A 144179-nucleotide genomic window follows, 5' to 3' on the forward strand; every position below is an offset into this window, starting at 1 on the left:
ACATTTTTGTATATTCAAATTTTTAAAAATTTTAAAAATTTAAACTTTTTTTATATTTAAATTTTTGTATATTTACCACAGAATTAGTACAATCAAAAGGCCTTTTTTTTGTATTATGTCTACCCACAACAAGGGGCTTGAACTCATGACCCCAAGATCAAGAGTCACATGCTCTACCAACTGAGCCAGCCAGATACCCCAACAATGGGAAAGCATTTAATCAGCTGAAACACTTACCCAGGCTGAACCATAGGGACTTTTCAGGACAGGCCATAGATGTACAGCTAGGAGCTAAGGTACAGAGACTGGCTTCTTTTGGTAGTGATCCCTGATATTTGGGGAACTGGATACATGGTTCCTTCTCACCACCTCTCTCCATCTGTGGGCCCTTAGTGGTCACTCAGGTGCCCAGGCAGTTAATGCCACGTCGGTAGTCCTGCTGTGCTCTCCTCACTCTTTCAGCAAAACAGTAATTACACTGACACTCACACTGAGTGCTTTTTACAGAGAAACTCAGTGCTCTTGTTAACCCTAAGTGGTAAGCCATTTATTCACACCATTTTACAGTCAAGGAAACTAAAGCTGAGGTGTGTTAAATAACTTGTCCAAGATCATATAGCTAGTTGCAGAGTGTAAAGGAATTGGTCTATCCCCAGGCAGTGGCAGATAGGTGAAGACAGACTGTTTCTGGTGAGCTGAGTGTTCAGGAGGGAAGGAAATACCTGGCCACGTCTGTAACCACATTCCCAGGCCCTTCAACCTTGGGAACACTGGGCTCAAATGCTCCTGCTCCTCAATTAATCCCAGGCTGAAGTTCGTATTGGCCAAACAGGGACATTACACTTCCTGAGTTGTAGAATTGCTTGGATTCCAAGGGTGGGCAGTCACTTTGGGGGGGAAGTCACGGGGAGGGCAGTGGCAACTATGTGGCATTCTCAAGGCTCGCTGGGTAATACAATTACTGGTGGGTCAAGTTTTCATTGTAACCCTCTGTTCTTCCTTCCGTTCAGGGTTAGTTAGCCATTGCCAGAACTGCTTGCTGAATAACTATCACTTTTACCATTTTCACATACCTCAACCTGGTTTGCAACTAGTCACTAAGAAGCCACTGTGGGTTAAACAACAGTCTGCTTTGGATATAGACAGGAATCCAACCCTTTCACACAAAACGCTAGAAAAGCTTGTGATTTTGCTAACTAAAAACATACCAGGGGCACTGGGTGGTTCATTGGGTTAAGCGTCTGACTCTTGGTTTCAGCTCAGGTCATGATCTCATAGTTCGTGGGTTCAAGCCCCATGTAGGGCTCTGTGTTGACAGCGAGCATCCTGCTTGGAATTCTCTCTCTCTCTCTCTCTCTCTCTGCCCCTCCTACTCTCTCTGTCTCTTTCTCTCTCTCTCTCTCTCTCTCAAAATAAATAAACTTAAAATAAAAAACCAACATATCAGTGCCTCCTTTCTATTCTCCATTTCTGTGATTTTCACATGCCTGCACACTGGCTAAGGGTGTTGTCAAAAATGATGCAAAACAGCATCACCATTGCTGACTTTTTCTTCTTTGGTGGTTTCACCACGGACTTGCTTGTCTTTCTTTAGTTTCTTTTGTTTTAGAATAAGTAAGAGGCAGCAAGGAAACAAAATAGCAGGTCCCAAAGCAACTCTTATTTTGAAGACACAATGATCAGATTTGGACTACTTGGGTGGCAAATTTAAAAATATCTTTTTTGGAATCGAAAACAAATGTTCAAACAAAACTTGTACATGAATGTCCGTAGCAGCACCATTCATGGTAGCCAAAAGGTGGAAACAGCCCAAATGTCCATCAAGAGATGGATGGATAAACACAGCATGGTAGATACATACAATGGAATATTATTCAGGAATAAACAGAAATGAAGTGCTGATACTTGTTACAAAATGGGTGAACCTTGAAACCACTATGCTAAGGAAAAAAAAAAAAAAAAGGCCAGACACAAAAAGCCACATGCTGTGTGATTTTATGAAATATCCAGAATAAGTAAATCTATAGGGACAGAAAGCAGATTACTGGTTGCTAGGGGCTGGGGGTGCAGGGTGGGTGGAGAATAGGAAGTGACTACTTAATGGGTACAGAGTTTCCATTTGAGAAACTGTTGAAAAGTTTGATGAAAATGTTTTATTTCTAGGTAGCAGTGATGGTTGCACAACACTGTGAATGGACTAAATGTCACTAATAGTAAATTTTATGTTGCATGTATTCTACCACAATTAAAAAAAGCTTTCTTAGAAAGGAAAAAACAAAAAAATATTTTTCAGATATCTTTGGGCATTATCTCAAGTAAATATGTACCCTAAATTCCTCAAAGAGAAAGTTAACCAATGAAGATGCTGGTTACATGGGTGTATGCATTTGTCAAAACTCCTTGAATTGTTTTTAACATCTGTAAATTTTACCCTAATAAAAATTAGCCAAGCAAGAGTAACAGAAAATACAACTACACTACATACAAAAATAATCTATGGAAACGTGATATTGTACTACCTATAGGATAGGTTGAATTACAAAACTCCTGGGAATTCTTACAGTCATCTATACTGCTGTGTAGAGCTCTAGGAAGCATAGCATAAAGTTACTTGAATTACCACTGAGGTCTTAGAAGGGATTCATGTGTGGAATTGCAATCAGGGCAGGTGTTCAGCAGCCTGAAGGTCACAGCATGTTGCTGTTACAGATGTTCGCAACAGTGGGGAACTTGCTTCTTGGTCATGGGAAGTCTGAATATAATTTCACATTAAAGTTAGTTGGCTGTAGAGCAGTCAATAATGACAAATATCCATTGCAGGTAAAAATGTTTAGAATTATTACATGATTGGCTAATCTATCACTATATCTTTACATCACCATTGCCTGGCATATAAAATTATATATTATCATGTGTATCTGACAAACACATCAATGAAATATTTTTCTCCTATTTAAATTAAAAGCATCCAATAAGACTATTCTTTTTTTAAAAAAAAAACTTTATTTAAAAAAAATTTTTTTTCAATTCTTATCCATTTTTGAGACAGAGAGAGACAGAGCATGAACGAGGGATGGTCAGAGAGAGAGGGAGACACAGAATCTGTAGCAGGCTCCAGGCTCTGAGCTATCAGCACAGAGCCCGACATGGGGCTAGAACCCATGGACCGTGACATCATGACCTGAGCCAAAGTTGGATGCCCAACCGACTGAGCCACCCAGGCACCCCCAATAAGACTATTCTTAAACAGGTGCAGGTATTTAACAACATTCACCAAATATTTATTGAACATAAGATACATAGGATTGAAATATTGGCACTTAATTCTGCATTCCCAACTTTACATTAATTAGATTCCTCAGTTTTTTAAAAATCAGGTTTTTAAAGTCAGATTTTTAAAAATTACCTCTTTAGAAAGGTGATTGTGAAAGTTTCTGGTTCACAAGGAACTTGGTCAGGCTTAGTACTTATCTCTTCCTTGTTCATTCTTTCATACCAGATAGAAATGGGATTATATGAACAACTCTTTAAAATGATCTAAGTTAAATAGTGCGAGGGCAAAAAATGAAATTACAAATTCCAGGAAAAATAAAAAGCTGATAAAGAAAAAAGTAATTAAAAGATGTTTCTTGGCTCTGCAGTAAACATTTTTGTGGTCAAAATATAAATCCTGTTTATTAAATTCCAAATTTTAAAATGTATAGTTAGACAATATACAGATATAACTTTGATTATGTGACAGAAAATAAATGCTATTAACTTTGTCAATGTAAACATTCAAATTATAGAAGTTGAAAGGTAGAAGGGAGAAAAAGAATTCAAAGTGAGGGGACTAATTTCATCTCATAAAGGGAAAGCCAAAAAGTACTGAACAATTAATGGAATTAGAAGTAAAAGTATCAGTGTATGGCAGTTACTGGGACAGACATACTTCCTAACTGATATCCACTATGCTGTATGTCCTAGTGACAGAACCCCAGTTGTGTTCAAGGTATCAATGTGTCTAACCACAAGCAATGGATCATTCATTAAACCAGTGCTTCTCAACACTGGTTGCACATTGGAAATACCTGGTGAAGATTATGATTTAATTGGTCTAGGGCATAGTTTCTGTCTTGACACTATTCTTTTGGACTGGATAAGTCTTTGTTGTGGGGGGCTGTCCTGTGCATTGTAGGATGTTTGGCAGTTTCCCAGCCTGTACCCAGTGGATGCCAGGAACATCCCACCACATTCACTATAAATAATGTCTCCAGATATTATCAAATGTCCCATGGGGGAACAGAACTACCCCTGGTTGAGAACCACTAAATTAGGGTAAGACCATGTACACATCAGTACGTTTTAATATCTCCAGAAGATTCTAACATGTACCCAAGGATGAGAACCACCAGTCTAAACCAATGATGTCAATCCTATTCTTGTAGGTTTCTCCAGCTCCCTGGTAGTTAGGAGTGGCCATGTGACTTAGTTCTGGCCAATGAGATTTAAGTAGAAGTTTGTTGGTAGAAGTTTAAGAAAGCTATGCTTTTTTTTTTTTTTTTGATGAAAGACAACCAACATAGTTCCAGTTTCTTGCCATTACAACATGGATGCACCTTAAAAACACTTTGCTAAGAGAAAAAAGCCAGATAACAAAAGGTCGCATATTGTGTGTGATTCCATTTATATGAAATGTCCAGAATGGACAAATCCACAGAAACATAAAGTAGATTAGTTGCCAAGAGTCAGGGAGAGGAGCAATGGAGAATAATGGCTATTGACTATGGGGTTTCCTTTTGGGGTGATGGCAATATTCTTGAAGTGGATAGTGGTGATGGTCACACAACTTTATGAATATACAAAAAACCACTGAGTTGCACTTTAAAAGGATGAATTTTGTTCCATTGAATTATACCTCAATAAAAAGCAAAACAACAACAGAAAACAGCTATGTATCCAGAGTATTAGAGATATAGAAGGATCCACCAAAGGGCAGAGTTGAAAGTGATTCCTTCTTAGGAGCAGCAGTAAGAAAAAGAAATAATTGCTTTTCATTATTAGTCCTTCTGTATCCCTTGATTTTCTTAACATATTTGTATTACTTACAATGGTGAATTTTTAAAGAAAACTTAAAGTGGAAAAAAAAAGTGACATAAGAGTATTTCTTTCTTTGTGGCTTTGGCTAAGCTAGCAGCTCTAGTAAGGAAGAACTTATTCTCTCTCATTTCCAGGCAGGTTGCCAATTTAAATCCCCTTCCTTTCCTGCTGGCCTCTGCCAATGTGGTGTCAGACACTGAGAACTGGCTTCTAAGTAAGAAAGACTCTAAGAAAAATAAAAAAGCACATTCTTAACTAAAATCACACATTTATAATTATTTGGGCCCATGACTAGCACAATGTTTTTCATGAGAGAGAAAAAATGAGGAGTATCCTAAGTCAAAATAAACCCCCAGTACCTTTAAAAGCTTTTTTTTTCTTTTTCTTTCTCTTTCTTTCTTTCTTTCCTTTTTTTTTTTTTTTTTTTTTTTTTTTTTTAGTTTATTTATTTTAAGAGAGAGAGCAGAAGGGGCATAGTGAGACAGAACCCCAAGCAGACTCTTCACTGTCAGCACCGAGCCCGATGTGGAGCTGGAACTCATGAACTGTGAGATCATGACCTGAGCCAAAACCAAGAGTTGGACGCTTAACTAACTGAAACACCCAGGTGCCCCAAGAGCTTTTCAACAAGAATGTGAAAGGAGCATGTTCAATAGCAATAACCTGTCACATCAATCTAGATCTCAGTTCCAAGCTAGTGGGACCCATGTAGTGGTCATTACAGACAGAACTCTGCACATATCAAAGCAGAAGTTTATGGCCCCAGGTAGGCAATCTTTTTCTGGGAAAGGCACTTCCCCCTGCAAAAGACTATAAAAAGACTGTAATTCCAGACTTAACCAACAGATCTTTAATGGACATACAACTCCAACTTCTTATAAGATGGAAGTCTTTCTTGGAAGACCCGTTTTCATTAGTCGCCCTATGATTTCAGCACCTGGTTGAATGTCTGATGGCTGAGGGTGAATATGGAGGTGGGTGGGAACCTGTTTCTCTCAAAGCCTGCACTTGCCTTCAATCCCCCTGTGATTGCCACCAGATTCATTAGCAGAATTTAAAACAAATGGAATAAGAAGTGCAGTTAACTTCTCCTGGCTACTTTTGGGAGTTGACCAACCCCCCAAAATGTTCTTTTTGATGTCCTGTTATATTGCACAAAGACTCCTTTGAATCAATTAGTGCATTTTTCAGTCTTCAGATCTTCTCTCATTCAACCTGCCTTTTATAGACCACCAACTCACATTTTCTGTCTACTTTTTTAAGTGTCCTGATCCATAGGTACCTTAAACCACCCCACCCACCCACCCACGTAAAATTTGCATATGCTCAAGGAGTTACTGGGATGGACAGAAGCACTTGGATGCTGTCCATTGGTGCCTGATCTTGCCAACCTCACTGGATTTTTAACTCCTACCTCAATGTTATTTTCATCAAGCCCCACAGTAAGTGGGCCCAAATGGGAGGATTGGAATTGATTTTAACCATTAACTCATACAATGCATCCCAAAGGGCATTGCCATGTCGAGTGTGGAAGGCCTACATGGGCCAAAGGAACAATCATTGTGGAATTTCAGATGCCGTGGTTGAGGGGCAGGGGGACTTCAGCTCCCACCTCACACAGCATCCCCCATAATGAGGAAGGGTGCACCCCATCCCACCCCCGAGTTGAGGGGCAGGATGGCTGCCAATAAGCTCACCTCCTGGTAGCTTCACAACATCCCCGGAAGAGAGTTCTCAATAGTTCCAATAAAAGTCTTAGAACTGAATCCCATTGGCCTGGTTCGATTCATATGCTCATCCCCAGAACCAATCACTGTGGCTGGGTAGGAGGATTCTGATTGGCCAGGTCTCTGTCACATGTTCACTCTGCCTGGAATAGGTGGATTGATTGTTGGGGAGGAGTACTGGTGTTGTAGTTATCAAAAGGAAGGAAATGAATATCATAGAGACATGCTCGAGGGCTTAGCACAGACGTTTGTACAGTAAGAGTAGGTCAAAAATGTAAACACATTTGAAAAACTCTTAATATAAATGACCAAGCCATCCCCAGGAGGATTTCATCTATGTGCCCCACGCACGGTGCTGTGAGCCCTGCTTCCCTATGCCCTACCCAGAAAACTGTCCTCCCACACAAAAGGGGTCTCTTCCCAGGAGGGCATTTTCAGGGGGCTTCAACCTCCAACTCTGGCTTGGAGGCTGACAATTTGGAAAGGCTGGAAAATGTTTCCCTCGTACCCTTTCATCTCCTTGTGGGAGACCCCACACCTCCTTCTGGTGTCTTTCCCTCTTGCTTCCCTCAGTTGTTGGTTGGGGAAGGTTTAAGGCAAGACCTTACCAAAGCCATCTACATTTTTAATGACCGGGCCTGGGATGGCTGAGCCCACCTGCAGTGGATGAAATCCTATCGTTTGATACCAGGCCAACCTGAGTATGATTCCCAGCTTTGCTGCATGTTGAGTATGTGGCTTTGGGCAAAATACTTCACCTTGCCAAGCCTCCACTTATATTGACCACTAATTTCAAGGAACAACTGTATATCAAATACCCATTAGAAGAATCTGGTTTAAATTAGGCACCAGTAGACATGATATTGCTACTATTATCATTAATAAGGTTTATTTGTTTGCAGTGAAATGCACTGGGATCAGAAACTTGCTTTGCTGGCTGACCTCTTTGCCAAGTCCCTGCCCCTCTGGACAAGGAGGGTTGGATTCGATATTCTACTTGCTCTAAGAGCCTGTGATTTCCAAGCAGAAGGCATGATGGAAGTCTGATGCCAGAGAGTGGCATGGTGTGTGGGCACACACCTGTGTGTGTGTGTGTGTGTGTGTGTGTGTGTGTGTGTTTGGGGGGCGGGGAGCCTGAATATGTATACACGTGTCCCTTTGCATTAAATGAAATGGAAATGTTACCCCAGAACCCAAATATCCCTGCTGGCAGAGAGGCTTCAGCCTCCTGCCACCAGGCCCCTGTGGCAATCACTTAATGTTTGGGAGAACCTGAGAGGCAGGCAAAGAGACCAGTCTGCAAGGAACAAAGGTTGGGTTGCCGATGAGTGCTGGTCACTTCCTCTCTCTCCCCAGCTGCTCAGAAGGCACTAGGGGGCTCAAAGAGCCCAGGGAGTCCTTAGCAACTCTATCTCCGTGGAAAAGGGAATGGCAGGCTCAGAGCCTCCTGAGGGGTGCTGGCTGGTGGCCAGAGCTTGCTGTCAATGCTCCACAGCTAAATTGGATCCAGCTGTTGCTGTGGAATCTGATATTAACAAATGTGTTCCTGGGGCAGCCGGTCCTTCCTACTGCGGGAAGCCTCAGACCCCCATCGCTGCCCAGTCGGAGGTTTTGGAGGGGTCCTAGGCTGATGGGATCCCCAATCGTTTCTTCTGTTGGGGGATAAGGGATGTTCCCTAATAAGGCTAAATTATGGCCAGGCTATCCTATTCATGAAGTGTCTGGTCAAGAGGATGGGCTGGATCTCTTACCAAGGTGCTTGAATCTCGCCTCTCCATCTTGGGAGCCAGCTACATGAATGTTCATGTATTAAATGTGCTTTCATCTGCACGAGGTTCTCTTTTCACCAAGCTTGGGAGGATGAGACTGCTTAGAGCCAGGGAGCCAGGAGAGTCTAGGAACTCAGGGACGGTGCTCCGTTGCCCTCCTCCCTTTTGAGCTCTGCTGGACATCACAATTCTTCCTCTCCCCTGCTCCCTTCCTCCTTCCAGGCATACTGTGTGCCAGGCATTCAAAAACAGTACCTAAGCAGATTCTTATGGTAGTCCTGTAAGGTAGGTTGTATTATCTGCGCAGAGCAACAGTGAAATAAGCTGAGGAAGTCCCAACAGCAGAGGCTAGTGGAGCCACAAGTTGAATCCAGGTCTAGCTGACTCTGGCTGAGTGTCTTCTCCACATGGTGGACTCACCATGCCCTGGGCCAGGCACAGAGGGTAAAGAGATGGACCAGAGTCTCTGCTGCAGAGGAGCTGGCAGTTCAGGGAAGAGGAAATAACCACAAGAAGGGGACAAATCAGGGCCGGAAATGGTGGTGCAGCCGCAAATGCCCTAGCCATCCACAGAGAGGTGATGGCCTGAGGTCAGGGGCCCTTGGAAAAGATACCTCCCTGAAGGAGGGGATAATGGCAAGTAAATGCAGTGTGAGATCCCAGGTTGGCTCTTGGATCAGGAAAAAAAAAAAACAAAAAAACAAAAAACAATGTTTCAAAGGACATTAACTAGGGCAATTGATGAAATTTGAATATGGACTGTATTTTACATAATAGTAGTAGTAGTGTATCAGTGTAAAATTTCCTGAATATTTAAACTAGTCATGTAAGAGAATGTTCTGCTCTTGGGAGATACAGCTGAAATATTTCAGGGCGATGGATCATGATGGCTCCAGCTTCCTATCTGATGGGTCAGCAACTAATAATAGTCAGTATATACACACGGAGAAAGCAACATGGCAAAATGTTAACAATTGGTGAATTTAGATGAAAGATATGAGAATGTTCATTGCACTGTTCTTGCATTTGTTCTGTAGGCTTGAAATTCTTTCCAGTGAAAGGTTGAAGAAAATACGTGGGAGCAAGGGGAGGAGGCAGCAAAGGAGAAGAGGAGGGGAGAGGGCAGGGTCCTGCCAGCCGAGAGGGGACATGAGTCCAGGAAGAAAGCAGAGACTGCAGGAAGGTGAGGGTTGGCAAGGAAATAGGGGTGGCTGAAGAGCAGTTTAGGGGGCGCTGGGGAGGACACTGCTAGTCTCTGAGGTTAGGGGGTACAGGAGAGCTGAGGAAGGGAAGGGTGGTGGGAAGTCTTTCAAAGGTTTCTCAGGTGATAAAATGGAGGACAGGTGGACAGATAGGGAGAGCACAGCAGGGCTGGACAAAGACCTTTTTAGGACAGCGGCCTCAGCCCTTTGTCTAGGAAGATGGGGGAGGGCTGATGGGGACAGAGAATTGTGGAAGAGTCAAAGGAATCCATGTCTGTTTTCTTCTGAGCTCTTACAACAGTGTGGAGTTCTCTTACCATCAGGTGTTCATTATTTGCCTTTCTCCCCACAAGTATAAGCCCCAGGAAGGTTCAGTATTTTTGAATGAATGGATGAAGGAGGATGTATTCATTTGCTAGGGTTGCAAGCAAGAGACTGGGTGGCTTACACGACAGAAATGTTTTGTCTCACGGTTCTGGAAGCTGAAAGTCCAAGGTCATGCTGTCAGCAGGACTGGTCCCTTCTAAAGTCTGGGAGAAAGGATCAAGCCTCTCTCCTTGGTTTCCAGATGGCCATGTTCTCCCTCTGTCTTTATACTGTCTTCCGTCTGTGCGCGTCTACTTCTGTGTCCAAATTTCCCCTTTTTGATAAGGACACCAGCCATACTCCAGTATACTCCTAATCCATTAGGACCCACCCTACTGACCTCTCCTTAACTCATTAAATCTGTGATCACCCTATTTCCAAACAAGGTCGCATTCTGAGGTAGGGGGGTTAGGACTTCTACATAAGAACCTGGGGATGGGACATAATTCAACCCATCACAGGGGGAACAGGAGGGGAAAGAGGGAGGTTGGGAGGGCAGCTGGGATGAGACGGTAGGGCAAGGGCAGGGCCTGGGGGAAGGGGCTGCAGATGTAGCTGCGGTTGTTTGGGGTGTGGTGGGGCACCCAGTTGAACATCAGAAGAAGTGAAGAAAGTCCTTCTGTTCTGCGTGTCCCAGAAAGTTGAACTAGAGCCAAAGGGAGGAGGTTAGGGTTCAGTTGAAGGGAAACTTGAATGTTAAGAGATAGGACCATCCAAAAGCAGAAGTGAGGTGCTCCCGGAGTGGGAAGTGAGTGTCCCAGCTCTGGGAGAAAGGCTAGCACATGTCAGACGGCCACACTGGTAGCCCCCCAGGGCCAGTGCAGATGGCATTTCAGCCCCAGGGATGGGGGCGTTGCTCTGGACTAACTTCTTCATTCCTTCACTATCATGTGAGCAACTGCCTTAGGCCAGGCTCAGAGATACACTGAGGGACGGCTGTGGCCTGAAGCCCTCAGGCTGTCCAGTGTCTGGTAAGTGGCCACCCTGGAAGTCCCTTCTGGTGCCTGTCCTCCTGCTAAGGTCTGGGGGTGGGGAGTTGAGGCACTGGATGCCAACCCAGCAGGGCCCCTTCCCTCTGAAATGCCACCTGGCTGGGCTGCTTGCAAAGTGCTCCTCAGGCTGCACCCCAGGGCCCCAACACCAGCCCTGTCCCCAGGCTGGCCCTGGGCAGGTAAGGACACGTGGGTCTATCAGCAACAATGGGCTGGGCCTCTGAGCACAGAGACACTGCTCCTCTATGACCCTCAGTTTCTTCACCTGTGTAAGGAAGAGCAGGGCCATGCATCAATGCAAGTGGACTGCGGGGTAATAGAGGAACACTAGAACTGAGTCAGGACAGATCGGGGTTACATCTCTATTTTCTCACTTCTCAACCTTTCGATGGGGCCAGTCACTTAACCTCAGTGAACCTGTTTCCCATCTGTGAAATGGGCACGATATCTCCCCCTCCGCAGACTACTAACAATAACTTGGCACTGGGGCAGCTATTCTAGTGATTCATTTTGTTTTTAATAATAGTCTTTTGTAAACTCTGAAGGGCTGCAGACATGCAAGTCATAGTTTGTTAATAATCAACTTCAGGCTCTTAGCTGGAGTCTTTAGGAAGGAAGTCTGGGGGTGGACATTACCTCGGGGGACTCCCAGTCTGGCTGCATCCTCTTTCTTCATCTTTGCCGGCCTGGGAATCAGTCGCAGGCCAGGGGGGCCCGTAAGGATCAGACCAGCCCCTCCTAGATGCCACCTCTTCCAGAGGGGACCAATCCTACCTCATAACCTCAGTCTAATCATGAGGAAAGCATCAGACAAATCCCAATTGAGGGACATTGTATAAAATATATAACCAGTTTTCAAACCTTTCAAGGTCGTCAAAAACAGGGGAACTGATATAGCCAAGAGGAGCCTAAGTAGACATGACAACCAAATGTAAAGCGATATCCTGGGTGGGGTCCTGGAACAGGAACAGGACATTAGGTAAAACTAAGGAAATCTGAGTGGATATAGGCTGCAGCTAACAATAATGTTTCAGTATTGGTTCATTAGCAGTAACGAATGTATCCTACATACCTAAGATGTTAATAACAGGAGAAATTGCTTGTGGGGGTGTTAGAAACTGAATGTTTGTGTCCCATTCCCAAATTCCTATGTTGAAATGCTAACCCCCCTTGTGAGGCATTAAGAGGTGGGGCCTTTGGGGGGCAAGCAGGTCATGAAGGGAGGGCCCTCCCAAATGGGGTTAGTGCCCTTACAAGAGGAGACAAAGCTCTTACATGCTGCCTTACATCTCTGCCTTCTTACATGTGAGGCTACACGGAGAAGGTGGCCATTTGCAAACCAGGAAGCAGATTGTCAGTGGTCATTGGATCTTCTGACCCCTTGATCTGAGACTTCCTAGCCCCCTACACTGTCAGAAGTAAAAGTCTGTTGTTTATGCCCCCAAGGCTGTGGTATTTTTGTTTATAGCAATCCAAACTGACTAAGACAGGGGAGTATATGGGGACTCTCTGTACTTCCTTTGTACATATTGTGCAAATGCAAATCTATTCTAAAATAAAGAGTTTGCTTTAAAAAATGCCTGTTTCAAAAGAAGAAAATTGTCACTAAAACAGTATCTCAGGGAGTGTGGGAGTTTAGATGTTTTTATTTTCTTCCTTATTCTTTTGGGTAGTTTTTGTATTTATTATGATAAAACTTTAAAATATTTTTAAGTTTATTTATTTATTTTGAGAAAGACAGAGACAGCACAAGTGAGGGAGGGGCATAGAGAGAAGGAGAGAGAGAGAGAATCCCAAGCAGGCTCCACACTGTCAACGCAGAGCCTAACATGGGGCTTGAACCCACGAAACCATGAGATCATGACCAGAGCTGAAACCAAGAGTCAGACGCTTAACTGACTAAGCCACCCAGCTGCCCTATGATAAAACTTCTAAATTGAAAGAGAAAAAGAGGGAGAGAGAGAGAAAGAGTGGGAGGGAACAAAGGAAGCAGAATAAGGAGAGAGAGACAGAGAGGAAGAACAGAAGAAAGGAAGGAAATGAAAAAAGACAAAGAAGAAAAGGTGAAGAGAAAAGACGGAAGGAAAAAAGTCTAACACACATTGGACAAACAAACACCCAGCAGGGCCGCCATCGGTTGGTTAAGGGTGGGATGCAGGAAGGCCTGCGGCCCTTCTTGCTAAATGAGTCTTCCGGAGGTCAGGGGTGCGTCAGCCTTCCCCCTGTTGCCTGGGTTCTTCTCAGACCCAGTGCAGGTTTGCCCAAGGGCATGATGAGGGGCCTGAACTCCCATTTGCGGTACCATCCTGGACCTCTATGTCACCTGGGAATGCTACAGCCCCGATAGCCAGAGGGGGTGGTCTGGCTAGTGGCAGGTGGATGACAGAGGCACTGAAAGGGCCAAACACATCCCATTGCCTTGGCCTGGGACTTTTCAAGTTTCTCCTGAGCCCTCTCCCAACCAGTGACTCACCTCTAATCTCTCAAAGCTATGTCACCTACTGTGGGGATGGGGCATCTGGTCTCTGAAGTCCAGACAAGGACAAGTTCTTCCCAAGGTTTGGGCCGATTCCCAGAGACCTCACTTTCTCATGGTTGGTCTTGGCCTTGACTCTTTCTTCCTTGTCTGCTGTTTATTCTGTATTTTGGGGATCCCTGGAGAAGCTCAGCACCTTGGTCAGTTTCTTTCTTTCTTTCTTTTTTGTTTTTAAGATTTTATTTTTTTAAGTAATCTTTGCACCTAATGTGGGCTTGAACTCACAACCCTGAGGTCAAGAGTCATATGCTTTACCAGCTGAGACTGCCAGGCTCCCTGGGTTTCTTTTTTTAAGCCATTCTCAGGTTCACAAGTGAGGGCTCATCTGCATCATGAAAAAAGGTCACACTGTGGACTGCACACCAGATTTTTCACCAAGCCTGTAAAATAACCAATGGCCTTCCCAGGTCTCCCAGGCCTCCTTGCTCCTCCCCTGCGCTGCCTCCACATCCCTCCTTTCCTTGCCCTGAAACCTGCCATTTCAGAGCTCCCCACCTGCTCCCTTACTCCGCTGGCCAGAGGGCTCTCCTATTTGCCATCTAAACCTCTTGAAATGCTTCACAGCAAACAGCCCAGCTGCTGGTTCAACCAGAGCCACTTTCTGATGGAGGCACCTGCATTTTATTTAACCATTTGTATTGAATGTGACATACAGAGTGAACAAGGCACATGTCATATGTGTATACTTTGATGAATTTATAATTTATAATGAATGTATAATATGATGAATTTATGTTACTAGCACACTGACCAAAACAATAGAGGTCAGCCAGTACCCAGAAACCCTGCTCCTGACTTCAATCCCCAAGGATAGTCACCATCCCGACCTCTCACGGCATAGATTGAATTTGCCTGGTTCTGTCTTCCCATCAGCGGGCTCACAGCAAATGTGCTCCTTTGTGTCTGGCCTCTTCACCTCACTGTGTTGTGCAGCTCATCGTGTTGTGTGCAGCTGCATATCTTTGTTCTTGTTGCTCTGTGGCATTCCATTATATGCCTCTATCCTAGTTTATCCATTCTACTCCTAATGGGCATTGGGGTTGTTCCCAGTTTAGGGCTGTTATTTACATATCGTGCATATGTCTTTTGGTCTTTTGGTGGCCACATGCATGGATTTCTACTGGGAGTGGAGGAGCCGGGTCAGGGGATCTGGAATAGAGAACTTCTTTCCAGTCTTCTCAAGTGGTTGCAACCATCTATACTCCTGCCATCAGTTTACAGTGGAGAGTTCCAGTTGCTCCACATCCTCACCAACACTTGGTATTTTCTTTTTCATTTTAGCCCCTCTGTTAGATATAGCTGTGGTGTGTTTGGAAAAAATGTTTTCCTTTTAACACCTTTTCACCTTCACTCATGTCACCCACCACCCCCTGCCTTTGGCAACCAATAATCTGTTTTCTGTGCCTATGAGTTTGGTTTTTCTTTTTTTAGATTCCATATATAAGTGATATCATGCAATATTTCTCCTTCCCTGACTTATTTCACTTAGCATAATGTCCTCAACATCCATCCATGTTGTCATATATATGAGCCACATTTTCTTTATCCATCCATCCAAAAGTGGGCACTTAGGTTGTTTCCATGTTTTGGCTTTTATGGAAATGCTGATATCTGGGGCTTTAAGCAGCAAATACAATTTTTGGTTTTAAACAACACAATGACAAGAACCTCAGAGTGAGCACTAATCATGAGCAGGCACTGTGCTTGGCACTTTCCATGCATTAGTGTCTCTATATGGACAAGAAGAGCAAGACTGAACTCACCGTAGCCCACATGCTTTGGCCCTGTCTCACCTCCCTGTCCCATGCTGTCCCAGCTCATCCTTCCTGCTTCTCTTCTACTATTCCTTTCTGCCACCATCCCTCCTGTCACAGGCTCTTTCCTTATCCTGGAACAGGCTTCACTTGTCCACATTCTTGAAAATCTGCTCATCCTTCAGACTGATGCTCACACATGGCTTCCTTGGGACTCTTCCATGCCCTGAAGAGATCAAGTCCCTGTATTGTCTACCTTCCTGGCATATTTGTAACTTTTCAATCCTGCACATGCTTTTCTAATTGTCTCTTGTCTCCACCAGACCAGAAGCTTTAGGAGGGCAGAGGCTGCCTCTGGTTTTGCTATTTTATCTAGTCTAGAGCCTGGCACAGAAACAGTTCTTGTATCAACTAGGATTTGGTATAGCGGTGAGTGACACAAAATAACAATGACTAATCAGCCCTCAACAAGTACAAAAAGATTGAGATCATACCTTGCATATTTTCATACCACAACACTATGAAATTCTAAATCAACCACAAGAAAAAATTTGGAAAGGCCATGAATACTTGGAGGTTAAAGAACACCCTACTAAAGAATGAATGGGTTAACCAAGAAATTAAAGAGGAAGTTAAAAAGTACATGGAAGCCAATAAAAGTGAAAACATGACAGCCCAAAACCTCTGGGATGCAGCAAAGGTGGTCATAAGAGGGAAGTATATAGCAATCCAGGTGTTCCTAAAGAGGGAAGAAAGGTCTCACATACACAACTTAACCTTACACCTAAAAGAGCTGGAAAAAGAATAGCAACTAGACTCCAAACCAGTAGAAGAAGAAAATACTAAATATTAGAGCAGAAATCAATGATATCTAAATAAAAAAAAAAATAGTAAAACACACCAATGAAACCATAAGCTGGTTCTTTGAAGGAATTAACAAAATTGATAAACCACTAGCTATATTGATCAAAAATAAAAAGGAAAGGACCCAAATAAATAAAATCATGAATGAAAGAGGAGAGATCACAACCAATACCACAGAAATAAACAATAATAAGAGAATATTATAAGCAATTATATGCCAACAAATTGGGCAATCTGGAATAAATGGACAAATTCCTAGAAACATATAAACTACCAACACTGAAACAGGAAAAAATAGAAAATATAAACAGACCCATAACCAGTAAAGAAATTAAATCAGTAATCAAAAACTTCCCAACAAACTAGAGTCCAGGGCTGGATGGCTTTCCAGAGGAATTCTACCAAACATGTAAAGAAAAGTTAACACGTATTATTTTAAACCTGTTCCCAAAAATTCAAATGGAAGGAAAACTTCCAAACTCATTCTACCAGGCCAGCATTACCTTGATTCCAAACCAGACAAAGAACCCACTGAAAAGGAGAACTACAGACCAGTTTTCCTAATGAACATGGATGCAAAAATTTTCAACAAGATACTAGCAAACTGGATCCAACAATACATTAAAAGAATTATTCATCACCGTCAAGTGGGATTTTTTCCTGGGATGCAGGGCTCATTCAATATCTACAAATCAATCAATGTAATACATCATATTAATAAAAGAAAGGAGAAGAACCACATGATACTTTCAATAGATGCAGAGAAAGCATTTGACAAAACACTGTCTCCTTTCTTGTTAAAAACCCTGAAGAAAGAGATAGAAAGATCATACCTCAAAATCATAAAGGTCATATATAAAAGACCCACTGCTAATATCATCCTCAATGGAGAAAAACTGAGAGCTTTCCAACTAAGGTCAGGAACGGGACAAAGACATCCATTCTCAGCACTGTTATTCAACATGGTGTTGGAAGTCTTACCTCAGCAATCAGACAAGACAGAGAAATAAAAGGTATCCAAATCAAGGAGAAAGTCAAACTTTCACTCTTCACAGAGTACATGAAACTCTATGTGGAAAACCCAAAAGACTCCACCAAAAAACTGCTAGAACTGACAGGATACAAAATCATTGTAAAGAAATCTCTTGCATTTCTATACACCAAAAATGAAGCAGAAGAAAGAGAAATCAAGGGATTGATCCATTTACAATTGCACCAAAACCCATAAAATACCTAGGAATAAACCTAACCAAAGAGGTTTCAGTTTCTATACACTGAAAACTATAGAAAGCTTATGAAATAAAATGAAGAAGATACAAAAAATGGAAAAACATTCCCTGCTCATGGATTGAAAGAACAAATATTGTTAACATGTCAATACTACCCAAAGCAATCTACATATTCAATGCAATCCGTATCAAAATAACACCAGCATTCTTCACAGAGCTAGAACATACAATTCTAAAGTTTGTATGGAAACATAAAAGACCCTGAATAGCCAAAGCAATCCTGAAAAAGAAAACCAAAGCAGGAGGCATCACAATTCCAGGCTTTAAGCTGTATTACAAAGCTGTAATCATCAAGACAATACGATACTGGCACAAAAACAGACACATAGATCAATGGAACAGAATAGAGGACCCAGAATTGGACCCGCAAATGTATGGGCAACTAATCTTTGACAAAGCAGGAAAGAATATTCAATGGAAAAAAGACACTCTCTTCAGCAAATGCTGTTGGGAAAACTGACCGCAACATGTAGAAGAATGAACCTGGACCACTTTCTTAAACTATACATAAATATAAACTCAAAATGGATGAAAGACCTAAATGTAAGACAGAAAGCCATCAAAATCCTGGAGGAGAAAACAGGCAACAACCTCTTTGACCTTGCTCCCAGCAACTTCTTACTTGACATGTCTCCAGAGGCAAGGGAAACAAAAGCAAAAATGAACTATTGGGACATCAATATAAAAAGCTTCTGCATAGTGAAGGAAACAATCAACACAACTAAAAAGCAACCGACAGAATGGGAGAACATATTTGCAAATGACATATCAGATAAGGGTTAGTATCTAAAATCTATAAAAAACTTAGCAAACTCAACACCCAGAAAACAAATAATCCAGTGAAGAAATGGGAAAAAGACACAAATAGACAATTTTCCAAAGAAGACATCCAGATGGCTAGCAGACATATGAAAAAATGCTCCACATCACTCATCATCAGGGAAATACAAATCAAAACCACAAAGAGATACCACCTCACACCTGTCAGAATGGCTAACATTAACAACTTAGGTAACAACAGATGTTGGCGAGGATGCAGAGAAAGAGGAACTCTTGCACTGCTGGTGGGAATGCAAACTGGTGCAGCCACTCTGGAAAACAGTATGGAGGTTCCTTGAAAAATTAAAAATAGAACTACCCTATGACCCAGCAATTACACTACTAGGTATTTATCCAAAGGATACAGGAATGCTGATTCAAAGCGGCACATACACCCTAACATTTATAGCAGCATTATTGACAATAATCAAAGTATGAAAAGAGCCCAAATCTCCATCGACTGATGAATGAATAAAGAGGATGTGGTATATATGGAATATTACTTGGCAATCAAAAAGAATGAAATTTTGCCATTTGTAACAACGTGGATGGAACGAGAGTGTATTTTGCTAAGTGAAGTCAGTCAGAGAAAGACAAATATCATATGATTTCACTTATATGTGGAAATTAAGATACAAAAAGATGAACATAGGGAATGGAAGCAAAGATAATATAAAAACAGAGAGGGAGGCAACCCATAAGAAGCTCTTAAGTACAGAGAACAAACTGAGGGTTGCTGGTGGGGTGTTGGGTCAGGGGATGGGCTAAATGGGCAAAGGGCATTCATCCCAACACTTGTTGGGATGAGCAATGGGTGATACGTGTGAGTGATGAATCACTAAATTCTATTCCTGAAATTATTATTACACTATATGTGAACTAACTTGGATTTAAATTAAAATAAATAAAATAATAATAAAATAAAATAAAATAAAATAAAATAAAATAACAATGACTTACAGAGGTACACATTTATGTTTGTCTCATATAAACAAGGTTCAGAGGTAAGGAAAACAATTGGTTACCCCATGATTATGGAATGGGGGCCCCATAATGATCAAGATCCCAGGTGTCTTTTACTTTGTTGCTCTGTATGGTCTAGCTTTGGTTTCAATGTCATGGTCCATGATGAGTATTCTAGCCATCACTGCCAAATTCCACAGAACAAGAGGGAGGGAATGCCCACCCTGCTTCCTCATTGTAAGGATGCTTCCCAGGAGATGCATATACCAGTTTACCTTATATTCCCAAGTCCCATCATCACGTATGTAAAGGAAATGGGGGAAATGTACTCTATTCTAGGAGTACTCTATTCTGGGTATTCCTAGAATAAAAATTGGGGTTCTGTTTCCAGAAAAGAGAGAATGACTAGCAGTATCTGCCATAACCCTCAATAAATATTTATTGAATAGAGGAAAGGTCCTATTTAATCCTCATGACACCACTCTGAGGTAGGTGTTATTATCCCCATTTTATAGATGGGGCTCAGAGGTGAAAGCCACCTATTAAAGATAGTAAATGAGTGGCCCTGGAGCCCTGGGACATCTGGCCCCAGGTTTAGATTACCTATTGGCCTCCTATGGCACCTGGACATTGTCTCACCCACTCTGGGCCCTTTTTCCCATCTGTACAGTAAGCCTGTAGGTCCTTTCAGCTCTGACCTTCTGGCTTCCCATGGCAAATCTGAGGTCCCATGACTGGGAAGAGCCAGAGCCTTCCAGTTGCCAGCATGGGGCTCCATCCAGGGAATAGTGGAAGTCTAAGGTTAGCTCTGTAAGGGCCTGTCCTCCATCCCTCCTACTGAGGGCTCTGACCACCCAGGGAGGACCTGCTCCTGACATCCCCTGCGAGGATCCCATCCTCACCTCACTTAGAGCCCCAGGAGCTTCCATCATCCTGCTTAGCTTCCTATAGGCTGCTCTCTAGGATTCTGCCCTGCCCCATACTCTGGGTTAGAGGGGCTGTTTCTGCCCCCTGCCCAGAGGCTGTTGCATGAGTCAGGAGCTACCAGAAATGCTGACTGGTTTCTGGGTGTCTGGTCCCAACAAGCTGGTCAGGACAAGCTGGGCGTCTGGTCCTCCCACTGGGCCTGCCCACTGTCTTCTTGCTTACTTTTGACATGAGCTGCAGACTGCAGCAAAAGCCTCCTTTCCCTGCCACCCTAGTGCACCCACCAAAAAACATGCCTTTGCATAATCCACAAGGAATTTGGCCTCCAGGTGCAAGATTTTTTGCTGACAGTCTCCCTGGAAGCCCAGTGAGTTCATCCTTCTCGGTCAGTTTTTTCCCACCACGACTGCCACATATGTGACGTGGCTTCCTGCACACATCTAAATCCTCTGCTGGCTGAGAGCCCACTCACCCCTCATCATTCTTTCAGTCATCCACTAAACATTTATTGTGCTCCTACTGTATGCCACATTGTGCTAAATGTAGGGGATAGTTATGAAAATACAGGTTCTTGTGACTTAGAAGGTGGGCGAGGAGATGGACATTATATACAGCATCCCAGTGAATATTGGATTACAGCAGGAACTACACACTAAAGGAAGAAGACATGGTTCCATGCACTCATTTCTGCCATGAACATTTATTGAAGACTTTCTATGTGCCAGGCTCTGTTCCATGACAGTGTTTCAGAAAATCCCAAACTAGATTGGGGGTCAGGTTGCTGGAGGCATTCTGGAGAATGGGTCAGAATTAACCAGGAAAGTTAGGAGGGAGCCCGGGAGAGGTGGTGGGGCAGGAGAGTGCTTTAGACTGAGCATGTACACATCCTGGAACCTCTAAGTGGTGCCTCTAACAAGAAGGCAGTAGAGCCAAAGGCCAGGGAGTAGAGAGAAGTGGGGGTAGCCGTGGCTCCCTATGCCACCTGCTAGTCCATTTCCCCAGTCAAATGTAACCTCCCAGTGGATACGCCTCACTTCCTGCCTTTGGGGCTCCAGACTGTCACGTGCGTGGACCTGTCTGTGAGTGGGGAGAAATTGCTGGTTAGTGGGCATTGGAAGGCAGGGGAAGGGGCTTCTTGTCTTGGGTCCAGCATGTAAGGAGCTTATAAGTCACCACTCCATCAACAACAAACAAACCGTTGAACAAACTAAAAATCAACTCTTCTTACATCTGTCAGAGAGGTAAGGTCACAAAGCAAATTGCTGCCCCCAAACTGGGGAGACAGGTGGGCTGGATACAGGGGAGAGTGAACTGGAGCAGAAACCCAGAGCAGGAGCCAGTGCCAGGGCACTTGAGGAACCACTGGAGGCCTCATGAGCACAAGTCTGGGAATTAAAAACTCAAGGGGGGCATCACTATGGGGGTTCCCAATGTTTTTCTGAGTCTTACTTCCAGAAGCTCTACCAGGTTCTCACAGTGACTATCAGGGAAAAAAATCCCCTCATGCTCCCGGCAGATGAATGGGAAAAGGAACCATTTTGAAATCTGCCAGAACACTGTGTTCTCAAAAGGCCAGCAGAAACTCTTACCAGAGCCTAAACGATTGGGATTTTATCAGAGCCTAACCAACCCGGGGGAAGAGACAAACTCCAATGCCTCCCACCCATCCTGTCCTACCTAGGAGGGGACAAATGAGAAGCCCTGAGGAAGTTCACAATTCAGTGGTGGAGATGGACGTTAGGGGTGTGGTAGAGAGAGTGTGTAGGCTTTGGGTTCAGACAGGCTTGAGTTGAATCCTGACTGTGTATCCTTGGGTAAAATGCTCCACACCCTGAGCCTGGGTTTTGGCCTTGGTAAAATGGGAAATCTGTGAGACATATGTGGCCATTATCTTATTGATCATCAGACACATGTAGGAGCTTGATAAGTGGGGAGCTGTTATTTGGTTCCAAGACAGAGTCTGAGCCTGCAGGCTCCGGAAAGGCCTCAGAGCCCCACAACCTCACAGCCCAGTCCCAGCCACAGACAACCATGCTAAGGGGAGTGTGTGACCTTTGTGTGAAGGATGGAGTAGGAGCACATATAGGAGAAAGCGGTTGACTAGAAGGGGCTACAGTGATGGATGGGAGGTCAGGAGGAGAGAGACGCCTCAGGCTCTAAAGGTAGAGGCCACTCAGAACCTCAGAGCAGGCTCAGGGCCCCATGAATCAGTCCCAGCAACAAGGCTTGGCTGGAAGTCAGGAGCAGAATTCTAACTGGGAAGCCCCTACTCCTGCCACCAAAATTCACCCAGCTTTGGTGAAGTCATATGCTGTCCTGGCTCCCACCATGTCAGAGCCAGGTGACATAGAGCACCTAGGGTGTTAAACCCACCCCCTGCACATTCCAGAGCCAAGCAGACCTAAGGTCTGGGATCCTTAAGGTTTCCAGGGAAGACACCCTCATCTGGTGTCTATCAGGTGATTTGCAGCAGTGACCAGGTAACTGTGAAGAGCATGTTGGGTTTTATTTTAGAGGCACATGTGGGGAGGCAAGAAAAGGTGGACTCTGTGGTCTCCCTGGGCCATGGCTGTCTGCTGTTTTGGGAGTAGCTGGTGGGGCTGTCTGTCAGGCCCTGCCAGGCAGGCCTGGGGAAGAGGGGCTCCCTTGATGCTGATGTGATTGCTGCTGAATTTGGCTTTGTTCACCTGGAATCTTGGAGTAGTGGGGCTGCAGGGGCCCTCAGAGGCAAGTTGGGCTGACCCTTCCCTCCACTGGTGGGGAAACCAGGCCTTGATGCACTATTACCTGAGGACAGCACAGCAGACTTGCTTAAACACGTACCTGGGGTCTGCTTTGCATGGCTGTCAACACCGCAGAATGTCCCAACATGCCCCAGAATGTGCAAGTCAGACTTACACCCAGGAGATCTCCTAGCGGCTTTACTTATGAAGACAGGGGCCCGTGGGCAGGACTTCACTTGATAGCTCAGACGGGCAGAGGATGGGCTATGGGCCTTGAGGAAGAGGGAGTGGCCCAACACAAGAAGCTGGGCTCTGGGAAAATAGCAGTTTTGCACATGGTGGGGACTGAGTGCCAAGAAGTGACTGGTCTTTGAGTACCAGGCGTGTTGGGATGTCCTGGTTTTGGCAACACCAACCACACTCCTGTGGCGGCTCTGGGCCTAGAGATATCTGTCTTCAAATGGGCCTCTCCATTGTGAACCAGGATCCCCAGCATAGGACACCCCACCTGAAAAGTGGGCCTTGCCTGCTAGATCCTGGGTAGCTGAGTCCTAGAGTCCTCGGGTGACCCCAGGCAGGGGAAGAAGCCATGAAACACAGCTGGTTTTGGATCTTTGCAATCTTGGCAAACAGGGTTTCCAAATGGATTGCATTTTATTTAGAAGGATTGAGACATGCCATTTAGAAGTACCAAGAAACATGACATTTACCTTGAGGGCTTCAGGAGGATTGGTACCTGTTAGAGACAATTTATAAGGTTCCAGCAGCAGGTCAAAAGACTTCTCAAGGCCAGCTTTTTGCTCACTTTGGCTTGCGTCCCCCTCTGGGACACCTCTCTCTCTTTGCCAGTTCACTCTGCCTTCTCCCACCTTGCCTTTTTCATGCCCCCAGAGGCGATCATCCTCTCTTCTTTGTTCCCAGGCACTTGGCTTCTCAGACCCATCTCTCTTCATTCATCCACTCTTACTCCTTCCAACCCATTCTCCACATGGCAGCACATTAAGTGTTTTAGAATATCCACTTGATCAAGTCACTTTGCCGTTTCACAAAGGCTCAAAACTTAAACTCACTCATGGCCCTGGGCCTGCCTACCTTTCCAACCTCACTTTCTAGTCCTGGGAACCCTCATTCTAGGAGCACAGGTTTTCTCTCTGGTGCTCAAATATGCACTTCCTTCCCACCTCAGAGAGCTGACTCCTGTGCTCTTCTCTTTGCCTGGAATGCTCCTTCCCATAACCTGGCTAAGTCCAGTTCATCCTTCAAGACTTAAATAAATTTTGCTTGCTTCTGGGAGGTAGTCGCTATTTTCCAAAGATGGTTGCACCGATATCTATATTCCATCTCCTATGCTTTCGCAAGATGGCATCAATGTTCCTCTTCTGAGAGGTAGAGGCTTATGTTTCCTATATGTGGACCTGCTCAATCTTTATAACTGCCTCGACCAACAGACAATGGCTGAAGTGACTCTGTGATGTCTGAAGCCTAAAGAAAGCAATATGGTTTCCTCCTTGCTCTTTCCTTCTTGGGTTGATTGTCATTAGAACTCAGCTACCAAGTTGTGAAGAAGCCCAGGCCACACAGAGAGGCCACGTGAGACTGTCCTGGAGGACCGTCCCAGCTAGATCCCATGGGAGTCAGTGAGCTTCCAGTTGGTTCCAGCATCCAGCCTTCCAGTTTCCCAGCTGAGTTCCCATACATCATGGAACAGAGATCGGTCATCCCCGATGGGTCCTTTCTAAATTTGTGACCCTAAGAAACAGAAAGATGGTAAAATATTATTGTTGCTTATGCCACTATTTTGGGGAGTAATTGGTTATTTTACAATAGATGCCCTGACCAACACCCCCACTCTTGCCTTCCCCTGTTATGTTCACAACACCCTATACATTTCTTCTTTGCATTTATTGCCATCACCATTACGTCTGTCTGTATGTTTATTTGAGTAATGTCTTATTCACTACTGGTAAGAAAGCTCCATGAGGGCCGGGACCCTGTCTGTTGTGTCCACTGTTTTGTCCCTAGTAGTGACTAGAGTACCTGGCTCTGTGTTCAAAACACAAGCCGTGAATGAACCCAATGAGTGGCAGGCGCCTGCCCCAGCAATTTCAAGGCAGAATTCTGACTCTTGCAGGAATATCTCATTTGCTCCTGCTGGGGCAAGTCCTCCTGCCAGGTGTGCAGCTGGGCACTGGCAGGTGACATGGAGGGAGGTGGTGCACTGGGATGGCAGGGGGCAGGGTGGGTGGCAGCTGAGAGCAGATACCGATGGTCACTGGAGCAGGATGAACTTCAGACTCTGGTTCTCTGCCTGACTCTGGGCCACTCAGCAACTCTCTCAGCTAGCTGGAGGATCCTTCAGTTTCTTCCCCTTCCATTGGACACGGCCTGCTAATTGCTGCAGGGGCCTTGGTCCCACCACATCAGGAGTGCTCAGTCCTGCCTCACACCCCATGATCTATGGTCGCTGCATCCTTTCAGACCCCTTCCCATATGTTTCTCCCCTAGGGAGCCTCCCAGGATGAAGCCCCCTCTATCTTGGGTCACCTTTGTCACCTGTCGCACTAGGACTCAGCCATCTGGTGGCCCCTGGTCAGCACTAGGGTGAGGCAGCATAACATCCTCAAACCACCTCAAATGAATATACATTGACAAAAGCTTGTGGGGTGCACAACAGAACAAGGAAATAGCCCCTCGCAACTTTTTCCTCTCCAAGACATTTTCATGGTCTGCTCAGCTGGATCTTCCCTCCCCATGGTGGCAGCACCTACTTCTGGTGACAAGCAACAGAGGCGCCACAGAGGCACAGGACCTCCTTCTGTCCTGGGAGGTTTTCACCCTGTCCCTTGCCGCTGTGATCTGCTCCACTTGTGGGCACAAACTGGTCAGCTGCCTGGCACAGCCCTCCTTCTCTTCACAGACCCAGTTTCCTTTACTTTACTTTTCTAGCTTGCTGAAGACCTTGGCATGTTTATAGGATGCAGGACAAAAAGGAACTGAGATTTACATTTCGCAATTCTTGAAACAGCTTTGATGTCCTTTGGACATTCCACAGTCACAGTCCCCACCCTGCCCTGCCCCCACCCACAGTCCCTGGTGGCTCTGTGCACAGATGAAAGAACGCAGGAGGGGGTGCTGGGGGCTGTGCCAAGGACTGATCTGGGGGTCAGCCAAGGCAGCGTAAAACTCAGCTGTCCTTTAATTTGGGGGCCCAACACACTCCATTGAGCTCCGGTTTCGAAGGACCCCTTTGCACCTTCCCCCACAGAGGCTGCTAGTGAGCCCTGCTGACACGTGCTTGGATCACGAGCCATCCTGTTTGTTTACTTGAAAGTCTTCCTGTCTCCTGGTCCCTGCGTTGCTCTGGCATACATAAGTGCCTGTGAATTTCCGCCACCCAGAGGCCCCTTGGCGCCAGTTGTCAGTGGTGACTAAGAGCTGCCTATTTCCCTGGAGGCCCTTCTTAAAAAGGGTCGGGCCCTGCACTTCCCAGGTAGCTTTCTGCACCCACCCCACACCTGTCTTTGCAGGGCTGCTTTCCGGCCTCCCCAGCTGGGGCTTCAGGGCATCTGCAGCTGGCTTGGGCTTGTGGCCCCAGCAGTCCGGCAGGAGCTGGTGGAGGCAGTGAAAGCATGGGAGACATCAGGGGGCCACAGGGAACCGTGCAGTGTGGGCATGGAAGCGGCTGGGCCCTTGCGGGCAGTATAGGACATGGAGGCCCAGAGAGACCAACTTTCAGATGTGTCCATCACTGCACCTATATGGTGTCCCTCCCATAGCCCCTCCAGGAGGTGGTGACAGCTGACCATGCACAGGAGTCGGAACTAATGAGACTTGGGGTGGGTACTAACCCAGGACTGGGCACCCATAAGCTGTTCAGCCGCCTACAAAAGGGCTTGGGGCAAAGGACTCTAATCCATGGGGGTGGCATTAGCTAAACAAGTCAGGTTTGGACCAGACTAGAGAAAACAGAGTGACTGGGCTATCAGGAACAAGAGACCAGAGGGGACAGAGAGGCCACCAGAGATCCTGGAGCTGAGGCTGTCCCCCTGCTACTTTAGGCTGCTCTGACCTCAGGTCATAGTGGACCTCAACTGTTCTCTCTCTCTATCACTGTTCCCACCTACCCCATGGCTCCCATCTTGGTCACTCCCTGTCCAAATAGACCCATACTGAGTGGTGTTTTTTTCTTTATAAGTTTTATGGTTTTACATTTAGACCTATGACAATTTTTTATTAAATTTTTAAGTGTTTATTTGTTTTTGAGAGAGAGAGAGAGACAGAGACAGAGTGTGAGCAGGGGAGGGGCAGAGAGAAAGGGAGACACAGAATCCCAAGCAGGTTCTAGGCTTTAAGCAGTCAGTGCAGAGCTCAACACGGGGCTCGGACTCATGAACCGTGAGATCATGACCTGAGCTGAAGCCATATGCTTAGACTGAGCCACCAAGGCACCCCAAGGCCTATGATCATTTTGAGTTAAATGTTGTGTATGGTGTGTGAGGTATAGGTGGCAGCTCATTTTTGGTTTATGGATTTTATTACTTTTCAATGTTGCATCATAAATTGCCCCAAACATAGTGGCTTAAAACAACACACATTTTATTATCTTATAGTTTCTGTCAGGAGTCTGGGCACAGCTAAGCTGGGCTATCTTTTTAGGGTCTTCCTGGTCTGCAATCTGGGTGTTGGTTGGGCTGTGTTTTCATCTGAAGGCTCGACCAGAAAGAATCTGCTTCCAAGTTCATTCAAGTTGTTGGTAGGATTCAATTCCTTGCAGCTGGAGTACTGAGGGACCTGGCTTTTTGCTGACCACCTTCAGCAAATAGAGGCCACCCACAGATCCTTGTCACATGGATTTTCCAAATACAACTGCTTATTCCATCAAGTCAGCAGGGAGAGTCTCTGGAGCAGGTGGCTAGCAGTGCGGAGTCTTACACAACCTAACAGTCACAGGAGAAACATCCCATCACTTTGCCATATTCTGTTGGTTAGAAGCAGGTCATGTGTCCCACCCACACTCAGGGAGAGAGAGTTATGTGACCAGGAGGTGAAGGTCGTAGGGGCCTATCACACAGACATAACATTTCTGAAAAGAATATCCTTTCTTCATTGAATTGTCTTTGCACTTTTGCAAAAAGTCAATGGATTATACATATGTGAAGCCTATTGCTGCACACTCTCTTCTATTGCATTGATCTGTATTCTGTCCTTTTCCCAGTACTGTAATGTCCTAATTCTGTATTTTTTATACTAAATCTGGAAATCAGGTAGTGTGAGTCCTTTTTTTTTTTTTAAGTTTATTTATTTTGAGAGAGACAGACAGAGACACAGAGATGTGCACATGCACAGGGTACAGGCAGAAGAGAGAGAGGGAGGGAGAGAATCCCAAGCGGGCTCCACAATGTCAGCACAGAGCCCAATGTGGGGGTTGAACTCACAAACTGTGAGATCATAACCTGAGCTGAAATCAAGAGTCAGATGTCAGGAGCGCTTGGGTGGCTTAGTTGGTTAAGTGTCTGATTTCAGCTCAGGTCATGATCTCATGGTCCGTGGATTTGAGCCCCATGGGTTTGAGCCCTATGTCAGCCTCTGTGCTGACAGCTCAGAGCCTGGAGCCTGCTTCAGATTCTGTGTCTCCCTCTCTTTCTGACCTACCCCCACTCAAGCTCTGTCTCTATCTCAAAAATAAATAAATATTAAAAAAAAAAGAGTCAGATACCTAACTAACTGAGCCATCCAGGCACCCTGGTACTGTGAGTCTTCTAACTTTATTGTTCTTTTTCAAAATTGCTTTTGGATATTCTAGGTCCTTTGCTTTTCTGTATGAATATTATAACCAGGTTGCAAAATTTAAAGCTCCTTCTGGGATTTTGAATTTAAATTGCTTTGAATCTATAGAAGTGATAAAAAAAAAATTGAATCAGGATTTAAAAACTGATTTGAGTTTGTATTTTAAAAACTCCAGATTTCTAGGTTTTCTTGAAAAGCAAAACGACAGGGCAACACTAGGCCGACAGTCATGCAGGGAGCAATCACCTCCCCTCCCTACACACGGGCCCTGTGTGCTCAGTGTACCTGAGGTCCCCACCCCCACCATGACTTGGGTGCCCAATGTTGTTCTTTTCCACCATTGCTGTTGCTCACCTGGCTTTTCCTAGACACTTGATTTTGTGATTCCTGTGTCAACTTCTCTCTGCTCTGGCTTTTGGGGCAGGAGGTTCCCATTTCTACCCTTCACCTGGTTAATATCTTCTGATCATTCAGAGCTCAGTTCTGTACTCAGGCCTTCCTGGACCCAAGTGAAGGAGAACATCAGGCGTATGATCTTGACACTCCCTGTGCTTCTCCTTCTCAGACCTCAGCCCAGGAGTGAGGTGCCTGTTGGTGTGATTAATTGTTCAATGTCTGCCAGAGAGCTCCATGAGTGCAGGGACCACATCTCTTGGTCATTGCTGTAACTCCAGTGTCTACCACAGTATCAGGGACATAGTAGACGCTCAGTGAATGCTCAAAGAATAAATGAGCCCTTCTCCCAGTCTGTAGCTGATGAACCTGTAACCTGCTTCTCATGTCCTCCCTCCCACCTCTTCTCGACCCCACGATCTCCTCCTTTGATGACAGGCTTGTGCAAGTGGCCAAGTAGAACACTAACAAGACAACGGCCTTGGTGGGAAACCCAGGACCAGCTTCCCCGTATGGCCCTTGGGGCTTTGGCTATTTTTTGTTTTCTTTTTTAGTTTAAATTAACTTTTTAAAATTAAGGTATTATTTACATGCATTAAAAAGATCAGATGCTAATTGTTCAGTCAGTGTTTTGACAACTGTATACCCCTATATAACCAGCACTCAAATAAGATGTAGGACATTTTCATCAACCCAGAAAGTTCCCACAAGCCTCTCCCCTTACCCACTGCTTTCTGATTGCTATTCCCATAGAGCAGTTTTGCCTGTTCTAGACCTTCATAGAAATGGAATCATACAGTGTGTCTGGCTCTTTTCACTCATCTGTCTGTGCTGTTGTGTCTGTCTGCACAGTTGGAATAGTGTGGTTTGAGTATCTGCTGAGTAATCCCATTGTGTGAACGCTCCACATTAGTGTATCCATTCACTCTTGGGCACTTGGGTTCGTTCCAGTTTGCTGTTAGGAATAAAGCTGCTGTAAACATTCTTCTACAAGCCTTTTTGTGGGCATATGTGTTCATCTTCTTTGGTAATTACCTAGGAGTGGAATTGCTGGATCATAGAGTAGATATGTGTCTCACTTTGTAAGAAACTTCTGCTTTGTTTTCTAAGGAAGACTCAGCTTGTTCTCTCTGCTCTTGGCCTCCTCTGCTCTTCATGAGAAAAAGAGGTTCCAGGAATCAGGAGAGGTTGGAGCCAGAAGAGTTTTCAGAGGTCAGCTCTCCACCCCTCATCCTGATATGAGGCTCCAGCCCGGGCCCAGGGAGGGTGGGGTTCGATGCAAGGAAACTCTATGGGACCTGAAAGAGCCAGAACTGGGCCTGGTGTCTAGACTCTGGCCTAGTGCTTGGAAGGCAGAGGCACCGTGTTTTCCCAAGAGGAAAAAGTTGCCGCATTTACTTGGGATACAACCTGGTCCTGGCCCCGTTGGTTTGAACTGTATTCCCAAATATGTGTAGCAGAATACCTTATCAGAGGCTAAACCTGGCTTTATTCTTCCTTTCCCCCATTTAAGACATCAAAAAGACTCTCTTCAGGTGGTGTGAGGGGGATCAGACACGGAGAGATTGATGGTCTCAGGTGTCCGCTCCCACGCAGACTGTGCTATGGGAGGTGAGGGTCTGCCTTCCTGCCCACAGGGCCTCAGCTAGCACCACCATCCCAGGGTCAGAGATCTCTCAATAAAGACTTCCTACAGACCAAGGGACTCACTCGGCAGCAAAGAAGGAGCAGCAGTGGGCACGTGACCATGGCTGCCACTGTCCTGCCGCTTCTGCTTGACCAGAAGCTCCATCGACTCGTAAAAGCACAGGTCAGGTGCCAGCTTGACAATGTCACCCTGTCAGGACGGGGAGCTGTCCTGTAGGATGCAGTATGCTTCTTAAACCAACAGCTGCTCCACAGGTGGAGGAGACGGGTCTGGGAGCCAAGGGATGGAGGTAGTTACATCCCCGTTTCTTCCAATGAGCCACCTGAGGACTTGGTGCTTCCTGTCCCCACAACTTTCTACTCTTGTACCTGGAGATACTGGCTCCCATGGGAGTGGTGCTGCCATCAGGGACGCAGTAAGAGTGCCACCAACTTCAAGCTAGGGCCTCCATCTTGTCACTTTGGGCTGGGTTACCCCAGCAGATGAGCCATCTAGGCCAGCAGAGGGATGAGATAGTCGGCATGGGTCATGCAAGAGTGAGGTGATGAGAACCAGTTATGGCCTCTGGAGGAACTGCAGCAGTTTGTCCCACCGACCTCCCTTGTAACACCCACCTCCCCCACTCCGACATCAGGACCGCAGGGTTCTGGAGGTGTTGCGCCCACTGGAGTGAACTCAATGCCAGAAGCAGTGGGTGCTGAGAGCCGCTGGAGCTACATTCAAGGGGATGTGGTGGTGCCACAGCCTCGTTCCTGGGCTGGAGTGTCCACCCGTTGATGCAAGTGCTGGCTGATGACCACAGGGGGGATGCCTGTGTGGATGGCTACACTCCATGACTGACTCTTCATGGTGCATGGCTGTCCTCCTATCTCAAGGTGGGACTAACTACTGCATCTCATGCCCCACGGCTTCCTGTGGAGTCAGGTGAAGCCACCTCTGCTGAAACCGTGTCCTTGCTGAGCTTTGTCCCCTGGCCTATCCCACCTCCCTCCCTCTCCTCCTTCTGAGAACCTCCTTCAATAAACCACTGTCCCAAATATCCTTGTGAAGCTTGCTATTAGGAACCTCCTTGGGTTGTCTTGGCCTCACCTGACTCTTGCTCTGGGAGCACTTAGCTGTCACCCCTTGTCATCTCAGTGTCTCACCTCCCTGGGGCCTTGTCATTGCTTGTGGTGCATCCATCGTGCTCAGAGCAGGGACAGCTCCAGTCTCGTGTGGCCCCAGCCAGGTGTGGGACTTGGTTCTGGACTCGGAGCTGGGGTAACCTTTGTAACATAGGAGCGTAGTTACTTTGGTTCAGAGAGTCCACTGGTGCGTACTGGGTTTCCCACAGTGCTGGGCACATAGCAGGAGCTCAAGGAAGGTGAGTTGTGATTGTTATAATTCTGTGGTTGCCCCACAGGGCAATGGACTGCTTGATGCAAGCTGGCTCCTCAGGTTCTACCTCCTGTAGGGAGGAAGTGGTGATTTTACTTAGTCCTGGTGCAGAGTTTGGAAGTGTGAGTGAGGCCTGAGTGGTTTGGCACAGACATTTTTGCTGCAAGCACAGAGAAGCAGGGAAGCTGGGTCTGCTGTGGAAAGAGGCAAATAAGCAAACCCACTGGGGGAAGGAGACAGGAGAGAGGGAGGGGGGCTTGTGGTCCACAGTGACAAAATCCACCTCCTGGTTCCAGACCCCACTCCTGAGAAATCTGCTTCTGTTTCAGCAGGTTGAGAGGGCGTCTGTTCTTGCAACCAAGTTTCTGGATAGAAACATATAGGAGAAGTGCAACATTTGGCCCTGCTTACTACCCACGCCCCTCGCCCCCAAGGGAGTAATGGGAGATGCTGGCCAGGAAGGGACCCAGGCTGCCCAGGTGACCAGGGCCACAAGCTCTATGAGGATGGAGACCGTGCTGCCTTGTTCACACTGTGCTCCCTGTGCCCGCCCGTGCAAGCCATCCAGGGCTGTTGAGCTGGGGGCAGGGGCTCTCCGGGAGGCTTCCTGGAGGAGTGGGCTGGGAGCTGATGCCTGGACAACCATATCTCCCAAATCTCAGTATTCATACTTCCATGGGTCTCACGGCCGACCAGTCATCACCAGTGCAATCACTGACCTTGGTGACCTTGCTGCGGCCACAGCAGAGCTGGGACCAAAACAGGGGTGCCTTTGACTTGAGATGAGTTGGGCTTGGGGTGGCAAGGGCGAGGACTTCCACCTTCGTCCCCAATAACAGGCATCCAGAGAGCAGCTGCACGAATCTGGAAGTCAGTTTCTGCTCAGACAGTTGGATGCAATAACTGGGAGAGCACAGGACAGGAGTGCCCCCCCTGCACAGAGGGGGCGAGGGAAGGCAGGCACCGAGAAAGACCCCGGAGCCCAGGCCAGCTGGACGTCTAGTCTCACGTGTTCCAACTTTAAAAATATGAAACAGCCTTCCTTTTGCTACCTTTCTCTGGCCCACCAAATGGGCATGTTATCCTGAAAACTGCACACAATTTTTAAAGAAAAGAAAAAAAATTTTCTTGAAAAGCCATGCACAAGTGGTTTTTGTAGATTTGCTTTCCAGGGGTCCCACCTGGGTCCCCTTGGCAGGGGCCAGCTGGTGAAGCCCTGGGGGGACATTCTGGAAACGCCAATGGCCATGGGCTCCCTAAATCAGGTATCACCCACAGGGGGCCTGCAACCTGGCCTCTCTGCTCTTTCTCTTTTTATGTCCTGGTCTGCCCCGCACAGGAGGAAGAAGGTGAGTGGAACCTTCCTACAGCCTGTTCAAAGTCAAGGCTGTGGTTACCTTGGTGGTGGTGGGGAGGTCTCTGGAGGGCTGAAAAGTTCTGTTTCTCCAGGTAGGTACTGGTGATGTGGTGCACTCGGTTCAGTGAGCTGCCTATTTATGATTTGCATATTGTTCTGTACGTCAGCTAGCCCACACTAAATAATACAGGCCTTACCAGATGGAAGCTGATGACAGGTATTGTCTTACAAAATCCAGTTACGATAGGGGAAACTGAGGCTCAGAAGAGTTAAGGAACTCTCTTGAGCGGAGGTAATACATTAAGTCATGATTATGGATAAATCTTTGCTTCCCCAAACCCAACCTGACTTTTCCCCAAAGAGGAACAAATGTGTTTTCCTGATACTGGGGAAGTGCATGGAATTCTGGTCCCAGGTGATAGGGCTGACTGGTCCCTTGGGTCCTGGCTCAAGTCCAGACCACCACGTCTACAGGGGCCATCTCTGTGGTGGAGGAGAACCTCTTCCTACCAGCTATCCCCAGTGCCTTCTCAGGGCCAGGAATCTGGGATCAAGGAACCACGTGACTCCAGCAGTCACTCTCCACCATCCCTGCCTCAATGGAACGTTCCTGGGTACATGGTGCTCAGGCCGGTCCTCCATGCCAACGCTCCTGGTCTGGGGCTGCACCTGCACATGTCAGACAACTAGAAAGCACTCTTCCCGGGAGGCAGTAGAGAGAACCAGCGCTGGAATAAGATCTAATACTATCTTGCCTCACCTAATGGCTGATGTTTGTGGGAACCCAGGCCAGCGGCCTCTGTACACACTGTGAATAGTTCTCCCGCGGTGGACAAGTCCTGTCCTTGACAGTGTGTGCTGACCCCTCTGGACTGCCAGGCCCTGTCTGGGCTGTGTTGGACAGTGACTGGGGTATTTGGGGGTATGTGTGATGGGCATCGTGAAGGCACTGTTTGGTGGAAAGAAACCCACGCTCAATGGGTGCCAGGTGCACCCCTCCCTTCGTTCTCCTTCAAAACTGTCCTGGGATGTAATCAGAGCCAACTTCTGCCAGCAAGTGGACATACAGCTGGGCTGAGGGTGGGGGAAAATCAAGGTCAGACCCAGAAACAGGAGGGTACTGCCTTTGTGGTGTCTTGGGTTTGAAAAACACCAAAGGTAAGATGAGGCCTTGAGGAGGAAGAATTACGGGACCTGTGTACAGTGTAAGGGGCACTGACAGGCCTTCAGCACACGTTCATAACATTGGAGGGGGTGGTGTCAGGAAAGGGAAGAACTCTCCCAGGGGTCAGGCTGTTACTTAGGATTTCATCCTGGTTGCAACAACTCTCTGGTGAGGTGTTGGTTCGCAACGAGGGCACACGGGGGCACTTGGGGAATTATGGAACTTCTTATCTCGGTAGTCTGGGGTGTGGCCTGGGCACAAGACTTTTAGAAGCTCTCCCTACAGGTGATTCGAATGTGCAGCCAGGGCTGCAAACCACCGGCTCCAGGCATCATCACTTCTATTCAGGTGGAGTAGCCTTGAGGTTGAGTAGCCCTGTCAAGGTCACACAGTAGGAAGTTCCAGAGCAGGCCCCTCACCCTCAAGGCCAGGGCTGGATTAGAAAGGGGGCCATCTGGGGGTGCGTGGGTGACTCAGTTGGTTAAGCATCTGACTTTGGCTCAGGTCAGTGAGTTTGAGCCCTGAGTCGGGGTCTGTGCTGACAGCTCAGAGCCTGGAGCCTGCTTTGGATTCTGTGCCTCTCTCTCTGCTCCTCCCTCATTCGTGCTCTCTCTCAAAAATAGACATTAAAAAACAAATAAACAAAAAAACAAAAGAAAAGGGGCCATCTGGCCGTTCCCTTCCCCCCAGCACTGTGCCCTGCACACAGCAGCCACTCAAGGACTGCTGGTGAACAGGGCAGATGGAGGAATCACACAGGGGTGGGAAGCAGAAGCAGGCAGAGAAGGATGTGGGTGTCAGGGGCTCCTGCTCCACCCCCACCCCTTACTGGCTGGGCGGCAGGTCCCTTAGCCCTAGGGGACCTGCGGGGAGGAAGCATGGCTCCCCGCCCATCCTGGAGAGACAGTGGCATGTGCAGGGTTGGCAAGGGGAGGGGCTGGCTAGTGTGGAGAGACTCTGGTCTGGGGAAGGCATGGGAGCCCAGCAGCATCCACAGCTCCTTGCTGGTGACTGAGGGAGGGCCTCTCCTTCCTGCGGCCTGTTTTGGTGGATGAAACCCTAGAAGGACACCACAGCCAGACAGGCCGGCAGACAAACGCATTCTCTTCAGGGCGGCCTCCTCTCTGGGAAGGGACTGGGAAGGGCAGGGCCTGCTCAGGCTGACCCCAGACTGGGTTTCAAGCTGAGGCCCAGCAGGGCTCTCTGGGGCCCTGGTGGGGATGAGAAGGAAAGCCCAGTGGGAGGGGACAGAATCCAGTGGGAGGGGCCAATTCAAGATCTCCCGAGGCCCCTGGGCCAGCACTGGCTGTGGGCACCTTTGCCCTGATCCTGGAAAACCCAGCTTGCCGATGACCATCACCCATCTGGAGCCACAGACGTCAGAGGACAGGAACTGGAGCTGTGAAAAATGCTGCTGCTTTCAAAAACTATCACAGGTCCTTTTACTGACCTGCATCCCCTAAATGAAATGGAAGGTGGGTAGGACGCACACATGAGCTCACTCTGGACAGTGCTGGTCAGCTTTTCCTTTTTAAAACTCTACTCTCGGCACCCTCCCTCAGGACCAGCGCTGGACATGGGCCCACCGTGCAGGAAAGTGGGAGGCAGAAGCTTCCTTCCACAGCCTCTCTGCTCGGCAGACGGACAACCTTGGCCCAGGTCACAGCCTGATTCTATTCACTGGGTGGGGGCAGGGGGTCCATCTCAAGAGCCATTCTGGCTGCCACATCACCTCTGGGGAAGGTGCAATGGCCTGTTGTTCAAATCCTGAATCCCGGACACGCTGACCTGGAGAACTGTGAAATCTCTTGTTAGCCCTGTGCTCCAGCTGCCCCCCTCCCCCAGAGGCCCCAGAGGGTCGTGAGGGCCACAAGACAGAACGAGGCATGGTGAGCGCAGGGTCTGCCTTCTCATGCACTCTGTGGCCAGACACAGTTCTGCCCACTTCCCTCTCTTCCCTACTCGTGGGGACAGTGGAAGGGTCCTTCCTCCTGGGTGCCTTTTAGCAGCAGTGCCCTCTCTAGGTCACAGCTGGGTGTCCATGGCCCTGTGGAGGCTCCAAGGAAGTCCGGTCCACACTCCTAGTGAGTCCACACTCCTAATGAGTTGGCAGGGACAGGAGAGCATTCAGAATCTGGAAGATGGGCTCTCTGAGCAACTGGAGACAAGCTCTTGGACCTCTGGTTAGGAGATGTGGGACAAACTGTAAGGGTGTGAACACTATGGGTGCCCTAGAGGGGTTGCTGCCCATCAGAGCCACAGTCTTAGCAGTCACTGAATGGGGCCACGTCAGGCACTATCCTGGACGCTTCCCGGGTCTGAATACACCTATTCTGCACAATGCCCCTGGAGTAGGAAGCATGATTCCATCACGCCTGTTTTACCCAGGGGACATGGAAGGGTACAGGAGGGCCTAACTCTGGACATGCCTGGTCTCTGCCCAGCTGGGGAACTGAGCAAAGAAATTCACGTCAGGGAATTTTTCAGACAGCCTCAAGAGGAAGTGGGGATGCTGAAGAGGAAAAGCAGCAGCAGGAAACAGTCTGCTTGAAGGTGGGGGTGGAGCTCTCCTCAAGGTTGAAGGAAGGGAAAGTTTCAAGTAAGTCAGGACCTGTCAGTCTCTTACCATTTTCTGATGGGGGTGAACACTCCCAAAGTTCACTTTGCACCAGTCTTCGGGATCTTTCTAAAGGTATGAGAAGCCTCTCCCATTTAATCTGCTGAGTGTAGGGGCAGTGGTAACTATTTTACTCAAGACTCTGGACTTCAAGGGCCATAAATCCAACTTGAATTAGCTTAAGCAAAGGGAGGTGCGTTAGAATAATGGGGCATCTCGACATCTGAGGAAGGGCAGGGGTGCCACCAGGCTCCTATGACAACAGGAACCTGGCACTCCCGCCCCAGGAATCTTGGGTCTACGAGAGACAGATTCCCCCACGGCAGGAAATGGCCTCTAACAGATCTGGGCGTGAAATTCCTTGGTTCCACCAGCAGAGGGGAGAAGACCAAGGAGTGGCTTTGACTGGACTCGCTTGGGCCAGGTGTCTGCCCCTGGCCAGGCTGCGGGCAGGAAGTCAGAGCACACTGCTTGGCTTGGCTTGTCCACAGCTCAGCCCTGGACTGCATGGTGTGTTGGGGCCTTGAAGAGAAGGGGAAAGCCAGGCAGACACCCCATCTGCAGTAGACCGCAGCATAGTGGTGGGTTCCCAGGTGCAAACGTGGACAATGTGACTTCTTAAGGTTTTATTGGCTGCCAGACACCACAGTCAAGAAGGCAATGTCGTCCAGTTCAGTTGAGCAGACGTTTATTGAGCACCTATTAAGTGCAAGGCACTGTGCTAGGTGCCATGGGAAATACAAAGAGTGAACATAGACGGTCCCTGCCCGCGAGGAGCTCACAGTCTAGAAAGGGAGGTGAGACACAGTACACAATCAGCTGCAATGATACCGGCCAGTGCGGCAGGTGCCAAAAGCGAGACACAAGCGCTGTGGGTCACAGAGTGCCACAGGGTTGTTTCTGGCCAGAAGCACAGGCAAGGGCACAAAGAGAAGGCAGGAGACTGGGTCATTGAGGGGGAAGCCATTTGGGAGAAAGGGCATCTCTAGCAGAGAAAAAGAGGTGCACACAGAGGCAGGAGCCCACAGGAAACTGAGGAAACGTGTGTGGGCTGCAGTGAGCATCTGGGGAAGGGCTATTCAAAGTGGGCAGTCACACGTGGCCACGAGGACAGCACGGATACTATGCTCAGGGAGGGCTGAGCTCGGTGCTCTGGCCAAGAGGCACTGAAGATCACTGAATAGGATGGTTTGTGACCAGCAATGCATTCCTGGAAGATAAATCTGGGAGCACGCTGGGGTCTGGGAGGGTGGGGTGGGCTGACTGATCAGGGGCTGCCTGAGAGCATGAGAGAATGACTAGTGGGCACTGGCAGGACAAGGACAAGGTGGATGAGGGAACGCTGTGGCAGGGTGGGGTGGGAAAGGACAGCAAGGAACGGAAGCAGGCTGAGGGTCTGGGGAGTGAGTCTGAGGATGTCACAGGGTTTCCAGTCATGCTAGAAACGCATTTCTGAATGGCAGGCCTAGAGGTGGGACTGGAAGTCACTGCCCAGAGGGGACATGTGGAAGCAGGGAAGTTAGGGAGGGAGGAAGGAAGCTGGAGTTAATGACCATTAAGGGTGAGTAGTTTCTCACAACGTGGTCCCTGGACAGCCTGTGTGGGAAACACCCAAGGAGCTTGCTGATGTCTCCAATTTCTGGGCTTTACTCCAGGGCCACTGAATAAAGAGCCCTGGGGGTTGTGCTTAGTAATCCGCATTTTTAGCAAGAACCACCCTCCCCATCACAAGTCCATGGCTGGTCTGAAGTTTGACCACCTGTCAAGAAAGAAAAGGGTCTCAAGGACTGGCCTTTAGGTAAAAGAATAGAAAAGAATGAGGAACATTTGGGAGGGAAATCTCAGAAAAGGAGGAAAGTAAGAGCCACAATGTCAAGTATTCTGGTCACTGAGGGTGGACACGAAGATTAAGTATTGAGAAAAGGCCTCTGATTTGGCAATTACTGGTCCCTGATGACTTCTCCTAGACTATTTCAGGCAGTGGGTGGGATGAAGGTCAAGTTTGCAAATAAGGAAGTGAAGAGTGGGAAGGTGAGGGAGAGCAGCAATGCATGGAGAGGATTCTTAGGGGAAATCGGGTGATTTTACTACAGGAGCCAAGCTGTAATAATGGAGAATGATGGGGAGGTAGGTAATGAAGTAACAAATGGCAGGAGTCAGTGACTGACCAAACAGACCACAGTGAGGAGAGGAGAGGGACATGGGAAGGAAGGACAGGGGAGGACCTGGGAGTGCTGGTGGACAGCTGGAAGCTGAGGGAGAATGGTGCCAAGGCCCAAATTCAAGGGGCCCTGTGCCTGGGGCATCTCCTGTGGTGGGGGAGGGTGCTAGGAGCAATCACAGAGAGCACAGCTTTCTCTGTGACTCATACTCCACATGTGCCACGACAAACCTAAGCAAGACCCCATCCCTCCTCTCAGAGACCAAAAGCTGCAACAGGCCTGAGTCCCCAGCAACACCTCCACACCATAGCTGAGTCTGCCAGACAAAGCTGACCTGTCATCCGGGATGGCTGAGACGCCTTCCCACTGTTTTCTAGCCAGCAGCCTACTGGGTCTCAAACACAGGGTACTTGACAGAAAGGTCAAACAAGGCTTTCTTCTCCCAGAGCGGGGAGTCGGGGCCTGGGAAGAATGCAGGCCTGGGAATCATCCCGCATCACCATCTACTTATTCTCTGACCCCGGACAACCTCTCTGAGCACCAGATGCCAGTGTACCAAATAAGGTGCATCCTTGCCAGGCCACCTCCTTCACGGGAATGCCGGGAAATACAGGACGCAGAGGCACCATACTCTGTAACCCGCTGAGGAGTTACAAAATGATGATGCATTGCTGACACTGCCAAGGTGGCTCAAAAATCCACTGCTGGGGGCAGACCATCAAGAAACATTTCAGTAGCATCAACACTGAGCTTAATAGTAAGAGAAGGCTGAAGGACTTTTTTTAATGGTCTGAAAATTGAGTTTTTAAATACTAAGTTTAACTAAAGCTGATGATTTTCAGAAAGAACTGTGACTTATGTTTGATGTTGTAATTTATCAAAGGAAGTAATTAACCCACTTAGTCTCCTGCATCCTTCCTTCCCACGCCCAGAAAGAGGAAAGGGGCAGGTAGACCCCTCAGAAACAATACTAAGAATACAGAGGCTTACATGATACAAAGCTCAAAGGTCAAGTCACGTCTAGAGCCTAGGAAACTCTGGAACCCCAGGCCTAGCCAGCCCCACCCGGCATCAGTGGAGGCTTAGTCCCCTTTCAGGAAGACCTGTGTGGCTAAGCCTCAGCCATCAAGACTTACCCCCGGGTCCTTTTCTGAACATTAGAGAAATACTGGATTGGCAACACTGTCAGACCAAACCTCAACCCAGAAGGTCAGAGTAACTACAAGACAGCCCTAGCCCTCACACGTCTGCCACACTTTTACAAACCACCAGTTCTGAAGATGAGGCACAAGGGCTGTGACTGAGTCACTTCCTGGCCACCTCAAGTCTCCATCCACAACTGGGTGGGTGACTCTGGCAACCTGCCCCCAAAAGGCAGTGGACAACCAGTTCCTTGTCAGGAAGCATCTTAAAGGCATCAGGGAGAAAACATGATTGAAGTGTAAGTCCAGCCACCTGGAGGACCCTGGATTCATCCCTGGAGGGGTACAGAGGTCAAACACACCTGCAGGGAGCCTCCTGGGGAGTCACCAGCTCTGCTCATGGCCAAAAAAGTCCCTTCACTATGAAAAACAAACCAGCACTGAGTCCTCAGCAGCTGTTTCTGGGGGCTGGGAGAGATGTGACCCACAGGGCAGATAAAAAACTGACCGTGAGCAGCCTGGGAAGGGAACAGGTATAAAATACAAAGCCCTTTGAAAGTCCAGAGAACAGTAAAGATGTTAAGAATAATTATCCAGGAAAAGAACTTCACTGACACAGAATTTGAACAACACTGAAAACACAATACTAAGATACCAATTCTGAGATAGACTCACTCACAGGAAGGGCAGCTTAGGAGAACACTAAAAAGACAAACACAGGAAAAATAAATAAGGGGCTCTGAGCCCTCATGGCAGCTACTAATGCTATTTATTGGCTTAGGGTCATTCTTGAGAATAGAAAACCACTTTTGGCAAAGCTGTATAAACTTCACATGGGTTGTACCTCCCATGATATGGACACAAAATTACTGTAACGATGGGGCTCTTTGTTAAATTTCTTCACATCCCACTATTATTTTCAGAGGCTAAGACATGACTTCTAGAGTCAGGTCAGGTATAGCGAGGCCTCAGCCTGGTGAGCATGTCAGAGCACTGGACAAGGAGTCTGGTCCCTGCCCAGCTGCTCTACGGCTGTGGACCTGGGCATGTGCAGACATGAGCACACTGAGCCTCAGTTCCCTCTTCTTCAGGGTGGGAGGGGAAGTAGGGTGGGACTACATGAGTTCTGAAGTTTCTTCTTGCCCTGACATTCTGGGAGTCTAACTGTGCCCTGGTCATTAACAATGGCTAGGCACAGGTGCCATCTAGTGGCACCACCTGCCCACTCTCACAAATGGCTCCAACAAAAGACCCACAGGAGCAAACCCAACTCCTACGACTCTAATTCCAGGGGTGAGGGCAGAGGAGACCGGGAGGGATGAGCACACTTCATGTTAGTGGACGTTACATAGTCATCTCAAGAAAATATACTTTAAGAGGTCTTGCTTTCCCTAAGAAAGCAACTCTTTTTTTTTTATTTTATTTAGAAAGGCTACTCATATCCATTTGTCAATATTTTCAGCTTTAAGGAAAATAGTTTAAAAAACATAAAAATGTAAATACACTCAAGAGTAACTGCTATTAAACAGTTCTGAACAGGCAGAAAATGTACTTTCCTTTTACAGAAAATGTTAAATCTGTAATAGCAGCATAATTTATATATAGAAAAAGCTGGTTTTGAAAACCCAGATTTTTTTATACACAAAACATCTGTTTTCTTTTCTATATACTACAATAGCATTTCCACTGGGAAATCGGTCTCTTCACATTATGTCACTTCCTGCTGCCACGTGCAGACACTAGCTCGAGTGTGGCCTTCAGTCCAACACCATGGCAGACAGTGCGTTCAGGTCTTTCATGTATGGGTGGGCCACCAATATCTGGTCGATTTTCAGTCTCTGCTCGGAGTCAGGGAAGATCTTCAGAAGGGCTTCCCTCAGCTCGCTGGTTTCTGCAGGAGACCTCTGTGCTGGCATGGGCACGTTCTGCTGCATACTGGGAAGGTTCGACAGAACTGGGAAGCGGGGCTGCTGAGGGAGCCAGTGGCTAGGTGGGGCACCCTGAATCCGGGCTGGAGGCTGGTGGCTGGTGCTGGCTGCCTGGGCCCCAGGGACTCTGAAGCTGGCGTCAAATATGCCCACATTTGGCAAGGCATTGAGCAGGGGCTGCATATCTCTGTGAATGGAATGAGTCTGGTGAGTCAGGCTGTAAGATAAATGAGAAACCTGCTTCTGACCTTGAGGCCGTGCTGCTCCATGACTTCTGAAGGCAAGCTGCCTACAGAGGGGTCCACAGGGATGACAACTACACCATCTCCAGACCAGTCATGATGGGAAATGACAGCTCATCATGAGCTACACCACCCTCCTAGGTTTGCAGCTGCAAGAATGGACCCCAGCCAACTGTTGGCTCTAAGCCAGGATGTGCCAGAATCACCTGAGAGCTTTCAAAAGACACAGACAACAGGGTCTTACTCTTCTGGAGACTAATTCTGTGTGGGGCCCTGGTTGATAGGGATTAGAAAAAGGGACTCCTTTGGGCAGAGGCAGCCACTACGGATACCTGTTGCCCCCCCTCTCCACCCTCACCAGTCTGGGCGAGGTGTTGGTGCCCACAACCTATACACTCATGGGTAGGTGTGAGTGTGTGTAAAGGGCATCTGTCTTTTTTAAAGAAGTTTCCCAGGTGACTTGGGCTTGCAGCTGAGAAATGGGGCTGGCCGAACACTTTTTCCAATTTCAAAAGCTCAACTAACTTCAAAAGTTAGTTCCTTGGTGAGTGGAGTTATTATTAACTTCTCACTCAATTTGTTAACACATTGTAAAGAGTGATTAAGTGCATGGGCAGGGCAGACCCTGCTGCCAGGCTGCTGAGGTGAAGAAGGAGCCAGAGAACTCTCTTTCCCATTAAGCCTGACCCGCAGGCCTTGATGCTTGCACACAGGCGCCAGATCTTAAATGCCCAGTGGAGATGCACTGACACCCAGCAGATGTTAAAATGGCTGCCATTCTCTGAGCGTAGGCAGAGAAGCAGAACCTTTGGGAACTAAGCCCTCATTCTATGTAATAAAACCCAAAGGCTCAGAAGAGAAATGATTCCTAAGACCCAGGGAGCCGAAACTGCACTTGTCTCCTCTGTGGAAGATACCTCTGTGTGAACTACCCCAAATCCAAATCTAGAATCCCCAAGGGATCTGGTTATAAATAAAGATCAGCTGTCTGTCACCAGGTTATACTATCTGTCAGTTAGGCACATACGATACTTTAGTTAACAGTGTCCATTACCCAAGAATTCTGAAAACGGATATAACCACCAGCAACTTATCTTTAAAAACCCAACTAAAACAAAGAAAATGTCAACTATCAAATCAATTTCAGATCAATATGAAATACTGGCTTCTCCATTTAGTGGAGACAGAAAGTTCCCCGGGTAGTGATTCCTGAATAGTAAATAAATTAACAGGAACATCACAAATTTAAAGCAAATAACCTTGGAAAGTGAATGTAAGAGGATATTCACGTATACATAATGAACCTAAGTGGCGTTTGCTCATAAGTGGCAGTCAGCAAAACCTGCTTTGTCTTTTTAGACCTATACAAAGCTTGGCTCCCCACCCTCTCCTAGGATTAAAACCAAAGGACCATAAATGAAGACATGGTCTTTGGGGTGTGTGCTTGATTACCTTTCAAATATATTATACCAGCAATAAATCTAAGGCTAATACAAAATTTAAAAGTGTTGTCTTTAGTTATTCAGAGACATCACTTACACAAAAGCACAAAGAACTGAAACAAGTTTGTAAACAGAAAACAATGTGAAAAAGCAAATACCTAAGGAAGACTTCTTTCCTAAGAAAGTCTTCTAATCGAGGTCCGCTTCTTCCCAGAGGGTCATCAGGAACCATAAATATATCCCCGACGAAGGTATACTGAAGCAATCTATAACACAGAGAACGATTACAATGCTGGAGAAAACGTGAAGCTTTTATTGTTGCAGGAGCTGAGAAGAAAGTAGAAGTGTCCACCTAATTCCAAAGCAAGAGTCACCTATAAAATTGTAAGGCTGCTTACATGCCTAATGGAAAAAACAAACACATCCAAGTTAAGCCATCTGAATTTCTCTTTTGGATACAAATACAGTAAAGTAATAAACTTTTATCATTGGCCCTCACAATTCTTATCGAGACTTTCAGATTTTTATCTGGGCTTTGGAGGCAGCTTCTTCTCCTAACTTTGAAAACAAGATTTAAGACTGACTGCTTAGGACACACTGCTTAGGTGCTCAAAAAAGGTTTTACTTTTGAATAGTTGTATCTATAGGCAAACCACTGAAGATAACCTCTTAAAAAAACAAAACAGTACAGGGCGCCTGGGTGGCTCAGTTGGATAAAGCATCTGACTCTTGATTTCGGCTCAGGTCACGATCTCACAGTTCGTGGGATTGAGGCCTGCATTGGGCTCTGCACTGACAGCTCAGGGCCTGCTTGGGATTCTCTCTCTCCCTCTTTTTCTGCCCCTCCCCCCACTCACTCACTTTCTCTTAAAATAAATAAACTAAAAAAAAAAAAAAAAAAAAAGAGAGAGAAAAGAAAAAAAACCCAAAACAATAGGATATCTGAACAAAGAAAATCTGAGATCTCATCATGATTTATCAAGTCTGGGGAAGATGTGATAAAGAAAAAAGGCCAAGTGCTTGTGTTTGCTGTCCAGACCTCGGTTTCTGCCTTGTTTTGTGAGTTTTGAAAGCAATGGGCTGGTTTCAAACATTGAGTCCTGACTGCATTTAGACCTTCTACACACAGAGGAGTGTCCAATAAATACTGACAATGAGTCTAGGGCAAAGGTCCAACAGAAACATGTCCTAGAAGATTAATAGCTTGTTAACTGTGCCTAGAAGGTCAAAGACCAATTCTCAGTTCAGCTCTCAACAACAGCTTTCCAACACCATGTGGGTCAAAATACATACAGTAATTAACTCACACCTGGGTATTTATAGCAAAGGATTATTTTCTAAAATCCTCTAACGAGTTAGCAAAATAATAAATATCAGACAAGGGGCAACTATGAAACCCCAACAGAAATAAATATCTAATTGTACCTGTTATGTACTAGTTATAACACAGCCTGAGGTATGTTGATTTATGCTTTTAGATTTGTGGCATATAGGACTCATCCCTGGCACCATCACAAACTACTGCCTTTTACAGAACTCAGTCAGATGATGCTTGTTAACAAGAAGTCCTGGAAGCCAGTGTTCACTGATCTTAAGGCAGGTGGACACATTCAGAACATCATCACAACTAAAAAACTTGTATCAGTGAATGCTCAACTCTTGACTTTGTTATTTTGGATGATATTCACACATGTTTTCAATATAGATGATTAAACTATGATGGTAAATGCTCAAGGAAAGCATCAGATATTGAAAAGCAGAAATACTCTTCCCACTCCTAAGAAGTGAAAACTCATCAGTATGTGGATTTTGGTCTCATCCTCTTACTTGAATCATAGCTGTCATTAAATCCAACCTTTGTATTTCATGGTTGAATCAAGTAGGGACACCCACTGAATTGCCAAAGTCTCCCTTGGCATCAGGGCAAGGCCAAGTTAGGAGGCCATTTCTGCTCGATTACACTGTTAACAAGAGTTAACTGTGCCATAATCATGTGCCTCTTGCCTTCTGCCAGGGAACACCGATCTTTCAAAGACACTCTGCAGCCACCACAGCATGCCCATTATGTCACCCACTGGTTTTGCTGCTTTGTACTGGGAGCCCCACTTACCTAGAGGGGCCAGCCATGGTCTTGGACAGGGAGCACAGTCTTATGATACTTTGGTTTCCTGTACTGCCTTCTGCAGGGCCAAGGTGTACACAAAACCAAAGCAAACAATAAACAACAAAAAACACTTAACCAAAGACAAAGAAAATATTATTACCTTTTTGTAATAATTTCTCTCCAAGAGACTGACTCAGTCACAAATTCTCTGAAGTTATCATTTGTTACAATTATGCCACCAGTTTTGTCCGCTAAGTGTAGTAGAAACCTATAGTAATATAAGAGGTTAAAATGGGCAAGCAGGCATTCCTGGCTTATAGAAGCTACGCTATAAGAAAACAAAAGGATTTCCTCTTCATATGAAAATCACCAAAGAATTTAACTACGGCTAGGAAGTAGAAAAGTTAAGCCCTTGTCAGCTGAAGATCAGTCTGAAATATCAAATACCTCTGAAATTATTAGTGTGATTATAAATGAAGGTTTGATTTTCATACATTAGTATCTCTTTTTAAAAATGTTCTCAACCAGGGATGCCTGGCTGGCTCAGTCAGAAGAGCATGCAACTCTTTTTTGTTTTGTTTTTTTTAAGTTTATTTATTTTGAGAGAGAGTGAGTACAAGCGGGGAAGGAGGGAGGGAGGGAGGGGGAGAGAGAGAAAGAGAGAGAGAGAAAGAGAGAGAGAGAGAGAAAGAGAGAGAGAGAGAGAGAGAGAGAGAGAGAGAGAATCCCAAGCAGGCTCTGTGCTATCTGCACAGAGACTGATGTGGGGCTCGATCCCATGAACTGTGAGATCATGACCTGCGGCAAAATCAAGAGTTGGACACTTAACCAACTGAGCCATCCAGGTGCCCCAAGGCATGCAACTCTTGATCTCGGTGTGTGGAGATTACTTAAAATCTTAAAAAAAAAAAAAAAAAAGATCAACCACAATTTACACATTTTTCTGGAAAAGTTGTATTATCAGAAGACAGTGGTTATCAGATGATGCACGAGGACTAGAGTCGAGAATGAATTTGAGTTGACAAGCCTGTGAAATCACTAAATCACAATTTAAGTTTTAGTTGCTAGGCTAGAGTGCTCTGGTTCTAAGATTAGCTGCTTGGTACAGTCAGCCTTGCATTTTTAAAAAATAAATCCATAGGTTCACACTTGCTGCTTGGACTTTAGATGTCTAGAAGCACCATTCTGTTTAGTTCAAGTTATAGATTCACTCAGATGCCATTTATAAGTTGAAATTGTGATAACAAAGGGTAAGAAATCAGTATTGAGAATTCTATTTCACTGCTGGAGATTATTCGTGGTCAAATCTCTTAATGAGAGATTTGTGAGGACACTAATGATGAGTTTTATTCCTTAGTCAGGGTGATCACATTTGTTTAAGGCAATGCAGACAAAGACAATGCAACAATAAATTAAGAGAATCACTAGAATTGAAGGTGCAAACAAATGCTTTTATTAGTGATAGTGAATACTTAAAAGGAATGAAAAAACAAGTCTTGTTAGTTTCAGAGGCTTAGGACATCTTGGAAAGTAGGACTTAAAATCTTGAATTTATTAATGAATATCTTATCAATTATTCCTAGTGGGCATGAATGGTAAATGGTGACGTTTGCCCAGAGATATTAATATCAAGAGTAAGGCTTCGGAGGGCATGTACTAAATATATGCTATATATAGACTCATGTCCACTAAAAACCCAGAATCATACAAATTAAGCAAAGGCTTATCGAGTCTGCATACTTGCATATGCCTTCAAATTCTGCAAGCGTGCAGCTGCAGAGTGTGAGAGAGGTGAAGGTTCTTCAGAAGCCCAGCAGCCTACGTGCCCCTCCACCCGAGCACTACAGGGTCTGAGCCCAGTATAACGGAGCCGGAGCAGAACATGGTCTCCCAGCACTTCCTCACCCCTACCCTGCCTCAATATGCTATTCTCCTTTCGCTTCCTCTCACGCTGTTCCTTCACATCACCTCTGATTCTCCCCATCTGATCTGGTCTCTCATCCCAGCTTGGAGAAGGGCAAGGGGCTGTCAATGAGAAGGTCCTCTAGACCTTTTCCTGAATGAACATGTGCTGTCTTCTCAAGTCCCCTTCCCCCCTGCCGAGCCCCTCTTTTCATCTCTCACCCACCTGACTGTCATTCACTAGTTGGCATTACAAGCCAAACACTGTCTTCAATGTGAGGAGCTATTCTGGTAGAATTCTGAGGCAAAACCACCAGGGCATTCTAAGTGCTTCAGGCCAGAAGAAAATAAAGGGGTTGTATGCAGGTGAGGAAAGAACAAGCGGCCACTACTTAGGTTTCCAGATACTGGTACGGTTAATAGTACTGACTTCACTCCATAAGAGGACAGTTTGAAAAACTGTTTTTAATGCCACTGGTCATATTTAGGACCTTCTCTTATTCAACCACAACAAAACTCCCCTCTATTACTTATTTGTGTGCCTTCTCTTTAGATCACAAACTCCTTACAGCAGGAAATGTGTCTGAATCACGTGTGTTCCCAAAGCCCCGCTCTGTGCATTGCACTTGGTTGGTGCTCAGTAAGGCTTTTAGAAAAAAATATAAAAGGTGCAGATTAAAGCCTGTTGTCTCCAATGCATTAACACCTGCTTTCTGAGTGATACGCCAACCGAAGAAATGCAACATACTCCTGTCACACTTAGGGTCAGCTGAGACCATCTTTCTTTATGTGGAAGAAATGCTGAGGGCTCAGGCATAATGACAAAGTAAGTCACTGGCCAAAATTAACCAGGAGGAGATGGATAATGTTTGAAAAGCATCCTTGGGGGGCGCCTGGGTGGCGCAGTCGGTTAAGCGTCCGACTTCAGCCAGGTCACGATCTCGCGGTCCGTGAGTTCGAGCCCCGCATCAGGCTCTGGGCTGATGGCTCAGAGCCTGGAGCCTGTTTCCGATTCTGTGTCTCCCTCTCTCTCTGCCCCTCCCCCGTTCATGCTCTGTCTCTCTCTGTCCCAAAAATAATAAAAAAAAAAAAAAAAAAAAAAAACGTTGAAAAAAAAAAAAAAAAAAAAAAAACGTTGAAAAAAAAAAAAAAAAAAAAAAAGAAAAGCATCCTTGGGGTCACCACATAAGACAAGACAAACATTACTTTCAGTATGCACCAAAAAAGAGAACTCAATGTCTGCTCGCTCTTATGATTCTCGGTCGTGTTTTATTTAAGAAACATACAAACAAAAAACATTCTAACCTAACAGATTTTATGTAATGCTCTTAAACCCGTATAGCAGAAAAAACAAACAAAAAAAACAAAACCAAAAAAACCCCACTGAGTATATAACCTTAATGACCATAAATACTAAAATCCTCAAACCCCTTAATCTAGTGAGTCCTCTATGCATGTGGATCCAGGGGCACCATGAATGGTTGGTTCAGTGGAGCAGGTGGTGGGCTCCTCGCCATCCCACACCCACCTCAGTAAGGAAAACAGCCTTTCGTACCTGTCATCATGAGAAGCAATTCTTTCTCCAAAGACCATCCGGGCAGGAGTTAAAGATAATATTCCAAGCTCCTGGAGCTGGGTTAAGAAGTGCTGTTCTGTTCATGGAATAAGTTGAATACACATTCAGAAAAAGGCTATCTTCCCATATGTTTAAATAAATGAAAGCACCCTCAAATGTTTCACTTGGAGAATTATGGAAAACCTTTTTTCTGCTGACTCAACAAGACTCAATTATACTAACTCATTGGGAAAAAAAAAAATTAAGCAACACACATACTAAGGCAAATACAACATAAAAACTGACCTTAGCTATTTTTTAAATATAAAAAAGTTCAACTCATTTGCTCCTAGAATTGAGTAAATCATAATCCTACCATCAAGAACTTTTTCACAGCCATATCACAAGCAGTAGGACAGGGACTGATGACATAAGTCCCAGAGAGAGGGTGGGGTAGAGCAGGGAACATTGCTGGAAGCAGAGGCAGGGACACATGGCTCTGCCCTATCCCAAGGTAGGCCTATGTGGTCCCCCTTCCAAGAGGCTGTCAAAATATCTTTCTAGCTGGCATCTTACCCAACCTCTCTCAGTTATCTGCACATTTACTGATATTTCATGGGAGTGGGTCGCGACACAGAAGAAAAGAGGGTCAAAGCCAAATTACAGAAAATCAGTCAATGGGCAAAGAGCAGCTAAAAGCTCAGGGTCTAAGATTCCCACACCCGCATCCCCTACGATGATTACTCACCACTGGCTTAAACTGCAACATGCACACACCGTGTTTTATTGTCCTAGAAATGCACAGCACAGGAAGGCTTGCAAGACCCTTTCAAGGATCCTATTGCAAAAATTAGTGGCTCTGCCTCATTCCTCAAGCACTCTCTGTTAAGACAAATACGCTCTCCAAATGAGGGAAGTTGGGATACTTGAGAAATGTGTGGTCTTACCATTTCCATCTCAACAGTGACTAAGTTTCACTTCCTGTTTAAATGCTGGGTGAGCTCTGTTCCCCCTCCCTTCTCCCATCCACCTCTTGTGTCTAGGCACACCAGTGGGCTAAGCTGCCTGACACCGTGCCACCACTCCCCTATCATGAACTATAAGAATAGGTTTCTCTAGAATACTGCATGATTCACGGTAAGTTTAAACATCCCGTGTGTGGCCTGCAGTCAGCCATGCAGTATCACACAATTAACAGACATAATTTATATTAAACTATTAAAAACAGACTGTTCAGAAAACATTGTCTTTGAGGGTTTCCAAATTTATCAAGTGACCATTTTAGAAAAGACTATTTAATGAGGCAAAAGTCCAGACTAATGGAAAGACATATTTAAACTACTCTTTAGAAAGTCAGGAAAATTTTTGTGATGTATAAGGAACTCTAATATAACTTTCCACATAAACAACTATGTTAAAACTTTCCATCCTTCCCCTAAGCACTTCTTATGCTGTAACACTCTCTTCAACTGATATTTCACAGGGTCCAAAAGATTTACAATTTTGTTTTTCAAGCTGCTGCCACTGCAGCATGTGGCTCTGCTCTAAGGAGTATGAGTTGCCATTGTAAGCAAACTCATTAAACATCTAGAAAAGGAGAAATCTGGAAGAATCAGTTTGCCTCACCTGTGACATTAGGATCACGTCTTGTTCTCCACTGTGGGACAAATACAGTGATGTTTCTGTTGCCAAGCTTCCAAAAATATTCAACCGCAATTGCAATTCCACGACAAGAAAAGAACTTTTTCAGACCGTGGCTATAAGAAAACAAAATTTATTTCAGCTTAACGTATGAGAAATTTCACCATGAAAATGTGAAAAGGTAAACTCTATACATAACGAAAACAATGGCAATGAAATTCCCTTTACATTTTACATTCCCTTTTACATTTTTTGGCATTAAGTTCCATAGTCTGTGACCTTGCAAAGCCAAGAAAGAACCTATTGCATGAAATGTGATTCTTAATAGCTTTATGATTTTTCTTGTATTTTGTTTGGTTCATTTAATTGAATGTGCTATTGAGATAGAAGGCAGCTTGAGTTTCATGGTAATACTTGTTTATTGCACTTTCTATTTTTTACTTTATTATTATTTTTAGATAAAGAGCCCATTCTAGAGAGCCCTGCCTGGTCAATGGCCTCTAAGAATATTCTACGAATTTTATTAAGAAATTTGTTGCTAAAGCAGAAGTAGACATGATGACTCTTCCAGGACATGGTCCTTACAACTTCCAAAGGCTGTGGGGTAACCCTGGCTCTGGGGCTCCATACCCTTTCTAGGGAACCGTGGAACCTACTCAGTTTGCAGCTTCTAGGAAATAAGATGAGGGCAGGATTCCAGTGAAACTAACTAGGGGCCACGGCAGATGATTTTGCTGAAGGAAGCAGAAAGTGCCGGGAGTAGATGCAAACGAACAAGGAACTGTACAGAATATGAGTCAGTATACAATTTTCTGTAAAGGGCCAGATAAGCTTTGTAGGCCATATGGTCTCTGCTGAACTACTCAACTCTGCCAACTGCAAATGAATGAGGGTGGCTGTGTTCCCTATTTGCAAAAAACAGGTGGTGGCCAGATTTGGCCCACAGGGCACAACCCCACATTATAGTGGATTAAAAAGTGACCCCACCCAAAAATGTGGTAACAAATTTCAAAAGAAACCAGAAAAAATATTTAGTTGTGACCTGCAGTACCTAAGTAAAAGTGGACATTTTTTTAAAAGTGTATTTTAAAGTCTGAAATTTTGTAGGCGGTAATCCATTTGTCTAGCCATGAATATTAGAAAAAAAATCAAAACCCCTGTGAAGCTGCAGTTTATGAAATGAGCATAACCTATGTTCACTAATCTTAACGGACACTTATATTCCAGTGACAGGAAATCCAGCATCTTCAGTCCTGGCTTCTCTTCATGTCAAGTGTTTCCACGTCAAAACCACTTGGTGGATTAATTCCTTCATTTAGAAGTCCTGCTACCTCAGGTACAATGTGTTCCAAGTCAACTCCAGACTCCTAATTCCAATCCCTCCTCAAACTCCATTTAGACCCTGAAATGCAGCCACGAGGTCTTTGATCCTGCTCAGGGTTTTCAATGGCACTATCCCTCCAGAAAAACCCAGAGCATGGCTTCAAGATCCCCTCTATACCTGATCAGTCGGAAGGGATCTAGAAACCATCATGCATCACCACACTCGTTTCTGGCTGGGTAGGCTTGCTATCTCCCTCTTCCTGGGCAGTGAGGTTTTTTTTTGTTTGTTTGTTTGTTTGCTGCTTTCTTGGTAGACCAACTCTTAGACCTTTGCCCATTCCTTTCCTCCAATGCCCTTGGGACTCCATTCCAGACCCTCTTCTAGGAGGCCATCTCTAGAGATAGGTCCTCAATCATCCCTCTTCTTTCCTGTCTTGCTTTCCTGTACTGTGCACTGGAATGACAGAATTAGGAGATACAACAGAGTTAGATTCCTGTTAGAAAAAAGAATGAAACCCCTGAAAGACAGAGCAACTTCCCCAGGCTGCACTGCCCTGTGGTAATTGTGCTGGGACTACTCAGGCTTCCTTACTCCTGGGCCAGTGCCTTCCTACCACCCCACAGTGGTACTGTCTCCAACTAAATCTGTATTCTCACAAAAGCAGGAATAGGCTAGACACACAATAAACTTCTAACACCCAGAAGAGCAGCTCAGAAACTCCTTTTAGAGGCTAACACCCACTCTCTTCTCAGTGAACCATAAATAAGAGACTACAATGACATCAGCTTTACCCAAGAAAACATAAGCAAGTAAACAAACCCATTCTTGATGAAATAATTCAGTATAGTTTATCTAAAAGCATTCAAAATATGGCAAGAATGTAGCAACAGGACATCTGTTACTGGAGAAAGGCTGGAGGCAATTTTTATAGATGTGATCTTTTAAAAAAATCTTTAAAAATCACTTGAGGGGGACAAAACATAAGAGACTCTTAAATACAGAGAACAAACTGAAGGTTGCTGGAGAGATTTGGGGTAGGGGGATGGGCTAAATGGGCAAGAGGCATTGTTGAGATGAGCACTGGGTATTATATGTAGGGGATAAATCACTGGATTCCACTCCTGAAATCATTATTGCACTATATGCTAACTAACTTGGATGTAAATTAAAGGTTTTTTTTTAAATATTAAAAAAATTCAAAGCCCAAAAATAATTATGCATGACAAAAAAAAGAAAAGAAAAAAATCATTCTAATTGCTTAACAGTAAGAACAGATATAGAGTTCATGTCAACCACAGCCTGACTATGAAAATCCAAAATACAACACAGCCTACTGGTTCTTAGAAAAACCAAGGGATATGTACGTTAAGTCTTGAAAAAAACAATCCTCGAGAGAAATGCATTAAAAAAGCTTGTAAAGTTTGGCTTATTCATCAGATACAAACATGTACTAATTTTTTCTCTTCCTGAAAAGCTTTTTAAAATTTTTTTTAATGTTTATTCATTTTTGAGACAAAGCCTGGGGGGAGGGGAGGGGCACAGAGAGAGGGAAACCCAGAATCCAAAGCAGGCTCCAGGCTCTGAGCTGTCAGCACAGAGCCCGATGCAGGGCTCAAACTCACAGAATATGAGATCATGACCTGAGCTGAAGTTGGATGCTTAACTGAGCCATCCAGGCACCCCAAAAGCTTCTTTAGATGGCAATAGTAGAAAGCAGGTGGACCCCAGTTCTGTTCCACTGTGTCACTGAGGAAATGAATGAAGGGATATGCAAGTAGATGTAATGTTGTGGCCCTGTAGTGGGCCCAAGCTTAGAGAAGAAGAAATGGAATTTCCAGAAACATGAGCTCTATAGTAATTCCCAAAGTGTTATCCTCAGTGATAAGATCAAATCACTTTGGATACCCTGAAAAATCTCCGGAGTAGTTTTAGGAATAAAAACAGCAGTTCGAAATTCTGGTGGAAACAGATAGATTCAGCCAGAAACAGAACTACAGAAGAAAATTAAGTGGAGTCAAATTAGTGTCTTCAAAATAATATGGAAGATCCCTACCACTTCCCACTTCAAATCCTACAGCCCTAGGCAGAAACCACGGAGTCTCCTCACATCCCTGCGGTCAAGCCACAGGTGCTTGCTGACATGTAGACCCAGATCAACTGTCTGTTTTGACTCAAAGGGTTTATATACCATTAACTCCTCCTTTACTTCTGAAAAGGTCAAGCTCTGGGGCTCCCAGCTCCAAATGCAGAATGAGCAGATATTAGGGCCAAGAGGCCAGGGTGTGCAAGGGGGATGTAAACTCCTGTTCCTTGTAATTGGAAACAAGTCACATCATCCGGTTGTTTTCCCTGTTATAGGAGGCAGTAAACTGGAAGGAAGAGTGTCTCAAGAAGAGAGGAGATGGGTGACAGACACCTGGTAAAAACTCATGGCAGTGATGGAACCAGACCCAGCAGTGTGGGGGAAATAGTAAAAAAACAAAAAACAAAACAAAACAAAAAATCAAAAAAATCCCAAAACACCCTTTTGGAGTTACCCAGGGAAGAATAATTTCCTTCTACAGTTTCCACTTAATAAAAATAGCCATGAGACCCGGATATAGAAGACTACCACATGAAAAAATGGTTAAAATATATAGCTCTGGCAAGTGAAGGGGCAAACCTCACCTACATGGAAAATTAGCTGCCAAGTTAAGTCAGGTGTCCTAATGCCGAAGTTTCAGACTGACCAAGCCCGAGTGTTATCTAGCCACCACTGTGATGTCTAGCTGTGCACCGCAAACAATTTCCATTTACTCATCACATTTGACTCATTGTGACAAAGGGGAAAAACCAAGTAGAGATACGCATAATTAGCAGCATGAAGTCGGTATTTTGGAATTTCTCACAGAGTGTATGAACTGCAGACAGCACGCTGGATAAACTAATAAACAAAGGCTTTGCAGAAACCCAGGGACAGCTAGGCCTGAGCTGCCTCAGAGTGGGGATCACACCAACAAATGCTATTAAGGGCTCAAATTTCTTTTTTAACTACTTCCCCAACTAGGTGGGTCAAATAAGTAAGGTTTAGTCAGCACTGCTTAAAGCAACTCAAGACTTAAGTATCCTATGTTGCCAAGGCCTGAAAATTCCAACCTCACTCTCTATGGGAGAAGACAAGGTACACAATGGCTCTGGGAGCCTATGGGCTCACATCTCCAGTATAATCTTGGACAAAATTTTTAAGCCATTTCATGTTATATAAAGAATAGATCATTTTTACCTCACAAAATTGGTGTGAATATTATGTTTTAAAAGATATAGTACCTGACACATAACAGGTGTTTCAGCCTGAAGATTCCAAATATTTGTTGAAAAATGTCTCAGTTAAAATTTAATCTAAACTGATCACTATAATAACAATCGAATAACAAGTTATAAAAGGATGGTGAAAAATCATTTAAAAAATTCTAATCTTTCCTAAGTCATTAATTCTTTCATTCAACAAAACATTACTGAGTGCTTACCATGTACTAGCACCATGGACCTGGGAGTATTTTAGTGAACAGGACATACAAATCACTTCCTTCATGGAATGTACAATCTATAATTCACATTTAATACTGAAGCGACTGATTATAAACAAGGGTTTTTTCCCAACTTTTAGAAAAACCTGAGTTGAATTTCACATAACATTTAAAATAATCATTTTAAAGTGAACAATTCAGTGGCATTTAGTACATTCACAATGTTGCACAATTACCACTTATACTTTGCTCTAAAACATTTCTGTGATTCCAAAATAAAATCCTGTGCGCAGTAAGCAATCTACCCCCAGAATAAGAGTTAATTTTAGTTACTGATATTTTCAGATCAATCTTTATCAAATTAAGTCTGACTTTTTAAGATAATACATCCTTACAAAAATGTTGCTTTTAAACTGAGACATCTGTGAATTCAAAGAAAACTGGAATCCTCCCCAAATAATCAGCTTTCAAAAGAAAAATTAATGAAAGTCTACTCATGGTTTCCCTTAGTGCACTAATTCAGTGGTTTTCAAAAGAGATGGCACTGTACCCAAGGGTGTTAGGAAATATGTGGGAGTGTTTTGGGGTGTCACAATGACGGCGGGGGTGGGGGAGCAGTACTATGGGCAAAGTAGGAGGGACTAGATATGCAAAACATCCTATCATGGATGGACTATACACAACTCCAATAGTGACCCCTCTGAGAAATACACTGGTTACTACTCCAAAAAGGTTTTAAAATAATGTCATTATCACTGCTCATTCTACATTAATTTGCATTTCTTAAGTCTCTGAACACCTATTTGGGAAATCTTTCCACTCATAAAAAGTGAAAAAGGATTAATATTAATTCACAATCATGACCTAAATTTCATATCATAATTTGGCTCAAGAAATCATCACAATGAGGAACTGGTACTGGGCTTGGACTGTGGGTGACTGAAATTGCACTTTACAATTTTACTTAGATAATGCTATGCAGCTGTGGGCCATTTGCTGGGTTTCCCCCAAAAGAACTGGCAAAAGCAAAGTGAAATAACAACAAACAGCATTATTTAGAAATGAAGACAAGTATATTACGTATTTTTCCAGCCCACCTTCAAACTTTAACATGTGAAATTCTGGGATTTTTTTTTTTTTTCTTTTGACAGCAAAATACATCAACAATTCATTCAAAAAATAAAAAGAATCCTTATTTTAAAAAGATATTAAAGTACTTATAGATAAAATAACATATCTGACATTTACTTCAAAATTACACGGGTGAAAGGTAGTAGGTGGGGGTACAGATGAAGGGAGCCTGGCCAAGAGCTGAGAACTACCGAAGGTGGGGGAAGGACACATGGGAATCCCAAACATATCCAAAAAGGGAATCATTCTATTACCTTTTTATGTATTTGTTTGAAAATTCTAATAAAAAATTAACAAAACAAAAAATAAATACATAACAAACATAGAACTCCTAGGAAAGAGGCCACACACACATTCGCTAAAATTCAGTATTTCAACATCTTCATTCCAGTCCAGGTGCCCCTTTTCGTGAATGATAGCTACTTAAAGTGCCAAACCTTTGCAGACTTCTTCAAAATCAATGGAGTGACTGACTTTGAAAACTGGAGAGTCTTTACCTAGCAGTTGTTGAAATGGCATGATAAAGATGACCTCAGGACAGGGCAAAAGGCAATAGATTGCAGCAAGTGAAACTCAGCAGGCAGAAACCTGCACAAGGTCAAGCAGCAGATCCACAGTGGGGCAGAGACTCTTACTCGACCTCCCTCCTCTTCTTAGTCACTGTATCAAACTGCCTCTTAGAGAAGAAGCCCAATCCTGTACCGGACATACATATAAAATCAGACTCTTCAAAGCGTTCCAAGACAGGTGAGATAGAAATGATCATTTAACTCTTTTTACTAAAAACAAATACACAAGCTTTTAGTAAGAACAGAAGACCAAAATGAAGCTCAAACTGATGAACTTCCTTAGAAAGGAAGTTGCCATCACTCTATCAACAAATTATAACAGAAGTACATTGCATCCATTATCACTGCATCTTGGCTAGAGCCCTAGCATACTGTAGTACATAAAGTCAGAAAAATCTTTTTGGATTTAAGCTTCATCCTTGTACTCAAAAACTAATGATATTCATGGTGTTAAGAACCTAATGATTAAAAGAGAGAAAAAAAGACACCTAATGATTTAAAAGTCACTATGTTGTTTATCACTGACTAGGCAATGCAAAGTGAAAAGACAAATTTTCTATCTCCTGTCCTCAGAAATACAGGTTCAGCAGGGTGAAGCAAAGTTTACAACTCTAGAAGATGGAATAACCCAGCCTTCCAAACAGCTGTTTCGTGGTTTTTGTTTTTTTCCAGTAAGACTATAGATCAACTAGAAAGATGCACAGGGTAGTGCCTGTAACTGCATGTAATTGTGAGACACTGCATAGGGCCCTATTTACAACTATAACAGGACTTGCAGAGAGTGGACTTACGTAATTGCGACATTGCTCCCATCTATAACAATGTGCTTCAAATCCGTTCTCCCTGGCTCATTTTTTAATTCGAGCTTGTAGGGTATTTTCAGAGTATCTCGAAACCTTTGAACGCCCGTAACTGAGGAATCAATATGATCAGACGGTCCCGCCAACCTTGCGTCAGTAACTGAAGGTAGGAGCTGGGGCAGTGGCATTGGTGGAGAAAGGGGTGGACAATTTGACTTAGACTGTGGAGAGCTACAACACCCGGAACGGTTTTCACAGGCAGACTTCACATTACTTGGAAGCAAGGGCTCTGCTTGCTGCTGCAAACCATTTTCAGGAAAAACTGGAATTCTGGGCTGGTGACTTGAAGCGCCTCTGGAAACAAAACTGACAACTTCTTTGGGACTTGAAGGGACCACAGAGGGTGAAAGGCCATCAGTTTCAAGGTCCATGTTACACATATAATTCTGGTTTGAACTCCAGATTTCTTGTTTCTGTTCTATCGGCACTGTTTTGAAAGTGTTAATTTTGCAATTTGAGGTACATGGTTTTGATTCTTTGAATGGCAACTGAGAAAATTTTTCTACCATATTTTGCTGTGTGTGAGTTTGTATTTTCTTTGGAGTAGAATCTGTTGTAAGCTCATTTATGCTGCTACAAACACCTTTATTTTTGGTTCTGTTGGTCTCCGGACACATAGTACCAGGTGAAGATTCTCTGTCTTCTTGGAATCTCTTATTTTCTTTTTCAATTTCTTCTAAGAGCAATAATGGTTCAGTAGATGGCCCATACTCCCTAATGACCTTTTCAACAATTTCTTGGGAATAGCCCATGGTTTTAAAAAAGTTCACAAGGATATTGTATTCCATTTCCTCAGTGGTGTCCTTTACATCTGGACTTAAATTTTCAGGATCAGCCGAAGAATCAGATAGGTCAATGATTACATTTCCAGCTAACGTCTTACCATCATGTAAAAGCTCCCCCTCTTGAACATTTTCCAAAGAAAACTGTTTCTTCGTATGCCTTTCTTCAGAATCAGAAAATCTCCTTTTATGACAAATTCTGTCTTTGGAAAGTGCCTCTTCATCTGGGGTTAGACCATTTATTGGAACAAAAAGTACATCTTGTGAACTAGAAAAGATTGTGTCCATTTGTTTTGTAAGCTCAGAAACAGGAGTGCCAGCTTTATTTCTTGCATCTTCCTGCAAAACAATTTCATCTCTGGAAAAATTCAGCCCTGTGGCAGCATTCTGTGTAAACTCTGTTCGTTTAGAATCTCCAATTTCAATAACATCATCATTTCCTGTTTCAAATAAATTCTCCTCACCTTGTGTAAGTGTCAAAAGCTCTTTTTTCAAGGAAGTGGGCAAAATTAACAAGTCCATTGTATAATTGTCTGCACGAGCTTCAACAAATTGTTTAAATTCCCTTTTTACCTCGGATTCTTTCTGACTGTTGGGTAGGTTCTCATTATTCTCAAAGAGCTTTACGAACTGCTGAATGTGACTCCTAGCCATGACCACAGCTTCAGCACTTCCTCTGATGCCAAGAAGACCAATGTCCAGAATGCAGAGATCAGCACATGTGTCCTGAATCAAGCTCTTCAGAAACAGGCTCTGTGCCCCAACAAAAATACAGTGCATGGCCTTGGGATAACATTCTCTTTCTTCTAGTTCAGGTTCACAGATTCCTTTAATATATTCCTGTAAACAGAAGATGAGATCAATTTACAAAAGCTCTTTATAGCACATATCATGTTACACAGGTAATTACAAATGTCAAGCTGTACAAAAATCAAAAGCATGGTAATAATGTGGGGAAAATGCCATGTTCTAAAAAAAGATTTAAGATAACAGATATAAGTTGCTTACTCGTTTTCATTGGACTTGAAAACTTTGCTACTCTAAAAGGCAGGTATCTGTAACATTTTCAATAATGTATCTTGCAATAGGATCTTTGGGGTCTGCCCAGCTGCACAGTGGACAAGACTGGACTTATTTACATCTGTAAGTAACAAACATTTTTGCTTGCTACTAGGCATTTATTGGTACTATGACCTAATTAAGAGATAAGAAAATAAAGTCAAACAATTTACTCTAGAACAAACTTTCACTTTTGCTTTGCTACTACTGCCCCTTAGTTTCCAGATAAATTGATTTTTTTGAAGGCATCAAAAAAAAAAAAACCAAAACAAACAAAAAAAACCAACATGTTCCAGCCAGCTGGAACAATGCATACCCTACATAATTTTATGCCCACCCCCTTTTTTTTTTAAATAGAAAAGCCAAACTGTTTAGTTTTTCAAAAATAAAGAACCAGGGGCACCTGGGTGGCTCAGTCGGTTAAGTGTCTGATTTCGACTCAGGTCACGATCTTGCGGTTTGTGAGTTTGAGCCCTGCGTTAGGCTCAGAACCTGGAGCCTGCTTCGGATTCTGTGTCTCCCTCTCTCTGTGTCCCTCCCCTGCTTGCACTCTCTCTCTCTCAAAAATAAAAACGTTAAAAAAATTAAAAATAAATAAAAATAAATACATAAATAAAAATAAAGAACCAGAGAATGTTGGACAGTATTGCCACTCTCAGAAAACTGAGTTTTTCTAGAGTTTCTAGTAAAGTTGCTATTAAACAAGGCCTCAGTAAAGTAAGAAAGGGACTGGGTTCTCTAGCAATTAGGTTGCTACTGGAGGCCTTAAGAACGAAGCAAACTCGCATGCGCATGCACAGGAATGGTGGATACACTTGTTAAGAATGTGGGCACTGGAGCCTGTTTCTGGGCTCAAATCCCAGCCATGAGACTGGGGGTCTTCTCTAGTTACACAGCCCCTCTACCTCATGTCCTCAACTGTCAGAGAGGATAGTGCAATCCCAGGTGTTTTCAGGAAATCTGATTCGATAATAAAGCTCCAACAACACTGTCTTGCATCTAGTTAGTGCTTACTAAACAGTAACAACACTTTAATTATCAGTGAAAATTTTCTGGAAAGACATTTGTAAGAAATGAGCCTGGCAATACCTGACCCGTACTTTATACTAAAATTACAGCAGTGTTATTGAAATGGTGCTATTGAAAAGCTCAGCCTGCGCCACACTGGGGACAATGAGGCTTTGCAAACATGTACCTACTACATACATGTTTTTCTAGTGACCACGGGGCTTCGGTTAAAATTTATATACCAATGGACACACATTCCTTGTTTACATATTTAGAACTACAACATCCCAGAGGCACCTGGGTGACTCAGTCAGTTAAGTGTCCAACTTTGGCTCAGGTCATGATCTCATGGTTCATGAGTTCAAGCCCCATGTTGGGCTCTGTGCTGACAGCTCAGAGCCTGGAGCCTGCTTAGGATTCTGCGTCTCCCTCTCTCTCTGCCCCTCCCCTGCTTGTGCTGTCTCTCTCTCAAAAATAAGTAAACATTAAAAAAAAAGAACTATGACATCCATGTGAATAGATGAAGCTCCAGAAATATGAGGAGAATGTCACAGGAAAAATCTGACCGAAGCAGTATAATGTTCAATCATGAGACCTATGTCCTCTGTACAAACCTGGACTGTCTGTGGACTTAGTGGTAAAGATTAGAGGTAACTGGTGCTGGATAGAGGAGCGCTGTTTATTAGAGCAGTTTGCTAATTTTGTAACACTGTAATTGCGTTAAAACACAAAGCACAGCAACTGAACATCCTTTCTTCCTAGATATGCAAGCAGAGTGCTAAATATTGAAGTCCGCATCCCTGAACCCCTCCAAATGGACATTTTGCTACCACTTGTTTGAACTTATGCTGCATTTAGGTTGTGGCTCAAGGTTGTGTTTTTTAGTATTTTAATTTGAAATAATTATAGGTTTCCAGGAAGCTGCAAAGATAGGACAGAGTTCTGTGTGCTCTCCCAGTTCTCTCCAATCACTTATACTTTACCTAATTACAGCACAGTATAAAAACCAGGGCACTCACACTGATACAGTGTGTATATAGTTCTATGCCATTTTATCACATGTATAGACTCAAGAAAATACCACTTCAATCAAGATACAGAATTATTCCATCACCACAAAGATTACCTTCATGCTACCCTTTCGTCATATTTACCCCTACTTCCACCCACACCATCCCTAAGCTGCTGACAACTGCTGTTTTTGTCTCTCACAATGTTGTAACTTCAAGAATGTTCTATAAATAGGATTAGACAGTTTGTGCCTCTTGAGATTGACCTTTTTCACTCAACAAGATGCTCTTGAAACCCATCCAAGGTGTGAGTGTATCAATAGTTCATTCCTTTTTATTGCTGAGTACTATTCCATGATATGGACAAACTACACATTTTTAATCACCTATCTACTGAATGACATTTTGGTTGTTCCTATTTGGAGCTATTACAAATGAAGCTATGGACAATTACGTACAGGTTTTCATGTGAACTTGTCATTTCTCTGGGATAAATGCCCAGCAGTGTGCAATGTGGGCCATATGGTAAGTGAACGTTTAGATTTCAAGGAACAGCCCAACTGTGTTCCAGAATAGCTGTACCACTTTACATTCCCACCTGCAACACATGAGATCCAGAAGATCCAGTTTCTCCTCATCCTTGTCAGCACTTGACACTGCTACTATTTTTTATTGGAGCTGTTATATTAAGAGTAGAGTGTGGGGCTCCTGGGTGGCTTAGTCGGTTAAGCTTCCGACTCTTGATTTCGGCTCAGGTCATGATCTTGTGGTTCATGAGATTGAGCCCCACATTGGGCTCCACACTGACAGCTCAGAGCCTGCTTGGGATTTCTCTCTGCCCACCCCCCTTAGAAAAAAAAAGAAAAAAAATAAGAACGTAGTGTATCTCCTCATGGTCTTAGTTTACATTTCCCTAATGGCAAGTGATGTTGAACATCTTTTGCATGTGCTGCTTGCCATCTACACTCCCTCTTGGATGAACTGTTCAATTTTTTGGTCCGTTTTCTAACTGGATTGTTTGAGTTTTACTGTTGAGTTTTGGGAGCTCTTGACACATTCTAGATAGAAGTCCATTCTCAGATATGTGGCTTACAAGTATTTTTTCCTATAGTTTTTTTCATTCTTGTCTTTTGTGACAGAAGTTTGTAATTTTAAGGTTTATTGGCTTTTTTCTTCATCAAGCCACAGGAACCAGAGACTTCTCCTATGTTATCTTCCAAAAGTTTTATGTCTAAATCTACAACCTATTGTGAGTTGGTTTTTATATAAGATGTGAGGTTCAGGTTGAGGTTCATGTTTTTGCTTATGGATATCTAATTGCTCTAACACTGCTTCTTGAAAAGACTGTCTTTTCTCTATTTAATTCCTTTTGCAGATGTCAAAAATCAGTTGGCCATACTTATGTGGGGCTATATTTATGAATTCCCTATTTTGTTGCATTGATTTAGGTATCCAGCCCTTCACCAATGCCACACAGCCTTAACTACATAATGTCTTATAGTAATTGCTCCTATTAAAAATTGCTCTTAGCCATTCTAGTTCCTTTGCCTTTCCATATAAATTTTAGAATAATTTTGTTTAGCAATCTTGTTGAACTTGCACACTGACTTGACGCGAACAGACATCTGCTGAGTCTCCTGCAAGAACAAATTCTGTTTGTCTAGATCTTTGCTTTTTTTCATGAGTGTTTTACAGTTTTCAGCATACAAATCCTGTACACCCAAATATTCTATTTTTTGAGTGACTGAACGGGGCACTCTATTTAAAATTTTACTTCTGTGTGTTCACTGCTAAATAAACAGAAATAAATTGATTTTGATCATGTGTCCTGAAACCCTGCTGAGCCTATTTTCAGTTCCAGGATTTTTTTCTCATAGACTCTTTCAGATTTTCTATGCAGACAAGTATGTCATCTACAAACACCTTTTATGCCTTCTATTTTCTTGCTGTATTGAACTAGCTATAACTCCCAGCACTGTGATGAGCAGTGGTGACAGCTGACACTCTTGCCTTGTTCACAATCACAGGCAGAAAACAGTCTTACCTTTGAATATGATGTTAGATTTTTTAATATACTTTTTTTTTTTATCACATTGAGGAAGTTATCCTGCATTCCATTCATCTAGGAACATGAACAGGTATTAAAACTTGTGAAATGCTGGGGCGCCTGGGTGGCTCAGTCGGTTGGGCTTCCGACTTCGGCTCAGGTCACGATCTCACCGTCCGTGAGGTCGAGCCCCGCGTCGGGCTCTGGGCTGATGGCTCAGAGCCTGGAGCCTGCTTCCGATTCTGTGTCTCCCTCTCTCTCTGCTCCTCCCCCGTTCATGCTGTGTCTCTCTCTGTCTCAAAAATAAATAAAACGTTAAAAAAAAAAAAAAAATTTAAAAAAACTTGTGAAATGCTTTACTGTATCAACTACTTCTTCAGCCTGTTAATATGGTAGGTTGCACTGACTGATTTTTGAATACTGAACAAGCCTTGTATCCCTGGAATAATTGCCTCTTGCTCGTGATGTATACATCTTTTATAATTGATTAATTCTACTTGCTAATGTTTTATTAACATTTTTTGCATCTTTTGTAACCATATTCATGAGAGACTTCAGTCTGTAGTTTTCCATTTTTGTACTACCTTTGCCTGGTTTTAGCAAGATAGTAATGAATGAGTGAACAAAGTGTTCTCTTGCATTTCCCTTCAAGAGACATATTGAACTGTTTTTTTTTTTTTTTTTATTAGAGCACGTGCGCGCACACGTGCGCACACATATGGCAGGGAGCCAGAGGGAGAGAATTTTAAGCAGGCTCCAAGCTCAATGCAGAGTCCAGTGTGGGGCTCCAAATCCACAACCCTGGGATCATGACCTGAACCAAAATCAAGAGTCGGGCACTCAACCAACTGATCTACCTAGGGGCCCCAGATGTTCTTTCCCTTTTTTTATTTTTTTAAATGTTTTATTTTTGGGGGAGGGGGAGGGGGAGAGAGAGAGAGAAAGAGAAAGAGAAAGAGAAAGAGAAAGAGAAAGGGAAAGGGAAAGGGAAAGAGAAAAGAGGGGGAAGGGCAGAAAGAAAGGGAGACACAAAATCTGAAGCAGGCTCCAGGCTCTGAGTTCAGTCAGCACAGTGCCCAATGTGGGACTGGAACTCATGAACGGTGAGATCATGACCTGCGCTAAAGTCAGATGCTTAGCCGACTGAACCACCTAGGTGCCTCAATTCTTTTTAAAACATTTTGTAGACCTTCCCAGTTAAGCAGTCTGGGCCTGGAGAGTTCTTCTACAAGAATTTTCAAGTCATTAATTTAATTTCCTTAAGAGCTGTTAGGTCCATACAAATTATCTATTTCATGTTGGGTACATTAGGGTAGTTTGTACTTTTTGAGGAATTGACCAATTTCATCTAAGTTGTCAAGTTTATATGTGTAAAGCTGTTGGTTTTCCCTATCTTTTTGATGTCTGCAGGGTCTACAGTTGATACCCTGTTTCATTCCTGATATTAGTAATTTATATCTTCTCTCTTCAGGGTTGATAAGAGGGTAATTTTATTGATTTTTTTCAAAGAACAAGCTTGTTATTTCCTTGATTTTTCTCTATCGTTCTGTGTTTTCAAATTTGTGGACTTCTATGCCTCCTGTTGTTTTGCACTTATTTTGCTCTTCTCTGTCGAGTTCCAAGAGGTGGAAGCCTACTGATTAAGACTTTATTCTTTTCTAAAATAACATGTTATAAATTTCTCTTTCAGGGGGTGCCTGGGTGGCTAGGTTGGTTAAGTGTCCAACATGGGCTCAGCTCATGATCTCATAGTTTATGGGTTCAAGCCCCACGTCCGGCTCTGCACTCACACTGTGGAGCCTGCTTGGGATTCTCTCTGCCACTCCCCTGTTTGCGCTTTCTAATAAACATACTTTAAGAAAAAAAAGTTCTCTTTCAGCTCTACATTAAGCTACATCCCACAAATGCTGATGTGTTGTATATTCACTTTTATTTTCATTTTATTATTTTTTTTAATGTTTATTTTTGAGAGAGAGAGAGAGAGTGAGACAGAGCAGGAGCAGGGGAGAAGCAGAGAGAGAGGGAGACACAGAATTGGAAGCAGGCTCTAGGCTGAGCTGTCAGCACAGAGCCCAATGTGGGGCTCGAACTCACGAACCGCAATATCATGACTTGAGCTGAAGTCAGACACTTAACCAACAGCCACCCAGGCGCCCCAAGTTATTTTATTTTTGAAATTTCTCTTGAAATTATTCAATATCCAAGAGTGTTGTTTACTTTTCAAATATGTGAAGACTTTCTGGTTATCTTTGTTACTGATTTCTATCTAGTTTGATTCCTTTGTAATCAGAGAACACACTTCAAGTTTTTAAAAAATGTTTATTTTTGAGAGCGAGTGAGCGAGCGCATGTGCGTGCGAGAGTGGGGTAGGGGCAGAGTGAGAGGGGGACAGAGGATCCAAACCGAACTCTGTGCTGACAGCAGGGAGCCCGACGCAGGGCTTGAACCCATGAATTGTAAGATCATACTCTGAGCAGAGTTGGACACTTAACCGACTGTGCAACCCAGGTGCCCCTGACTTCAATTCTTTTAAATTTGTTGAGATTTGTTTTATCGCCTGGGATATGGTCTATCTTGATAGATGTTCTGTGGACACTTGAACATGTATTCTGCTGCTGCTGGGCAGAGTGTTAAAAAAAACATCTATTTGAGCCCAGTTGATGATGCCGTTGAGTTTTTCTATATTCTTGATGGTTCTATCAATTGTTGAGAGAGAATGCTGAAGTTTCCAATTATAACTGTGTCCATTTCTTCTGTCAGTTCTCCCAGGTTTTGCTTCACATATATTGCAGCTCCACTGTTAGGAATATACACAGTTAAGCACTCTTATGTCTTCTTGGTGAATGGATCCTCTTATCATTATGTACATATTCCTCTCTGCTCTGAAGGTTTTGTCTGACAGTAATATTACCACTCCAGCTTTGTTCTGATTAGTAACTGCACAGTATGTTTTACCCTCCTTTTTACTTACCTGTATCATTATATATAAAATAACTTTCATGAAGATATCATATAGTTTGGTTATATATTTTTTAAATCCATTCTGACAATCTGACTTTTAATTGGTGTGTTTACACTATTCACATTTCTGTTGTTGTTGTTAAACGTTTGGGACTTTACCTTTTTTAAGTTTATTTATTTTGAGAGAGAGACAGAGACACAAAGAGAATCCTGAACAGGCTCTACACTGTCAGCACAAAGCCTTATGTAGGACTTGATCCCATAAACAGTGATATCATAACTTGAGCCAAAAACCAAGAGTCAGATGCTCAACCGCTACCCAGGGGCCCTGCACAATTCACTTTTAATGAAATTATTGTTGCTTGGATTTAAGTCCACCATTTACTTGTTTTCTGTTTGTTCCCTATTTTTAATTCCTTTTCCCCCAATCTGGCCTTCTTTTGCATTATACAAACATTTTTTAGTATTACAATTTATTGATTGAACATTTTTAATGTTTATCTATTTTGAGAGCAAGCACATGTGAATGGGGGAGGGCCAGAGAGGGAGGGAGAGAAAGAATCCCAACCAGGTTCCTTGCTGTCAGCACAGAGCCTGATGTGGGCCTCGATCTAACAAACTGTAAGATCATGACCTGAGCCAAAATTAAGAGTCAGATGCTTAATGACTGAGCCACCCAGGCACCCCTATTTATTGAAATTTTTTTACTGTATCTCTTTATATAGTTTTTAAAGTAGTTATGCTATCAATTATAACATAACTGATCCACTTCAAAGTCAAAAAATATTTTGAGAATGTATAAACCTTACCATCTGCACTATTCATGTTTTTTATTTTTTTATATCTTATAATGTTTTGACATCGTAGGAGGACTTTCAGACCTGAATAGAGACTTCATCTCCCGGCGTTCTGTGTTTTCAGTGTTCTGTGTTTTCTAGCAGTGGTGGACCACTTGCTTGGAGCATGCCTTTCCTTTGCAGACTGTCTGATCCAGTGTTGTGCCCCCATGCCCATCTCCTTATCTAACTCACATACTAAGCCAATTTTTCCTCTACCTTGTATCAAGCCTGGGCCAGGAACCAGACAACTAAGAGCAGACCCTATGTCTGAAAGCCCACTGAAATTATCCAAACAAGCCAATCTTAAACTGTTTATCCTGTCCCGCCTTGCCTTTCTTTCCCCCTTGCTCCTGTTTCTGTCTCCTGACCAAACTCTGATGCTTTACCTGTAGCCCAGTGTGGTGATGTATGCCCCCTTCTCTTGGGAAATGTAAATCATCAAAATCTTCTTTCAGTTGCATTGACTTCTCTGGGCCATCAGTCACTTCCCTAACTTAAAATCCTGCGGGTACAAATTTTAGAATACCACCATCATCCTTTACCCTTGGTCTCTAGTCTCTCTGCCTTCCCTTGTATGTTATAGCTATCTCACAAATTATATGAATATACGTTTGAAATCCCATCAGACAATACTATAAATTGTTTTCAGCCCTATAAATTGTTTTCAATACTATAAACTGTTTTTAACTCATTTTAAAGAACTCAAGAGGAGAAAGTAATCTATTATATTTACCCAGATAGTTATCATTTCTGTCTGAAGAACTTCCTTTACCAATTCTTTTGGTGAAGGCTACTGGCAATGATTTCACAACTTTAGTTTTTCTTCAACCAAGAATTTTTATTATGTTTTATTTCACTTTCATTCTCGAAGGATAACTTCACTGGATAGGGAATTTTTGGTTCTTTTTTTCACCACTTGAAAAATAAGGTGCCACTTTTCTGGCCTCTATCGTTTTTTATGAGAAACCTATACTCATTCTAATTGCTGCTACCCTACATGTGTTTTTCTCTAGATGCTTTCATAGTTTTTGTCTTCAGTTTCAGCACTGTGGTTATCATGTCTAGGTGTGAAATTCTTTGAGCTTATTCTGTTTGTGTTCACTGAGCTTCTTAAGTTTTATGTTTAAAATAAAATTTTGGAAGTCTTCGGCCATTGTTTCTCCAAATTTTTTTTTAGTGCCACACTCTTTTGTCTCCTCTCATTCAAATTAGATAACTTCTGTCTTCTATCTTCAAGTTCACTGACTCTTCTGTCACCTCCATTTTAAAATCAAGCCTATCCAGTGAAATTTTATTTAGGTTATTGTATTTTTCAGCGCTAACCTTTCCAATTTGGTTCTTCTATTTGTATCTTCTATTTCTCTGCTGAATCTATTTTTTAATTAGTTTTAAAAGTATTTGTGATTGTTGGAGCATTTTTATAATAGATGTTTTAAAGTGTTTGTTAGATAATTCTAACATCTTTGCTATCTTGGCATTGGTGTCTGTGGTCTTTTCTCATGCGAGCTGATATTTTCCTTTCTCATGACAGTTGATATTTTCCTTGTTCTTCACATGCCAAGTAATTTTGTGCTGTATCCATTTTGAATATTATGAGATTCTGAGTCTTATTTAAATCCTATGATGAGTGTTGATACTTCTGTTCTAGCAGGTAACTGATCTAGTTAGATTTAGGCTGCAAGCTGTAACCAGTGCTCAGTAAGTTATGATTGTAGCATCAATTCAGTTTGTAAAGTCTTTGCAGTGTTACCTGTATCAGCCTACTTGAGTGCTACCAGAGGCCAGTCAGGGGCCTAGAAGGTGGTTTTTCTGTTAGTTCAGTTATCAAAAGTCTTTGTTATGCTGATAAAAAGTAGATCCACATGCGCTGTTTAGGGATTAAACCCAGGAGGTCATCAACAAGTTTTATGGAGTCACTTATCTGAGCTCCTCCCTCTCTGCTCCCTCTTCCCTCTTTCTAGTGCTTTCTGGTTCCCTGAGGTTCTTTTTTCAATCCTCCAGTTAGAAAGCTGGGACTTTGATTACCCCCCTTTGCCCTGTAGTTTTGCAGCTGTGCCTGGGTCATCTGAAGGACACAGAAAGTAAAAGTATTAAGGCTGGCTCCATCCTCTTAGGACCACAACACCACCAATTGAAGAGGAAAGTTCTCCCTTAGAACTTTGGTTCCTACCAGCTCCCACTGCCACCATCACTGGATTGTTTGGAAGCTGGTGTGCCTTAGAATGAAAAAAATGGCCTTTGCTTTCTATTAGGCGCTCCCTCTTTTGCCCCTGGAGTCCAAGCTAGCCAGCTTCTCCTACTGCTCTCTCTAGGCCCTGGTGCTTATTTCCATTTGCAGACTGAGCTGCACTGAATTCAGGCTGGGGGACAAAAGACAGGAAAAAATGGCAACCTCACCACCGATTTTGTGGTGCTCCGAGTTATGGTTTTCTTCCTTAGTCTATTTTTTACTTTTCAGCGTCCTCATATAGCTACTCCATGCATTCTGTCCAGGTTTTATAACTAATTTAGTAGGAGTGACAGGGTAGAGTACACTTGCTCTATCTTACTCAGAATCAGAACCTCCTTGTTGTCTGTTAATATTTAAGTAATGCTGCTTGTTTAGCATAAGTGAGCACATGGCTAAATTCACAAGTCAAATACCGTTTAGACTTCTGCGCAGCCACTGGTTGAGAAAATGTTGATCATACCCACTCAGTGGAATGCCAGCAACTATTAGCCAACCTGGAAAGAAGAGGTTTCTCCAGGCTTCTAGAACAAATATCCTCTCAAACAAGGGCTAACTCCTGAATTGATCCAAGGTAAAGCCCACCTATCAACAACAAATCCTGCCCACACATAAGGCCTCCAACTGGTTTTTCAGATTCCATATGAAACAAAAAAACACCCACATCAGGATAAAATCTCAAATATGAAAGAAACCAATAAAGTAGAACATAAAATAGAGGAAAACTGGAGGAAACTAGATAACGCAGGGTAGGAAAGAAAACTTCAACAAAATTTTAATTAGTGGTTTCAAAAAGATATGAGATGATAATGAATTCATGTAACAGGAATCAAGATGCTAAAAAAGGAGACAAATAATCAAAATAAGGGTACTAGTAAATTAAGGATATCATGACCAAATTAAAAGTCAACAGAAGAAGTGAAAGACAAAGTGGAAGAAATCTCTTCAAAAGTACCACAAATCAAGGAAGTGAAAACTGTGAGGGAAAAGAAACTTTAAGGGTCCATCCAGGATATCAGAAATCCAAATAAATGACATTCCAAAAAAATCAGAATGGCATTTAATAAAGAAACAACAAAAAATAACTTCTTGGAGCTAAAATACACAAGACCTTATGTATAATTAGTGAAAAGATTACATCAAATCTTGTTTGGGAACTAAAGCACACAGATCCCACCTTGAAGGGTCCACAGAATATCCAAGCATGATTACTTTTTCTGAACAGTTTATTTATCTATTTAGAGAGATTGGGGGGCGGGGAGACAGTGGGAGAGGGAGAGAGAGAATCCCAAGCAGGTTCCATGTGGTCAGCACAGAGCCCAACACAGGGCTTGACTTCATGAACTGTGAGATCATAACCTGAACCAAAATTGAGAGTCGGATGCTCAACCAACTAAGCCACCAAGGCTCCTCAAGCATGATTACTTTTTAAAGGCCCATAAGAAAAAAATCCTGGGGGCAGGATGAGAACAGGGCATGTATAAAAGAATGACAATCAAAATGTGAGAAATTCTCAACAGGAAATCTGGATGACTGGGGGGAAAAGGATAGCAGTGCATTCAAATTATAAGGGAAAATGATTTTCAATCTATAATTCTGTACCATCCACATTAAAGACATTTCTAGACATGATAAAAGCTGAGAAAATTAGTCCCATGCATTGCTTTCTTAAAAAATATTTGAAGATGAAGGCCACCAGAAATAAGGGAGATGAAGTAATTAGTAAATTCAATCCAAGACTGGCAAATAGAAGTCCAAAGACTATAGTTGTGCAGCAAACAAACTGAGAAACTAGCTGAGTGGAGGAAGAAAAGTGGCTCAAGTGGCGGTCTCCCAGAAAAGGAGGTTCAATGAATAGCAGATATAAAGGAGTATTTGTATAATATTAGGGATGTATTTATTTCACAAGTAGATGAAAAACAGGGCAGATAAATTACAGGAAAAATTATAAGCTGTATCAGAAGGAAAACATAATGTAATACAGTACTGGGCTTTGCAGTAATATTTACATAAGTCATAATTATATGAACGCCATTTCTTGGTTTAGCTAAAAACAAGATGATTATATTGGTGTCTTAGTCCATTCAGGCTGCTATAACAAAATACCAGACTGGGTGGCTTAGAAACAATAGAAATTTATTTCTCACAGTTCTGGAGGCTAGGAGTCTAAGATCAGAGTGCCAGTGTGGTCCCGTGAGGGCTCTCTTCTAGGGTGCAGACTCCTTGTATTTTCACATGGTGTAAGAAGCAAAGGAGTTCTCTTGGGCCTCTTTTACAAGGGCATTAATGTCATCATGAGGGCTCTGCCTTCACGACCTAATCATCTCCCAAAGGCCCCACCTCCTAATACCATTATATTGGGCACCGGGATTTCACTACCCAAATTTTGATAGAACACAAATATTCAGACCATAGCAAATGGGAAAATGGGGGTAGTTTCAGCTCATCTATCTTAAAGAAAGTGAATAGTGTCTAAAATAAGAAATAGCCGTATTTTATAATTATTTACATAACCATCAAAACAAACAGCTAAAACAGTAAAAAGTAATTGCTTTTAGGAAGTTGGGAAGGGACAGAAGCAAGGGACTGCTATTCTTTCTTATAAAAACCCTCAGTACTTCTTGATTTTTTGTTTTAATCATGTGCATGTATTATTTTGGTATACTCCTTACTTCCTAATTTTAATAAAAAATTTTAAAGTAGATGCATACCATCCCGTGATGCCATTAGTGAGAGCTTTGGTCCTAATTTTTATTTTTTAAATGTTTATGTATTTTTGAGAAAGAGAGAGGGTGTGCACAAGCCACAGAAGGGCAGATAGAGAGGGGGACAGAAGATCCAAAGTGGGCTCTGTGCTGACAGCAGAGAACCTGACGCGGGGCTGGAACTCATGAAATGCAAGATCCTGCATGTCCTGAAGCCAAAGTCTGACGCTTAACAGACTGAGCCCCCCAGGTGCCCTGGCCCTAATTTGTAGCTTGATTCTTTTCTGACATATAAGAATGTTAGCAGTTATGAAATATTATGAGTGATTTATCTTTGAAACAAACATTTTCCATTATTTCTGTTACTTTTCTGGAGTGGTATAATCTGCAAGAAGAGCTATAACTAATTAACTGTATGATATAGGATGTTCTCAAACCTATGCAACTAAAAAATTTAAATTAAACTGGATGCTGAGACAGACAGGTAGCTGCAAGACTAGTGATAATCCTGATTTCAATTTTTTATTTTTTTTATGAAATTTATTGTCAAATTGGTTTCCATACAACACTCAGTGCTCATCCCAAAAAATGCCCTCCCACTCCCCACTGATTTCAATTTTTTAAAACAGACTTTATTTTTTCAAGCAGTTATAGGTTCACAGCAAAATTGAGACGGTAGATTTCCAATATGTAATTTGTTTAATGATAATCATAAAAGCCCATGTTATTATAAATTTAATTTTATACATTTGAACCTACACAAAATAAAATTGTGAACCTGATGTGTTATTTACAAACAAATCAATATACTTTTTCATTGCTTACACAATCGTTTCACAGCAAGCGATATACTCAGGGATACACCCAGATATTATTTGGATTACTATTTTTCAGAGAAAAAAAAATCAAGTAAAAATTGGATCTTCTGAGATCATAGAGGGCCTCAGGAGCGTTCCTGTGGCTTTCAGTTTGTAAGCACCAGGAAGACTGGCAGAGAAATGCCCAATACAAGCAGAGCTGACATTATCCCCCAAGTAACTAAAACTACTATTGCAAGACTAACTGCACTGTTTTGGGGGAGAATTGTACTAACAGGCACAAAACTTCACAAGCACAAAACTTTGTGCATGTGTGTACTCCCAAAAGAAATGAATAATTATCCCGAGATCCAGACTCATTTTTTTCATTAATAATTTACTCTTGTGAATTACTAAGTAGCAACAATTGATTTTTATTTTCAAGTTCAGAAGTGAACAATGAAGTATACAAGTGTACAGTATTACTACATTCTAGATGTCTGGCCATCAGTTGCACTGATAAGCATCTGTGGACCCAAATACCCATCCTTTGCATTTGGCTGTATTCGGTATTGGAACATTTAAATGTTAATCAAAAACTGTCTCTCCTATCCTGCAATGTTCATATTCTGTTTTACTTTATTCAGGCTTTTCAGGGAAAAAAAGGGTGGGGGAAGCATATAATACATACAATAATAACTTCCCTTTCATATAGCAAAATGCTTTCTATTATTCTACCTTCTACAAACTCAGCTCTTCTCAACTCTACTGTAATGTTTCAAGAATCCACACAGAAGCTCCTGGCAACCTGTGCCATTGAGAACGTAGATTAAAAAACAAACAAAAAAAAACACAAAAAAGATCAAAGTAGCTATTCAAGAGTCCGCAGGTTTGGGGAAAGGTTTCTCGACACCACAGTTCACCACCTACTATCTCTTATTACAGGCACACATGTAAGGGGCTTTGTCAGCTTGTCTCCTGGTCACATATGGTTTGAAGCAGCTGATTCAAAGTGTAGAAGGAATAACATACCTGTAGAGCACGTAACAGCAAATGACAACTGACAGCACAGGTGCAAAAACAAATTTAAGGAAGACATAATGGCTAAAAGCCATAGCAACTCAAGATCAGCTAGGATGAGCATGGCTCTAACACATTCTGGCAGCTGCCAGGAGCATAACTGCACCCTGGCACAACATAACAGAAGATACTCAAGTGGACCACAAATCATGGAAGAAAAAGAAACCATACAGGCAAGGAAGCTCTTGATACATTATAGAGAGAGTTCCAAAACGGTTCAGACTAGTAGTTCTCATCTCTAGTTGCATACTTCTGGATTCTAAAGATTTCTTATATTTAGGAGACTCTTGAATAAATGGTGCTGTATATCATCTCTAAGAGAAAAGAAAGTAGGAGTAATATGATTTTTAGACAATGATACTTGAGTCCTACAGACTATGTATAAGTTAGAAACACCTTACAAGCCTTAGAAAAAACAAGCTTTCTTTTTAAAGCATTTTAAATATTTATTTATTTTTGAGAGAGAGAGAGAGAGAGAGAGAGAGAGAGAGAGAGAGAGAGAGAATCTGAAACAGGCTCCAAGCTGTCAGCAGAGCCTGACACGGGGCCCAAACCCACAGACCATGAGATCATGACCTGAGCCAAAGTTGGACACTTAACCGACTGAGCCACCCAGGCACCCCGAAAAAACAAGCGTTTTTAATATCATTAATCTACAAATCTGTAACAAGTCCATTTAGGTCTCTATCTGGCTATCTATATTAACAATATTGCTATAAAATTATTAATAACCATATTAACCATTTTCCCAATGCACTTCTAACATCTGCTTTTTGTTCCATCTTTCTCTTCAATCTCATTTCTAAAATGTCTACCAAGTTCTTTCCCAGGAGGGGTGCCCTAACAACCCCGAAGGGAAGGACTTCCTGCACACTCACTCTGAGTATACTTCTGGAAACAGGACCAGAGGCCACACTCAGTCTCTACCCTAGACTTCATCCCCATTACACCTGTAAATCTCTGAAATTCTACAGCTTCCAAACTTTCAGCATTCCTGATGAATTTATTCTTCATTCTTACCCAAATAATGTCTTCAGGTCCCAAAACTTCATTTCTGTCACTCTTTTCACTCTCAGTAAAAGAAATTATTTCATCAGAGCTCAAAGGCCAACATTTGTGAAGCCCTTCAACTGCTTCTCCTTTTTCATCTAAAAAATTCTACCTTTCATGAATTCATTCTCCTTCCTTCTGTTTCAAAGCTATGCCCCTTTCCTAGGTCTTCATTCATCACTCCCTTTTTACTCATCCCTGCCCACCTACAAACCTGTGTTGGTTTCCCTGACCCCACAGAACACTTCCTGTAGCCCCACTGCCTATGCTTGGGACTGCTTCATCTCTGTCTTCATCTTCACACTTTTTTGAAAAAAGTAGCTTAAACTCCATTTCACTGCCAACCCCTTGAAATCTGGATTCTGCTCCCATTCAAACTGAAATCATTTTCTCAAATGCCAACAATAACAATTAATGTCAAATGCAAAGGGCCCTTCTCTGCAATCTCCTACTAGGAATCTCTGTAGCACCATATCATTGACCAGCTTCTCCTTGACAAGTTATTTCCTCTCCAAGCTTTGAAGATACCACTAGCTGTCTACTTCTTATCTTTCACTACTTCCCTAAATCCTTTGCTATCTCCTACTGCACCTTAAATGTATGCCTTCCCCAAGGTTCCATCCTGGTACACCCCCCTCAATTATACTCACACACTCTTTAGGTTCCAACCGTAACTTTTACATCTATGGTGATAATTCCAAATTTCCATCTCTAGCCCTTAATACTGGAAAGGCTGCAGACAATCCATCCCCTCCTGGGCACTTCTACTGGACTATCCCACAAGTGTCTCAAACTTAATTATATGAATCAGAGCCCACTTGTCTTTGGTCCCTTGAAATTGAAACACAGTTGCCTAGATTCAAAACGTTCTTTTCTTCTCATCACATGCAATTTTTGACAAATCTTGTCTCATATGAATATTACTGCAACCAACTCTAAACCCTTCTTTCTGTTGCCAGTCTTACTTATCACACTACACTCCTTAGGACACCCTCTATCACATAACACCCCAGTGACGTGTGAAAGCACACCAGTTTCACTTCCTTACTCAAAAACTTTCTAAAGGTCCTCACTGAATACAACTAATCATTCACGATCCTCATAACCATATCCAAAGTCCTCTGTAGCTTGGATTTTGGTACATTTTCTAATTTTTGCAGCTTAATTTAACATTTCCTTCCCTACACTCATCCAAAAATCACATTCCAAAAATGGGGTGGGGGAGATGTTAGTGTTTCCTACACACAACAGTTATCTCATTATTTGAACTACATCATTTATCACAATTCTACTAGATGGTGCGGGGACTGGCCTTGGTTATTTAACATAGCAGTTCTCAACCAGGGATGATTTTGCTCTTCCTGGGGGCACTGGCAATGTCAGGAGACATTCTGGTTTTTAGAACTGATGGGGTGCTCCTGGCATCTTGGGGGCAGAGGTCAGGGATGCTGCTAAACATCCTACAATGCAGAGTACAACCCCCCACAACAAAATATTCTCTGCCCAAAATACCAATAGTGCCACTGTTGAGAAACCCAGAACTAATCAATAAATGTCAAAACAAATACACGTTCAAACAAATTACGAAGTTTGAGAACACAGGTTGACATCCAGCCTAGTATCAACGATGTGGGTAACACTGTAAGAGAAAAGTGGCCAAAATGACCAAAAGCGGGGGTAAGGTTCCATTTTAATAGTCTGCATAATGTTAAGAAAAGTTTTAAATACTTAAAAAAAAAATGCTTATTTACTTATTTTGAGAGAGAGAGAGCACGCACGCCAGCCAGCATGGAAGAGGCAGAGAGAAAATCCCAAGCAGGCTCTGAGCCATCAGTGCAGAGCCTGACGTGGGACTCGCAGAAATCAAGAGTCAGATGCTGAACTGATTGAGCCACCAAGCACCCAGTTTAAATACTTCAAATTAAGGCAAAAAGGATGGCCTTTTAATCATAATGGAGCACTCTCTTTGGCCCTCCCAAAGAGTATTTAATCTTCTGGGAAATTCACCTTTGTCTGGCACATTATTCATTATTCATTAAGGCCCAAACCAGGATGTTACATGTTAAAATGTAGATTTTTGTGGTCTACCAAAGATGTCAATTACCTTCATTTGGTAGAAAAAATGTGATTATACTATTCTGAAACATACAAGCCAATTTGTATCTAATCAAACAATTTTACTCCACTATTCTGTTTTTAATGTAGATAAATACTCAGATCTTCAAATGCTCTCTGAACCAGTTTTACATTCCTGCTGGTTCCTTCATTTCATGAGTTACCTGTCTGAAAGTCACATTTATAGTTGTTTTTTTTGTTTGTTTGTTTTGTTAATTTACACTTTGCCAGCTTATAGGACCCATGGAGATATCCAAGTGGACTCACCTGCTTGGAGCCGTGAGTGGCTCAAAAAGAGGACCACATAAGTTGTGTAAAACCAACCATGTCTCATTTTGGGTTCCAGCATGAATCCCAAGCAGGAAGAGAATTTTACCAGTGGTATTTCTTTGTTCTTTAGTCTTCTGATTTTGTTTTTGCTTTACAGTTCTTGGCCACATGTCCCTTTTTACACCTGCACCGGTGGGTACACACTACCAGGTCAGTTTCAACTATACCCTTAGTATATATGTACCTAGACTACAGGAATCTGATTTTACACTGTGACCATGTGGTGATCTGTCAGTAGATAATAGATCTATTTTCTGTTGGATGAGGCTAGAAAAAAATCTGGTTTTAGTCTTCTGTTTTTCTGTTTGTGTCAGTACACGTCTCTGCACCACTGAAAGAACAGCCTTTTTGAAATCTGGACCAGTTCTGTGTTTTTGGATTACTTTTGACCTGTAGCTAAGATTACGGAACATAAATGAAAGCTCTCTGAATGTTTGTATCTAGAAAATGAAAAAAGCCTTTATTTCTCATGGTGTGAGTGTGAAATATATTCCTACCTCCAGGGGTAGATAATTAGATTTTAAAATTTCTTTTTTTAGTTTATTTATTTTGAGAGAGAGAAAGAGTGCATGTGTGCAAGGGGAGGGGCAGAGAGAGGGGAAGAGAATCCCAAGCAGGCTCTGTGCTGTCAGGGCAGAGCCCTATGCAGAGCTCGAACTCATGAATCATGAGATCATGACTTGAGCCCAGATCAAGCAAGAGTCGGGAATTTAACCAACCCACCTAGGCACCCCTAGATGAAAAAGTTTCTTAAAGAACCTCTGTTCTAATTATAGAGAATTATAATTATAGAGAATAACAAACTTTTACATAAATCTGTATTCCTAGAATTCCAAGAATGTAATAAAAATAATCCTTAGGTCAGTTTGATTTGATAATTTTAATGCTAACTTAAAAACAAGTGTCCCTTTCCTATTTCATCAGTGTAGTGTACAATGCATGCATATGTTTTTTAAAAATAAGATTTTTTTTCTATGAAGAGACACATCTGAACTTGCTAAACTTTGCTGGTCAGATAAGGTAATATTACTAATGATTAGTCATATTTATGATTATGAAAAATACAAGCTTACATATTCAACTTGTAATATCAGAAGTTATATGCTGTTCAGCTGTCAGATTAAGCATAATTTCCAATAGCCTTAGTTAACTTTAAGACCTTGATTGAACTAATAGTAAATGGTTAACTAAGGGATACTCCTTAGATACATCATTAATTTCCAAATGAGTCAGACACCAAGTGCAGTTTAAACACATACACATATAGGCTTTCTAATATAACCAAGATGTCATTATGGCACCCAACAAAATGAACAGAAATTCCTTAGTATCACTAATTCTCAATCTATGTTTAATGTCCCCTTCCAGTTGTTCTGTTCTAATTATCCTGATTTTTTACCATAATTATAAAAATGTTTTACCTTGTCTAGTATTTCACTTGTATAGAATCATACAATATATATACTCTTATGGAAGTCTTCTTTCAGCATATCTTTGAGATTCATCCATGGTAGTACATGTATCAATTATGTGTTCTTTTCTATTGCTGTGCAGTACACCACTCTGAAAGCATTTTACCCATAAACTATCACTGGGGTTTCCCGAAGATCCCTGGGCAATCAGTCACAAAGATTTGTCTTTTATCTTCTAACAAGAAGGATGCTAAAATTAGCTCACTTCTTTGGGGGTACTGTATATCTTAAGTAGTTTAACACCATTAAGTTGTGTCAAATCATGATCTCAAGGTTTGTGAGATCCAGCCCTGCATCAGGCTCTGTGCTGACAAGACAATGCAGAGCCTGCTTGGGACTCTCTCTCCCCCTCTCTGCCCCCTCCCCACTTGTGCTTTCTCTCATCTCTCACAATAAATAAACTTAAAAATAAAAAAGTAAACCTTGGAAATTATTTAAGATTACAAAGGACACAACAAAAATTATAGAAACTGAGGAAATAAGGTAAAAGAATGGCTGCATATTTTTTCATTGTCATACCAGAGAATTGTTTAGGAGACCCAATCAAGGATTATTTCACATCTAGGGCAGTGATGTCCAATATAACTTTTAGACAAAATGAAGAAATGTTCTGTAACTGCACTGTCCATGCTGGCAGACACTAGATATATGTGGCCAACAAGTACCTGAAATGCAACTGAGGAAGTGAATATTTAATTTCATTGAACTTTGACTAATCTAAACAGCCACATGTGGTAGTGGCTACATTCTGGACAATGTAAACCCGGCTTCCAAACTATTTTTGTACAGCCTGTAGGGTGAGAATTGTTTTCATCTTCAAAAAGGTTGTAAAAAAGGCAAAAAAAAAAAAGTATAAGACAGATTCCCTGTATAGTCCACAAGGTCTAAAATATTTACTATGTATCTCCTTATTCATCAACTAAAGCAAATTACTAATTCTCTCAGCACTAAGACTGAACAAAACACCTTCTCTAAGTTGAACCTCTTAAAATAACAAATACAAATAATTCAGTTTCTTTAAACAAAGAAGTTTCCTTCGTTGTTTCCAAATAACATAACTTATTTTTTAAAAAACAGTTCTTTAATCAATTACTGTAAGGATTCCCCTCCCCCATAATTTTGTTTTTCAAATGCAAGCCTGCATACTTTATGCAATTATACATTAATTTAGTAAAAAGCCAACACAGAACATGATGTTGTCCTTGATTTAATTAAAACCCTACAATACTACTGGTAGAGAGGGAAGAGGAAACTACGGTCATAAGCAGTCACTTTGACCCCAGTATAACCAGTGTGAGTATCCCTTATTTCGACATTCTGGTATAACCCCAAAATATTAACCATAAAAAGAAACTGAACAAACCACCGTTTCTTAAGATGATTTTCACAACCATAGTGAAAAACACCATTAAAAAAAAATCATTCTAGGAAATGCAAAGAGGCCACCAACCTCTCCTTTCTGGTAAAATCAAAACAAAAACTCCAAGTCACTACCCAGTATTATTACATCTACAAATTATTTCCTCCATGAACAAATCAACTGTTCAAGAATTCATTCATGAAACCAGGTACCAATCTCTCTTAACAGAAAAGGAAATGAAACCATACAGTGTCCATTTTAACCCTATGAGTCAATGTAGGAAGTAATAGGCCACTTCTACTGGATTTCCATTTTCTTTACCCTTTCTCCTCTCTTATGCTACAAATACATTAAGTTAAAACTCAAAGTTGGATAAAGGATAATCACCAACTTTTCATATGACACTCTTACCCCTTCTTTTTCTCTCCCTCACAAATTAAAATGGGTCAGATGTTAGTCTACCTTAGCATAGTTTCTTGGGTGTACTGTAATTTCAATGTATAAGATTTATCAGTCCTCCAAATTATTCTTCTTAGAAGTCCATCAGATTGGTGTTCTGGCAACGGCTTGTGGTGGCCACTAACTGCTATGAGGTAATGCCTGAAATACCACCAACTGATGGGCAGTTGTGGTTAGCAAATTTGCCACCCTAAATGTTCATGGAGAAACTGTATAAGTAGCCATGCCATTGTCTGCATTACTCTTCTTTTGTTTATTAACCTCCAGGACAGGCTCCTGAATCAACCAACTAACTTTAGCACTCAAATCCCTGCTATGGACCTTGCTGACCGCATCAATGTATTATCTCCCGATGCTTCACACTTCCATCCCCTTTATCTTCTCACTTTTCCAAGCTGAAGGGAATACTTCTACTTCATACACAGACCACTGAGGCACTTCTTGGTTTCTCGGAATTCCTCCGTATCCAAGATTCTGATCTCTGCAATTCCTCCCTAATGACAACTTTTAAAATTTTCCAATACTCCCTGAACTTGCCCTATTTACATGATTCCATGAGTCTAGGAGAGGACAGGGCCTAAGGTCTTATTCCTTACACTGTTTACACAGTTCATTACGCCCCTTCTACCTTCACCTGCCAGAACCTCTCTGGCTGGCAGTTCACTAAAAGTAGAAGGTAAGTCTTGTATTATGTCTGGATTGTCGTAGCTAATGCTGACCATTCAGAAACATTTCGGGGGTCCTATCCTGCCTTGTTCAATTACACCTTAGATTACTTTAGTGCTTGGTGTGTTGGCTTCACCAACACCCAGAGTGGGGAAATCATCACCTGCTGGAGAATTCCTGGACCAAGTGATACTATAAATTCAGGCCATCTAACTTTCCCTGACTCTTACTTCAGTTCCAATCCTTTTTTGTTCTTTTCCAATGCACTTCCGAAAATTCTGCTGCGTCCACCCTAACATACACCACTGTCTTCAAGCTCTCACCCTCCCTCTCGAGGCAGGAATTGGTATTCTACTTTACTGAGACAATTATTAAAGGCCATTAAGGTGTTCAACTACCCTCTTCCCCAAATTGGGGGGGGGGGGGGGGGGGGAGTGGACAAAGCGTATCTTCACTCATCCCGTCTCTTGTATCTAAACAAGAGGTCCTAAAAAACTGAATTTGGTCCACTGACATGTTTTGTTTAGCACACATGGTTGCCTTTTAGAATATATACTTTTCAAAGAATATATTAATGCAAGATTTTTATTAAGATATAATTCACAGCATGCATGGTTTTTAAAACATAAATTAGTTGCCTCATAAAAAACCAAAACAGATTTCACATTACAAAACCCAGACCCCTGGCTTTTCTTGGATAATGAGCTCAGACATCATTGGGCCCATACTATGTAAGTGGCTAATACTAAGCACTGGCAGTTACCCTCTCCCACAGGGTACAAGCACCTTATTCACCAGTTCCTCCCTACCAACCAGCCACTTCCATGTACAGTCTCCCTGCCTGGACTCAGGGAGCATGGAATTTGTAGCTCCTAGAGCTAAAGGAATGTTCTAATTTCTCACTTTCTGGGCTGAGATCTCTTCGGCCTCCATTGCCTGACTCCAAGGATCTCACCAGGCATTGCATCCTTGATCTGTGAATGAGGCAGCATCTAGTCAGTACTTCCACTATCTCTCTGAAATTCAGTCCTCAGCCTTCTTTGATTCTGTAACTCCTGCCACCACTTACCTCAATCCCGTCCTGTTGGGCCCCTGTGTACAATGACCTCTACTGGTTTTTGTCTCTTTCAGACAATCTGGCCCTACTGGTAATATCACATTGCTACAAAAGTTGCTAACCACCCCCAATCTATCCTTGTATCATCACAAACCAGCAATGGACCACACTGAGGAGAACAAACCTGGGGGTATAAACACTCTCAGTGAAGACATTTCTTAGAAATGTAAATCTGATGGCATCACTCATGTTCTCACAACCCTTCCAGGAGTCTCTACTACCCGCCTGCTTGGTAAAATTCATGTTCTTCAACAGTTCCCCAAGTGCCTTGTGACTTGGCCCCTTTCCACCTCTGCCCATCTCCCTCCAATTGCCTCCTACACTTGGGAAATCAGTGATAAACTGGCACTATTTCATATCCCTGTGATTTTATACATGCTCTTCCCTCTGGAAAACTCTTGTTCATCCTTTACACACAATTTAGCAGAGCAACCCTTTCTCTCCTGTATTACTGTTAACACCTGGCACATACTTCAATAGTTAACATGTATCATACTATACTATTTGTTTCCATGTTTGTGTCCCCTACTAGGCTGTGAATTACTTGAGGTCTAGAGGCAACTGTTACTGTACTTCTTGGCACATAAGTTTTCTTCAAATGTTGGCTACCTGGCCTCACCAACAGGTCAAACTTTATCCACCATCCTTCCTAACATCAAGGCTTAAAACCTCTCTCTTAATCCCTACATACACTCAGTTGCCAAATCCCAGGGAAAACTTTTGTCACCCATCCATGTCCAGCTTGAAACAAAGTCTCTTCCACAAGTGGGTCTTCCTGCCTCCAAGTAGAGTTTCAGACAAGTCCTTCTCTCAAAAATCCTCACTGACTCTAAGGCCCAATGCCTTAACCTGGCATTTGGGTCCCTTGAGGCTCTGACACTTCCTACCAAGACACTCCACATGTTTTGGGGCTTCTAGCCTTTGCTCACAATTACCTCCATCTGGGAATCTTGATGACGCTTCAAAGCCCAGCTCAGGTGCTGCTTCTGCCAACAAATTTCTCCTCTCACAAAAGTGGCCACTTTTACAGAGGATGTGCCTTTTTTTTTTTTTAACCTCCCAGGATGTTGTCAGTTTCTACCTGTAGCCCCTTTCTCTCTAGCCAATAGACCCCTAACTAAACCTCATTTTCTCCCCTACTCTCACATGAGCTAAATGTAGTGATTTAACATTTTAAAATATTTATTTTTGAGAGAGAGAGTGCACATGCAGGAAGAGGCAGAGAGAAGGGGGGAGAGAGAATCCCAAACAGGCTCCAGGCCCAGCATGGAACCCAATGTGGGGCTCAATCTCACGACCATGAAATTGTGACCTGTGCAGAAACTGAGAGTCGGTCGCTTAACCAACTGAGCCACCCATGAGCCCCATGATTTAACATTTTAAAAGCAGGAAAACAAAGTAACCTGCCTGAAGAGACCCAGAATAGTTGTCCTCACCTTAATCAGAAGCTCTACCAGCTAGTTAAAAAAAATTCTTATTTACTCTTAATCTTCCTGGGGCGCCTGGCTAGTCAGCCAGTAGAGCCTCCTAGACTTTCGATTTCTGCTCAGGTCATGATCTCAGAGTAGTGGGATAAAGTCCCTTGTCAGACTCTGTGCTTAGTGTGGAGCCTGCTTAAGATTCTTTCTCCCTCTGCCCCTCTCCCCTGCTTGCACTCTCTCTTTAAAAAAAAAAAAAAAAAAAAAAAAAAAAAAAAATCTTCCTTCCCCCAAACCTTCTCCTCCACAACTTAAAATATTGATGTTGAAGTCTGCTTTCCTATTCTTAAGTTAATGGTTTCCTCTTACTCAAAAGAATGTAACTGTGGCATTCATCTCTTACCCATGAGTCTCAAGGGAAAAGAAAAAGAATTTCTTACAAGTGGGAGGATTGGATTATGAGTAACACACCTAGCAAACATAAAATGGGTGGGTGACACCTACTACCGAGATACTGTAAGACACACCTTTTCCAAATAGCTTATCCTAAACTGTGTCGCAGGACAGGCAACAGAACTGGAGTTGGGAGGGTCTAGCATAACATGCCAGGTTTTTCTGTACAGCAAAATAAGTACTTTCTACACTTGGGGTGAGTCTTGAGTAAAGCTGAACTGGGAGCAGGTGAAGCACACAGTAAAAGCAGTGAGACTAGTCAGACAACAGTAGTGGTTTAAGCTTGAGGGTTGCTATGGCAGAGAATTGGGAAAATAAGGTGGGACTGGATTAGTAAATGTTTTGTAAATCTCCAGGAGTTTGGAGTGAATGAGATAGGCAACAGGAGGCCCTAGCAGGTCCCAGGGCAAGAAAAGGATTTTCCCTGGACAGTTCAGTCTAATGCAAGGAGGGAGGGGGGAGGAGGGACTGGAGTGAGGGCAATGAAGTAAGGGAGGAGCACATACCTAGAATGAAGGTCTTAATAGCAGCAAAGGCAATGAAGAGGAATGAGTGCATGTAAGAGATTTCACAGAAGCATTAATAAGACTTAGTTATGTCACACCTTTTAGCCCTGGGGAGTGTGAAGAAATTTGGCAGCTGGGAGAAAAACAAGAGGGGACTCAGAAGTTAAAAATTACAAGTTAGGAAAAAAATTAAGCACAGGAAAGCAAACTTGATTCAACATCTAGAATGTAGTAAGTTATGCTATGGAGAAAGATCACACAGTTAAGTGTCCCCTCTCCTCCAAAGATATTAAAACAAAAAGCATTTAGGCGCTTTTTTTTTTTTTTTACATCTAAGAGGGAGTCAGGAGTCACAGCAGATCCAATTCTGAGAGCACTGTGAAATTCCTGAAGTAGGATGCCAGAAAAAGGATCATTTTGTTCCCAGCCAGAGGGCTCATCATTTGGGAGACAGGTAGCAAGAACAAGGGCCCTAAGTCTGAATCCTGGCTCCCGCACCTACTGGACAGAAAGACCTGGAGAAACTTGGATACGTGAGAAGGGGGATTGCGCTTTGCTAGTTTCCTGGCTCGGGGAGGAAGGAGAGTAGTTGAAGGTGTTGCGTAGGTATAAGTCTGAAGTGCTGATTTTGAGAGAAGGTGAGTCACCACTTGCAGAGTTTCAGTTTCTCCAGCTGTTAATTTAGAGAGAGGAAGATAATAAAATCGACCTCACTGGATTTTTTAAGGGCTGCATTAGGTAATCCTTATGAAGTGTTCAGCTTATGCTCGTCCTACGACCTATAACCATTAAATGTGTTCCTCAATACAAGAAACAATACTTTTTAACACTATTATTAAATATCCCTATCTCTTCTTGATCTTCTGCGTATTTTACTACTATTATAGTTTTGTCAGATTCTCAAAAGGGGCTGAAATCCCAAAAAGTTCAGAACCCCTGTACTGGAGGCCTGGGAAGAGAGAGGTGGCTGAAGTGGTGGACAAGGAGGCTGCGGGCCTAGCTACCAGGCCCTGCGCGCACCATCCCGAGGGCCGGGGGGCGGATAACAACAGGCAACATTCGCAGCGCGCTCACTCCGGGCCAGCCACTGCGCTCTGCGCTTTGCAATAACACCTACTCCAAACCTCGCGACAGCCCTCCGAGAGAGGTACTTTCGCCCTCGCCACTTTACAAATGGGGAAACTGAGGCGCTCCGGGATTGAACCGCTAGCCCAAGGTCACATGGATCGAGAGCTGAGAACGCGGGTCCATGGACTCTGGAGACTGCGCTCTTAACCACGGCGCTTCGCTGCGTACCCACACGGAGCAGGGAGAAAAGGGGTGGGGGCGCCCAGGGAGCCCGGCCGAGACGAGGCCCCAGGGGCTGGGCCGCGGAAGGAGGGCGGGGGCGGCAGCGGGACTCACCTTGGCGCTGTGCACCGCCTCCTGCGCCCCGCGGAGCTGCAGCCAGATGCGCGCGGGCAGCGGTTCCTCGGCCCCGAGCGCGCCGAGCACCGCCAGGCTCACGCCGAACAGGCCCTCGATGCGGCCGCGGCTCCGCTCCAGCAGCGCCGCCTTCTCCGCGGGCGCCGTGAATTCGTCCAGCACCGCCCGGGCCGCCATGGCGGGCGCGGCCTCCCGCGGCGGCGCCGGGGGCCGGCGGCGGCGACGCCCCCTCAGCGTGCTGCCGCTACACCCGAGCCAGTCAGGCGGCGTCGGCCCTTGCGGCCGCCTCGCCCCCGCCCGCGGCCCGCCGCCTGCCCGCGGGCCAAGCTACACCATACCGACACAGCCGCCGCAGCTTGGCTACTGCGGGTAGTGAACCCCTCCGCCCCTTCGCCACCGCCGCCGCGGGCCGGGCCCCGCTGCCGCGCATGCGCCCTGCCCACCTCCGTCATTGATGGTCGCCGCCCCCCAGTAGAGGGAGGGAAGGCGGAGGCGACGGAACTCTACGTCACGCAGGGTCGCCATGATTATTGAGGGCAGAGCGACGGCTGCGGAGAAGGGCATGGGCGGCCTTCTTTGGTGAGGCCCAACGCTTTCGGGGACTAGGTGGATAGTGAATCTTTGGTTTTATAGATGGGGAAATTGAGGCTCTGAACTAGTTGTTGGTATTGAATCAGTGTCACAAGGGATTTGGTTTGTCTTTAGACATCTTGAACCCCAAACTAAGGCTCTAGCAATTGAGTTTTCAAGCTTCTCAGTAATTAATAGGCAGATGGTTTTCCTTCTTTAGCTTCCTTCCTCCCTCCCTCCCTTCCTTCCTTTTTTCTTTTCTTCCTTCCTTCCATCCTTCATTCCTTCCTTTCTTCCTTCATCCTTCTCCCCATTTGTCCCACCCGCCCTTCTTTCTATCTTAATCTTCCTACCCATCTTCTCTCTTCCTTTACATTGCCTTCCATCTTTTCTTTCCTATTTATTGTTCTTTCAGTAAAAATGGTAACAATAAAAAGTATGGAGAATTGAAGAACAAAGAAATGATTTTAGAATTTCAGGAGAGTGATTTCTTCTGGGAGTGAAGGAGGAGAGTGTGTTATAGTAGAGGGGATTAGGGGTTCATCCATTTTACTGTGGGACTTGAACAAACACCCCTAACCCCTCTCCAGCTCTGTTTTCTCATATCATCAGGGGTTGTGCTCAGTTATCTTCAAAGGCTTTTCCAGATCTTACATTCTCTGAGTCCATAAAAACAGATTGTGTAAGATAAAACTTTGGTTTCCTTGCTCTGGGCTAGATGTCCTGAATATAGTAGATAGATAAGGGTCATGGGAATATTACTTAACTTCTCTGTGTCTTAATTCCTTATCTGTGAAATGTGGACAACAATGGTATCTCGTTGTGAAAATTACTACAGTACATGGACATGGTAAGTGATCACTAAGTATTAGCTATTACTATTGATAAATTAGCAACACATTTAAGGTTCCATTTTCATGGAAAAGCTTTGTATGGATTATACAGCCATGTTGAACCTGTGGGCCTGGGAGCCCCCTCCATCTTTGTAGATTTCCCCTTGAGAAAGAAGGGGATCTAAAGATGTTACTGTTGGAAATGCCAAAGGTGAACGGCCTTGGTAAGAGGGATTACCCAAGGTAAAACCTCTTAGGGATCCAGGCTGCTGGGGTTTTCCATCTGTCTCAGAAATTTAGGCAGGTGTGGTTCCCTGGTGCCCTGATAAGAGATGACTCAGCACAGGGAAGAGAACCACTAGGCTCACAGACCAACAACTTCCTTCTTTCCTGGGCTTTTCCCTTGGTGTCTACACAACCTGCAGCCTTCCTGCATCAGATAGGTGACCTGAGATTGGCTGAGGCAGATCAGGTGGTGAGGATGGCCTTGCTGATGGACTGCACCCAGAGCTAGAGTCAACACGTGTTATTTCCTGTCTTTTTGTTGCACTCACCTTAAATGGAATTGCTATTGTTCATTGATTGGACAAGGCTTTCCCCAGGGTTGTTCCTGTTTGCTCCCAGTGACTTCCTGGCCAGTGATTCTTAATTGCTTAATTATAAGTGGTGAGGAGAGGCTGCCTGGAGAAGCACACAAAGCTCCTTTTCCTCCCCCAACAAAAACTCGTCCTACACTAGCAAAAGTAGTGCACACGCACACAACCATAAAAGAAAGCTAGGCCATTATACTGTGTTCATAAGTCACTGGATTGGTGTATTACCAGAGATACAGCTGTTGGGTTTTTCCCCCTGTTTAAAAGACTTGCCAGTTCATATCTGGTCAGCATTTCCCTTTAGGGAACTCTCAAGGTTTCCTGAGTGTAGGGAACTAGGAGAGAGGGAGAGAGAGAAATCCCCTTTTTAAGAAACTCCCTTGCTTCCTGCAATTTCTGAACCACAACTTTCCTCAGTTGATCAGCCTTGCCTATCTTGGCTAGTCTGACCAGCTCAGGACAATTGATGCCAAGGATGAGACCTTTATGGAGTCTATATTCTGAACACTTTACCTATTGTTTTTCTTTAATATCCATAACAATCCCATGAATCCCTCAATAAGTGATTGAGGGAATCACTTATTTCCCCTTCACCTATTTTCTTGGAGGTGGGGGGGGTGGTGAATTCCTACTCTATTCCCTCCCCAGCAGGGCCAAGCATGTAGGAACACATCCAGCTTCCATCTAATTCTCCCTTACTCTTCCCCAGGGCAGGAGGAGGACTTATCTGATGCCACAGACCAGTGGCTTTCAGAGAGGGTACACGTAATTGTCTGCTGTCTGCCGTCTGCGGTTGCTCACTGTGTCAGTGACTGGGTAAAGTGTTTCCACTTCAGCCACATCCTCCAGTCCAGCTTTGTCAGTAATAAAGATGACATTTTGATCTCTACCTGTCTGACGCCTGCTTTTATTTCTCAGTTCTGAATGCAGGAGGGGCAGAAAGTAATTATTGACCTTCTAAAATGCCACCGGTGGTTGCTATTATTATCACTCCTATTTTAAATTTTTGTTTAAAGTTTATTTATTTTTGAGACAGAGAGAGACAGAGCATGAATGGGGGAGGGCCAGAGAGAGAGGGAGACACAGAATCTGAAGCAGGCTCCAGGCTCTGAGCTGCCAGCACAGAGCCCAACGCGGGGCTCGAACTCACGGACCGTGAGATCATGACCTGAGCCGAAGTCGGACGCTTAACCGACTGAGCCATCCAGGCGCCCCTATCACTCCTTTTTTAAAAGTGAGGACATAGAAGCAAGGTAGAAATCTCAAAATGTTTCACAGAGCTGGTAAGTGAGGTGGTGGGAATAGGAATTTGAATCCAGGCAGTCTGACTCTGTGCTGGGGTGCTCATACGTGCTATGCCATAATGACAACAAGCCTTTATCTGCAACCAACACCCGTTTCTGCCCTCCTGCAAAAGTAAGCAAGGGGAGATGATATGTTCTCATGACCAACCTCCTAATGCTTAGGTCCTACTTGCCTTGGGATGCTTTCAAAAACAGACTTGCATATGTAATGTTGCTTAGCATAGCCAACCAGCCAACTAGCCAACCAAGCTGATGCTCAAAATGCCCTCCAACTGGAGGTCTCTGGGTGGTGAGTCTTCCTGGGTTGGTTGGTTGGTTGGTTGGTTGGTTGGTTGGTTATTTATTTATTTATTTATTTATTTATTTATTTATGGTATAATGACATCTAGGGCTACAGAGTAAGAAACAGGAATACAATTGTGTTTCAGACACACGCATTTTAATATATTTTCAAACTGAACAGTTTTTCCTCTCCCTCATCAATAGTCCAAACTACCATCATCTCTGCCTTTGACAGCTGTTGGGGTGTCCCCCACATTCTTCCTGACCTCTCTTCAAATTTCAGGAGCTACAACTGCTATAAGGTTGGGAGAAATTATTTACAAATATCGATGCTGCAGCCAGAGTAATATTCTCAAATTGCAAATTTCATCAGTCAGTCTCTTAAGATCCCTCAAGAGCTTCCCCTTAGGCTCAGAATAAAATTCAAACTCCATATTATAGGTTTCAGGCTTTGTAAGATCTGTCTCCTGCTTACTCCACCTCTACTCCACTCTCCACTTAGCCTAACAGACACTGCCTCAGGGCATTTGCACAAGGATGTTTTCCCCTCCAGCTTTCTTTTCAGTTAGTTAACTCCTGCTCTTCCATCAGATCTCAGCTCAAGATCCACTTGTTCAAGAATTCATTCACTCGCTTTTCTGGTGGGTCAAATCCTCTTGTCACAAGCTCTTGAGGGCACTGTGGCTCTTTTGCTCATAACACTGGGATCAGTTTTACATATGCTTGTGTGATTTTTTTTTTTTTGAGAGAGGGCACAAATGAGCGAGGGGGAGAGAAAGAGAGAGAGGGAGAGAATCCCACAAGAGGCAGAGAGAGAGAGAGAGAGAAGCGGGGCCCACCCAGGGCTCATGTTTTACCAAAGTGAGGCTTGAGTTCATCCGATGTGAGACTCGAACTCAGGAACTGTCAGATGCTTAATGACTGAGCCACCAAGGTGCCCGTGATATGAATGATTCATGTCTATCTTCAGATGTCATCAGACTGTCAGCTCCATGGGGGCTGTCACCTGAGGCTGGAATGAGCTCAAAGTATTTCTGAAATGGAAAACAGGCCAGCACGTGGCCCTTTATGGCTGCAGAATGCTGAGGCAGGTGGGAGGGGAGGGCACCCACAAGTAGAATAAGGCTTTATCCTCCAGAACATGGTGGACCAGTTAGATTTTGTGTTTTAAGTATACTGGGAAGCTTTCCTAGGTTTTTAAGCAGCAAATGCACCATTTAACGTGTGCTCTGAGATCTCCCTCTGTCCCTTGGTGGAGAAAGCCTGGAGGCCTAGAGTGGACCTGGAAAGAGCGCTTAAGAGAGAGAGTGGTGGATTGGACCAGGGAGGTTGGAGTGGACACAGAGAGGAGGAATCTGAGAGGTATTTTGGTGGTAAATCCTCAACATTAAAGTGCAGGGGGCTTGTTCTCCTTAGCTGTGGAAAAGCCCTGGTGCTTCTGCTGCTTCCAGTCTTGTGTTTCTTTCCCTTTATAATCCTTCTGTGTCATTATTACTCACGTTACTGGAACTCCTCTGACATTAATTCACACTGCTAGGCTGCTACAGCATTGAGAGTTGTTTATAAAACTCAGTCGTCTCAGGTGGGAACACAGTTTCTGGGCCAAGTGTTACTACATGACTGCGTGCAATCTACCAGCTCCCAGATGCCCTGAATCCACAGTATTTTCCCATCACCCTTTATAGCAGGGTTTCTCAATAATAACACAATTGACATTTGGGGCCAGATAATTCTTTGTTGTGGTGGCCTACCCTATGAATTATAGGATGTTGGACAGCATTCCTGGCCTCCCTCTCTAGATGCCAGTAGCACCCTCCTACCCCAGGTGTGACAACACCCAAAATTCCCCAGAGAGTGTGTAATGTCTGGTGGGGGGAGGGAGGTGTAAAATACCCACCCGTATTTAGAACCACTGATCTACACAGCAGTTCGGGGAAAGCCCTATCTCTGGGGCTGAGCTTGTGGGAATTCTGTCTCCTCCTCTCTTCTGCATGAAACACACACACACACACACACACACACACACACACACATACACACACACACACTCAGAACAAATCTAATGAGAGTTCTCTAGGTTCCCTCTGATATGCTGTCCTGTCTAAATTGAGAATGTAACAACATGGATTAACAGGGTCCTGGTCAGAGTCAGATGTGTGTCCACCAAGCAAGTGACTGGGTAACTGACCACCCATTACCCATTGCTGCTTCTCATCAGCTTATCTATAGAATATGTTCTTGCCAGGCTACCTACCTGTATTTAAAGCCTAGCTTAAGTCTCACTTTTTCCAAGAAAATGTACTGGCCTGTTCAACTTCCTGTGACTGGTTAGGGCAATTGAATGACTGGTTGTTTAATTCATTCATTCATTCAACAAATATTTACAGAATACTTACTATGTGCCAAGCAGTGTGAGTAAGTCCTGAAAACATATCAATGAACAAAGCAAAGTGTCTGCTTTCACGATCTTACTAGAAGGGAAGACACAATGAATGAGTGAATGATATAGGCCAGGGAATGGTGGTGGAAATTTAGAGGCCTCAATATTCTACTCCCACCTGTGGTAGGTAGTCTCCAAAAATGGCCCTCAATAATGCTTTTCCTCCTTGTGTGGACATACTGCTCTTTGCATCAGGAATCTGGGCTGCTCTGTGACTGTACACTGATAGCATCTGTAGAAATGATATTCCAGGATTTCCAAGATCAATTCTTAAGAAGAGTGTTAGCTTCTACTTCCTTCCTCTTGGAATACTTGCTTGTGCAACAGTCCTACTTGGAACCTAATTCCCCTGCCAAGAGGAAGCCCAAACAACTATGTGGAGGCGGGCCAAGGTCCCCATGTTCCCAGCTGACAGCCCCAGATGAGCTCCCAGCAAGAATACCAAATACCAGTCACGTGAGTGAGGCCATTTGGACTTCCAGCTGGTTCAGCATTCCAGACAACAGACAACCTGTGAAACAAAAGTACCATCTAGTCAACCCACAAATGTATGTGAAATAATAAATTGTTAATTCAACAACTGAGTTTTGGGTGATTTGTGATGCAACACTACATAAAAGAAACACATCTAAATTCATAACTGACAGACCAACATAAGAGCTAGACAGATATGCAAACTTATAACTGATAATGTTGAATGGAGGATATGGCTGGTTATTGCCCTACTCATGAACTGGACAGAGTCCAGTGACTGGCACAGCTGGACACTCTCTGGGCTTCTCTTCTTCCCGTACCTGCTGGGCTGGTGGGGAGGCCCGTTTCTGTGAGACAGAGAGCAGACACAAACGTGCTGTCTCTGCAGACAGGCTGGCTCTCCAAGAGAAGAGAGCTGGGATGCACATGCTCAGTATATTCTCCAAAACTCATCAATCAGACAACTCAATCCTCCCATAGAGAGGAGGAGTGATAGGTAGGGACATAGGCCAAGAAACGTGGTCTGCCTTGTTTCCTTCACATGGAAATATGAAGAATAGAGAAAAAGGGTACGCCAACAGTGATGAGGATTCTGAAATGGAGAAGATGCATTTGTAATCTTTTAGGTGGGCTGGACAAGGAAAGCCTCTCTGAGGAACTGACATTTGAATGGAGTTGAGGAGCCATGGGGATATGTGGAGAAGAGCTTCTAGGCAGACGGTGGTTAGTGTGTTTGCAGAGCAGCAGGGGGACTGTGTGCCTGGAGCATGGAGAGGAGGAGAAGGGGTTGAGGTTGAGACTTGGCCAGAGCATGGAGCCTTATGGTCCTGGGAAAATGTTAGAACTTATTTTACATGTGATGGGAAGTCATTAGAAGGTGATTAATGCTCCTTGATCAATAGATTCTCCAACTCAGGGCTGCAAGGGCTTCAGCACTCTTGCCATCAAGTTTCTTGTTGGTGAAACCATGTTGGACTCAGTGTGGAAGGGCTGTAGGGTTCCCATACTTGGATGAGGTCACCACCCTGGGCATGAGACTCCAGGTGCTCAGCTGCATGTACTGCAATCAGGTCTAAGACCTGGCTGCTTACCGATGCTTCTCGGGCTATCTGGGCAGTAGAACTTCAGACAAACTTGATATGAGTGCCCATAATGTACGGGGCATTCTTATTAATTTATTAATTTATTTATTTTTAAATGTTCGTTTTTGAGAGAGAGAGATAGAGCACATAAGAGTTGGGGGGGGTGCGGGCAGAGAGAGAGGAAGACATAGGATCTGAAGCAGGCTCCAGGCTCTGCACTGACAGCAGCAAGCCTGACGTGGGGCTCAAACTCACGAGCCATGAGATCATGACCTGAGCCTAAGTCAGACGCTCAACCAACTGAGCCACCCAGGTGCCCCTGTGTGGGGCATTCTAAAGTCACTGGTGGTGGTGGGAGGTAGGGGTAACAGTGACTAAGGTAGTATGCTTATTTTCCTGGAAGAGCAGGAGAAGGAAAGTAATGGCTACATAATGACAGATAGAATGCTGTCACCACCACATGGGACAGAAATCAAGTGGTGAGGGGCAGTCAGAAGATGCAGAGACCACAAATGAGGAAGGAATTGGATGGCATGGCATGGAACACATGCTATCTAAACATATGTATGTGTGAGTGTGTGTGTCTGTGTATGTGTGTATTGCTTTTCCGGATGCCCCTTACATGCTTGACCCAATACAAGGAACTGGGCTATGTACCCAGCATTTAGAACAGTATGTGTTCCTCAAATTATTGATTGGCTGATTCTACACAAATGATCTCATTTGTCCACCCCCACAGACAGCTCCGTGAAGTAGGTATTATGCCCATCTTATTTTTTATTTTTTTTAAGTTTATTTGTTTTGAGAGAGAGAGAGAGAGAAGGGAAGGGGCAGAGAGAGAGGGAGACAGAATGTCCTAAGCAGGCTCTGCGCTGTCAGTGCAGAGCTCGACATGGGGTTTGATCTCACAAACCGTGAGATCATGACCTGAGCCCAAATCAAGAGTCAGATGCTTAACCGACTGGGCTACCCAGGCACCCCTATTATGCTCATTTTAAAGATGAGGAAAATGAGACTTAGGAAGGTCAAGTAACTTTTCTGAAGTCTCTACCACTAGGAAGGGGTAGAGACAGAACTGGAATGACAGATCTGTAGTATTGAAGACTTCTCCAGAAGGGTGGAGACGTGCCCTGGTTCCCCTTGAACTCTCCCACACCCAAACAAGTACCAGGCTAGTTCAGTGACTGCCCAGGACCGGTAATTGAGTTTTATTGACCTAAAGATCTCCAGGACAAGAGGGTACAAATGACTTTTGCACATTCCAGGACTGCAGGACACAGACAGCAGGAAGATCTTTCTCTTAACTTGACCAGTCTCTCGCAGACATGGAAGACACTTCTGGATGTCCTGTTATAAAACTTCTGCATGCTCTGGGAGTCAGATTTGGCCAGGAGGCATCTCCTCCTTCCAACAGTCCCAAACTGCAGCCTGGAGTGGTGCTTGGAGCTGGCCCTAACTTAAGGCCCCATCTAATCCACCCTCTTTATTGTACAGATGAGGAAACCAAGATTCAGAGAGGGGAAGTGAATTATCCATACCAATGACTGTCTTTCCCCACAACTCAATCCAGAGTGGACAAACCTCTTCAACAACAAGGCTCACCCTTGTCTATAGGATGGTCTCCTCTTCCTCCAACCCCATCTGCAGATCGCAGTCATCTTTCCAGTGGTCCTTGCCCTTGCCCCACCCATAGGCTGCCTCCACAGCAGGCAATATGCTGGGGCAGAGGCCAGAGGACCCCTGCCCCCCAGGGTGAGGGAGAGGAGATCAGTCCAGCTACAGGGGGCTGGCTGGAAGACCTCTAAGGACCTCCTCACCCTGAGATGCTATTTTATGCATTCTGTAAGAGGTCCAAGGTGGGACAGGCTCACAGGAAGCCAGGTCTCCACCCTTCCCCTCCAGCTTTCCAGTGTAAAAAGAACGTACAGTTTCCGGAAGTTTGTATGTACTGCAGGAAGGTCATGGAGTATGTCAGGGTTCCCTTTGTTCTGCAACGGAGTCAGCAGTGTGGCTGCCTCTCTCTCTGGCTCTCCATCACCACCTCTTGCTACATCTCATTCCGCATTCCCGCCAGAGGTAGTACTGGAATCCCAGTTTTTCCTAAAGTGTGGAAAACACACCACTGACGGAATGGCAGATGAGTTTCATTGGTAAACAGCCAGACTTCTAAGAAACTGTAATTGTTACATATTTATTTTTACAGTCCTGTTTTTGGCAAGAAATACTGGACTTGCAGCTGTAGCAATGAAACATTTCTCTTTTAATTATATTTAACTTTAGAAGGTGAGTTGATTTCAAAAAATGTATTAACCAGATTTTTAACTGTGGTGGTGTGTAGAAATGGTCAGAATCACGAAAGGGGATGTAAGGGACCCACGTGTGGGAAATACTCATGGGAGTTGGTGCTTTAGGACTGTGTATTCTGTCTCTTCATGCAGGGACATGTGCTAAGAGTGGCAACCCTTTCGGAAGACCCACGTCTGAGGGTGTAAGAGCTGGCACTAGGCCGACCAAAGAACCGTCAGGGCAGGAGTTTTGACTCTGCCCTTTTCCGTGGTGCCTGGGCAAGCCTCTCTGCTCTGGGCCATTTCCCATTTCTGCAATGAGAAGGTTGCAGCCCCGCCAGCTACATATTCTCATTCCTTCCCCCTCCTACCAGCGTTGGAGCTTAGACCAGCGGACACCGTCAGGGGAAACGATTTCACGTTTTAGGCTCGCACTCGCTCGCTTATTACATATTTACTGCGCCCCTCCGCGCAAGGGACATCTAACTCCCAGAAAGCCTGTTTGCCACAGGCTCCCGGCCTCGACCACCGAAGGCCGGAGCGCCACCTGCTGTCCTGAGTGCAGCTTCCGAGAATGAAGGAGAAGGCTTGAATTGAAGTCTCCCTCACCGCGAAGCAATCCCCTGAAGAAATCGGGGAGGCAGCTCTTTTGGGAACAGGTGGCAAGGCCAAATGGGGATGCAAGGTGAATGGATCTGTGTGATTGGCAGAAATGCCTCCCACAGATGGAAAGGCCTCAGGGGGAACCCAAAGAAAGTGGGCAAGCAGCAACAACTGCATTTAGCCATGCTTTTCTCGGACATAAAGGCTTACAACCAGCACCTCCAGGCAACCAAAAGGGACTGGGTCTGCTCCCCATTGAGATCCTGGGTGTGGAGAGAGCAGCTGAGGAGCTGCATCAGAGGCGCAATAAAATGGATTGATAAATTAATTTTGGGGGGACTTTTCACTCTGTGTTTGTTTTGAGTGGAGAAGAAGGTGTTGCAAGGTGTCTGTGTGCAGAGGGCAACATCCTCCATCCAGTCCCACATGTGGGGAAATTGCTCCGCAAAGCTCTCTTTCTCAGCAGTGTCAGTGATGGGGCTGGAACTCCTCTGTGTCCAGAATGCAACTCTGCATGCGGGTCTGCCTGGGATGCTGCCTCTCCAGCGCCCAGCTCTTCCACAAAGTCTATTTAGGTTTTCAGTTGGAGGCCAGGAGGTGTGGTCCAGGAGCATGGAAGCTTTCCACCTCAGTTGTTCCCTAGCTTTGGTCTATCTGTGGAGGGGTGTTTTAGAATAGGAGTGCTCAGGCCCCACTCTAGCAGACTGTGGTGGGGTGGGTTTGATATGTGGGGTGAGATGTGAGATATAGATATAGATATAGATATATAGATATATAGATACACACACACACACACACACACACACACACATATATCACATTTTCTTTATCCATTCATCCATTGGTGGACACTTAGGTTGTTTCCACATCTCAGCTATTGTAAATAATGCTGCACCTCCTTCCTTTCTTTAACTGCTGTAGCAGCTCATTGCGCAAGACTATAATTGCTTCCACCACTTCCCAGCTGGTGGGTGCTGAGCTTGTTTCCAGTCTCTTGAAGACACGCTGTGAATTCCCACCGAGGAGCCAGCTCACCTTACCCAGAGAGTAAACTGTAACTGCAAAGCAAAATGTGTTATTTAGACTCGTCCCCGAGAATAGACAGGCCCACATTCAAGACTGGCCACCTTCTCTCTGTAAACGCCGTGCTGTTTTTCCTCCAGCATTGGGATGGATCACAGTGCCATATGAAGTAGTAGGTGTGCATTTCAGGGCCCTGTGGTACAAATCAAGTGTCTTCACACATTGCAGTCACCCACGTTGTGGTCAGCTCACACTGTGAGAGGCTTTTGGAACAGAGGGCCCAGCAGGTCTACAGTCCCCCATCTCATGCCCTTTTTGGACTTGTTGGGTGGGATGGTGGGTGGCGTCACTCAAGATACTAAGCTTTTTGCTGACAGGGAGGTGCATACAGGTGAATTAATGTGAGTTGCGTGTGGAGGGCTGCCTCTTGCTGTACTACATGGTGATAATTACCCCCCCATGGGTGCTCTGATGGCCTTCCCATTAGCGTTTTCTCTCCCTCTCCCTCATTAAACTGTGAGTTGCTTAAAGCCCAAAGCAGGGACTCATTTGTCCCTGCAGTTCTCACAGCCTTGGAAGTCTGACCTGGGTGCAGGCAATGCCTGAGTATTTACCACCTACCAGGTGCCCGTAGAGCACTATATTCAATTACCTCACTTAATCCTCCTAACAACTCCCAGAATGAGGTGCTATCGTTATTCCCAGTTTTGAGATGAAGAAAAGGAGGCACAGAGAGGTCGAACCACCCATCAAAGTCACACAGCTCCTAATTGGCAACGCTGAGATTGTGAATCTGGGCAGTTTGGCTCCAGAATCTGCCTTCTTCACTGCTCTGCTATGCTGCTTCAGTGATCTTTTCTCTCTGTCTTGGAAAGTTTGGGAGGAAAGGGGATGGTGTTTACTTTAATTCAACCTAAAACAGTAACATTCGGTTTAGCAAAAGTGTATTGTGAGTCCTGGTTCTGTTACTAATTAGCTGTTACAATTTTGGAACAGTTAATGTTTTTGTTTCTCACCCATAACACAGGGACAATAGTACTGATTGCAAGGGGCTATTGTGAGGCTGAGATGAATAAGTCTACAGAGGGGGCTTATGCTAGTCGGTAGTCAGCATGCAGCATGCTGCTTCCATGTACCAGGCCACGGGCCAGATCCTCCATGTTCATGGTGCGTGGATCAGCAGCGTGGGCATCATCTGAACACTTGTGAGAAAAGCAGAATCTCAGGCCTCACCGCAGACCAGCTGAATCAGAATCTGCATTTTAGCGAGGTGCCCAGGTGGTTTATGTATGCTGTAAAGTCCTAGAAAGCCCTGCTCTACAGCAGTGGCTTCCAATCACCTGCTTCCATCAGACTCCCAGGTGCAACTTCTGACCCCGAGGATGGTGTGTGTGTTGGTAGCAGACAACACACTTTTGCTAGCTCATTTAGCCTCTTCTGAAGGTTGGCGATAAGCCAGGCTTGGAGACCCAGCTGTGAGAGGCAGTAGAGATGCCTCTCTGAATGAAGCAGTTTCTGCACTTTTGATGTGACAGAGAGGACATCTTTTTGGTTGGAGTGCCCAACGTTTGGCATCTTTTTCTGGGTCCTCCTTCCATCCTTGCCCAACTTAACATTTTGAGAAACAGAGCTTTAGTGACTCAGGAAGGGTGGTCAGAGACAAGAGTGCCACCCTGTGGCAAGATCCTGGCATTACCACTCAGAATACTGTTGGTAAAGTTAAGGTACCACTCAGAATACTGTTGGTAAAGTTAAGGACACAGTGACTTCCATCTGTGATAATAGGGACAGTAATAGCTAAATTGTATTGAGCTTTTGTTATGTGCCAGATACCATGCCTGGATCCCCCCCACGGATTCATTTATGTAAAACTCACAATGAGAGAATGAAGTAAGTACGATTTTCTCCATATGGCAGGGCCGGGGGAGCAGAGGTTGGGATAAATGTACCGACTTGCTCAGGGGCTCTGGGTACTCAACACTGGAGCTGGGAGGGTACTCAGGGCAGCCTGGCTCCAGAGCCCACCATTCTACATTAGTTTTGATATATTTCCTCGGTGCCAAGAGCAGGAGCCTTTTCTGGCGTAGACCCTTTGGGTTTAGACTATATTTAAGCGTGTGCTATTTTGTTTCCCGGAGCAGGCAGCGAGTGCTGGGCCAGGTGTCGGAGACCTGGTGCTAGCATGAGCTCCCCTCCCTCCCAAGAAGTCTCAGGCTCATTGGCGTACTTTTTTCTGAGTTTGTAGGAGAGGGGATAATAATATTTGAGCGGTTTACCTTATAGTGCCTTTGCAACAATGCAAGGAAGCCCCTGGGAAACAGAAAATTGGACTGAAAATTACATGGCAGTGGGAAAGGCAAGGTGGTGTCTGATATTCTCAGGGAATAAAAAGTTAAAAATGTATGATTTTTCCCCCCAGTACTTCAAACCAGCTGCATTAGTCAGAACAGACAATTATGCTGGGTTAATAATAAACCCTAACATCTCAGCAGTTGAAAAGAACAGAGTGTCTCTCTCATCAATGATGTAAGCACACAGGGCTCCACTCCTCTTAGTCCCTCAGGACCCAGGCTGGCAAAGGCTGCATCTCAACAGGCAGCAAAAAGAGCCTGGAGACCACCAACTGCCCCTTCAGATCACATGGCCATGCATGAACTCTAGGGCTCAGAAGACAGGTGAATATTTGTGACCCAGTGATTTCCTTCCTTCCTTCTTTCCTCCTTCCCTTTCTTCCTGCCTTCCCTCCCTTCTTGTTTACTGAGTGCCTGCTACCTGTGGTGTTGTTCTTCACAGGGGGGTTATGGATAAGACAACATTCCAGCTCAAGGCCCACGTGGTCTCATGGTGAAGTCAGAAAGCTGACGGATAATTATGGGGGGATATGTGAGCACAGAGAAGGGGCAGCTCGGTCAGCCTGAGGAGTAGTTAGGGAAGGCTTCCTGGATGAGGCGGTACAAAAGTTCCAAAGGACGAGCCAGAATAAGTCTGGTGAAAGAGGCAGGGAAGAGCATTTTCAACAGAAGATAGGCAGAGGATATTTGGTGCACAGGAGGGCTCTTTGGGCTCAGTGAGGGGTTCTCTAGGTCTGAGGTATGTCGGAGGTGGATGAGTGGATAAGGAGGCATGGTACGAGTTGGGGCCAGATTGTATAGGTCTGTGGACAGTTGCAGAGTTTGCACTTTACGTAAGGCAATGGAGCCATAAAAAGGTTTTAAGCATGGCAGTGATGTGGGAAGTCCTCTTCAGGGTGGGTGGGAGGAGGAAGAGTTGGGAGTAGAAAGATGGTTAGGGTGCTATTGTAATACATAGAAGGAGGTGATGGGGAGTCCGGGCAGAGGGAGGATGGGCACATCTGAGAGGTTATACACAGGTATAGTCTACAGGACTTGGTTTAAACTGAAAGGGGGGTAATGCCAAACCTTTAAAAATGCCTGAGTTTCAAATTGCATGAAATGGATACGATTTATTCATTCAAGATATGTATTAATGTCTGTCACAGGCCTGTTCTAGGTGCTTCAGATACCCCGTGGGGGAAAAAAAATCACAATTTCCTGCCCCTCATGAGGCTTATAGTCTAATGGAAGAGCAGGCAATAAATATGTTTATAAACTAGATAGTATATTAAAAAGTACGTGCCATGTGAGGAAAGGATAGGGAAAGGGTGGTCGGGAGTGTTGGAAGGGAGAGGGCTCAATATTTTAAATAGAATGGTTAGAGAAGTTCTCACTTAGAGGTGGCATTCTCGAAGGGATGTGGAGGTGAGAGAGGACACATTCCATGTTCTACAGGCTGGACCGAGGGAGGAGGAAAGGTTGGCAGTGCACACGTTTCTGGTGGAGACATTTTCCTTTAAACAGCCTTCCTGGAAGCCCACAACATATTTCTACTTTCATCTCATTTTCCAGGACTTGTGTTTCTGGAACACACATTCTCTTTGGACAAGGACCATTTGATCTGTTGTTTATGCCTTCCTCGTTCCAGGCATTGGACTAACTATTGGGTAGTTTTGACTGCATTTGGAATGTTCTAGGAACTCATCGGTCCTTTGGTATATAAACACTTTTTGGGCATGAATAATGTCTTCACATGTTTGGATCTGTTTTTTGTTTTGTTTGTTTTTGTTGTTGTTTGAACCTTTTTTTTATTTGTTGCTGTTTTTTTTTTCTTTCTCATTTCATTTTCAAAGTTTAACTTTCTTTTTGAAATCCCCTGCAGTATGACTCCCCCTGCCATATTCCTCAGATCTAAGTCATGATTCTTACCCATCCTACATAAGCCTTGTTATGGGCTGAATTTTATCCCCCCAAATTCATACATTGAAGCCCTAACTCCCAGTACTTCAAAATGTGACTATATTTGGAAATTGGGCCTTTAAAGAGGTAATAAAAGTTACACCACTTACAATCAGGGACATAAAAATCAAAACCTCACGCCTGTCAGAATGGTTAAAATCAACAACACAAGAGACAACAGGTGTTGGTGAGAATGTGGAGAAAAAGGAACCCTTGTGCCCTATTGGTAGGAATGCAAACTGGTGCAGCCACTTTAGAAAACAGTGTGGCATTTCCTCAAAAAGTTAAAAATAGGACTACCCTATGATCCAGCAATTGAACTACTCGGTATTTACCCAAAGAATACAAAAACACTAATTCAAAGGGATACACACATCCCTATGTTTAGAGCAGCTTTATTTACAATAGCCAAGGGGCACCTGGGTGGCTCAGTCAGTTAAGTGTCTGACTTCAGCTCAGGTCACGATCTCACAGTTTGTGGATTTGGGTCCTGCGTTGGGTTCTATGCTGACAGCTCAGAGACTGGAGCCTGCATCGAATTCTGTGTCTCCCTCTCTCTCTGCCCCTTCCTTGCTTATACTCTTGTCTGTCTCTAAAAAATAAATAAACATTAAAAAATTACAATAGCCAATATATGGTAGCAGTCCAAGTGTCCATCAAGTGATGAATAGATAAAGAAGATGTGGTATATACAATGGAATATTATTTAGCCATAAAAAGAATGAAATCTCACCATTTGCAATGATGTGGATGGAGCTAGACAGTATAATGTTAAGCGAGATAAGTCAGAGAAAAACAAGGACCACATGATTTCACTCATATGTAGAATTTCAGAAACAAAACAAACAAACAAAGGGAAAAAGTAAGAGAGAGAGAGAAACCAAGAAACAGACTCTTATCTATAGAGAACAAACTGATGGTTACAAGAAAGGAGGTGGGTAGGTAATGGGTTCAATTGGTGATGGGGATTAAGTAGTGCACTTGTGATGAACACCAGGTAATGAATGGAAATGTTGAGTCACTGTGAAGGAGTTTACACCTGAAACTAATATTACACTATATGTTACCTAACTGGAATTAAAATAAAAACTTAAAAAACTAATAAAGAGGTAATACAAGTTAATTCAGGTCATATGGGTGGGCCCTAATCCAGTATGACTGGTGTCCTTATAACAAGAGATTAGGACACAGACTTGCACAGAGGAGAAACCTTAGGAGGACACAGTAACAAAGCAGATTTACAAATTAAGGAGATGAGGCCGCAGAAGAAACTAACACTGCTGACACCTTGATCTTGGACTTCCAGCCAACAGAACCATGAAGAAATAAGTTCCTATTCTTTAAGCCAACCAGTCTGTGGTACTTGGTTATGGCAGTCCTAGGAAACTAAGACAGCCGCCCCCTCAACCCCCTGCAACCTCAATCTAGACTGAACATACACAGCTGAAACTCTATTTTATTTTATTATTTTATTATTTCATTATTTATTTATTTACACATTTTATTTTTTATTTTAGAGAGGGAGGACAAGAAGGGGAGAGGGGCAGAGGGAGAGAGAGAGAGAGAGAGAGAGAGAGAGAGAGAATCCCAAGCAAGCGTCACGCTCAGCGTGGACCCTGGGATCCTGACCTGAGTGGAAGTCAGAAACTCAACCAACTGAGCCACTCAGGTGCCCCATGAAGCTTTGCTTTATGTATGTATGTATGTATGTATGTATGTATGTATTTATAAATGTTTGTTTATTTTTGAGACAGAGGGAGACAGAGTGCGAGTGGGGGAGGGACATAGAGAGAGGGAGACACAGAATCTGAAACAGGCTCTGGGCTCTGAGGTGTCAGCACAGAGCCCTATGCAGGGCTCGAACCCGTGAACCGTGAGATCATGACCTGAGCCAAAGTCTGACGCTTAACCGACTGAGACACCCAAGTGCCCCTCCATGAAGCTTTATTTTAAAAATGGGGTCTGGGGGCACCTGGGGGATCAGTTGGTGGAGCATCCCACTCTTGATTTTGGTTCAGGTCACGATACCAGGGTTGTGGGATGGAGCCCTGTGTCAGGCTCTGCACTGAGCATGGAGCCCCGCTTGAGGTTCCCTCTCTCTCTCCTTCTACCTCTCTCCCCTGCTTGTATGTGCTCTCTCTCTCTCTCTCTCTCTCTCTCAAAATATACAATAGAATAGGATAAGATAGGATAGGATAGAATAGAATAGAATAGAATAGAATAGAATAGAATGGGTCTCGATTGATGAGTGTTATTGCAATGTTGAGGTGTAGACTTGGATTGCAGTGGTGACTTCAGGAGGTGTTACCCAAAGTGATATGTGGAACCCCGGTAGGATGTGAAAGGTTAAGGGATATATGGGTGAACTATACATATGTATATATATATATAGTTTAATTATAAAAATGTATTGTTAGCACTCACACCCATTATTTCACAGTTATCATCATTTAGAATGGGCTAAGTTAAAGAATAACAAACTGATTTGAAGTTGATTTAAAGAAAATTAGTTGGGTGATAATAAATACAGCAACCTATTCTGCCAAAATATATTCAAATGACGGCCACTGGGGAAGTGCTAAGCAGGGGACATTTGTCTGGGAAATGGGGGTGTGCTGAGATGGGTCCCTGGCATGTACCCCCACCCCCCACAGAGGGCTATAGTCCTGTTTATGGGAACGAAATCGAATTTGAAAATAATTTGAAACAATGTGGTTGTAGCTGCAGCAAAAAGTTCTTGACATCATACCGGAAAGAGGGAGCAGGCCTGGAAGAAAGGAATGGACTTGAAGAAGGCAAATTACTACTTAATGAAACAGCCCTTGGGCCCTATCTGGTGTGCAGCACAGATACGGGGAGAGAACTGTCTTGTCAAGATCAGGTGAGGAAATGGGAGAAGGGAGAAAATATAGGAGGGGGACACAGTGTCAATCCTTTACAAGTGCTCTGCCCTTAACAATTAATTGTCAATGGGCTCACATGCCTGTTTTCTTAGGTCAAACCATATCCTGTAAGTTAAGGGCTCCAGTCAAGCTGGATGAAACATCAGAAACATTAAGCACTTTATTTTTCAGAAACCCCCTTCAAAATCCCCTTTGGCGTGGCTCCTGCTTCATCATTCCAGCATGCTGCCCTCTCAAAAGTCACCAGGGCTCTTGATGGTTTCCCCCGTTTTGTGGATAAGGAGTCCAAGGGTCACCGATGTGAAGACACTTCCTTGACTAAGGCTGCCTGCCTGGTCAGGGGCAACACTGAGGGGCTTTTATTCCTCAGTGTAGGCCTTTTTACAACATATATTTCCCTTTCTTTACATATTTTAAAGACTGTTGTACAAAAGTACCATAATTTTGTGTAGGCAGCTAAAGAAAATAAATCAGGGCCTCACTGGGAGAAGATGCTCACAGAGGGTGGGCTTTGGAGTAGATAGTAGGCAATTTTTAGCTCTATTATCTCACTGAGAGAATTATCCTGACTTCCATATTCCAGCAGTGTCATGCATGCCTTAAGTCACCAGACCTGGGATTAAAAACATTTTTTTTTAATGTTTATTAATTTTTGAGAGACAGAGAGAGAACATGAGCAGAGGAGGGGCAGAGAGACAGAGGGAGACACAGAATCTGAAGCAGACTCCAGGCTCAGAGCTGTCAGCACAGAGCCTGACGTGGGGCTCGAACCCACAAACCCTGAGATCATGACCTGCGCCAAAGTCGGACACTTAACTGAGCCACCCAGGCACCCCAAGAGATTTTTTTCCAAACAACTTTTTTGAAGTATAATATGCATAGAGTGAAATGCATGTTTCTTTCTTTGCAGGTCCATGAGTGTTGACAAATATTTACACCCAGGTGTACATTGCTACCACATTCAAACATAGACAGACCACTTCCATTCCAGATGTTTCCTTGTGCCCACTGATCTCCTTTCTGCCACTACCGATGAGATCTGCCATTTCCAAAGCTTCCTGCAAGTAGAATCACGCACTAAGTGTTCTTTTACGTCTGGCTTTTCTCTCTTAGCATAATGTTTTTGAGATTTGTCCAGGTCACGTGTATTAATTTATCTTTCCTGACTAGTTTCCATTGTATGTATATACCCCAACTTGCTTATTCATTTATCTGTTGGTGGACATTTGGGTTGTTTGGCTAAGGTGAGTAAAGCTGTCATGAACATTTCTTATGGCAGATTTTGTGTGGACCTATACCTTCATTTCTCTTAGCTAGAAACCTAAGAGTGTGACTGCTGAGTCATATTATAATAAGTAACCTTTAAAGAAAAGGCCAAATAAGTTTTCAAAGTAGTTTTGCCATTTTATATCCCCATTAGCAATTTTTGAGAGTTCCAGTTCCTCCTCATCCATACCAATGCTTGATATTGTCAGTCTTCTTAATATGAGCTATGCTATTGGCTGTGTAATACCTCCTCATTTTGATTTCAATTCACACTTTCCTAATGACTAGTGATGATGGCTATCTTTCCATGTACTTATTGTCCATTTTATAAATCTTCTGTGGAGTGTCCACACTTTTTTTTTTTTTTTGCTCATTATTAGATTGTGCATTGTCTGAGTTGTAAGAGTTTTTTTTCTTTAAAAAAATCTATCCATACAAAAGTTCTTTTTCAAATATATTATTGTAAATATTTTCTCCCATTTTGTGACTTGCCCTTTAATTTTCTTAATGATATTTTTAGAAGAATAGGAGTTTAATTTTCTTTTCTTTGCTAAGTGAAAGTTTAAGATTTTATTTTCACATGTTCTTTTGGTGATGAGAAGTTTATATAACATGCCCTAGACCCAATCTTCCTCTGACCAAATCCTTTTTACTGTAAGTATTTTGCCACACTGTGTGGGAGGGATCCATCTGTCCCCCTGCCTCAGTTAGTGATGGAAGCTAGGAGATGCCTTGGCCCCAAGTTCCAGCCGAGGGGGCTGCCAGAGGTAGGGTGCAGAGCTCAATCATAGGTGGGTAAGCAGGATAGGCTTGTGTCCCTCCTGGGGCTCTGTGTTGGCTACATCTGATACTGTGAATCTAAATTAGAAACATCCTTTTTTTTTTTTTTTTTCTCTGTGGCACTTATGATGCTGGTTTGTAATTTTATCTTGGTGGGTTTATATATGGCTTTCCACCTGCCTGTCTCTGAGGGCAGGACCATGTCTGTTTTAATGTTTGGGTATTTGATGAATTTGACTTTCAGAGCCTTACTTGTCCAGCACTGTGGGAAGAGGGCAGACAGTTCCTAATCCCAGGGTCCACAAGGATCCCTGACTCTTGGCAGAGAAGACTCCCTCATGGTGCTCACTCCCTGGACCAGGGCAAGCCCAGTAGTTCTTTTCTGGCATGGGGTAGGGAGAGCACTACCTCTTGGCCATGAGCCTGGAGTCCTGGCCTTAGAAAACACTAGTTTTTGTCTTTATCCTCTTCCCTCTTTGGATCCCCTACTGATCTGTCAGGTGATGCCACGAGGGGCTGCATGGTACCCATTTGCCCCTCTCTCCTGTCCTTTGTCCCCTTTCTTTTGTCCATCTTTCCCATACTCTGCCTCCTTCCTGCTTTCTTCTTTCTAGCTATAAGATGTGGGACAAGACCTCAAAGACTCTCCAGGAGACAAGTTCAACTGTTAGGACAATAAATATAAGCCTGGAGACCTACACATATTCCAAAAGAAATCTTCATTCTTTTCAAAGCAATCCCATTAAATAGTAGTTCTTGTAGTACATTATACACTTCCTTAGAATGTACTGCTGTGTATTGTAGTGTGTGTGTCAGCCTCAAGTTTCACCTTAAGTGACTGGGGCTGATGCTGAGGCTTTCTGGGCTGGTTAACCTCAAGTAACCCAAAAGAGCTTAGGGTGTGGGACTGGAAGGCACATCTAGTTTTTACAGACTCTTGAAGAGTTTTTAAAATTTTGATAAGGTTCAATTTATCAATTTTTTTCTTTTATGATTTTTACTTTTGTGTCCTATTAAAAACATTTTTGGCCAACTCCAAAATCTTTTGTTTTCTTTTAGAGCTAACTTTTACATTTAGACCTATGATCCATTTCTTAATTTTTGTGAATGGCATAAGATTGCCTTTTTATTTATTATTATTATTATTATTATTATTATTATTATTATTATTATTTTTGTCTTTCTATTTTGATTGTTTCCTTTGCTTCTTAGTTTGATATAATCCCACTTGCTTGGTTTTGCTTGGGTTGGCTGTGTTTTTGGTGCTGTATCTAAGAAATCAGTGCCAGAATCAACAACAAGGGGCTTTTCTCTTATGTTTTCTTCTAGGAGTTTTATTGTCTCAGGTTTTACATGTAAATCTTTAATTCATTTTGAGTTAACTTTTGTGTATGGTGTAATACAAAGGTCCAATTTCCTTCTTTTGCATGTGGATATGCAGTTTCCCCAGCACCACTTATTGAAGAGACTATCCTTCCCTCATTGTATATTCTTGGTGTCCTTGTCAAAGGTGATGACCGTATATGCATGGCCTTATTTCTGGACTCCTCATTCTGTTCCATTAGTCTATGTGCTTGCTTTCATGACAGTACCATACCGTTTTGACTAGAATAGTTTTGCAATATAGTTTGAAATCAGAAAGTGTGATGCCTCTAGCTTTGTTCTTCTTTCTCAACATTGCTTTGGCTATTCAGGGTCTTTTCTGATTCAGTAAAAATCTTAGAATTGTTTTTCCATTTCTGTGAAAAATGCTGTTGGAATTTTGATAGGGATTGCACTGAATCTGTCAGTGGCTTTGGGTGCTTATTATTTCTTTTCTTATGCTTACTTTGTTTTTTAAATTAAATTAAATTATTATTATTATTATTATTATTATTATTATTATTATTATGAGAGGGGAGAGGGAGAGGGAGAGAATCATAAGCAGGCTTCACACTCAGTGTGGAGCCCAACACAGGGCTTGATCCCACAACCATGGGATCATGATCTGAGCCTAAATCAAGAGTCAGATGCTCAACCAACTGAGCCACCCAGGTGTCCCCTCATATGCTTACTTTGAATTTACTTCGTTCTTCTTTTTTTAGGTTCCTAAGGCAGAAACTTAGATTATTGATTTTAGATCTTTCTCCTTTTCTAGTACACACATTCATTGCTGCAAATTTTCCTCTAATCACTGCTTTTACTTGATTCCACAAATATAGATAAGTGTGTTTTCATTTTCATTTAGTTCAAAATGCTTGAAAATGTCTCTTGAGTTTCTTCTTTAGCTATGAATTATTTTACAAATGTTTTGTTTAATCTCCATGTACTTTGGGGTTTTCTAGTTATCCTTCTTTTTTAGATTTCTAATTTAATTCCATTGTGGCCTGAGAGTAGATAGGCATTGTATGATTTATATTCTTTTACATTTCTTAAGGTATGTTTCACAGTCCAGAAGGTGGTCTACCTTGGTGAATGTTCCATGTGAGCTTAGGAGAAACATATTTTCTGCTGTTGTTGGATGAAATAGTTTATAGATGTAAATTATAGTAGTTGATTGACGATGTTGTTGAGTTCAACTATGTCCTTACTGAATCTCTGCCTTTTGGATCTGTCCATTCCTGATAGAGGGGTGTTGAAGTCTCAAAGTATGATAGTGGATTATCTGTTTCTCCTTGTAGTTCTCAGTTTTTGCCTCAGGTAGTTTGATGGTCTGTTATTAGGTGCATACACAGTAAGGATTGCTTGCCTTCTTGGAAAATTGATGCCCTTATTGCTTCATAATGACCATCTTTATCCCTGATAACTTCCCTTGCTCTGAAGTCTGCTCTATCTGAAATTAATATAGCTACTTTTGCTTTCTTTTGATTAATGTTGGCATGGTATATTTTTCTCCATCCATTTAGTTTTTCATCTATAAGTGTCTTTATATTTAAAGTAGGTTTCTTCAGCAGAATACATATTCTTTTCAAGTGCACATGGAACATTCTCCAGAACAGATCAGTTATTAGGTCACAAATCAGGCCTCAACAAATACAAAAAGATTGAGACCATGCCATGCATCTTTTTTGGCCACAACACTATGAAACTTGAAGTCAACCACACACACACACACACACACACACACACACACACAGTTGAAAAAACCACAAATACATGGAGGTTAAACAACATGCTACTAAACAATGAATGGGTCAACCAGGAAGTCAAAGAAGATGTAAAAAAGATACATGGAAACAAATGAAAGTGAAAACACAGTGGTCCAAAACCTTTGAGATGCAGCAAAAGCAGTCCTAAGAGAGAAGTGTATAGCAATACAGGCCTTCCTTAAGAAGCAGGAAAAACCTCAAATAAACAACCTAATCTTACATCTAAAGGAGCTAGAAAAAAAAAAACAACAAACAAAATCTAAAACCAGCAGAAGGAAGGAAATAATAAAGATTAGAGCAGAAATAAATGATACAGAAACTAAAAAAAAAAAAAAAAAAAAATAGAACAGATTAGTGAAACCATGAGCTGGTTTAATAAAATTGATAATACCTTAGCCAGATTTATCACAAAGAAAAGAGAAAGAACCCAAATAAAAAAATCACAAATGAGAGAGGAGAAATAACAACCAACACCACAGAAATACAAACAATTATAGGAGAATATTATGAAACATGATATTCCAACAAATTGGACAACCTAGAAGAAGTGGATAAATTCTTAGAAACACATAAACTATTAAAACTGAGGTATGAAGAAATAGAAAAGTTCACCAGACTGATAACCAGCAAAATAATTGAATTAATAATTTAAAAAATCTTCAAACAAACAACAGTCCAGGTAGCCCAGTGATAGATGGCTTCATAGGCAAATTCTACCAAACATTTAAAGAAGAGTTAATACCTATTCTTCTCAAACTATTACCAAAAATAGAGAAGGAAGGAAAACTTCCAAATTCACTATGGGGCCAACATTACCCTGATACCAAAACCAGATAAAGATCCACTAAAAAAAAAAGAGAACTACAAGCCAACATCCCTGATGAACATGGATGTAAAAATTCTCAATAAAATACTAGCAAACTGGATCCAACAATACATTAAAAGAATCATTCACCATGATCAAGTAGTATTTAATTTTACCCTGGGTTGCCAGGGACATTCAATATTTGCAAGTCAATTGGGGTGCCTGGGTGGCTCAGTGGGTTAAGCGTCAGACTTCAGCTCAGGTCATGATCTCACGGTTTGGGAGTTCGAGCCCTGTGTCGGGCTCTGTGTTGACAGCTTAGAGCCTGGAGCCTGCTTTGGATTCTGTGTCTCCCCCTCTCTCTGCCCTTTACATGTTCATGCTCTGTCTCCCTCTGTCTCTCAATAATAAATAAGCATTAAAAACACTTAAAAATATTTGCAAATCAATGTGATACACCACATTAATAAAAGGAAGGGGGAGAACCATATGATCACTTCAATAGATGCAGAAAAAGCATTACACAAAGTACAACATCCATTCATGATAAAACCCTCAACAAAGTAGGTTTAGAGGGAACATACCTCAACACCATAAAGACCATATACAAAAACCCGTAGCTAATATCATGCTCAATGGGGAAAAATTGAGAGCTTTTCCTCTAAGGTCAGGAACAAGACAAGGATGTCCACTCTCACCACTGTTATTTAACGTAGTACTGGAATTGCTAGCCACAGCAACAGGACAAAAAGAAATAAAAGACATCCAAATTGGCAAAGAAGAAGTAAAACTTTCACTATTTGCAGATGACATGATGCTCTATATAGAAAACCTGAAATACTCCACCAAGAAACTTCCAGAACTGAAACATGAGTTTAATAAAATTATAGGATACAAAATCAATGTACAGAAATCTGTTGCATTTCTATACACCAATAATGAAGCAGCAGAAAGAGAAATTAAGGAATCAATTCCATTTACAATTTCATCAAAAACCATAAGATACCTAGAAATAAACCTACTCAAAGAGGTGAAAGACCTGTACTCTGAAAACTATAAAAACTGATGAAAGAAATTGAAGAGGACACAAAGAATGGAACGACATTCCATGCTCATAGATTGAAAGAACAAATATTGTTAAAATGTCTATACTACCCAAAGAAATCCCTATCAAAATTTAATTAAATCTGTATCAAAATACCAATAGCATTTTTCATAGAGTTAGAACAAACAATCCTAAAATGTTATGAACCGCAAAAGACTCTGAGTAGCCAAAGCAACCTTGAAAAAGAAAAGTAGAACTGGTGGCATCACAATTCTGGTCTTCAAGTTATATTAGAAAGCTGTACTGATCAAAACAATATGGTCCTGGTACAAAAACAGACACATAGATCAATGGAACAGAATATAAAACCCAGAAATTAACCAACAACTATATGGTCAATTAATCTTCGACAAAGCAGGAAAGCATATCCAATGGGAAAAAGACAGTCTCTTCAAATAATGCTGGGAAAACTGGACAGCAACATGCAAAAGATCACTTTCTTACACCATACATGAAAATCAATTCAAAATGGATTAAAGACCTAAATGTGATACACAAAACCATTCAAATCCTAGAGGAGAACACAGGCAGTAATCTTTTTGACACTGGTCATAGCAACTTCTTACTAGGTATATCTCCTGATGCAAGGGAAATGAGCAAAAATAAGCTATTGGGACGTCATCAAAATAAAAAGCTTCTGGGGCACCTGCGTGGCTCAGTTGGTTAGGTGTCTGACTGTGGCTCAGGTCATGATCTTGTGGTCTGTGGGTTCAAGCCCTGCATTGGGTTCTGTGCTAACAGCTCAGAGCCTGGAGCCTGCTTCAGATTCTGTGTCTCCCTCGTTCTCTGCTCCTCCCTGGCTCACACTCTGTCTGTCTGTCTCTCTTCCTCAAAAATAAATAAACACCAAAAAAAAAAAAAAAAAAAAGCTTCTGCACAGTGAAGGAAACAACCAACACAACTAAAAGGCAACCCATAGAATTGGAGAGGATACTTGCAAATAACATATTTGATAAAGTGTTAGTATTCAAAATATATAAAGAACTTATAAAACTCAACACTCAAAAAAATGAGCAGAAGACAAGAATAGACATTTTCCCAAGGAAGACATATAGATGGACAACCAAGAAAAGATGCTCAACCTCACTCATCATCAGAGAAATACAAATCAAAACTACAGTGAGATATCACCTCACAACTGTCAGAATGGCTAAAATCAACAACACAAGAAGCAACAGGTGTTGGCAAGGATGTGGAGAAAGGGAAACACTCCTGCCCTACTGATGGGAGTGCAAACTGGTGCAGCCACTCTGGGAAACAATATTAAGGTGCCTCAAAAAAGTTAAAAATAGGGGGGCCTGGGTGGCATACAACTCTTGATTTTGGCTCAGGTCATGATCTCATGGTTTGTGAGATGGAGCCCTGGACTGAGGGCTGACAGCACGTAGCCTGATTGGGATTCTCTCTCTCTGTCTCTCTTTCTCTCAAAATAAATAAATAAATAAATAAACATTAAAAAAAGTTAAAAGTAGAACTACACTATGATTCATCAATTGCACTACTAGGTATTTACCCAAAGAATACAAATATCCAAAGGAATACATGCACACCAATGTTTATAGCAGCATTATCTACAATAATCTAACTATGGAAACAGCCCAAGTGTCCATCAACTGATGAATGGATGAAAAAGAGGTGGTATATATATACAATGGAATATTAATCAACCATAAAAAGAATGATATCTTGCCATTTGCAATGACATGGATAGAACTGGAGAGTGAAATAAGTCAGTCAGAGAACGTAAATACCGTATGATTTCACTCATATGTGGACTTTAACAAATAAAACAATGATCATAGGGGAAAAAAGAGAGAGGCAAACCAAGAAACAGACTCTTCCTATAGAGAGTGAACTGATGGTTATCAGAGGATAGGTGATGTGGCCTGTCTGGGCTACTTGCACACTGCCAGGCTTGTGGTGCTGGGGATCTGGCGTATTAGCTGGGGTGCTCAATCTTCTTAAACTTAAAAGAGTTGTTTTGTGGCCTAACATATGATCCAGCCAGGAGAATATTCCATGTGCACTTGAGAAGAATATGTATGCTGTTGGATGGAATGTTCTGCACATGTCTGGTAGGTCTGTCTGGTTGAACATGTCATTTATTTTATTTTTTATTTTCTTTATTTATACTTCATTAATGAGCATGTCATTTAAATACATTCTTTTCTTCTTGACTTTCTGTGTGGATGATCAATCCGTTGGTGAAAGTGGGGTGTTAAAGTTCCCTACTCTTATTGTATTGCTGTCTATTTTTCCCCTTAGGTCTGTTAATATTTGCTATATATATTCATTTGTTCTTAGGTTGGGTGCACAAATATTTTCAAATGTAATATCTTCTTGTTGGATTGGTCCTTTTATCGTTATATAATAATATTTGTCTCTTATTACAGTCTTTGTCTTAAATTTTTTGATATAAGTATAGTTACCCCAGCTTTTTTGTTTGTTTCCATTTGCATGGAATATCTTTTTCCATCCCTTCACTTTGAGTTTATGTGTGTCTTTATATATGAAGTACATCTCTTGTAGGCAGCATATAGATGGGTCTTGTGTGTGTGTGTGTGTGTGTGTGTGTGTGTGTGTATGTGTGTGTGTGTTCCCATTCAGCCACTGAGTCTTTTGATATGAGAATAGTCCATTTACATTTAAAGTAATTATTGATAGGTGTGTACTTGTCACCATTTTATTGTTTTCTGTAGGTTTTGTAATTCCTCTGTTTCATCCTCCCTTGTTCTCTTCCTTTTATGATTTAATGATTTTTTTTGTAGTGATATGCTTACATTCCTTTATCTATATTTTTTGTGTATCTTTGATTGATTTTTGCTTTACCATGAGGCCTACATAAAATAATTTATATTTTTAGCAGTCTATTATAGGTTGATAACAAATGAAGCTTGAATGCATTTGAAAACTACATTTTTACTCCCTGCCCCTATGTTTTGTTTTTTATGTCATAGTTTACAACTTTTTATCTGGTGTATACCGTAACAAATCGTTGTAGTTATAGTGATATTGACTACTTTTTTTTTCTTTATTTCTGAGAGACAGAGAGAGACAGAGTGAAAGTGGGGGAGGGAAAGAGAGAGAGGGAGACACAGAATCTGAAGCAGGCTCCAGGCTCTGAGCTGTCCGCACAGAGCACAATGCAGGGCCTGAACTCACAAACGGTGAGATCATGACTTGAGCCGAAGTTGGATGCTCAACCGACTGAGCCACCCAGGTACCCCTGACTACTTCTGTTTTTTTTTAGCCTTAATGCTAGCTTTATATGTAATTAACCCACAACCTTTATATTAGATTATTATAAATATATATTTTTATAGTTTTACCTTTACCATTGAGATTTACTGTTTAATATATTTTCTTGCTACTAATTAGCACTTTCATTTCAGCTTAAAGAAGTCCCTTTAACATTTCTTGTAAGGATAGTCTAGTGGTGATAAGCTTAGCTTTGTTTGTCTTGGAAACTATCTCTCCATTAATTCTGAAGAACAACTTTGGCAGTGAAGTATTCTTGGTTGGAAGGCGTTTTTTCTCTCAGCACTTTGATTATGTCATGTCACTTCTTTCTGGTCTGTAAGTTTCTACTGAAAAATTTGCTGATAGTCTTATGGGGGTTGTCTTGTATGTGGCAAATTTTCTGTTGCTGCTTTTAAGATTCTCTTCTTATCTTTAAAATCTGTCACTTTAATTATAATATGTCTTAGTGTTGGTCTCTTTGGGTTAATCCTATTTGGAACTTTCTGGGTGTCCTGGGTCTGGATGTCTGTTTCCTTTTCTAGGTGAGGGAAGTTTTCAACCATTATTTCTTCAAATAATTTTCTGCCCTTGTTCTCTCTCTCTCATCTCGTTCTGAGATCCCTATAATATGAATGTTGGTCTGCTTGATGTTGTCCTACATGTCCCTCAAACTAGTTTACCTCTTTTCCATTCTTTTTTCTTTTTGCTGATGATTGGATGAATTCCATTGCCCTGTATTCGAGTTCACTGATGCCTTCTTCTGCTTCATGTAATCTGGTGTTGAACTTCTCTGCTGTATTTCTTAGTTCAGTTACTGTATTCTTCATCTCTGTGACTTTATCTGGTACTTTAAAATATTTTCCTATCTCTTTGTTGAAATTCTCACTTTTTTCATCCATTCTTCTTGTGAGCTTGGTGAGAATCTTTATGACTGTTATTTTGAAATCTTTGTCAGGTAAATCACTTATTTTTGTTTCATTGAGGTATTTTTCTAATGTTTTATCTTGTCCTCTAGTTTAGAACATATTCCTTTGTTTCTTAATTTTCCTAGACCCTTGGTTTCCATGCATTACATAAAACAGCCACTTCTCCCACTCTTGATGGAGTGGCCTTATATGGGAGAAGAGCCTTATCATTCAACTCTGCCATAGCTCTTGGTTGTCTCTCAATCCTCTGTGATTGCCTAAGTAGCTTACTTTAATTTTTGTGGTTCCCTATAGTTGAGGGTGCGCCAAAACCTGTCAGTGTTCCAAAGGGGAGGATTTCAGTCAGCACCTGTTTAAAGCTGATTGGAGGCCAAACCCTCAGGTAACAGCTTTTAAAATATGTTAAATATGCCTCTTTCAGTAAAATACTGGGAAATGGGTGTTTCTGTTATTCCCTATGTGCTGAGCTCTGCAGTGATAGCCAGTTGAGAACTTTTTTTATTTTTATATTTCTACTATCCCATTAAGCTCACGAACACAAATGCCACTGGCGACCATAGCCAGGTGATCAAGGGACATTCCCTGGTTGGCAGTAACAAAAACTAAGGCACTGGACATAAAAGCCAGGCACCAGGTACATGTACAAGCCTCCCTCTGGGATATATAAGCACTCTGGAGTGTGGTAGAAAAGAGTGCAAAGATAGTGTTGGTCCTCTGAGGTCTCAGGGAAAGAATCACAGTTGGCTCTTAGATCTGTGTTTAGTTAGATGTCTGTCCCTCAGGCCAAAGCTCCAGGACAAACAAATAGGCTACTTTCATAGAAAGACTGAGGGAGTGTTTCAGTCTGCTGTCTGTGCTGTATCTTGTGTCATGAACTATCTTCACATTTGTTTCAGTTCCTTGGCACCCATGAACACAAAATCCACTGGCCACCAGAACCAGGAAATCAAAGGGTTCTGGGCCACAGGTACAAGAACTGGGCATCAGATGTAAAAACTGGGGTACCAGATGCATGTACAAGCTCCTGTTTGGGATATACTAGTGTCCTATAGTGTTCAGGGGAAGGGTGTAAAGATAGTGCCCACCTTCTGAGGTCTCTGGAGAGGATTATAGTCATCACTTAGATGTGTTTTTTAAATGTGTGTTTATTTTAGAGAGAGAGAGAGAGAGAGAGAGAGAGAGAGACACTATGAGCATGAGGGGCAGAAAGAGGGAGACACAGAAGCTGAAGCAGGCTCCAGGCTCTGAGCTGTCAGCACAGAGCCTGATGTGGGGCTCAAACTCACAAACTATGAGATATGACCTGAGCTGAAGTCAGATGCTTAACTGACTGAACAACCCAGGTGCTCCTTAGATGTATGTTTAATGAGAAGACTGCTCCTCAGGCTGCAGTTATGAAGATAAGGCAATAGGCCTCACTCAGAGAAAGACTGGCACTTCAGTCTCTTGTCTCTCTGCTGTGTCCTGGGGATGGTAGTTGGTTATGAACTCTCTTTTACAGTTCTGCATGCTCCACAAACAAAAACCTATTGGCTATCATAGCTAGGAAATCTAGAGTTGTCCTTTAAGCAGGAGCCACAAAAATTGTACTTTAGGCAGAAGCCACAAAATCCAGACAAGTGTACAAGTACTTTCTGGAGATACCAGTGAGCTGGAATGAGGCAGAGGGAGAGCACAAAGATGGCACCTGCCAGCCTACATTTATGAGAATATGTTAGTATGCCTCTAGATATGTGTTAAATTGGATGCCTGCCTCTTAGGCTGGTGCTTTTAGGTAAGGAAATAATTCTCTTTCCCCAAAAGTCTGGGCACTTTTTGGTCAACCTATGTGCTGGGCCCTGAGGTAGATGAGTGTGCATGCATGAACCCTTTAAGAACTGTTTTTCAGTCCTCTGTAGTCTTGTAGGTCTCATGGACACAAGCCCCATTGGCCTTTATTTATTTATTTATTTATTTATTTATTTATTTATTTTTAAATATGAAATTTATTGTCAAATTGGTTTCCATACAACACCCAGTGCTCATCCCAACAGGTGCCCTTCTCAATACCCATCACCCACCCTCCCCTCCCTTGCACCCCCCATCAACCCTCAGTTTGTTCTCAGTTCTTAGGAGTCTCTTATGTTTTGGCTCCCTCCCTCTCTAACCTCTTTTTTTTTCCTTCCCCTCCCCCATGGTCTTCTGTTGAGTTTCTCAGGATCCACATAAGAGTGAAAACATATGGTATCTGTCTTTCTCTGTATGACTTATTTCACTTAGCATAACACTCTCCATTTCCATCCACATTGCTACAAAAGGCTATATTTCGTTCTTTCTCATTGCCATGTAGTATTCCATTGTGTATATAAACCACACTTTCTTTATCCATTCATCAGTTGATGGACATTTAGGCTCTTTCCATAATTTGGCTATTGTTGAAAGTGCTGCTATAAACATTGGGGTACAAGTGCCCCTATGCATCAGCACTCCTGTATCCCTTGGGTAAATTCCTAGCAGTGCTATTGCTGGGCCCATTGGCCTTTAAAGTTAAATGTTTTGCAGGCTCATCTCACAGGTGCAGGTTTTAGAAGTTGGTGTATCAGATGTAGAGTTCAAGCCCTTCACCTCTCAGGGAGAAGAAGGTCAGGTTTGTGAGTTCCCTCCTGATAGTGGGTCACCACACTGAGGGTGGCAAAATTATGTCTCAGCCTTTTCTATCCACTTCAATGTGTTTTTTCCTCATTTGCCCAATGTGTAGGAATTGCTGAGATAGTTTTGGGTTTTATTAAGAAGAAGTTGTTCCATATATACCTGTAGATTCAGTGTGTCCATGAGAGGAGGTGGGTTCAGGATTCTCCTATATTACTATCTTGAACGAGAAACTGCTAGGCCTTTTTACTGACTAATTTTTCTTCCTGTTATGGATCAGGTTTTCATGCATCTACATAGTCTACTAATTTTTTATTGAATGCCTGACATTGTAAATTTTGCATCATTGTGTGTTGCAATGCTGTTATCTGTTAAAGAGTGTTGGACTTTGTTCTGGGAGGCAATTAAGTTACTTGCAAGCCAGCTTGATTCTTTTAAGGCTTGTTTTTAAACTTTTTAAGGGTGACTCTAAATTAGCCTTTCCTCTAGGATTAGTTTAGAGCCACTACTAAGACCCTATCCTTTTGGCCTTCTTCTAAAGACCCTGTGAATTTGGTGAGGACTCTCTACTCTCAGTGGTGGGAACTTGGATGATGACAGGTCCAGGGTGAACTCTGGGAATTATTGAGTTTACAGCTCTTCAGTAATTGTTTTCTTTTTCCCCAGAGTTTTTCCTTTGCCCAACTTTATAAACTTCCACCATGCACAGTTTAGTATCTAGCCTAAGGAATTCCCTTAACAGGGAATGCCTGTGCAGATTTAGAACTTATTTTATAATTCTTCCTTTTTGATATTCTGATCCACAAATTTTAGCTATTTCAGTTCCCCCAAACTCTGATCTCTATCTTCTTGATTTAGCAGTACTGTGATCTAGTCAGGTTTCCCTTTCCTGTACCACAATCCAGAAATTGCCTCCAGGCAGAAAACTGGGATAATCATGGAATTCGCTTTGCTTATTTCCCTTCTCTCAGGGATCACAATCTTTTGTTTCTGTTGTAAAATATTTGAAAATATATTTTGTACACTTTTTCAATTGTTTATGGTGGAAAGTCAAGTCTAAACACTTTTGCTCTCTCATGGTTGGAAGTGGAAATGGGGCGAGTACTTTTGACCCCTCCCTTCTTTGTTGTGTACTACTATCCCTCAGGTTAAGACCTTCATCACTCTCCTCTTAATTATTCTAAAAGTTGCTTCTTTTCCCCATCAACCCATCTTCCCAGTGCTCTATGTTTATTTTTATCTTGTTTCTCCCTTGTTTCACTACATTTCATCTTGTTACTCTCTTACTCAAAAATATTTAGTGACTTCTGGAGTAATTTATGTTGTTTCTCCTGTTCTTCTCTCCTTTGGAAACTATCCTTCCCTCATTTTATTGTAGTAGTAATGCCGATCTCTACCCCCTGACCTAATTTTACACACTCAACCTGTTCTACCTAATCTTGGCACTTTGTTTCATAACAATACTGATTGTTCCAGGGGTATATAGTGCCAATAGTAGACTTCTCTGGAACTGATATATAGACACTGAGAAAAAGGGATGCTCTTCTGGTTGAGTGTGTAAGGCTGGGAGAATGTGAATTTGGGACTGTCAAAAACCATATTCCTCTTCCTCATGGAAAAAGATTTTCCTGCTATAGGAGAGAATGATGTCATCACACTGAGTGAAGAAGGGCAAATATATATATATATATATATATATATATATATATATATATACACATACACACATATATATATACACACACACACACATATATATATAGCAGCTTTTAAAGATGTTAAATATATATGTTTATAAATATATATATATATTTATGTAAATATATATTTGAGAGAGGGGTATGGAGAGAGAGAGATATGAAAGGAAATGAAAGGTAATACTCTTAGCTCCCTGGATCCATACGTGCATGAAGCCAGCAAATCCCCCATACATCTCAGTTCTTTGAACCAATTAATTTCCTTTTTGATTAATCTAGTTTGGGTTGAGATTCTTACTTGCTTCTGAATAAAATTGAGTTAAAAGAGTTTTCTCTGTTTATGGAATAAGATGTAGCTGTAGGAAAGCTACTCACTAACACGAAAAGATTTCCCTACTTTTGGTGATTTGTGCTGGCATTCCTATCAGGCGTGCCACTCTAATGCTTATCATAATGCTAGTCCCAGCAGCTCTGTGGTACTGTGGGAAGACCTCAAGTTTCAGAGTCAGAGAGACCTGGTTTGGAACTTTTTTGCTGCCTATTAGCTGTGTGATCTGAAAGGTCAGTGCATATATTTTACTTCCTTCCCCAGTAAAGAGTGGAGGAAGTAGGAAGTCCCATGATACTAGTAAGAATTGGATTTAACCACATACAACTGAAAACCCAAGGTAAGAAAATACTTTGAACATATAGAAACTTCTTTCTCATATAAATTAAATCTGGAAGTAAACACTCAGGCTTCACAAAGTCATCAGGCAGCCACTTTTTCTACATTTTTGCTCTATCATCCTAACATATGGCTCAATTCAAAGGGTATTTCTCTTTGTTGAAGTCAACAGGACCTACGATACATAATTAATATGTTCTTTCCACTCAGGTACATGAAGAGTTAATTAGGGGACCTGGATGGTCATTTTTCTGTGTTGGAAATTTTGTCTTCAGACAAATTTTGTCTTCATTTTCTCCTATTGTTCACTGTAGTTAGTAGAATCTGCCTAAACAGAGTTGGATACTCTCTGAGTTTCCAATAAACAGGAAGAGATATGATTAAAGACTATGTGACAGTAGCAGCTATGATGAGTTGCAAATTTCTTATCAGCTAGTAAAGATGGTGCTTTACTTAAAACGATTAGGCTTAGTTAGGGTTGTGGGGATGACAAGGAAAGGACAGATACAGAAAAGCTAAATGATTTGGGGACTCTAGAAATATGGGCAAATATAAGGTCAAGGTTCTCATAGATGCCTGGGGTCTCCAGGGCCCCCCTCCCACCATCTACCATGATTCTCAGTATGAATCTAGCATCATTTTGTGGCCTCTCCTTTTCTGTATCTTTATCCTTTCTAGCCTCTGAATTGTTGTCTACCTTTCTAGTCCCTATATCCTCCAATATATCTTCATATCAGAACAAGAAGGATCTTCCAAATATGTGGTTTTCATAGCGTTGCTTTTCTGTTTTGGTAGCTTACAGGGTTGTATACTTAATTACTTTTGCAATATAGCTGCTGTGTTTTGATTATTAGGACCTGTCTATATAGGAGCTATGACCCTTAGGATCCCGAAATAATGTAATATAAGAGGTTAAATCAGAGACTAAGTAGCTAGATTCTCATGAGATTTTATTGATATTCAACATACAGCATGTCTTTAGAACTAAGCCATTTCGTAGCTAGAACACAGAGTCAAATAGCCAAAGTATGGAAAGAGCCTAAATGTCCATCAACTGATGAATGGATAAAGAAAGTGTGGTTTATATACACAATGGAATACTACGTGGCAATGAGAAAGAATGAAATATGGCCTTTTGTAGCAACGTGGATGGAACTGGAGAGTGTGATGCTAAGTGAAATAAGCCATACAGAGAAAGACAGATACCATATGGTTTCACTCTTATGTGGATCCTGAGAAACTTAACAGAAACCCATGGGGGAGGGGAAGGAAAAAAAAAAAGAGGTTAGAGTGGGAGAGAGCCAAAGCATAGGAGATTGTTAAAAACTGAGAACAAACTGAGGGTTGATGGGGGGTGGGAGGGAGGGGAGGGTGGGTGATGGGTATTGAGGAGGGCACCTGTTGGGATGAGCACTGGGTGTTGTATGGAAACCAATTTGACAATAAATTTCATATATTGAAAAAAAATAAAAATAAAAATAAAAGCCACAAAAAAAAAGTCATACAGAGAAAGACAGATACCATATGTTTTCACTCTTATGTGGATCCCGAGAAACTTAACAGAAGATCATGGGGGAGGGGAAGGGGGAAAAAAAAAGTTACAGAGAGGAAAGGAGGCAAACCATAAGGGACTCTTAAATACTGAGAACGAGCTGAGGGTTTATGGGGGAGGGGAGGGAGGGGAAAGTGGGTGATGGGCATTGAGGAGGGCACCTGTTGGGATGAGCACTGGGTGTTGTATGGAAACCAATTTGACAATAAATTTCATATTAAAAAAATAAATAATCAGAGCATCTTAGAAAAAAAAAAAAAAGAACACAGAGTCAAGATGGTCTGGGTCATGCTGTATTAACAAAGGATCCTGAAATCTAGGTGGCTCAACAAAACAAAAGTATTTCTGTTGTTTGTTTGTTTGTTTTTTGCTTATTTTAAGTGGGCAACTTGGGTGTGCATACAGACACTCGGGGAACCAGTCATTCCCATTTTGTAGCTGCACCAAATGGACCATGTGGTCTTCTCAATCTCTAAGGCAAAACAGGCCACTACCTAGGAGCTAGATCTGCTCCCCTAATCAGAGTGTAAGTTCCCTGAGGACAGGGACTGTGTATTGTATTTATCTATTTGTTCATTTTGTCAGAAATCTGTGTGAAGATGGTATTGAAGTGAAGTTTGGCCAAGAATACAGAAAGACCCAAATTCTGCTTGTTGTTTCTTACCAGAACCCTGAGGGCAATGAGGAATGGCAAATGGGAAACTGGTGCTTACATCTAAGTGCAGAGAACTCTGGCAAGCTGGACTGGGCAACATGGACCAACTTTTTCACTTAGACTACCATGAAAAGGTAGTACAGTATGGGTCCTGCTCTGCCTATGTGGTCCTTCACTGTCAATACTCAAGGCTCTATTCTTATTATCAAGAGGAAAGGCTGGTCCATTACACTCCTTCCAGAGCCAGAAAATTCTAATCAGGGACTGAGGTTATATAAAGCTCTAATCTCCAGTGCCTGGTACTGGGCTGACCCAGGCCTGTTTCATGGCTGGTGCCATGTGGGACAGGAAGCAAGAGATGAGAAGGGGTGGCTCAGCTCTGGTCTCCTTACCTCCTCACCCCATGTGCACAGATCTGATGATATAAGGTGTCTCCATTCTTCAACCCAATCCATGTTCACAAATCTTTTTTTTAATATGAAATTTATTGTCAAGTTGGTTTCCATACAACACCCAGTGCTCATCCCAACAGGTGCCCTCCTCAATACCCATCACCCACTTTCCCCTCCCTCCCACCCCCCATCAACCCTCATTTTATTCTCACTTCTTAAGAGTCTCTTATGGTTTGGTTCCTTCCTTCTCTAACTTTTTTTTTTCCCTTTCCCCTTCCCCATGGTCTTCTGTTAAGTTTCTCAGGATCCACATAAGAGTGAAAACATATGGTATCTGTCTTTCTCTGTATGACTTATTTCACTTAGCATAACACTCTCCAGTTCCATCCACGTTGCTATAAAAGGCCATATTTCATTCTTTCTCATTGCCAAGTAGTATTCCATTGAATTAATTAACATTCAAGACTCCTTTCCTCCTTTCCAAGAAGTCTTGAATGTCAATTAATTCAAGGCAACATATTAATTACATTAAAAAATTGTTATTGCACATTTCATATGGGTCAAACATGCCCATATCAGGACTGGGGGCAAATAGTATATATCTAATGATATAACAGGGAGTAATTTTTATTTTCCTAATAAAATCAGCATATTTGCAAAATTAAATCTGCTTGGATGCCACCTAGTAGAGTTTGCAGAAGACAACAATGATGATGATGACTAGGACAGCAGTAGGTATTGTTTATTCAGTGTATGTACCAGTCTCAGTATTAAATGCAATGCACCACTCAATTCTCACAACAAACCAGAGGATGTGGATGTTATTATGTTCTATTTTGTAGGTAAGTTGACTGGAGTTCAGAGAAGCAAATAGGCTGATCTAAAGACACACAGCAAGTGACAGCCAGGGCCAGATTTGAATTAAATTCTTCCTGGGATAACAGTTTCAGTTTTTTCTCTTGCCCCCTTGAGAAAAATATTATTATTATTATAATTATTATTATTATTATTTATTTTTTAGTGAGAAAGAGAGACAGAGTGTGAGTGGGGGAGGAACAAAGAGAAAGGGAGACACAGAATTGAAGCAGGCTCCAGGCTCTGGGCTGTCACCACAGAGCCCAACACAGGGCATGAACCCATCAACCGCAAGATTATGACCTGAGCCGAAGTTGGATGCTTAACTGACTGAGCCACCCAGTCGCCCACAAAAAACATTATTTTGAGGAATAGCAGTAAGAGTTCAAATTTATGTAAAAGAGGGTAGCATTTTAAGTTTCAATAATAAAATTTTAATAATCATTATCCCAATCATACTAATTCCACTACTAATAAAATATATACTTGTCATGTGTCAGGTGCTGTCCTGGGCACTTTACACGTTCCTTTCATTGAATCTCTATAACAGCACTCTAAAGCAGGCACCATTACTATCCTTATTCTTCAGATGAGGTAACTGAAGCTTGAAGTTTTATATCTAGTAAGTGGATCCTGGTTTGAATTGTACAGGCTGTCTGGATAATAATAATGGCATACTCACAATTATAGCACTTAACGTGCATAAATAAATAAAACGGTGTGTGTGTGTGTGTGTGTGTGTGTGTGTGTGTGTGTGTGTTTAATAATCATATACATACCCTGAAGTGCTGAAGTTGCAGAATAATGGGCACACTTCATAATGGGCTTCTAGGATTCACCTTATACCTGTGGTTTTCCTCCCATGAATACACACATGAAGGGAAGCTCTGTGAGGCAGGCATCTTTCTTTTATTCCCTGCTGTTTCTGAGCTGCCAGCAAGGTGCTTTTCACATGGAGGGTACTCAGTGGCTCAGAGCCTCCCCCACTGTTCTTCTGTGTATACAATATACAGTATAGTAGTAGTTATATGATGAAAAGGGGAAGAGCACTGGGCTGGGAAGGAGAACTGGATGTGGTAAGTCTGCCTTGACTTACCTTGCTAGTTGGGTGAACTTGGCCATTTCCTTTCATCTCTACTCCCTCTCTGGTGCCTTATTTGCACTTTAGAGTTACTTGCATTATTTGTATTGTTACAAGCCCTAGCTCCTTTGGTTGCTTTATTTGTAAGAAACAGAACCTTGTAAAGATTACTGCAGCAGTGAGGTTTTTCTAAGAGGATACATAAGCCAAACAGGGAGATGAAACTCAGACTTGCCCCAGGAGCTATCAGAAAGTCAGAATGATGTGTAGTTCAGGGACTAGAAGAGTTTCAAGATCTTTCTACTGATGGGGCTATTTTGGTCCTTACGCTGGAATTTCCAGATATGCCATCTTAGGTAATATAACATTTCCTCATATTTGCCTTTACCATTCCTGCTATTACTGATATTCTTCCTCTGTCTGTTTCCTGAGTGCCACTACCCACCCTCATGTCTTTCTTGTACTGATGGCTCTTGTTTCTGAAAACTTCAACTCATTGATAGTCCCTGCTACATCAGGGAACCCCTCTGTGTGTATGCTTAGGACTTAGGCTTTGGCCACAAAAGATACCAGATCAAATTTCTGAGGGCTAGAATCTGACAGGCTTCTTTATCTTTATTCTCTCTCGCTCTCTCTCTCTCTCTCTCTCCCTCCCTCCCTCCCCACCTCTCTTTTCTTAGCAGAGCATTTCCCCTCAGGATACCTCATGGGTCAGTGTCTATCCATGGTCCAATCACCTGTACATAGCTAGGGGATGGTGCTGTGGCTTCATTGAACTCTGTCTTGGACCACTCATGCTTGGAAAAGCCAGCCACCATGTTGTGAGGACACTCAAGCAGCCTTGTGGAGAGGTCCATGTGATGAGGAACAGAGGCCTCCTGCCAACAGCCAGCACTAATTTGCCAGCCATGAGGGTGCACCTTCTTAGAAGATCTGCCAATGCATAGTCAAGCCTTCAGTTGATTTACCCTTAGTTAACATCTTGACTGTGATTTCATAAGAATTGCTCAGTTAAGCTGCTCCTGAATTTCTGACTCACAGAAACTGTGAGATGTGATAAGTTTATTATTTCCTTAGGCCAGTAAGTTTCATAGAAATTTATTGTGCTGCAATAGTTAGCTAATACTGAGTGAGTCTTGAGGAAAATAGGCACACTGTTGCAGCACAGCAGGTGAAATTATTGCAAGGTCTTCAAGCAAGGAATATTAGTCTTCTAGATACAGGAGGAGGTGCTGGCCCTTATATGAAAAAGAGCTTCAGAAATACCTTAGGCTTAGTATCCTCTGCTTCATCTAGATCCACCCATATAGCCCTATTTTAACTCCAGGGTCCCACTCCTTCCCAATAAGTGCCTTAACTTTTATGTGAGACTTGGTGAAACTGAGAATTAAACCTAAGTTGTAATTCTGCAATTCACATAGTTAAGTTTTGGGTTTGTTTTTTTGTTGAGGTGGGACCTGCAGTACAAGAAATAAGAATTAATTTTAGGGTTACCATCAAAGCACTCTGGCTCTCTGACCACGACTTAAGGTCAGCATTTAAAGCCCTTAGTTTGTCATTTTCTTTCTTAATCTCTTCAGGGCAGTTAGAAGCAACCATCTCACAATATGATCTTTGAAGTGATTGTCACTTCTCTAAGAGGCAAGTGCAGCAACCACTTGGTCCCCAAGGCACTTGCTTCAGTAGGCACCCCATCGCAATTAATTACAGGTTATAATTTGATTCATCATGATGTCACTGCCTACTATAGATTACTATTATTAACATCTCATTTTTCAGTGGGACCTCAGGATGGCATTTAAGCCCAAGGACATGACAACCAATCCCAGAATCCCATTGCTGAGTATCAGTTTCCTAGGATCAGTCCTGATATCAAATATTGGATCAGTCAAAGTCAAGTCAGGGAAAAAAGCTCACTAATTTTCTTTACATTAAATTATCTCTTTAAAAGGACTTACAAGACAAAAGGGGAACACTGAGGTGTCAAACGGTAGTAACTGCAGAAAGCATAGATTACTCTTAGGGCTTCAGAAACAAAGTGAAGATAATGGGGTCATTGAAACCTAGATTCTTGGAGGAGGGGCCCTCTAGGACTGGGACTCTGAGAGGGGTGTGCTGCTAGCTGGTGCTGGTACATCTGGAAGATGCAGTGCGGTTATTTCTGGGAGTGCTGGGAGAAGCAGGAAGATGGGACCAACTGTTCCCGTTGGGACGAGGGCCATGGCTGGGGTGATGCCAACAGGAAACAGCTAAACAGGAAAGAGTCAGTCTCTTTTCCCTTCTCCAGCTTTTCAGTCCCTCTCTCATGCCCTGTCTCAGCAGCACCAAGCAGGAAGCCAGCTGGCAAAGGAGAGGCTAGGTTGGAGAGTCCTAGCCCCACATCACAGAGAAGAGTATAGAAGAGTGGGTATGTGGTTGAGAATAATAGCGTAATAACCTGAATACTGGCTCCCAGAGACTGTGGCATCTGTGAGGCCTGATTGGGATGCTGAAGTCCTAGGATAACCCCCCAACTAGGGGAATTTTACTTAAGACTAGGGCTCCCCTAAAACAGTGCCTGAAACCCAAAGACAAGAGTATAGGAGAGATTCCATACTATTTTGTCTCCTTCCTCCTGCTCCCAACTCTGCCCCTGCAGACAGTGTGAGCTCAGTTAAGGGCGGGGGGACTCATTTGTGGTTACTCCAACCACTGTGCCCCCCAATTAGAGCTCTGAAGAGTGTACTGCGGGGGAACATTTTTGTGCTTTTGAGTAGCGTAAGCAGGCTTCCTTTCTTTTTTTAGCACGTAAACTTTCTTTTCTCATTAGCACAGTCTTCTGGAGGGAGAGAAAGGGGCAGAAGAGCTAATTAGTGAACCTGGGTGACTGCCTCATACCTCCAACCTTTCCCAAACATCTGCCCCCTACCCCTCCCCGCTAGAGGAAGCCAGAACCTGCTGCTAGCCGACTTTCTCTTTTGAGAAACTATCAAAAAACATTTGCAAATAACTATGATTGCCTTAAAATGGAGGAAAGAAGCACATTTTCCAATTACAGCCTGGGTGATTGCTCCGGCTTGTTTAATTAATGGAGTGTGCATCTGTTTGCTGAGGCCCTTTTGAATGTGTTTTCTGGAGTTCCTTAATTAGTTACAAAAAGCTGCAGGTGTACTGGCAGGGGAGAACAGTAGATCTGGGATGTCTTCCAGAAGAGAGAATCTTTTTTAATGTAAATATTTAGTCATATGATGATGAGGTTCATTTTAAAGTTCTCTTCCCTATTTGGTCTGCGTGCACTGGTGTTGGAAGATATATTCGGGCTCCATTTGGATTGTTGACAAAATAAATTGAAATGGAAGACACCAATTTTCATTATGACAGACACTTATATGCAGTTAGACCATTACCAGGATGACAAGTTATTCTCGTGCTGTCACTATGAGGCTGCCGCCTGGTTTTTCAGGCAAAGATGCTTGCAAGGGGAGATGAGATGTTGCATACTAATTCTGTGGATTGAGTTGCAACGTTATATATGTTATATAGGGGGGACGGAGGGACCTTTGTCTTCTTTGTAACTAAGGATTGTCTTGGCAATGTAAACATGGCTTTCTGCCTGCTATTGTTCATGAAAAACTGGGGACGTTGCCTCCTACCCTGGATCTGACAGATGATGTTACTGTTTGAAAAGTGTTCAAGGCCGAGTTTAAAGAGTCTGTGATGATAGAATGTGTGTGTGTTGGAGGCTGCACTCTGATCAACTATAGCGGTGGTCTGCAAACTATGGCCCATGGGCCAAACTTTGCCCAGTGTTTTTTAAAGTGTTTATGTATTTATTTTGAGAGAGAGGGAGAGAAAGGGTGAGTGGGGGAGGAGCAGAGAGAGAGAGAGAGAGAGAGAGAGAGAATCCCAAGCATCTGTCAGTGCAGAGTCTGACACAGGGCTCGATCGATCTCATGAACTGAACTGTGAGATCATGAACTGAGCTGAAATGAAGGGTTGGACACTTAACTGACTGAGTCACTCAGGTGCCCCAGGCCTACTCTTTTTTAAATAAAGTTTTTATTGGAACACATCCATTCCCATGTGTTCACATTTGTGGCTGTTTTTGTCACATTGGCAGAGTTGAATAGTTGTGACTGTATGGCCTGCACAGCCTAAAATATTTACCCTCTGGCCCTTTATAGAAAAAGTTTGCTGACCTCTGAATCATAGGGACATTGTGGTCTACTGGATAAAGCTCAGGGAGAGGGACTGTGCCTTCTGTAGTCTTCTTTTCAGGCCTCTGTTTCCAGATGTCTAAATTGGGGCCAAAGTTCCTACCCTTTGTGTCTTAGATGCTGTGTGAGATAAATAGTTCAAAAATTTCCCAATGAATTTTTGTATTTTATCACTGAGAAGCACGTACTCAGTAATGGAGAAAATGGAAGATACCTTTTTATTCTTTCCTTGATGTTCTCTATTCTGTGAACCAAGATTAAGACAAGTGAGACACTGAAACAAAACATTACTTGCATCAGCCCCTCTGTTTGCCATTACTGCTCCTCTCCCACATCTTTTGTAGCATTTACAGGACAAAGAGAATCTTCTATCTTAGGAGAAAAGATGCACACACACGACTGTCCCAAGGGCAGTTGTTCATTGCTTCTTCCAGGTACCTCCAATTCTACCTTCAGGGTCCTTATTGTTATATTACAGGAAATACCAGTAGAGGCATCTTTATACTGTAAGTCTTAATTTTTAATTTTTTTTATGTAGGCTTCATGCCCAGCGCAGAACCCAATGTGAGGCTTGAACTCACGACCTTGAGATCAAGACCTGAGTTGAGATCAAGAGTTGGATGTTCAACTGACTGAACCACCCAGGCACCCCTGTAAATCTTAATTTTTTAATGTTCAAAACATCTCACAACATTGTGCTTAAGACTTCATAAATCAGAGTTCTGCTTCTGGGCCAGGATTAAAGTTTGAAGGCAAATTGATTTTAGCAAAGCATCTTCTGAGCGTTTAGGCACAGTGTGGTGAGCAGAATTGATGCCCTTCTTTGTTCAACTCCAGCCACATCATGGTGCCCACATAAATAATTCAATTAAGCAGCTGAGACAGAGAGGCTTATAGAAACTGCTCTTAACTAGCTAGGTGACCTTCATCTACTCACCTGCCTCCTCTGGATTTTGCCTGCCAAATGAAGGGCTTGGGATAGATGCTAACATGCCTGTCTGTTTAAAAAATTCACTATATGGGGGCGCCTGGGTGGCTCAGTCGGTTAAGCGTCCGACTTCAGCTCAGGTCACGATCTTGCGGTCCGTGAGTTCGAGCCCCGCATAGGGCTCTGGGCTGATGGCTCAGAGCCTGGAACCTGCTTCCCATTCTGTGTCTCCCTCTCTCTCTGACTCTCCCCCGTTCATGTTCTCTCCCTGTCTCAAAAATAAATAAACTTAAAAAAAAATAAAAAAAATTCACTATATGGACACTGATTCTTATTATCTGGGTAGTAGAAAAATAGTCTCTTCCAACATGTTTTTTCCTTTCTAATTCTGCATACCCTTGTAAGTCTGGCCTTTGCCAGTGGCCCTTATGTGACAAAGCAAGGTGGGATAAGCTGGCACGAAGGGGTGTGTGGTCAGGGCTCTGCTGGACAGACACAGATGTGCAAACAACAGAAACTGACTCCTTCAAACTTAAGCAGAAAAATGACACTTTGAGAGGTAAGGAGCCCACAGCATTGACGAGAAGGCTGGAGAACAGGGACAGAGAGAGGCTGGATAGCTGAGGACACAGCCAGCATCATGCCCTGGAATAGATGGCTGGTGCCCCTACCTGAATCCCCACTAAGGACAACCGCTATTAATTTGTGTGGATTAGAAAAAGGGTCATGCTTTGCCAATGCATGCTTGGAGGATCACCTTGGTGAGTAGAGTGGACTGGACTCAGCCCTCCACATGTCCTTACCCAGGCACCTTAGAGCAGTGGTCAGTGGCGCCCTGTCCTGCCCCAACACTCCCTGACCCTCAATCCCACTACTGCTGTTTCTGATGATCTCCACTTAGCCTGCATTTTCATGTCACTGTATTTAGATATAGAGTTCTGGGCGAGAGCACTGGTTCGGTTTACTTTGACTAAGCCTTGTCCACATCCAAGCTGTGGGGAAGGGGAAATACACATCTCCTTTGGCGACCATCGTGAGAATTGGGGTCTGTCTTCCTGTAGTGTGGGTTCCCCTCAAATTGGGGGGATATTTCCACATCAGGTAGCCAAACAAAAGGCAATTTGTGACTACAAACTGTTCCAAAGGCAGGTGTGCAGGTTGTTCACTGCAGCACTCTAGGGGGCGCCATTCACACGGTGTTTAAGTGAAGGGTGCCCACCAGGGTTCTGCAGTGCACAGCAGCTTTGTGCAATAATCAAAACCAGCTCACACATTCACCTTCTCTTTTCAGCATTCTGTGAATGCTGACCCAGCAGCCCCTGGTTCTCTTTGTCTTCAGAGAACATCACATCAAATTCGGAATTACACGAACATTTTGAATACATTGAACAGGAGCAGGATTTAATTGCTGGCTCCTTGATGTGACTTGGGTGGAAAATATGCCCATCGTCATTCAAATGTTTTCACAAATACAAAATGACAAATTGATCATTTGCCGTCTTCAGAGAGTTTGCTTCACGGAGGTGATCTTTCTCAGACCTTTACAAAATTCAGTTTCTTTTGTTCAAAAGAATTTGCTCTGGAAACACCATATGGATATTATGAAAGAAGTTAATATTTAAACTTGCAGCAGACGTGCTTATATTTAATGTTCAATTTTGAATGCCAAAGGAGGGAAAGAGATTTCTAATGATTTTATCAGCAAATGTGCCTTCAACAGTTTTTAAGGGTTTGAAAATAGAGTTTAAAAGGAGATTGTTTTTCCTCCAACTGCCCTAAAAAATCATATACTTTGCTCTCCTTGGTTGAGCTGTTTATGTTCATTTTCCTGAGTTTAATAACAGAAAATTCTCTTTCCATTATTTAATGTAGAAGCCTATATATTTTGACATAAAACCAAGAAGCATTTCCACTTCTTACATTTTAGTTCCCCCACTTCTGAAAGCAAAAGTAGTTCAATTAAATATCATCTGAGGGCTCCTTCGAGGCAGAGACCTTTGGAAATTGCTCTAACCCTTTAACATTTAGAAAAGCATATTTATAGAAGCAGAATGTCTTTGCAGTATGTGCTCGCTGTTCAGAGAGGGAAAAACTGCCCGACTCTACTCTGAAGAATGAAGTAATTCCATCTCAAGGCTAGCCATTAGGAGTAATGGAGAGGCTGCCCAGACGGAGCCTCGAGTGACACAGGCCCATCAAACCAGATTCATGTTTAGGTTTTAAATTAACTACAAGAAGAGTGCCCACTTCTGTTTCCACTGGATTGGGGAGGGGAGCATTAGGATGGAGATTTGGGGGGGGGGTCTTTGAAATCACAAGAAATTTCCTCCATGCTAAGAGGGAGGGAGTACCACATCCATCCTTTCATTTACTCAGTTGGATGATCCGTCCATTGGTCCATTGATCCATCCACTCTTCCAGCCTTCGTAGCATTTATTCAACATATATTTATTGAGTGCTTACTATGAACCAGATGCCATATGTGAATGGTACACAGAGTAGTGAAACAGGATGCCAGAGAGCTAGATTCAGGAGTAGAAAGGGATAAAGGTAAATAAGGGAAGGCAGAATGGCAGAATGGGACTAGGGAGGTTGGGTCAGTAGCAAGAGGAAGAAGGCCAAATTTATTTTTACATTAGCATTTTAAGATTTTTCAGATTCACTGTCTAATTGCTTCATGTGGATTCTCTAATGGGTAGAATTTCCATGACCAAGTACATTCTCATTGGATGAATTCATTTATTCATTCAACAAACATATATTGATAAAGGGACTGTTCCAGGTCTTGGGTATACAGCAGTAGACAAAAAAAAAGACATGCTGTCTGGGCTTATGGAATCTGCAGTCTAGTGGGAAACAAATATACATACATAAATACTATTTATATTGTAAAACAAGCCACAAAGGAAAAGGAAAAGGTACGATGATGATTTATTGAACACTTATTAAAGCCAGGCACTATTTCAGGTGCTTACATGTGTTATATGTCATTTGCTCCTCAAGACAACCCCATGTTAATAACTATTTATACTATCCTTCCAGTTTTATTGAGAAATAATTGACATACATTACTGTAAAAGTTTGAGACATGAAGCATGATGGTTTGACTTACATGTGTTGTGAAATGCTTACCACAACAGGTTCAGCCAATGTCCATCTTCTCATATAGATACAATAAAAAGAAAATACATTTTTTAAAAAAGGGAAAACATTTCCTATAATGAGAAGTCTTAGGACCTACTCCCTTGATAACATTTCCATATACCACACAGCAGTGGTAGCTATTGTCTTCATGTAAAACAACCTTATTTTTATTTCCATTTTTTACAAATGAGGAACCAAATGTGAAACAACAAGTATGGAGTCACATTATTTTGATTAGGGGGTCAGAGAAGGCATTCTGAGGGATGGATGAATGTGTAGGAGTTAGCTGGGTAAGAATATACTGGACAGAGGTAACAAATAGCTAGTGTGGAGGTCCTGGGGCAAGAAAGAGCTTGGGGCAGTAGAGTAAGTCAAAGTTGGCTGGTGCTGGTGGTACATGGAGAGGACTAGATATTGAGGACAGCGGTAGGGTGGGGAACGCAGGGCCTTGTCATCTGCAGTGGGAAGAAAAATAGGGTAGCAATGAGGAGTTTCAGAAGGGGCTGCTATGAGAGCACAGCTCCAGGAGGAAGCCCTGATATTAACAGACCACAGATACAACCTAGCATGATATTTCTGTTCTTTGTGGCTGATGACTGTCTCAGTGGTGTCATAGCTAACCACAGGGTGACCGTTTCAACATCAATTCATATATCTTCTGTGTTTTGCAGATTGGTGTTTCATCACTTTTAAAATATTCAATATGAGGGATGCCTGGGTGGCTCAGTTAAGCCTCTGACTTCAGCTCAGGTCATGGTTTCCCAGTTCGTGAGTTCCAGCCCAGCATCGGGCTCTGTGCTGACAGTTCAAAGCCTGGAGCCTGCTTCAGATTCTGTCTCTTTCTCTGCCACTCCCCTGTTCACGCTCTGTCTCTGTCTCTCAAAAATAAAATGTTAAAAAAGAAATTAAAAAACCCTTTAAAATATTCAATATGAAATGGTTGACTTGAATTAAAAAACATTTGCATTATTTCAAGAAATTCCAAAATTCAAAAGAGCCATTAGTTTCTTTAAGTATAATTTTTGACAACTTTAGAATTGTAAAGACAATTTTAAAATTTCATCACCACCCATGCATACAAGTTTTCTTATGGGTTGTGACTATCAAGAATTTGAAGAGATTATTATTAACAAGACTTTTTAAAAAAAGTTTATTTACTTACTTTGAGAGAGAGAGAGAGAGAGAGAGAGAGCGAGCGCAGGTTGAGCAAGCAGGGGAGGGACAGAGAGAGAGGGAGAGAGAGAATCCCAAGTGGGCTCCATGCTGTCAGCACAGAGCAGCCACAGGGTTCGATCCCATGAACCATGAGACCATGCTCTGAGTGGAAACAAAGAGTCAGATGCTTCACTGACTGAACCCTTCAGGTGCGCCTCATTAACAAGTCTTTATCATGAATTGTGTGTGATCATTTCAAGCATAAAATGTAATGCAAAAAAGTTCTATGTACCAAAGTAAGCCCACGTTTTGTGGTGAAAACATTACAAAGATTTTAAAGGGAGGGTTTGTCAAATTCAAAAGTTAGTATGTTCCCTGAAACATTGTGGGTTTTTTTTTTTTGCATATTATAATTATATGATGTTAAGAAAATAAAATTAAATTTTCATCAAATCCTATATGGATATCCCCCAATTTCTCTTCAGCCTACCTCTGGGATGCCATGCACATACTGACATCTTCTACATGTGCCATGATGTGACAACAGCAGGGATGTGCCCTACTGGACCAAGCCTGACTGCAGTTCTCAATTCAAGAAGCAGCTAAGCCCTGACTTACCTGATGTAGATTCACAAATCCTCTTTGGGTTTCAACATTCTTCTGAGTGGAAGGTTCTTCACCCTGTGAGCTTGGATGATAAGTCAGTAATGAACTACATTATGCTGCATAATGAACAACCCCCAAATCTCAAGTTTTATTTTTCTACTATGGTACGTATCACACACACACACACACACACACACACACACACACTGTTTATATAAGCCCGTTGGGGGCTGGGGAACTCTGCTGACTGTAGAAAAAAGAACCCTGGAAGGTCTCATATCCATGACTACTGCCCAAAAAGCATTGCCTAGAACTATTCACATGGCCCCATCCAACATCAAGGGGGCAGAAATAGTAATCCCAGTGTGTATTCAGGCAGTAGAGAGCACAACTATTTGGCAAACAGCACTATGGACTACCACAGGTGGTTTCTTTGAATGGCTCTGGTGATGATTACTGTCAGCTTTGTCCACTCCGTCTGCTCCAGATGCCTTTTCCACAGTTGTTCAGACACTGGTTCATCACAACACAGATTTCACCTTCTGTAAGAAGGCACTTTAAGGGATGATGTGTCCCTCTCAATTGTCCATGAAGAAACTCATTATAGTGGATCTGCAACTGGGACCTCAATCCTCCAAGCTGGAAAGTGTATGGGCTTTGAGATCAGGAGTGGCCAACTAGTAAGGCAAGGGGATGGGGAGTGTTAGCACTACCCACAGCCCAACAGCCTTGGCAGGCCACAGAATTGCAGGTGGAGGTGCCTCTCTGTCCCTAAGGAGACTGCTCTGGGGCTTCACACCTAGGGCCAAAACATTCCCTCTCAGTCTCTCTGTTTCACAAATACAAATGCAGCTGTACATGGGAAAATCCAATCCTTTGCTCCTCACAGAGATTCTCCTGCTCAGTGTGGGCCTCGGTATGAAAACAAGCTCCTGTGGGAACTCCTGGGTCCTCAGCTCTCTGGATGCCCAGGGCAGGGTGGCTGTTTCAGTTCTGACCAGTAGGGGTCATCATTTCCCTTTTGTAATTCTTTAGAGACTAAAGCTGGTACATACCTTCACAGGCCTAACTATATTTTTCCTTTTTTGTTTATGGCATTAATTCTGAGGTTAGGGTCAGCCTGTGGCGAGCAATAATACGTTTAACCTTTGACTTTGTGCACTAAGAAGTAATTGATCACTTGTGGTCTCCCTTCCAAGAACTGGGAGCCTCTGTTGAGTTTAAGATAAATGGATACAGGCAGACCCTTGGTTGCAGTGATGTGTTGAAGAGAGCAAAGTACAGATCTGACTGACTTATTTTATGAACTCCACTATCCCTCTCATCTTTATTTAAAGAGGTACAAACTTCCAGTTATAAAACAAAAAAAAATTTTTTTTCACTAAGTGATTTGTTATTTAATGTTTTACAACCACAGTTGGATCCTGGGGAGGGTAATTTCCCTTAGAATGCACATTAGTGTCTAGTTGGTAAATAAACTTGAGGCATTTCTGCATTGAGCATAAAATAAAGATGAAAATGTTGGATTCTAAACCAATGGTAGCACAGAATTAGAGGTTCTATGCAGTGCATGCTGTGTTGTTGTTCTTTTGCTTACAATCTCATTGCTGTATGTTTGGATTGTGAAACAATTATTGAATGTGTTTTTATGAAAAAATAAAGAACTATTTATCATGAATTAACAGTCACTGTTACTGTTTACTGAAAGCCCCTAGTACTCCTGAAGCTACTGACATTCTCTACTCTCTAATGGTCACAGTGTTAAAGAGTAGAAAGTAGGTATCATTAGATTTGATCCAGATACCTAGAGTAGGTATCACTAGGTTTGATAGGCAACAAGAGGTTAAACAGGGAAAGCAAGGGGGCAAAACTAAAGGGGAACAGAACCAAGATTTGAACCCAGGTCTCAGAGGCTCAAAAGGCCACAATACCACTTTGGGCTCTGAATACTTGCATGAATGTCTAGCCTTTTCATCTTTTTTTTCTTTTGGTTTGTTTTTCTTGTTTTCTAGCTTGAGGCTCTGGATGTATGAACTTTTCTTTTTTTTTTTTTTTTTTTTTTTTTTTTTTTTTTTTTTTTTTTTTTTTTTTTAATATATGAAATTTACTGTCAAATTGGTTTCCATACAACACCCAGTGCTCATCCCAAAAGGTGCCCTCCTCAATACCCATCACCCACCCTGCCCTCCCTCCCACCCTGCCCTCCCTCCCACCCCCCATCAACCCTCAGTTTGTTCTCAGTTTTTAACAGTCTCTTATGCTTTGGCTCTCTCCCACTCTAACCTCTTTTTTTTTTTTTTTTCCTTCCCCTCCCCCATGGGTTTCTGTTACGTTTCTCAGGATCCACATAAGAGTGAAACCATATGGTATCTGTCTTTCTCTGTATGGCTTATTTCACTTAGCATCACACTCTCCAGTTCCATCCATGTTGCTACAAAAGGCCATATTTCATTTTTTCTCATTGCCACGTAGTATTCCATTGTGTATATAAACCACAATTTCTTTATCCATTCATCAGTTGATGGACATTTAGGCTCTTTCCATAATTTGGCTATTGTTGAGAGTGCCGCTATAAACATTGGGGTACAGGTGCCCCTATGCATCAGTACTCCTGTATCCCTTGGATAAATTCCTAGCAGTGCTATTGCTGGGTCATAGGGTAGGTCTATTTTTAATTTTCTGAGGAACCTCCACACTGCTTTCCAGAGCGGCTGCACCAATTTGCATTCCCACCAACAGTGCAAGAGGGTTCCCGTTTCTCCACATCCTCTCCAGCATCTATAGTCTCCTGATTTCTTCATTTTGGCCACTCTGACTGGCGTGAGGTGGTATCTGAGTGTGGTTTTGATTTGTATTTCCCTGATAAGGAGCGACGTTGAACATCTTTTCATGTGCCTGTTGGCCATCCGGATGTCTTCTTTCGAGAAGTGTCTATTCATGTTTTCTGCCCATTTCTTCACTGGGTTATTTGTTTTTCGGGTGTGGAGTTTGATGAGCTCTTTATAGATTTTGGATACTAGCCCTTTGTCCGATGTGTCATTTGCAAATATCTTTTCCCATTCCGTTGGTTGCCTTTTAGTTTTGTTGGTTGTTTCCTTTGCTGTGCAGAAGCTTTTTATCTTCATAAGGTCCCAGTAATTCACTTTTGCTTTTAATTCCCTTGCCTTTGGGGATGTGCCGAGTAAGAGATTGCTACGGCTGAGGTCAGAGAGGTCTTTTCCTGCTTTCTCCTCTAAGGTTTTGATGGTTTCCTGTCTCACATTCAGGTCCTTTATCCATTTTGAGTTTATTTTTGTGAATGGTGTGAGAAAGTGGTCTAGTTTCAACCTTCTGCATGTTGCTGTCCAGTTCTCCCAGCACCATTTGTTAAAGAGACTGTCTTTTTTCCATTGGATGTTCTTTCCTGCTTTGTCAAAGATGAGTTGGCCATACGTTTGTGGGTCTAGTTCTGGGGTTTCTATTCTATTCCATTGGTCTATGTGTCTGTTTTTATGCCAATACCATGCTGTCTTGATGATGACAGCTTTGTAGTAGAGGCTAAAGTCTGGGATTGTGATGCCTCCTGCTTTGGTCTTCTTCTTCAAAATTACTTTGGCTATTCGGGGCCTTTTGTGGTTCCATATGAATTTTAGGATTGCTTGTTCTAGTTTCGAGAAGAATGCTGGTGCAATTTTGATTGGGATTGCATTGAATGTGTAGATAGCTTTGGGTAGTATTGACATTTTGACAATATTTATTCTTCCAATCCATGAGCAGGGAATGTCTTTCCATTTCTTTATATCTTCTTCAATTACCTGCATAAGCTTTCTATAGTTTTCAGCATACAGATCTTTTACATCTTTGGTTAGATTTATTCCTAGGTATTTTATGCTTCTTGGTGCAATTGTGAATGGGATCAGTTTCTTCATTTGTCTTTCTGTTGCTTCATTGTTAGTGTATAAGAATGCAACTGATTTCTGCACATTGATTTTGTATCCTGCAACTTTGCTGAATTCATGTATCAGTTCTAGCAGACTTTTGGTGGAGTCTATCGGATTTTCCATGTATAATATCATGTCATCTGCAAAAAGCGAAAGCTTGACTTCATCTTTGCCAATTTTGATGCCTTTGATTTCCTTTTGTTGTCTGATTGCTGAGGCTAGAACTTCCAGCACTATGTTAAACAGCAGCGGTGACAGTGGGCATCCCTGTCGTGTTCCTGATCTCAGGGAAAAAGCTCTCAGTTTTTCCCCGTTGAGGATGATGTTAGCTGTGGGCTTTTCATAAATGGCCTTTATGATCTTTAAGTATGTTCCTTCTATCCCGACTTTCTCAAGGGTTTTTATTAAGAAAGGGTGCTGGATTTTGTCAAAGGCCTTTTCTGCATCGATTGACAGGATCATATGGTTCTTCTCTTTTTTTTTGTTAATGTGATGTATCACGTTGATCGATTTGCGAATGTTGAACCAGCCCTGCATCCCAGGAATGAATCCCACTTGATCATGGTGAATAATTCTTTTTATATGCTGTTGAATTCGATTAGCTAGTATCTTATTAAGAATTTTTGCATCCATATTCATCAGGGATATTGGCCTGTAGTTCTCTTTTTTTACTGGGTCTCTGTCTGGTTTAGGAATCAAAGTAATACTGGCTTCATAGAATGAGTCTGGAAGTTTTCCTTCCCTTTCTATTTCTTGGAATAGCTTGAGAAGGATAGGTATTATCTCTGCTTTAAATGTCTGGTAGAACTCCCCTGGGAAGCCATCTGGTCCTGGACTCTTATTTGTTGGGAGATTTTTGATAACCGATTCAATTTCTTCGCTGGTTATGGGTCTGTTCAAGCTTTCTATTTCCTCCTGATTGAGTTTTGGAAGAGTGTGGGTGTTTAGAAATTTGTCCATTTCTTCCAGGTTGTCCAATTTGCTGGCATATAATTTTTCATAGTATTCCCTGATAATTGTTTGTATCTCTGAGGGATTGGTTGTAATCATTCCATTTTCATTCATGATTTTATCTATTTGGGTCATCTCCCTTTTCTTTTTGAGAAGCCTGGCTAGAGGTTTGTCAATTTTGTTTATTTTTTCAAAAAACCAACTCTTGGTTTCGTTGATCTGCTCTACAGTTTTTTTAGATTCTATATTGTTTATTTCTGCTCTGATCTTTATGATTTCTCTTCTTCTGCTGGGTTTAGGCTGCCTTTGCTGTTCTGCTTCTATTTCCTTTAGGTGTGCTGTTAGATTTTGTATTTGGGATTTTTCTTGTTTCTTGAGATAGGCCTGGATTGCAATGTATTTTCCTCTCAGGACTGCCTTCGCTGCATCCCAGAGCGTTTGGATTGTTGTATTTTCATTTTCGTTTGTTTCCATATATGTTTTAATTTCTTCTCTAATTGCCTGGTTGACCCACTCATTCGTTAGTAGGGTGTTCTTTAACCTCCATGCTTTTGGAGGTTTTCCAGACTTTTTCCTGTGGTTGATTTCAAGCTTCATAGCATTGTGGTCCGAAAGTATGCATGGTATAATTTCAATTCTTGTAAACTTATGAAGGGCTGTTTTGTGACCCAGTATATGATCTATCTTGGAGAATGTTCCATGTGCACTCGAGAAGAAAGTATATTCTGTTGCTTTGGGATGCAGAGTTCTAAATATATCTGTCAAGTCCATCTGATCCAATGTATCATTCAGGGCCCTTGTTTCTTTATTGACTGTGTGTCTAGATGATCTATCCATTTCTGTAAGTGGGGTGTTAAAGTCCCCTGCAATGACCACATTCTTATCAATGAGGTTGCTTATGTTTATGAGTAATTGTTTTATATATCTGGGGGCTCGGGTATTTGGCGCATAGACATTTATAATAGTTAGCTCTTCCTGGTGGATAGACCCTGTGATTATTATATAATGCCCTTCTTCATCTCTTGTTACAGCCTTTAATTTAAAGTCTAGTTTGTCTGATATAAGTATGGCTACTCCAGCTTTCTTTTGGCTTCCAGTAGCATGATAAATAGTTCTCCATCCCCTCACTCTCAATCTAAAGGTGTCCTCAGATCTGAAATGTGTCTCTTGTAGACAGCAAATAGATGGGTCTTGTTTTTTTATCCATTCTGATACCCTATGTCTTTTAGTTGGTGCATTTAATCCATTTACATTCAGTGTTATTATAGAAAGATATGGGTTTAGAGTCATTGTGATGTCTGTATGTTTTATGCTTGTAGTGATGTCTCTGGTACTTTGTCTCACAGGATCCCCCTTAGGATCTCTTGTAGGGCTGGTTTCGTGGTGACAAATTCCTTCAGTTTTTGTTTGTTTGGGAAGACCTTTATCTCTCCTTCTATTCTAAATGACAGACTTGCTGGATAAAGGATTCTCGGCTGCATATTTTTTCTGTTTAGCACACTGTAGATATCGTGCCAAGCCTTTCTGGCCTGCCAAGTTTCAAAGGAGAGATCAGTCACGAGTCTTATAGGTCTCCCTTTATATGTGAGGGCACGTTTATCCCTTGCTGCTTTCAGAATTTTCTCTTTATCCTTGTATTTTGCCATTTTCACTATGATATGTCGTGCAGAAGATCGATTCAAGTTACGTCTGAAGGGAGTTCTCTGTGCCTCTTGGATTTCAATGCCTTTTTCCTTCCGCAGTTCAGGGAAGTTCTCAGCTATAATTTGTTCAAGTACCCCTTCAGCACCCTTCCCTCTCTCTTCCTCCTCTGGGATACCAATTATGCGTATATTATTTTTTTTTAGTGTATCACTTAGTTCTCTAATTTTCCCCTCATACTCCTGGATTTTTTTATCTCTCTTTCTTTCAGCTTCCTCTTTCTCCATAACTTTATCTTCTAGTTCACCTATTCTCTCCTCTGCCTCTTCAAGCCGAGCCATCGTGGATTCCATTTTGTTTTGCAATTCGTTTAAAGCGTTTTTCAACTCCTCGTGACTGTTCCTTAGTCCCTCGATCTTTGTGGCAAGA

The 144179-nt window shown here is 42.8% G+C and overlaps 1 protein-coding gene across 1 annotated transcript; it reads right to left on the minus strand.

The window, feature by feature from the left end:
* Positions 1 to 38025: 38025 nt before the first annotated feature.
* N4BP1 (NEDD4 binding protein 1) lies at positions 38026 to 88151 on the minus strand. Its single transcript, XM_060650820.3, has 7 exons — positions 87728 to 88151; positions 58794 to 60484; positions 51458 to 51588; positions 49832 to 49928; positions 46535 to 46642; positions 44429 to 44536; positions 38026 to 42773 (listed from the first exon to the last, which is right to left on the minus strand). Exons 1-7 carry the CDS (start codon positions 87923 to 87925, stop codon positions 42416 to 42418), a joined length of 2691 nt encoding a protein of 896 aa, XP_060506803.1. The 5' UTR covers positions 87926 to 88151; the 3' UTR covers positions 38026 to 42415.
* Positions 88152 to 144179: the final 56028 nt, after the last annotated feature.

This window comes from Panthera onca, chromosome E2 (genome assembly GCF_046562875.1).
Source record: "Panthera onca isolate mPanOnc1 chromosome E2, mPanOnc1 haplotype 2, whole genome shotgun sequence".
In the NCBI taxonomy this organism is placed as follows: Eukaryota; Metazoa; Chordata; class Mammalia; order Carnivora; family Felidae; genus Panthera; species Panthera onca.

Excerpts from the sequence above, each read along its gene's own strand:
- N4BP1 (XM_060650820.3), bottom strand. The coding sequence starts at position 87,925 with ATGGCGGCCCGGGCGGTGCTGGACGAATTCACGGCGCCCGCGGAGAAG. Across the intron at positions 60,485-87,727 it reads AGGCGGTGCACAGCGCCAAG|GAATATATTAAAGGAATCTG; the intron begins GTGAGTCCCGCT and ends TTCTGTTTACAG. Across the intron at positions 46,643-49,831 it reads ATTGCTTCTCATGATGACAG|GTTTCTACTACACTTAGCGG; the intron begins GTACGAAAGGCT and ends ATATTACTATAG.